At 43.0% G+C, this 144,179-nt stretch overlaps 4 protein-coding genes across 4 annotated transcripts; all 4 read left to right on the forward strand.

Annotated features, from left to right (window-relative positions):
• Positions 1-4,612: 4,612 nt before the first annotated feature.
• Positions 4,613-23,000, forward strand: LOC116979150 (granzyme A-like). The gene is made up of 5 exons (XM_033030671.1): positions 4,613-4,731; positions 8,450-8,606; positions 11,499-11,652; positions 20,537-20,803; positions 22,765-23,000. The coding sequence occupies exons 1-5, from the start codon at positions 4,671-4,673 to the stop codon at positions 22,924-22,926; spliced, it is 801 nt and encodes a 266-aa protein (XP_032886562.1). The 5' UTR covers positions 4,613-4,670; the 3' UTR covers positions 22,927-23,000.
• Positions 23,001-29,750: 6,750 nt separating this feature from the next.
• On the forward strand, positions 29,751-63,699 carry LOC116982387 (granzyme K-like). The gene is made up of 7 exons (XM_033035623.1): positions 29,751-29,890; positions 33,802-33,946; positions 34,654-34,804; positions 40,085-40,360; positions 47,435-47,492; positions 57,261-57,371; positions 63,599-63,699. Exons 1-7 carry the CDS (start codon positions 29,833-29,835, stop codon positions 63,697-63,699), a joined length of 900 nt encoding a protein of 299 aa, XP_032891514.1. The 5' UTR covers positions 29,751-29,832.
• A 25,031-nt stretch (positions 63,700-88,730) lies between these two features.
• Positions 88,731-93,565, forward strand: LOC116982465 (granzyme K-like). Its single transcript, XM_033035741.1, has 5 exons — positions 88,731-88,797; positions 90,878-91,037; positions 91,757-91,910; positions 92,541-92,816; positions 93,536-93,565. The coding sequence occupies exons 1-5, from the start codon at positions 88,731-88,733 to the stop codon at positions 93,563-93,565; spliced, it is 687 nt and encodes a 228-aa protein (XP_032891632.1).
• Positions 93,566-97,301: 3,736 nt separating this feature from the next.
• Positions 97,302-107,762, forward strand: LOC116982545 (granzyme K-like). The gene is made up of 6 exons (XM_033035847.1): positions 97,302-97,368; positions 99,279-99,438; positions 100,158-100,288; positions 100,548-100,561; positions 100,943-101,218; positions 107,173-107,762. Exons 1-6 carry the CDS (start codon positions 97,302-97,304, stop codon positions 107,353-107,355), a joined length of 831 nt encoding a protein of 276 aa, XP_032891738.1. The 3' UTR covers positions 107,356-107,762.
• Positions 107,763-144,179: the final 36,417 nt, after the last annotated feature.

Genomic DNA, 144,179 nt, shown 5'->3' on the forward strand with positions numbered 1-144,179 from the left:
GAATGTTTGAAGTTCTTTTAAATGGAGAGACACAGTAATCTCGTTGTATGTGACACATGCAATGACAATAAAGCATTCTGATTCTGATTCTGAACTACACTAGGATGCAACAAAATTCCTTGTTCACATGAAGCTCACAGGGTAAACAGTAAACATACAATAATGATAACTACAACAACAAACACAGCAATGAGTGAAAAATAACAGAATGGTGCAAGGCTGTAGTGTAAAAATCAAAGAGGTGCAAAAGACTACTAAAGTGCAATAACAAAATAACCAGAGTGTATGACAACACCTGTGTGGTGCGAAAATGTTGATTGGTTGATAGCAGTGGGTAAGAAGCCATTCCTAAATCTTGACACTTGAGCTTTCAAGCTCCTGTAACTGTTCCCAGAAGGTAAAAGAGAGAAAAGGGAATGGCTGGAGTGGATAGTACCATTGATGACACTTTCAGCCTTCCTGATGTAATGCACCATGGTGATGCACTAGTTGGAAGGAAGCCTGTGATGAACTACACTGTGTTCACCACTCTCTGCAATTCAGGTGGTGAAGAGCAGACCAGTCTGAGATACATCACATCAGATCACTTTCTATAATGCATCTGTGAAAATTCAACAGAATCCTTGCGGAAATGCCATGTTTTCTCAGATGCCTAAGAAAGTAAGATTGATATGCTTTCTTGGTCTTATTATCTTATCGGCGGTCATTCGAAACGAGTATGACTGTCCTCTCCTCACCAATGGGTCGTCTACTTGTGGGTCTGCAAATGTCTGTAAAGGCCGATCCGCGTTCCACACACCTGGTGCAACATGGGCACTGGAGACTGGAGGTGGTTGGTAGCATTCGAGCCCCCTTCTCTCTCTCCTTATGGTGCTGTTGCTTTCCTCCAGGAGCACCTGTTCAGTGCAATGTGCTCCCAGTTGATCGATGTGATGTGGAATTTCTTCAGTCTGTGCTCCTTCGATCGGGCGTTAATGAACTCATTGTCCTTCAGCAATTCTTATAGACAATAGACAATAGGTGCAGGAGTTGGCCATCCGGCCCTTCGAGCCAGCACCGCCATTCAATGTGATCATGGCTGATCATCCCCAATCAGTACCCTGTTCCTGCCTTCTCCCCATATCCCCTGACTCTGCTATCTTTAAGAGGCCTATCTAGCTCTCTCTTGAAAGTATCCAGAGAACTGGTCTCCACCGCCCTCTGAGGCTGAGAATTCCACAGACTCACAACTGTCTGTGAGAAAAATTGTTTCCTCGTCTCTGTTCTAAGTGGCATACCCTTTATTCTTAAACTGTGGCCCTGGTTCTAGACTCCCGCAATATCCCCCAACGTCTGTCTTTTGAGCACAGTGGGTTTAAACCGTGGTTGCTTTTACCATAGACGGCCTTAGTAGCGCTGAAGAAGCCTCTGCTGTCACCCGAGTCTGCCGGTCCCTGGATTTTCAGTGCCTTTCCTGTCCACCAAGAGTTCTTAAGCTCCCTCACCCAGCTCTGGACGTCCACCTTGGCTCTGGAGTGAACAGCTCTTTTGGCCTTGCAGGTTACATCATTTTGCCAGGCACGAATGGCTTTCCTTTTCTCGGAGATGAGCTGTTCTATTTCTGTGTCATTCTCGTCAAACCAGTCCTGGTGTTTTCTGGACTTGCACCCAAGGATGTTTTTACAGGTATCATGGATGATGGATTTGAGCCGGCTCCAGTGCCCTGCAATGTCATCAGGATATTCCTGTTGGAGGCTTTCCCCAAGAGAAGCCTTTCTTGATCACTGCATCAGTGTAAAGGGATCTGGTTCGGTTGCTAGTGATATGGATGCCTTGGAACTTGAACTCGGTGACCATCTCTGCAGCAGCTCTGATGAGGAGAGGGTTGTGTTCAACCCTGTTAGAATGGAAAAGAGAACAAGCAAATTGTAGTTCCACATTTTCCCTGTTTGCCCTCATGGAATGGATGTTTCTGCACTGAGTCGGTGTGTGAGTGAGGCCTATTCAGAATACTGGATTGCAAGTTGCGATGCCAATTCAGTAACCTGTACACAGTGACGGTGGGCTCCCTAACAAGGACAGTTGGACTGAGATCAATGGAAAATCAATTTGATCACACTGTTAGAAAAGCTGTCGAACTTTGGTTGTATGAATTTTTTGATGCGACTTGTTGACTCGTGAAAATAAATGAGAACAAAAAACAAAACTACTTGTGTAAATCAACTGCATAAAATATTGAATAAAACAAATGAACCTGTTTGCTGTGGGATCCATTTGTACAAGGAGCAAAATGACTGAAATGTCACAGTTCAATGGAAATTGTAATCCCTTGACTAATTATTTAAATAAATACTTCAGATGGGTCTCCCTAAAACTGTTTGTGGTGGTTTCAGCACATGAAAGAAAAGCAAGGTTATTTACTTAGTATTTAACAGTTACATGCTCTGGAGATTTGATGCAATGAATTGGTGACATTTACTGCAATTAATCACCATAGTTTCAGTCAATGACCAGCATCATCACGTTCCAAGAACAGACCTGTTAGCTACATATGCTTCAGCAACATTAACCATGATGTATTTTCACAAATCCACAACTTTAAATTAAAAATTATTATTGGTATTGATTTATTATAGTCACATGTAGTGAGATGCAGTGAAAAACGTTGCTGTAAAATTCTTAAACCTAGAATGAAATAAACTTGATTTGTCATTGTTTTGCTTGCTTGAATTTATGGTGCTGCGTGGATCTGAAAGTAGGGCTGCCTTTCATTCTTTTATTGATTGTGGTCAGAGCAACATCCCATTATCAACTTCAAGCACTGTGGCAAAGTAACTACTAATAATAATAATAATAATGGATGGGATTTATATAGCGCCTTTCTAGAATACTCAAGGCGCTTTACATCGTCTTGGTGACCAATGCTTACATACCTGGGCCATGTCGCAAATAAAAATGATATACTGTTAAGTTGCCTTCAGCTTATAAACATCATTTTCTTTATTCAACAAATAGCTTGAGTAAATCTAGGCTCATCTCTGCCTGTCAAAGTAACATTAGCAAATTTGCAGATGACACAAAGCTGGGTGGCAGTGTGAACTGTGAGGGGAATGCTATGAGAATGCTGGGTGACTTGGACAGGTGGGGGAGTGGGCACATGCATGGCAGATGAAGTTTAGTGTGGATAAATGTGAGGTTATCCACTTTGGTAGCAAAAACAGGAAGGCAGATTACTATCTAAATGGTGTCAAGTTGGGAAAAGGGGAAGTATAACGGGATCTGGGGGTCCTTGTACATCAGTCTATGAAAGTAAGCATGCAAGTACAGCAGGCAGTGAAGAAAGCGAATGGCATATTGGCCTTTATAACAAGAGGAATCGAATATAGGAGCAAAGACGTCCTTCTGCAGTTGTACAGAGCCCTAGTGAGACCACACCTGGAGTATTGTGTGCAGTTTTGGTCCCCTAATTTGAGGAAGGACATTCTTGCTTTTGAGGGAGTGCAGCGTAGGTTTACAAGGTTAATTCCCGGGATGGCGAGGCTGTGCTGAGAGAATGGAGCAGCTGGGCTTGTACACTCTGGAGTTTAGAAGGATGAGAGGTTATCTCATTGAAACATATAAGATTGTTAAGGTCTTGGACACGCTAAAGGCAGGAAACATGTTCCCGATGTTGGGGGAGTCCAGAACCAGGGGCCACAGTTTAAGAATAAGGAGTAAGCCATTTAGAATGGAGACGAGGAAACACTTTTTCTCACAGAGAGTGGTGAGTCTGTGGAATTCTCTGCCTCAGAGGGCGGTGGAGGCAGGTTCTCTGGATGCTTTCAAGAGAGAGCTAGATAGGGCTCTTAAAAATAGCAGAGTCAGGGGATATGAGGAGAAGGCAGGAACAGGGTACTGATTAGGGATGATCAGCCATGATCACATTGAATGGCGGTGCTGGCTCGAATGGCCAAATGGCCTACTCCTGCACATATTGTCTATTGTCTATTGTCTGTCTCTACAGGTTTGCAATCAGAAATGTGCCAATATCTCAGTCTCACAAAGGAGATAAATCAAAGAATTTTGTCTGTCCACAGATATAAGGATATACAAATGCTAGTCAATGCAAGCTAAATTCTAGAAATCAGAATACTCATTGCATCAGCAGTGGAGTCAGTCAGTGACTGTCATCTGCAATGCTCTGGTCAGCTACATTCTGAATACTGTTTTTGGTTCTGACCAGTGGGAGAAATGTTAATGTGAATTGTGAGGAAGGTTTATAATATCCTCGCACAATGGATAATAAATTCTAGCCTTTCTCGTGACACCAGCAGCCTGGAAATAATTTCCCCTAAATTTAACTTTCTTAAATTTTATTTTTGACATAACTTAGGCAGCATTTATTGCTAGGTCCTATATAATTTTAGAATAATTCAGTAGAATTATGAAGCAATATATAAAGTATCAGATTTTAAAAATTTAACAGGACTTTGGTGAAATCTTAATTCTTGCTCACTGATGCACCACTATTTGTTGCACTTCACTGGTTAGCCTTGAACCTGTTATGTGGTTTCTCCTAAACAAAACGGTTGCTTCAGAGAGATTATAAAGCTTGTGCTTCATAGAGAGGACATCAACCTGAACCAACCACATCCTTTTGAGTTGACACTAAATTACTGAAAACCTTTGCCGTGATCACAAAAGAAGCAACAATGAAGTTGCTGAAGTACGGTCTGGTTCTTCCATTGATCAGTATTTCCTTCATTCCAGCCTGTAAGTACGAAATAAGTAAAATGTAAACATATTACATTTGTCCTGGGATTTATTGGAATACTGTTCAAATGACAATGTGTATTTCTTAACATGTTTTGTAATTATTAACTAAACATAGTCAATGCTTGATTCATTAACATTCTCCCACAGTTATGACAATTAATATTTAATTTCTTTCATTTTCTTCTATTTTTACTTCCTGTTTAGGATATACCAAATAACAAATTTAAGAGAATGTCATAAAGTATATTTCACTTGTCACTGTTCTTGTTAAGCTATATGCTAAAATTAAACATGGTATGAAGTTTTGTTACCCGTAGTTTGAGTGAGAAACCTACCAGGTTTCATTGTCCTGTGGTAGATTTAACATTAGACAAAGGTGTGAATGAAGCAATATCATGATCATCAAATGCTGTGGTCCAATTTAGTGTGCTGCATGTTGCCTCCTCTACACTGGGTAGGGATGGGAGATTGCAACCTTCACGTGTTCCGCCCTGTTTCGACTAATGCAATCAACCTGGCGTGCACGATCAAATAAGATCAAATAGAACAAGTTGTCCTACAACTTTAGGCTGTGCACACCATATGCAAGAAGAAGTACACTGGGGAAATAAAACATAGATTGAATGATAGCATTGGAGAAGACCTCTGCTCAGTCCTCAAGAGTGACCATGAGCTTCCAGTTACCTGCGTCTTCAATTCTTCTCAGTTAGACCTCTCATGTTATTCCAATCCAGAGGAGAGCAATCCAAGCTCAATGAACAGCATTTCATGATTAGACGAGGCATCTTGCAGCTGTCAGAATATAACATTAAATTTAAGATTACCAGCCTTTCCGTTTGTATTAATTTGCAAACGGTTATTAGCCCGTACCATTATTTGCGTTTTTCATTTTTCCTAGATACTATATGAACTCTTATGTATTTCCAGTATTCTCCTCAATTTTAGATTTCTGGTTACTGTTGCATTCTGTATCTCACAGTTCCAGTAAATGTCCTCGTTCATCTTTTAATTTCCAGCTACACACAGGTGAACAAATCATTGATCCTCTTTCTCGGCCGGCATCACCGTTTACATCATTCAACTTCCATTGGTCTTCATCTTATCACAGGCATTTCCTTTATATCTCTGCAATTCCCCTTTCTCTGCAACTTATAAGATGCTTCATTTCCAACTTTTCCTTGGTTTGATGAAAATTCATCAACTTGAAAGTTAATCGGTATTTCCAGCACAGTTGCTGCCTGATCTGCATTTTCTGCTACTTAGAAATTCTGTTAGGTTTCCTTGGGTGCCAGAAGAGAGTGCCTTGTGATTATTTTCTGTAGGATTCCCTGCCCAAATCCATCACTTTTCCACACTACACTGTCCCTACACTACACTACACTGGCTGGTTTTGAGTCTACATTTGCTGGAAATTAAAGAGTATGCAGGCAGCAGTCTGGGGGAATGGAATTATTTTTTAAGAGATACAGCATTGAAACAGACCCTTCGACCTACCAAGTCCGTGCCCACCAATGATCACCCCGTACATTAGCACTATCCTACATAGTAGGGACTATTTTACAATTTACAGAAACCAATTAACCTACAAACCTGTATGTCTTTGGAGTGTGGGAGGAAACCAGAGCTCCCAAAGAAAACCCACACTGTCACGGGAAGAACACATCCAATCTCCATACAGACAGCACCCGTACTCAGGATCAAACCGAGGCCTCTAGCGCTGTAAGGCAGAAAATGTACCGCTGCGCTAGACAATGTTCTGCACATTGTAAAGGGAATGAGGAGAGGTAAGAGTCAGAAACTGGTGGCTTACATCGAGACCTACAACCTGAACCCAACCGAGATGAGGAAACCTTTTTTCACACAGAGAGTGGTGAATCTCTGGAATTCTCTGCCGCAGAAGGTAGTTGAGGCCAGTTCATTGGCTATATTTAAGAGGGAGTTAGATGTGGCCCTTGTGGCTAAAGGGATCAGGGGGTATGGAGAGAAGGCAGGAACAGGATACTGAGTTGGATGATCAGCCATGATCATATTGAATGGCGGTGCAGGCTCGAAGGGCCGAATGGCCTACTCCTACACCTATTTTCTATGTTTCTATGTTTCTATTTCCCTGGCCATTCTTCATAGTGAATATCATGAGCTTGATTCTCACCTTCAAATGTAACTCACTCACTGACTGTCAGAAAAAAATACTTTTAATGCATTCATAGGATCTTCCATTAGTGTTTATTGCTCATTTGCCTTAAGGATCGATGAGCAACCTTCTTGAATGACTGACTGTATAATTCATTATCACCTAGCCCACAGTCAACAATGGGCCAGTGGGCTCCATCTTTCCTTGATCATCATTGCTTTTTGCATATCTTTCATTCATTTGTTCTATTTACATTCTATCTCTCATTCCCTTTCCCCTGACTCTCAGCCTGAAGAAAGTCTCAACCCGAAACGTCTCCTATTTCTTTTCTCCAGAGATGCTGAGATACTCCAGCTTTTTGCGTCTATTTTCGGTGTAAACCAGCATCTGCAGCTCCTTCCTACACTTCTTGAATTAATGAATACTTTGTTGTCACATGTGGCAAGTCAAAGAGAAATTATCTGTTTTGCACACCCAAGGTATGCAAAGAGTCGCCACATAAAGGGTGCCGCCAAAGTTACAAAGTTTCCCATGCCAGGTCCTCCTTTGTTCTCCCCATCCCTCCCCCCTCCTCATCCTTCATTCATGGAGGTTCCCCCATGCCGGGTCCTCCTTTGTCAATCTCTCCCAACCCCCCCCTCACCTCATGGGAATGGCTGATCGCCATGTTGTGAATGTCTCACAATGCTGTTGCTTCCAAATCAGGTGTTGTGTGGCATGGGGGGAACTTGCAAGTGGTGATGTCCCCATATTTCTGCTGCTTTTGTCCTGGTGGTAAAGGCTACACCACCGAAGCAGCCTGATGACATGCTGTTAAATAATCTTTGGCAAGTACTGTCATGCTTCTTGCAGAAGGCACACAATGCATCCATGTTGCAGAGAGAAATAAGGATGTCACAGGTGAAAACGGCATTCATTGAGGTGATGAGCCTTGCACTAAACCATATCCTCAAACCCCTGAAACAATCAGATGAAGAGTACTCCCACTGTGCCATTGGGAATCCACACCTTCTATTGGCAAACAGGATAAGGGTAACTGGTGACACCATATAGTTCCCATTCACCCATCCAGCCGACTTGGAAATACCTCATCAATCCTTTATTAACTCACTCTTTCTTTCACTCCAAATCAGAATGTTTCATTTATGTCTGTCCACACTTAGCAATAGTTTTTCTTTTATTGTTTGTGTAGTTCGGTCTTTTGGTCATGTTCCACAGCTTTGATATTGGCAAACAGAAAAAGACATAAACTGAACTGCTGTTCCTAGTACTACATTAACTCATTTGGTCTTATTCTTTCCCTTTTGTTCCACTCATCATTCCTCAATCTTTCTGCTATTGATAACAAACTCATTTTCTCTATCCTGGTTCTGGTGAAGGTTCGTGGACTGAACAGCAACTGTTTCCCTTTCTACCAGACCTGCTGAGTGGTTCCTGCATTTTTAATTTCATTTTATATTTGTCTTGTCAAGAACAATTAAAGATGGCTAATAAACGTGGACTTGTCTATGTTATTCAAACCCTGTTACTGATTTTTAAAGAAAACATTTGAAATAAATGTTGAACATCTTCTGTACATTACAGATCAGGGAGCGGAGATTATTGGAGGTCATGATGTTACACCACATTCAAAACCCTATATGGCATCTATCCAAATATTTAGCATGGGAAAGTATCATCATAATTGCGGAGGGGCTTTGATCAGTCGTAACTGGGTGCTCACTGCAGCTCACTGTGAAATGTAAGCTCAACTGTGTATGAATGAAAAAATACTTTCATGGTTAATGTTTAAATCCTTAATTTCAAAGTCCACGTGAAATACTGTAATTGCTTTTAAACAGTGAGTGCTCATCGCTATTAGGTGGGTATTTTGCTATTGATTGGCATTTATGTTATCAAAATAATTAATTTGCTAATAATTATTAAATTTAATTGCATACTTCCCATTGAGCTAATTTTCAATTGGAACAGAATGGTCACTATTTAGATGGTGAGAGTGGGAGTAAGGAAGCCTGGATAACAAAATAAATTGATGCTAGGGTCAGGAAAAGGAATGAGGCATGGGCCAGGTGGGATCAAGTGTATCCCTGGAGGTGTTTAGGAGACTAAAAAGGAAATTAGGCGGGCACAAAGAGGACAAGAGATATCTCTGGCACTTAAGGTTAAGGTTACATGGATAGGACAGGTTTGGAGGGATATGGACTAGTGGGACTAGTGTAGCTGGGACATGTTGATCGGTGTGGGCAAGTTGGGCCGAATGGTCTATTTCCACACTGTATCACTATGGATGCTCTAAGTGGTATGAATTTATATAAATCTCACAAGTCTTATCAGATATATCCAAGGACACTGTGAGAAGCTACAGAAAAAAATATATGAATCATCATTAGATATGGGTGAAATGCTCCATGACTGAGGGTGGTTAACGTTTTGCTTATATTTAAGAAGGGATGCAAGGAAAATCTTGGAAACTATAAACCAGTGAGCCTAACATTTATGGGAGGTAAGGTATTGGCGAGGATTCTGAGGGATAAGATATATATGCATTTGGATAGACAGTGACTGATTAGGAATAATTAGCATGATTTTGGATGTGGAAGATCGTGTCTCACAAAATCGGTTGAGTTTTTTGAAGATATAAACAAGAAGGTTAATGAGGGCAAGGTCATAGACAATGTCTATATACTGTAGACTTCATTAAGACCTTTGATAAGGTTCCGCATGGTAGGTTGCTCTGGATGATTAGATCGCATGGGATCCAGGGGTATTCTGCCTGGATACAGAATCAGCTTCATGCAAGGAAGCAGAGGGAGGTGGTGGAAGGTTGTTTTTAGGATTGGAGGCCTGTGACTAGTGGTGTACCACAGGGATCAGTGCTGGGCCCATAGCTGTTTGTGGTTTATATCAATAATTTAGATGAGAATGTGCCAGTCATGATTAGTAAGTTGAAGATAGACACAAAAAGCTGGATTATCTCAGCGGGACAGGCAGCATCTCCGGTGAGAAGGAATTCCTTCTCTCCAGAGATGCTGCCTGTCCCGCTGAGTTACTGCAGATTTGTGTGTCTACGGTTTAAACCAGCATATGCAGTTCCTTCTTACACGTGATTAGTAAGTTGGCAGATGACACTAAAGTAGGTGGAATTGTAGACCATGAAGATAGTACACAGTTCCTGAATGTTGCGTCACAGGTAGATAACTAGTTAAAAAAGGATTTTGGCAATTTGGTCTTCATCAGTCAGGGTATTGGGTATAGAAGTTGGGATGTTCTGTTACAGTTCTACTAGACATTGGTGAGTCTGCTTTTGTAATATTGTGTTCAGCTTTGGTCACCCTGCTAGAGGAACTATGTCATTAAGGTGGAAAGAGTATGCTGCCAGGATTCAAGAGCCTGAACAATATGGAGACATTGGGCAAGCTAGAACTTTATTCCTTGGAGTGTAGAAGGTTGAGGGGTGATTTTCTAGAAGTGTATAAAATAATGAGGGGTCTAGATATGGTGAATTACCAGAGTATTTTACTCAGAGCAGAGGAATCAAAACCAGAGGACCAAAAGACCCTTGGACAGATACATGTATAGGAAAGTTTGAGGGGGAAAAAACAAATACAGGCAGCTGAGAGGAGCTTAAACACAGCATCTTTGTCAGCATGGCAGGTTGAACCAAAGGGCCTGTTTCCTTGCTATATGATTATATTTCACAAATTTTTAAATTGTGAAAATGACAATATATGAATTACTTGATAAAAGTACCAAGTCTAGACTCAACAGCTCGGAACCCACATGTTTCTAATAATTGCCCGGTGGAACAAAGCTCTGCTGATAATATACAAACAAGGCACTGCAGATGCCGGTTTATGATAAGAGACAGAAAGTGCTGGAGTGACTCAGCACGTCAGACAGCATCTCGGAAGAACATGAAGAAGAGTCCCGACCGCAAACATCACCTATGCATGTTCTTCAGGGATGCTGCCAGTCCCGCTGAGTTACTCCAGCACTTTGGGTCTTTTTTTCCTCTACCAATAATAGTTGGCCTCCCCTCATTTCTCCAACAAACGGGCCCAACTGTGGGTTCATCTATAAAGAATGTTTGGAGTTGGATTATTCTCCTAGCTTTACTTATTATTTTAATTATTTTAATAGTTTACAAACATCAGAGTAATCAGCACTGGTTGTGCAAGTATTCCAGAATAATACATGTGAAATGGAATAATATCTTACAGTAATTAAAAATATTTAAAAGCAACAGCAGTCTGAAGAAGGGTTTCGGCCCGAAACGTTACCTATTTCCTTCGCTCCATAGATGCTGCTGCACCCGCTGAGTTTCTCCAGCATTTTTGTGTACCTTCGATTTTCCAGCATCTGCAGTTCCTTCTTGAAAGTTTTAGAGAAGTGTTGGTTGGCAGCCAGGTGATAAATAGCCGTAAAGAGATGGTATCTTGACCCTCCACATAGCATTGAATGTCCTTTTGAGTATTTTACAATTTGCACAGTTGGTAATCGCCAAAAATTACTTTGCTAAGCCTGATATTCCCATTCTGTTTTAGATGTGATTGTTCTCATTTCAATGAATTTCTTCAAACCATATTTTTTACAATGAAAGCAAAATATAATTTTCTATCTTTTTGATTATTAGATCACGTATTAATGCAAAGCAACCACTTCGAGTGGTTCTTGGAGCACATTCTCTTTTACAGGATGAGAATCAACAAAGTCTATATGTTCTCAACCAGGTTCCTTATCCACAATACAAAAGGCAAACTGCTCAAAATGACATCATGCTGCTGAAAGTAAGGATCTTTTGTCGTTATCAATTGTGATGTTTAATTTTGTTTAATTTCAGTGATAATTATGTTTCGATTTGCAGAAAAAATAGCAGCTGCGTCATCAATCCCATGAATGAAAAATTATTAGAATGACTGCCTCCAATAATTGTAATTTAACAATTAATCATAAATAATTGTAATTTAGGAAAATTGCATTCAACCCTTTATTAATATCCCTCATTATTAACAAATGGCTAAAACATTAGAAAACTTCCTAAATGGAAACTTTGCATCAGCATTTCTTGATCTTCCAAAGGAGCAGTGAGAAATCCATATTCAAAGTTATTTTCCTTTCCCTCACATTCATTTCACCCTTACAAGGGAGAAGAGGAATCAAAGCTGCCAAGGAAAGGTACTCTGAGAAGTTGAGGAGCAAGTTCTCAGCTAGTGACTCTTCTTCAGTTTGGAAGGGCTTGCAAGAAATCACCAGCTACAAGAGGAAAGCCCCCCCCCCCCCCGCTCTTTGGACAATCGTCAGCTGACCAACGACCTGAATGAGTTCTACTGAGTTCTACATCGATGACTGCTTTGGGGCCACCTCCTGCACCCACACACAACTGACTGACTTCATCCACTTCACCACCAACTTCCATCCGGCACTCAAATACACCTGGACTATTTCGGACACTTCCCTACCATTCCTTGACCTCACTATCTCCATCGCAGGTGATAGACTTCTGACCGACATCCACTACAAACCCACTGACTCCTATGGCTATCTGGACTACACTTCTTCCCACCCTGCCTCCTGTAAGGACTCCATCCCCTACTCCCAATTCCTCCGCATACGCCGCATCTGCTCCCAGGATGAGGCGTTCCACACCCGGGCACCTGAAATGTCCTCATTCTTCAGGGAACGGGGGTTCCCCTCCTCCACCATAGATGAGGCTCGCACCAGGGTCTCTTCCATACCCCGCAACACTGCTCTCTCTCCCCATCCCCGCACTCACAACAAGGGCCGAGTCCCCCTAGTCCTCACCTTTCACCCCACCAGCCGTCACATACAACAAATAATCCTCCGTCATTTTCGCCACCTCCAACGTGACCCCACCACTTGCCACATCTTCCCATCTCCCCCCATGTCTGCCTTCCGCAAAGACCGCTCCCTCCACAACTCCCTTGTGAATTCTTCCCTTCCCTCCCGTACCACCCCCTCCCCGGGCACTTTCCGTTGCAACCGCAAGAAATGCAACACCTGTCCCTTTACCTCCCCCCTCGACTCCATTCAAGGACCCAAGCAGTCGTTCCAGGTGCAACAGAGGTTCACCTGTATCTCCTCCAACCTCATCTACTGCATCCGCTGCTCTAGATGTCAGCTGATCTACATCGGTGAGACTAAGCGGAGGTTGGGCGATCGTTTCGCCGAACACCTCCGCTCGGTCCGCAAGAACCTACCTGACCTCCCGGTGGCTCAGCACTTCAACTCCCCTTCCCATTCCCAATCCGACCTCTCTGTCCTGGGCCTCCTCCATTGCCAGAGTGAGCAACACCGGAAATTGGAAGAACAATACCTCATATTCCGCTTGGGGAGCTTGCATTCGACGGGCATGAACATTGAATTCTCCCAATTTTGTTAGCCTTTGTTGTCTGCTCCCCTTCCTTAGCCCTTGAGCTGTCTCCTCCCATCCCCCAGCCCTTGGGCTCCTCCACCTCCTTTTTCCTTCCTTCTCCCCGCCACCCCCTATCAGTCTGAAGAAGGGTTTCGGCCCGAAACGTTACCTATTCCTTCACTCCATAGATGCTGCTGCGCCCGCTGAGTTTCTCCAGCATTTTTGTGTACCTTTGAGTTCTACTGCAGGTTTGACAAGCAGAAATGTAAACCTGGTACCCCCTCCCCCCCTCCCCAACCAACACAGCCAGACCGCAGTCTGCAAAGATTAAACCCTTCTACACCACTCCTCCCCAATCACCACTTCACACCTACTTAAAGAGAGACTCCAGTTAGACCCTTTCCCACCCACACCTCTTCACACCCAATTACCCACACCCTCCGTGCTGCACTACATCACTTCTCCATCATCAACGATAAAAATAGAGGAGGTAGAGCGGCTTTTCAGAACACAGACAATGTTTCCCCCTCTACTCTCAAGCTCTGTGCCGAACAACTGGCACCGGTCTACACAGACATTTTAAACCAGTCCATGCAAAACTGTACTGTCCCTGCCTGCTTCAAAGTCTCCACTATTGTCCCTGTACCCAAAAAGGCAAGGATTACTAGTCTTAATGACTACATGACTGTCGCACTGACCTCTGTAGTCATAAAGACCTTTGAAAGGCTTGTGCTGGACCCGCTGCAGTTTGCATATCGGGCCAATAGATTTGTGGATGATGCAGTCAACCTTGGCCTGCTCTTCATCCTCCAGCACCTAGACCACCAGGGGACCTCACCAGACTTGCTGAGAAGCTGCTGGAACTGGGGTTGAACACTCCCCTGTGTGCCTGGGTCCTGGACTTTCTCACCGCCAGGCCCCAGTTGGTCAAGATGGGGAGACATACCTCCAACACCCTCACCCTGAACACAGGATCCTCCCAGGGTTGTGTCCTCAGCCCCCTACTGTACTCCCTGTACACACATGACTGTGTGGCCAGGTTCCGCTCCACTCCTTCATCAAGTTTGCTGATGACACTGTGGTGGTGGGCCTGATCTCCAATAACGATGAGATGGCCTACCAGGGTGAGGTGGCTGATCTGGCACTCTGGTGTCAGGACAACAGCTTCCTCTTGAATGTCACAAAAACTAAGGAGCTGATTGTGGACTTCAGAAGAGCTCAACATCCGAGGACATACACGCCACTGGGACAACTGGGGATAGGGTGAGCAGTTTTAAATACCTGGGAGTCCACATCACAGAGGATCTATCATGGACAACACACACTGCCGCACTGGTGAGTAAGGCAAGGCAGCGCCTTTACCACCTCAGGCAGCTGAGGAAATTCAAAGTCTCTCTGAGGATCTTCAGTGCTTCTACTCTGGCTGTAGAAGCATCTTGACCGGCAACATCTCAATCTGGTTTGGGAACAGCTCTTCCCAGGACAGGAAGGTTCTGCACAGAGTAGTGGGTTCGGCCGAACGCACTATGAGAACAACACTCACCTCCCTGCAGGACTTATACACCAGGAGGTGCAGATCCAGAGCCAGCAACGTAATGAGGACCCCTACCATCCCAGCAACGGACTGTTCCAGCTGCTACAGTCAGGCAAGCGCCTCCACTATCACGCTGTGAAAACAGAGAGGATGAGACTGAGTTTCTTCCCACAGGCCATCAGGACTGTAAACTCCTATCTCACCAGGGACTAATTTACTAATTTACTATTGTGATGTGTCTTTTATTTATTTTTTTCTAAAATGTAAATACTGGTTCTGTTCTATTCTGTTCTGTTGTTTTTTCACAATCCGCAGGCATTGGCACTTTCATTTCACTGCACATCTTGTATGTGTATGTGAAAAATAAACTTGATTTGACTTGACTATGCGAGGATTTTTTTAGTTGATTTTAGCTCTGCATTCAACGCAATTGTGCCAGAGCTACTACACACCAAACTTTCCGAGTTGACTGTGCCTGAACCCCTATGTCGGTGGATCACCAGCTTCCTGACAGACAGGAAGCAGCATGTGTAGATGGGTAGGCACATCTAGGACATGCAGACTCTCAGCATAGGAGCACCACATGGCTGCGTACTCTCCCCTCTCCTCTACTCTCTCTACACCAATAACTGCACCTCCACAGTCTCCTCTGTCAAGTTTCTCAAGTTTGCAGACAACACAACTCTGATTGGACTGATCCAGGCTGGGGAGGAATCTGCCTACAGACAGGAAGTGATACAGCTTGTATCCTCGTACCATCGCAACAACCTAGAGCTCAATGCTCTTAAGACAGCGGAATTGATTGTAGACTTTAGGAGAGCTCCCCCTCCCCTCACCCCACTCATTCAACAACACCACAGTCACATCTGTGGAGTCTTTAAGTTCCTGGGAACCATCATCTCCAAGGACCTTAAATGGGGGGCCACCATTGACTCCACAGTCAAAAAGGCACAACAGAGGATGTACTTCCTACGGCAGCTGAGGAAGCACAATCTTCCACAGGCAATGATGGTCCAATTCTATACGACCATCGTAGAGTCTGTTCTCACCTTCTCCATCATGGTCTGGTTTGGCTCAGCCACCAAGCACGACATCTGGAGGCTGCAGCGAATCATCCGATCAGCTGAAAAGCTTATTGGCTGCAACTTTCCCTCCATTGACGAACTGTACACTGCAAGGGCCAGGAAGCGAGCGGGTAGGGTCATCTCTGACCCCTCTCACCCTGGCCACAAACACTCTGAATCACTTCTCTCTGGAAGGCGACTCCGGACTGTCAAAGCTGCCACAGCCAGGCATGAAAACAGTTTTTTTCCACGAGTAGTAGCTCTACTCAATAATCAAAAATCTGTAATCTCCTTTTGCTCTGGTATTTTATTTTATTCAGGTCTAATCAATAATGTTTTATTGTTAATGTTTAATGTTTTCCAAGATGGCTGCGCTGGCTTAACAGCTGCGGCCCACCTGCAGTCCGTTTGTTTTTTTTCTTTCGTTTTGTTCATTGTCATGTTTTAGTTAATTTTGTTTTATTAAGTTGTGTATGTGTGTGGGTGGGGTGGGAGAAACATGTTTTGGTCTCTTCCTTCGGGGGATGCGACTTTTTCATCGGTCGTATTCCCCGTCTCCGTCTGCGCCGAGGCCTAATGGCGGAGCTGGCGGCATCGGAGCTGTAGCAGCAACAGCAGCGGCGGAGACCTGACTCGGCCCCGAAGCTGTAGCGGCGGCAGCAGCAGCAGCGGAGACCTGACTCGGCCCCGAAGCTGTAGCAGCAGCAGCGGAGACCCGGCTCGGCCCTGGAGCTGTGGCGGCGGCAGCAGCAGCAGCGGAGACCCGGCTCGGCCCTGGAGCTGTGGCGGCGGCAGCAGCAGCAGCGGAGACCCGGCTCGGCCCTGGAGCTGTAGCAGCAACAGCAGCAGCAGCGGAGACCTGACTCGGCCCCGAAGCTGTAGCGGCGGCAGCAGCAGCAGCGGAGACCCGGCTCGGCACAGAAGCTGTGGCGGCGGCAGCAGCAGCAGCGGCGGAGACCCGACTCGGCCCTGGAGTTGTGGCGGAGGCAGCAACCACCCGCGGAGTTTGAACCGTCGCCTCGGCGCAGATGGAGAACAAAGGGGGAAGAGACAGAGACTTTAAGATTTTGCCTTCCACCACAGTGAGGAGGTGTTTGGTGAACTCACTGTGGTGGATGTTAAATTTGCGTTGATTGTGTGTTTTTGCCATTTTTTAAATTATATGTATGACTGCAGGGAAACAAAATTTCGCTCAGACTGAAAGGTCTGAATGACAATAAAACGAATCTAATCTAATCTAATCTAATCTAATCTAATCTTAATGTTTTATGTGTCATCCTAACTGTCAGTGTATGTCATATTATCACTTGCGGGCGGAGCACCAAGGCAAATTCTTGTACAGGTGCACAACCTTTTATCCGAAAGCCTTGGGACCAGACACTTGTCGGATTTCGGAATTTTTCGGATTTCCGAATGGAAGATTTTTAGCGTAGATTAGGTAGGTAGCGCGGGCGGCTTGAAAAGTCTGGAGCGGCTGCCTCCTCCGCGGAGAATCATTGCATAAATGTTAGTCAGTTAGTTTGGAGGGATTTTATGTGGTGGGGGGGGTGGAAGGGGGAAACTTTAATTCTTAGTCCCCTACCTGGTCGGAGAGGCGGGGAGCGGGCAATGCCTTACCGGGTCGCCGTGCAGTAAGCTCCGGAGCGCTGTGGCCGCCGACTCCCAACATCGCGGAGCTGGGGGCTGCGGGCGTCCGGCCGCGGGTGGCGCCGGTTGTAGCTTCGACCCCGGCAACTCTACCCCTGGCTGCTCGGCGCTCCAAATCCAGCGCCACCCGCGACCGGACGCCCGCAGCCCCAGTGCCGCGATGTTGGGAGTCGGCGGCGTCGCAGCGCTGGGATACCAGCGGGGAGCGGGCAATGCCTTACCGGGTCGCCGTGCGGTAAGCTCCGGAGCGCTGTGGCCGCCGACACACAACATCGCGGAGCTGGGGCTGCGGGCGTCCGGCCGCGGGCCGCGCTGGATTTGGAGCGCCGCGCAGCCAGGGGTAGATTTGCCGGGGTCGGAGCTACAACCGGTGCCGCCCGCGGCCGGACGCCAGCAGCCCCAGCTGGGAGTCGGCGGCCATAGCGCTCCGGAGCTTACTGCACGGCGACCCGGTAAGGCATTGACCGCTCCCCGCCTCTCCGACCAGGTAGGGGACTAAGAATTAAAGTTTTCCCCTTCACACCCCCCTTCACATAAAAGCCCTCCAAACTAACTGACTAACATTTAAGCAATGATTTACAGATGTTTAAGTGTCTCCCCGGTCTCCGGGTAGGAGGCAGCCGCTACAGTAGTACAGACCTGGGTTGACCGTGGGTCGTTTCGGGTCAAGTTAGGCGCCAAACGCGAGATTTGGTGTGCAGACGACATCCTGGAAAAAATGGCCGGTTTTCGGAGTTTTTCGGTTTCCGGAACTCCGGATAAAAGGTTGTGCACCTGTATGTGAATACTTGGCCAATAAACCTATTCATTCATTTATTCATTCATTCACAATTACACTTCTCTTCCAAGTTGCAAAACCCATGTTCGGTGCAACTTTGATCATCTCAATTATTAACCATATATAATATCCAACCATATATAATATCCAATATAATGTCCACATTGCACCCAGCAAGCAATTTGAGTACAGCCTAAGCAGCAATCCAGCTGAGATAAGAGGGTTCATTTTAAGTTAGTCTATCCAGTGGTAAACTGAGCAATTTAGGATTGCTCATCTGTTTCACACACTGCCTTATTTAACTCCCCAATTATGACTTTAGAGAATAAAATCAAACAAACCAGGGAGACAATCCAAACTGAGTTTTCCACAAGATGACTTAAATTATGATGAAGTGCGTGGCGGGATTTGCTAAATATCTTGATGATAGCAAACAACATTTGTAGGAGGAAGCAAGCAAGGGGAAACCAAAAGCATACATAGCAAGATTATAACTGCGTTTTTAATTAAATTTTTTAAATAATAAAAATTACCACCTTTTCACTTTTAAAACCATGTAATGACCAGACAATGGCAATGTGTCTTGCAACCAAGGACTGTTTCAACTAAAGTCTTGCAAATCAGTTAAGCTAATTTTTTATGCATTTACCAGAACAGTTGGTTTACCTTTATATCAATGCCTTTATACAATACAATATAACCATATAACCATATAACAATACCTCAGTGAGGCTCAAACGAAATTCCGTTTCCACAGCCATACAAACAAAGACAATTCCTAGACATACACACAATTTAATTCACACAAACATCCATCACAGTGACCCCACTGTGATGGAAGGCAAAGTATTTTCTCTCCCCTGTTCTCCATTTCTCTCCCGATGTCCAAACCCAGGCGGGCGATGATAAGTCCCACGGCCATTTTAGGCCGTGCCGGGCGATTTACGGCCCCGCTCCCGGTCTAAAAGTCACAATGTTGGAGTCCCTGGCGGGCGCTGGAATGTCCCACGGCCATGAAGCCGTGCCGGACGATGTACGTCCCCGCTCCGGGTTGTTCCAACCCCGCGACACGGGCTGGAGAAGTCGCGTTGCGGGAGCTCCGAGAAGCGGTCTCTCCCCCCGGACCCGCGAGCTCCCGATGTCCCAGTCCACCGGACCTGCGGCTGCGTTGCTGGAGCCTCCGAGCCCCAGGAGTCGAGTCGCAGCAGCGAGTTACCACCGCTCCCCACGCTCCGAGGCCGGCCAGCCCCACGATGGTGAGTAGTCCGCAGCTCCGCAGTCTCCCGAGCCCCCGGGTTGTTCAGGTTGGAGGCCGCTCCACGGTGCTAGGCCCCAACGACAACGGAGACCCGACAGGGAAAAGGTCGGGTCTCCCGTACAGGGAAGAGATTTTTTTTTTTTTTTTTTTTAATTTATTTATTAGAAGTAGACATATTATAAAATGTAGTTACATATTATAGTAAAAAAACTTTTCATATACATCAGTCATACATTATTAAAATTTTCCATTATCAATTACTTCTGCTTCTAGTGTTTTTATTTTTTATAGAAAGAGGGAAAAAGAGAGGGTAGAAAGTTACAAATAAAAAAGGAAGAAAAAAAAAAAACACAACAAAAAAACAAGGGAGGTGGAATGGGTTACCTGTAATACGTCAATGGAGATAGGTTCGTAGGTTATAAAGTATAGCTTTTCATCTGTTCCTGAGTTCAAGTTTCAGTTGGGTCCTCGTGCTGTGCCAATCTATCCCTTCAGATGACAGGGAAGAGATTTTAAACGGTTTCCCAACCCACCCCCCACATATACACATTTAAAACCAGTATTAAAAAAACACCAAAACTACATTTAACTAGACAAAAAATAAAAAAAAGACAGACAGGCTGTAGGGGCCGCTGCAACGGGTGAGTCGCGCCGCAAATGGCACCCCACATGGGTTCACTGGCTTTTGCTTCCTTGTTTGCTGTCTGTGTATATTCTCAAATGTGATTGGCTGCTCTTCCCCCTTCCTAACATCGCTTTGCTGATGACTAGATTCCTGATGTTATTTTTGACAGCACCCAATGTGAATGAGGCAAATTTCATCCTACAGATATCATTACATTTTTTCTGGCACTATTTTTTTAATGTTACTGCCAGGTGCTATTATTTCAGAAAATGCCAGCCCTTGTTTTCTAAGTAAATGAGCTTATTAAAATCCGGAGCCACAGACAGTAATCAGAGACATGTATGTTTATGACAAACTGAATGAATGATATATATCGTAAAATGTCTTTACAGCTTAAGGGAACAGCGACTCTGAACAAGTTTGTGAATATCCTGAAACTACCGAACTCAAATAAGGATGTGAAAAGTGGAACGATTTGTAATGTTGCAGGTTGGGGGTTTACCAATATTATAACGCAGCAGACCCCAAAGGTGCTGCAAGAAGTAAATGTAACTGTGGTAGACAGGAACCTGTGTTCTAAATATTACACCTACCATCCTGCAATAACAACAAACGTGCTCTGCGCTGGTGACAAGAAAGAAGATAAAGATTCCTGCACTGTAAGTAAACGCCCTGAGGTAAACATCAGAAAAATTCCAAAATGGAAACTGTGCATCAACATTTCATGATCTTCCAAAGAAGCAAACAATATTCAAAGTTATTTGATTTTATTGATTGGAAGTTTGATTCTAAAATTCTAGATTTACAGGTAACAGAAGAGAAACTGAGAATTTCTTCAAAAAACCTTGTGTTCAATGGCTCAATTATATTTTATTGTCACATGTACCTGGATGCAGTGAAATTATTTATTTTGCATAGAATTCGGTAAAATCATACTATACACAATCCACAATCGTAAATAAGTACAAGAGTGCAACGATTGTAGTGTAACAAAAGTAGACCTCCCTGAGGCGGTACACAAAGAGTCACCATGTTTCTGGCCCCATCTTGTGCTCTTCAAGTTTCAAATTCATACAAGTATAGAGTCTTATCTTGACCTTAAATCCCTGTTATCCAGGAGGTGGCACTCGTTCAGTGTTGCAGGGGTCCAGCCATGCCTGGCACTGTTGTCAATGTCTTCCACTGCTCTCTTTCCTACCTACCTCTCTCTCTACCTCTCCATGCTTTTTATTTCTGACCTTACACCATGACCATCAATTTCAATGGGCAGTGGCCTCGTGTTGAAATTGTTACTGTGAAGAAATTCTTGGATGAGGAAGAATTGTGCAGCCAAAAAAACAAGGTGGAGTTGACAGGAGTTCCGTCACTTGTGGGAGGGATTGTTGGGTTCGACTGATCTGCCAAAACATGGAGCTGGTGCCTCTTGTTGTCAACAATACTCGCTGTGCTGACTGCAGCCCTAAGTCCCACACCCGAGTGCTGAGCGGCTGGTAGTGCTTGCCCAGCACCAGCTCTCACAGGCAGCCCCTACACATTGCCTCAGTGTCTCCATCCACACCGTCAAGAGTCAATGAAAAGGACCTCTTCATGTCTGTGGGAACACCAGTGGAGGGTGGGGATTCATGCTAGTTTCCCAGCCTGGGCCGGATTTACGTATAAGCTTCACAAGCTTAAGTTTAGGGCCTCGAGATCTAGGGCCTCGGCAAGGCCGGATTTACCTATATGTATCATAGGCTGATTGGGAGGGGCCTTACATAGGGGATTGGGAGGGGCCTCACAAGTGGAATAGCCTAGGGCCTCTCTTCATCCAAATCCGGCCCTGTTCCCAGCCCAGCAGAACCATCAGTAATTCTGTTAGTATAATGCCACAGTGACCACTTGTAGCGCTCATTCCATGAGCACTCTGGTCACTGTATGCATCATGTGTAGGAACAACAGCTGTATCTGCCCACTTGGATTTATGACTGAGAGTGGTGATCAATTTTCTCATTGGGGACAGATGAGTTGCTTAAATATTGTTAGTCTTCTCTGAATGGCTGATTACTAGGACCAGGATGAATGGACATACTAGAATCAAGGCTTGGATTCTTCTCCAAAGTAGTATGTTAGCGAATCAGAGTCAGAACATGGTGGTCGAGCAGGAGAGCAGCAGGAATCACAGAAGGTGAACAGTGAGAGGGGGCTCACACAACTCCAGCCAGAAAGGGAAGGAAAACCTCTTCAAAAGTAGAAACTCCTCCACAGAGAGGAGGAGAACTTCTTCAAAGAAAGGTCCCTACCCAAAACACCATCTACCAATATTCTCCATGGATGTTGCCTGACGTGCTGTTACTCCAGCACTTTGTGTCTTTTTTTGGATTCTTCTCTTTTGACCGATTCTCCTCTCTTGACTGTACAAGCGAAAATCCTATGATAAGCATTACAACTTGATTAACATCGTAGTATATGACTACTGGAATGGTGAGTGATAAACTGGATGGGCCCAAGTAATTCTTCATTTTGCAATTTACCTCCTCCTATTTTGCTTTGCTTAAGTTGGGCAATTTTTTTCCATAGTGCTAGTCACACTACTGGCCAAAATAATCCCGTTACTTAGAATCTTCTTTTACTTTTGTTTCAGGGGGATTCAGGTGGTCCACTATTATGCAAAGGAAATTTCAACGGAATTGTTTCTTTCGGATGCAGATGTGGAATACCCAAAAAACCAGGCGTTTATACACGACTCTCAACAAAATATCTTTCCTGGATTAAGAAGACCATTTTAAATTCAGATTTTCAGTGATGGTCCAAATTGTTATACTGCTTGCTGTGTAGTCTTAGAACCTAGTCATGTGTTTCAGCAGAAATTGTATTAAATAATGGATATGCTGATGTTGTAGAAGTTAAAGGGCCTGTCCCACTTGAGCGTCATTTGCGCATCATTTACGCGACAGGCCGGCAATGACTGACGCGCGACAGTCGTGCGCCAAGGAGGGGCAATCTCCGGGGCAAGGATGGTCCCAGTAAAAAAATGTCAAAACTCAGCGTGCTTTATACCCGGGTGATCACATGGTGTGGTGCTCAAATGACAGGCAAATGGCGCACTGACGACATACGGGTGGCGCACGGCGACACATGGTTACGGACGTTGATGCACGGTGACACATAATAAATTAGCATAGGCAATGTTCGTGCATCACCGTGCATAACCATGTGTCACCACGCGCTACACGTACGCCATCAGTACGTCAGGGCACGCAAGAGTTACGTCACGCAGGTGGCGTTTGACGATTTTGAATATTCCCAAATCCTGGGGTGATAGGGAAGCACTGCGCATTACCACGCGTCACAGCATACGCCACCACGCCTCACTATGCGCTCGTCCAGACCAACCAACCAATTTTTAGGATGTCGCGTAAATGACGTGCAAATGACGTCCAAGTGGGACAGGCCCTTAAGTCACTAGGGTAGTAAAACAGATACACCTATACCGACATCCCCTCGAACCAAATTCACTAACCTACATTTATAGAAGGTTAAATAAAAACAAATAACAATTACTCTGAGCTATAATGATTGCTTAGTATTGGATTGTCATAAAAACCAGTGCAGAAGAGCTTGCAAGGAGCAGTATCAGCCCTACTTAGATAATGATGAGGTTCCAGATTGCTGAGGTTGTCATTCAGGGCTACAAACAGAAAAACACAGCACAAATGGTATGTAATAGGCAGAGCAGAACAATGTCACAACCAGTGGATAAGATCGAAGCTCTGCTGTCCTATCACATCTGTACATTATTGGTGGTGGATAATTAATTAACTAATTGGAGACTCCAGGAACATCCCTAGCTCAGTGATGGCGCCCAACATGTAGGTTCTGAAGACACACTGAAACCTGGAAACACATGTTCAGGTAGAGGTGCCAAATAGTTGAACCAAATTGGCTTTCTGAGGTTCTCAATGTCACTGAAACCAGCCTCCAGGCTATTCAAATCATTCCACATGCAACCAATAAACATATTCCACCCTCTCCCTTGAGCCTCACATCCGCCATGTCATTAAAACCTCCTTCTTTCATCTCCGCAACATCGCCAAACTCAGACCCTCTCTCACACCGCCCGCTGCTGAAAGACTCATCCATGCCTTCATCTCCTCCCGACTGGACTATTGCAACTCACTTCTCCTTGGCATCAGCTCCACCTACATCAACCGACTCCAACTGGTCCAGAACGCAGCCGCCCGACTCATCACCCACACCAAATCCTGGCATCACATCACTCCAGTCCTCAAAGAACTTCACTGGCTTCCCATCTTCCACCGGATCACCTACAAAATCCTGATCCTCACCTACAAAGCCCTCCACCATCTGGCCCCCCCATATCTCACTGACCTCCTCTCCCCCTACTAACCCTCACGGTCCCTCAGATCCACATCAGCCGGTCTCCTCTCCATCCACAAGTCCAACCTCCGCAGTTTTGGGGACAGAGCCTTCTCCAGGGCAGCTCCCAGGCTCTGGAACTCCCTCCCCCAACTGATCCGCAATTCCGTGTCCCTCACCATCTTCCAGTCCCGCCTCAAGACCCATCTCTTCACCTCTGCCTATCCTTAGCCCCACGTCCCCCTCCCTTTTCATCTGTGCATTAATTGCCTCATATTGTGTTTTGTATTGAATTCTGTCTTTACTTTGTGTACTAGTCATGTCTCTACTATTTATTTCATTCCCCTTACATGTTTTTCCTCTACATGCTAAATTTTTGTAAGGTGTCCTTGAGACTCTTGAAAGGCGCCCATAAATACAATTTATTATTATTATTATTATTATTATTAGAACCAAGTCATCCGCTTAAAACAGGGATTTTACCTCTGCGTCCAGAAGACAGAGGCCCGGCGCTGTGCTCTGGTCCAACTTTACTGCCAAATCATTGATATATACATTAAACAGTAATGTATTATTATTATTATTATTATTATTATTATCTCAGCTAAAGTACAGACGACTCAAGAACCCACTGAACATCTAGCCTAGCTACGCCTTGCAACACCTACATCCACCCAACAGTTTGGACAATTGCATAGGTATGTGCTTTACACAAGAAGTAGGACACGCCCAATGTAGCTAATTATCACCCACTTTCAATGAGCAGAAAGTGACGGAAGCTGCCATCAACAGTGCATTCAAATGGCACATACTTGCCATTTATCTACTGTAAACCCACTTTGTATTTTGCCAGGAACACTCAGTTCCAGACATCTCAGCTTTAATCCAAACTTGGATCAAAGAGCTCAATTGCAGAAGAGGTGAGAGCAAATGCCCCTGACATCAAGGGAGCATTCGTCCTTGTCTGACATCAAAACACCCGAGTAAAAATGAACAGGATCAATGGGAAAACTCTCCAGGGGTTGGAGTCATGCTTCCCATGAATTATGGTTGTGTTTGTATGAGGTCAATCATCCGAGTCCCACAATACTCAGGGTAGAGTCCTAAGCACAACTTTCTACAGCTACTTCATGAAGGACCTCACTAAGGTCAGATGCAAATGAGAATGTGCAAATAGTGAGATGAGAATGTTTGCTGATGACTACACAATGATCTATTCCATTTGCAATGAAAATGGCAGCAATGATAACAACCACACTTGTGCAGCATGACCTAGACAATGTACCTGAAAAATTCACACAGATTTAATTTCCACTTTGCTCATCATACGTACGATTGAAAGCTAATTAAAAAAATCCCCACTCCTGGCAATTGGAAAGCTTGAAGTAGAAGAAAATTAGAAGTCAAAACAGGAGAACAGGTTTGCGTGGACCACCCCACAAATGTCCAAAAAACGGGAATCTTTACCACTATATATATATAATGCTGTATGACATAATTCAAAGTGTGTGGCTTGCGTGTGTTGAATACAGAACTGGCCCTGGTTTAGTATCTGTCAGTAATACGTCCTAAAATGAGATATAGATGCTCTGCTGTGTATAAACTGTTTTCTTTTTTGGTGTACTCAACTATATTCTAAAAGCATTCTTTTACAAAAAATAAAAAGTTTATGCAAATTAAAATGATTTATTTTCTATCACATAATCAATCTATTGAAGTATGGCAACACAAATTCTTACCCATCCTAGCACCTGATGGTAACATCAGCTGAGTACATGTTCAGCAACTGGCAAAGAATAATAATGTTTATTATCATTAATATTTGATTATTATTTCATCAATTGAAATAATCAATTGAATTATTATTTTGGTTTGTACTCAAGATTTGAATGACATTTATTGTTTACTCTATAAAGCTAATTCAGTGTTTCCTGTACCTTTCTGGTGACCTGATCGGGTCTTCACGTGATCGCTCCATGGCAACCAATTGAAACTGCATTACTCAGTCAGTCCAGACTGAAACCGAACAATCATTTCAAAGCAAACCACTGAAGTTTTCCATCCTGTTCAGCTTTGAACTTTCAAGCTATATTAAGATACTTACCACATGCAAACTAAAATTCAGATTCCACAAACAATTGACTTGACTTTCTTCATCTGGCAGTTGCTTTATATTTTTCTACATGTGGTTCAAATGCAAACCAATTTTCCTAAAGTCAAACTTAAAACTGTGGACATTGGTAGCCTTAAATCAATATAAAAGTTGCTTTACAATGTGCAATGATTTTTCTCATTGTATAACTAAAGGATTGCTTATTATGCATGTTGCAACTCCATTAACGAATCCTTGACTTAAAATTGAAGGTTTTCATTGTTGGGAAGAAAAACAGTCCTCATTGCATGATTATGCGATGACAAGTCAATGACCTGAAATGTTAACTTGGTTTCGCTATTTATATTTGCTGCATGATCCTTCTTTGGAGCAAACAAAGCTAAATGCTTTACTTCAGATAAAACATGAAGCTTAGGATATTGTAGAAAGGAACTGCAGATGCAGGTTTAAACTGAAGATGGACACAAAATGCTGGCGTAGCTCAGTGAGACAGGCAGCATCTCATGAGAAAAAGAATGGATGACGTTTCGGATGGGAGTCCCTTCTTCAGACTTGAAACGTCACCCATTCCTTCTCTCCAGAAATGCTGCCTGTCCCGCTGAGTTACTCCAGCATTTTGTGTCTATCCAAGCTTAAGATGTTTGTGGACTTTGGAACATATTATAATGCTAAAATTACTTTCCTATTCAGTAAAGTTCCATGGAAAGCTGGAATTCCACTCAAAAGCAGAGATACATAATTATATCTTCTTCTGGGGAGAGTCTAGATCAGTCTGCCCGATTTCTCTTCAGAACAACCCCCACTCCCCTTGATAATTTGGTGACCTTCTGCTTCACTCTCTCTATTGCAATTATTTCCTTTATTTGGTAAGGGGACCAAGCCTGTACACAATATTCCGTGTGCAGTCTAGCCAGGGCTCTTTTCTCTTTGGTGGAATAGCTTTGCTCTAGTTCGTGCTCATGCAATGAAGGAAAACATACAGTTTGCCTTCCAAACTGCTTATACCTGCATAATAGCTTTTGGTGATCTATCTGTAAGGACATACGGTTTGTTCTTCAGAACAATATCATTCAGACTCCGACCACTATTAAAAATCATCCGTTTTCTTTTTTTTCTATAAACAGTCATCCAACCCCACAATGACACATTTATTCCGACTCTCTGTTTCTAGTAATCATGGGTAACATATTAGCCCCAAGCCCATGTGCTCTAATTTTATTTGGTCATTTCTTATGGGCCTAACAATCTCAAATATAATTTTCCTTTCAAAAATCTATGTTGGGTCTGCCCAAGTCTATTATTATTTTCTAACTGTCATTATCACTTCTTTAATAGTAGATATAGGTATTTTCCCTACAAGCTAATTACCTAGTTTTCTTTCTTAATTCTTTGTTAAATAGTGAGCTTCGGTCTTCTACCTTCCATTCTGTGGGAACTATATCTTGGATCAATGGAATAAAAGGTGGCTACCTGTGCATTTTGTGTCCACCTTCGGTTTAAACCAATCTCATGAGATAATTCGTCTGGTTCGCAGGATTTTTTTGGCTTTCAGCCATGTAATTGCCTCAAGTACGCTAATACTAGTTTCTCTCAGCTCCTCGTTCTCAATTTATTGTTTTCCACTCTTTCTGGTAGATTTTTCATGTCTGTCTCTAAAATTAAGCAGAAAATATTAGATCAGGTTCTTGACCATTTCTTTATTTACCAATATAATTTCTCATCACTCTATAGAGGTGACATATTAACTTTTGCTAACACAAATCATGTCTTCTCCATACCCCTTAGGGGATTTTACACTCTATTTTTATGTTTTTTGCTAGAGTACCCTTACATTCTATGTTTTCTTTTCCTTATCTGTATCTTAGTCCCTTTGGAGAATTCTGAAATTTTACTGAGGCTCAAGCTTGTTTCCTTTTTGGCAATATTCTGTTTTTTGTCTTTGTATAATGATATCATTAGCTTCTCTTGTTAGCCAAAACTGCAGAGTGTCTCTTAGTAGATTCTGTGCCTGAAAGGGCTAAATGTTTGTTGCAAATTCTGGTTCGAGTTTGGATTTAAGACTGGTTTCAGTAAAATCATTTTCAATCTTTATACAAAAGCCTGCCATCTTAAAATCACTTCTCTCTCAAGGCCTCTAGACTGTGAGGTTATTAATTAACCCTTTCACATTATACAATACTCAATCTAAAATAGTTTGTTCCCACATTGTGTTCTAAATCAGTATGATGTGGACCAATCGCTTAAGCACTTCATGAACCAATTTTCCACAATATTATTCTACCTCTTTTCTTAGATGTTCAGCTACACCACTTTTTCCATCTATTTGCATGCTCATGGCATTGAAATTCCTGACTCCTTTTGGTGTCACTCGCAAATCAAGGTTTTAAGGTTTCATGGTTTCAAGGTTTATTGCCACATGTACCAATTAAGGTAAAGTGAAATTTGAGTTACCATACAGCCATACTAAGTGAAAAGCAACAAGACACACAGCACATAAAATAAAAGTTAACATAAACATCCACCACAGTGGCTCCCAACATTCCTCACTGTGATGGAAGGCAATAAAGTCCAATCTGCTTCCTCTTTATTCTCCTGCGGTCGGGGCTGTCGGGGTGATCAAAGCTCCCGCAGCCGATGATCCGAAGCCCATGCGTCGCGGTGATCGAAACTCCCGCGTAGGGACGGTTGAAACTCTCCGCGGCTTGGAGTTCCCGAATTGGTCTCCAACCAGGGACCGCGGGCTCCACGATGTTAAAGTCCACAGGCCCGCAGTTGAAGTTCTCCACAGTGGATCGCCGGCAAAGGGATCACAAGCTTCACAATGGTAAGTCCACGCCGCACCCGCAGTTGAAGCGCCAGGTCGGTCTCCAGGAAAGGCCACGCCACTCCACGATGTTAGGCTGCGGTGGGGACAGAGATACAATATGGAAAAAATCGCATCTCCGTCGAGTTAGCGATTGAAAAAGTTTCCCCCACATAAAACAAACCAAGGAACACTAAAACATTCTCTTTAACATGTACTTAAAATAACAAAACAGAAGAAAGGACAGACAGATTGTTGGCGAGGCTCCTGAAAAAGCTGTGGATTTCCTGAGAACTTATACCTTTGTGCCTCACGTATTACTGAATGCTTGAATAAACTGACTAACCACATCCTCAGCTTTCATTATATATAGTTGCCAGATTCATCTAGCCATTGTTCACAAATTAATTGCAACAATGAATTGTCAGGCTCTGCTCAGCTCTCTGACCATCATTTTCTACCTAACAGCAACTCGTAAGTACGCATATGTAATTTACATTGATAGGTTTTTTTAATATGTCTGTGTATTTCTATGATAACTATACTGCCACATCTACATTCAAGGATTTATGTATGAAGTAGGACAAAACTAGATTGAAACTTGCCACACTGATACCTCTGAGATTACAGTAAACCCTCGTTATATTGGACCAAATGGGGGGAATGGTGTCCGTTATTGCCGATTGTCTGCTATACAATCAGACCAAGTAAGAGAAAACCCAGGGACGTATATTCTGGAAGCATCTCGTCAGTGGTTGGGAAGTTATTGGAGAGGATATTTCATGATAGGATTGACTCCTATTTGGAGGAGAATGGGTTAATTGGGGACAATCAGCATGGTTTTGTACACGGCAGGTTAATGAGTATTGTGAGAAAGTGATCTCTGAAGATAGGGCAGGGCATGTTGGCTACTTGGATTTTAGTAAGATATTTGGTTAAATGTCCCATGTTAGACTGATTCAGAAGATTGAGATGCATGGTATTAGCAGTGACTTGATCAAATGCATTTGGCAAAAGTCATATGAAAGTGGCAACACAAGTAGTTTCAAGATTCAAGATTCAAGATTCAAGAGTTTATTGTCATGTGTCCTAGACAGGACAATGAATTTCTTGCTTTGCTTCAGCACAACAGAATGTAGGAGGCATAAATAATACAGAACAGAACTGATCAGTGTGACCATATACCAATGAATATATATATATATATATATATATATATATATACACACATAAATAAACAGATAAAGTGCAATGGGCTATTAATGATCAGAGTTTTGTTTAAGTTGAGTTTAATAGCCTGATGGCTGTGGGGAAGTAGCTATTCCTGAACCTGGATGTTGCAGATTTCAGGCTCCTGTACCTTCTACCTGAAAGCAGCGGGGAGATGAGTAAGTGGCCAAGATGGTGTGGGTCCTTGATGATGTTGGCAGCCTTTTTGATAGTAGGGAGGTCAGAGCCGATGATGGACTGGGCAGTGCTTACAGATTTTTGCAGTCTTTTCCGCTCCCGGCGCCCAAGTTGCCGAACCACTTCTACAGCATGCTCTCTACTGTGCACCTGTAGAAGTTCGAGAGAGTCCTCCTTGACATACCGATTCTTGGTATGAGTAGATAGAGTGGTAAAGAAGACATAGGCTATGCTTCATAAGTCGGGGAATTAAGTATAGGGATTAGGATGCCATGATGCAGTTTTATCGGACTTTGGTTAGTCTACATTGTGAATATTGCATGCAGTTCTAGTCGCCCCATTACAGGAAGGATGTGGAAGCTTTGGAAAGGTGCAGAGGAGGTTGACCAGAAAGATGCCTGGCATTGGGAGTATTAGCTACAGGGAGATATAGGATAGACTTGGATGGCTTTCTCTGGAACGCCAGAGGCTGCAGGGATATCTGATAGAAGTATATAAACTTATGAGAGGCATAGATAGGTCAGACAGTCAGAACCTTTTTACCAGGATGGAAATATCAAATACTCAGGGGCAGAGTACAAAGGTGAGGGGCAAAGTTTAAAGGAGATATGTGGCAACATTTTTACACAGAGGGTGGTGAGGCCTGGAACATGATGCCAGGGTCAGTGGTTGCAGTGGTTATGATCATGGTAATTAAAAGGCCGTAGGATAGGCACACGGATATGCAGGAAATAGAGGGATATGGATTATGTGCAAGTACATAAGAGATGGTCTTGGCATCATGTTCAGCATAGACATTGTGGGTCATACGACCAGTTCTTGTCTGAGGTGTGAATATGTGGCTGAACGATTGTCGTGGGAAAGGAAATGTTTTTCATGCAACACTAATTGCAATAATCGGGTGATTTCATCAGTGTTAACCCAAAAAATAAAAGGAGAGTGGGAGCTAATATTGAAAATGTGGGACAAAATTATTAATAATATTCAGAAATCATACACATTAAAAAATTAAAAATTAAGTCAGTGCAACAACATTTAAGCAAAAGTACAGCATAATGTGTTTCATTCAGTATAGTTTAGTTTAGAGGTACAGCGCAGAAACAGACACACTGGGACAATTTTTACATTTATCAAGCCAATTAAGCTACAAACCTGTATGACTTTGGAGTGTGGGAGGAAACTGAAGATCTCGGAGAAAATCCACGCAGGTCACGGGGAGAATATACAAACTCCGTACAGACAGCACCCGTAGTCAGGATCGAACCCGGGTCTCCGGCGCTGCATTCGCTGTAATGGGCCTGTCCCACTTAGGTGATTTTTCAGGCGACTGAAAATCTGGCGACTGGAACGGTGACTGTCAGAGTGGAACACACACACTCATCGCTTCCTTCACCAGTCCGTTATGCAGGGGGGGGACAGGGCAGGCGGGGGGAGCGCTGTCTGAGTGAGATTCACACGGCTGCGCAACTCGGCGGACATTAACATTACCGGTCGGTTATCCTTGGTTCTGAAAGCTACTGTTTAAGGATTTTTTTTCCTAATGAGCCAAGAAATTCACCGGTCAACACCGACTACAACTACGAGATCCTTCGACCTCCTGGCAACCCACTAGGCCCTCCTGACGACCCACCTACGGCACGAGAATTCTCACTACTCTCCATGGCGGCTTCATTCTGGTTGCAGCTAATTTTTCAACATGTTGAAAAATTTGCGCCGACCATAATGAGGCTGCGACTAGTTTCCAGAATGCGGGAACTCCTCACGATCATGAAGGCGACTCCCCGGCAACCACCCGCGAACATGTGGTGACCATGTGGGGACCGCAGAGTCTCCTGCAGTTGCCTAAAAAGACGCCTAAGTGGGACAGACCCATAAGGCAACAACTCTACCGCTGCACCACCATGCCGCTCAATTTAGTTAACTATTCCTTATAGAAAAGTGAAATGACTTGCAAGCGTTATGTTATTTTAGAGAGTTGAAATGATATCAATAATAGGAAAGCATATAATGAGAGTAGAGTGACTTGTGGAGATTTTGTGAGTGAAATTGAGGAATAGGAAAGTTAATGGCATACAGATGTTTCCTAATTGGGCTGCAGTGAAAGTTGGAAACTCAATGATATGCAAGAAGGAAAGTGGCAAAGCCCATTGGTTACAATCCAAATAATCCAGGGTCAAGCACCATAATATAGATGTAATTACTGCAACACCTTTGCCTTTCCCCAAATGGACAGTGTTTGTACTGCATAGAATCCACTCACTGAAAGTCAATAGACCCTTTAGGTGGGAGAAGGCCTACATTTTAAGGAGGCAGACTAAGAGGGCTGTTAAAGACACTTAAAGGAATTATCAGCCTCCAGCCAGGACCTGACTTCCCCTGCAATTGTTTGCCCTTCCCCAAACACCCCATTGGTCAATATGACGATCATTGTCAGCCTCGAGTTAGAACAATCTATTAGAGTGTTTCTCCGATTAGCAGTTGTATTACTGAGTACATTATAATCCATGAGCCCGCATGCAAGAGGAGCCATGTTTTGGCGCCATTTTCCAAGTCCAGTTGTTATGAGCAATGCCAGATTCAGACAAGCCCTAGGTTGCTGCGGGCCTCCTTCTTTGGTCGAACAGCAGCCAAAGTCCTCACCTCACCCATCCACCTTTGTTCCCCAGGGGCACCTCCGGCAGCCGATCGTGCAGTAGGCCCGACCCCGTTGCCCTCTAATCTCCACCACCCTCTTTCCCCTCTTGTTGCGTCCGTCTTTGTGGCCAGTACCATCCTCCTGATCTCCAGTCTTCTGGGGACAAGCAGCGAGTCCTCCAAGCATGGGCCTGCTTGGCAGCTAACCTCCACTGGGTCTCACGGTCAGCAGCAGTCCACCAAGTCTTGCATTACGCTGCGGTCCGATGGTTCGGCAGCTTCCCCTCCTATCCTGTCTGCCAGAGTCTTTCCTCAATGGCAATAATCTCTGTTTGCTTTAACAGATGATTGCTCGGAAATCATTGGGGGCCAAATAACGAGAAATCATGCCAGATCATACATGGCATCAATCCAGATGAATAAACGTCATTTGTGCGGAGGAGTGTTAATAAAGCCATCCTGGATCCTGACTGCAGCGCACTGCAATCTGTAAGTTGTAATTACTGTCTCAAACAGTATGAACATTTCAATACTTTACATTTTGTTATCTTTTCTCTATGATGCCACATTTATATTGTCCGCAGACTTTGAAGATGTGCATGTGTTTTCTAACCTCTGTCTAACAATCCATTATCACCATTTCCCAATGGCCTAAATGTTCCCATTATCTCCAGCACCTACATCGTTAATCGATATCAGTTGTACAGTTATAACAATTGATACCTCTCCTAATGCACCAGCCAAGTGTAGGAGGAGTTGGCGAGCCAAGGGAAACAGTTATTTGATTCCTGAGCTGAGTCCAGATTCTGAAGAATTTCTGCTTAATACTTCCATTACATTTTAAAATCACGGATACATGTGTTCCATGCTACCTGGTCCTTTGTCCTCTTCCAGAAAATGACTGTTTGTATCCTAGACTTCAGGCAATCCCAAACCCACATCCAACTCAACCTTCAACAGGGACTCGTTTCTAATTGTGTTTTGCACTCATGCCTCGTGCTTCCGCTTTGGCACACTCTGGTTACACAGTCTTGCAGAATTCACGTGTATTTTATGCTTTTGTGTGTTGTCTGCATCTGTCTGCCTGTGATACTGCTGCAAACAAGGTTTGCTTTAAACCAGCACCTTACCCCGCGTGTGCATATGACAATACACTCGACCTATCATAAGATCACTCTCTTTAATGTCACATTTAGCTACTTTAAATTGGAACCAGTCTACGCAGTTCTTGGAATTAATTCATTGGAAAGTAATGAAAACTCGAAGCAAGTACTGAAGGTGAAGCATAAAATCCCACATGAGTGCTTTAACACTGAAACCAAAGAATATGACATCATGCTGCTTCAAGTAAGTAACTAATATCTCCAATAACACTGATGTTATAATTATGCCAAAAGAACAAATTATGTAAATTCAAGTGCCAAACTACCTCAGTAAAACTCCAATAATCTGCTTTCTCGTCATTTGGCAATCCGAATGGTTCACCAGGTAATGTCTACCGTTTCTCCCTCCCACACACCAAGGTCCCGGTTCCCATGCTCCCTCCCCACTTCCAATGGTCCCATAGGCTTTTCCTATCATTGTGAAGTAGAATTCACCAAGCATTGGAATATACACTCACAAATTGGGAACATGAGCTGAGTTTAGACCCGCCAAGAGTCAGGTTAGTTTTACCCGACTGATATTCTGCTGTTGCAATAGTAATCCTGCTCAGAACGAGAGGAACCACGGGTTTGGACATTTGGTGTATATGCTTGGCTGAGGAACCAATGTTGTGAATGGTGGGAATTATGACTGAATGCCGCCAAGTCAGAATCCAGCCTGAATGTAACGATACCCCGGCACCGTGGCTCGCTGGTTGGCCTGGGATAACCGGCTGCCATACACGCGGCAACAGTGCCGATGAAGTGCCAATTGCTACTGGCCTGGAGTGCGGACATCCATTTAGCACACCATATGTTCATGGTTTGGGGTGGTACAGTGGCGCAGCGGTAGAGTTGCTGCCGTACAGTGCCAGAGTCCCGGGTTCGATCCTGGCAATGTGTGCTGTCTATGTGACGTTTCCACGTTCTCCCTGTGACTGCGTGGGTTTTCTCGGGGTGCTCTGAATTCCTCCCAAATCCGAAAGACACGAGGATTTTAGGTTAATTGGTTTCTGTACAATTGTTCTAAGTGCGTAGGAGAGAACTAGTGAACAGGTGATTGATGGTCGGCATGGCCTTGGTGGGCCGAAGGGCCTATCTCCACGCTGTTTCCCTAAACTAAACCAAACCTATTCCAGTGCTCCTTTCTGATTGTCTGGGGTATACAGTAGGTTCCACATACTTTTCCACCTTGCCTGGGTCACAGGTCCCTGAGATATGTGGTAACATTCTATGTAGCATCTAAAAGAAAGGAATTTAGATGTGTGTGTGTAAAATATAATAATATATAATTATATATATATACGGGAGGGGTGGGGATAGTGAGAAATCTGCTTGATTGACAACGCCAAAGTCCCAAGTACAATCATTTTCAACCCATTATTTCATTGGCCCTGCATTCAATCTCCATCACAAATGTATCATTCCTTCTTTAATGTTCTTAATTATTTGAGGCCAAAGTTACAATTCCATCCCTTTATTTAATGGCCACTGACTCCTTGCATCAGATGCTCCCATTCAAATTAATTCCCAGTGCCTATTTACACATTTAAATCAATGCACAAGACCGGTTTAATCCTTCCCATCAATTCAATTCTCCAGGTAATACCCACCCCCCCCCCCCCCCCTTTCCCATTGCCCCCACCCTGGTGCTCTCCCATTCCTCCCACCTCCCCTCATCAGCCTGCTCCTTTCCCCTCCTTAGAACATAGAACAATGCAACACAGGAACAGGCCCTTTGGCCCATCATGTCTGTGCTGACCATAATGCCAAGGTAAAATAATCATTCTGATGCTAATCTCCCATCACTGTGTCCCACGTTTCTCTCTCCCTCCCCTCTCCTCTGTTCTCTTCCACCTATGTTCCTCCCACGTGCTTTACATTTCATTCCTCCTCTTCTTTCCTTATCTGACAAGCTTTAGTCTCCTTTTCATCTCCACCCTTTGTCACTTACTGCACCTAAATCTGCCAATAACTCCCCCGCCTCCCTACACCTCTATATCCACCCGTCACTAGACCCACCCGCGTCTCTCTTCCAGCTTCCTCCCCACCCCTAACTCTTCCCAACTATCAGTCTGTAGAAGGGTCCCTGCCCAGAATGTCCCTCCACAGATGCTGTAGGGATGAACTGCAGATGCTGGTTTACACAGAAGAGACACGCAGTGCTGGAGTATCTCAGCGGGTCAGGCAGCATCGCTGGAGAAAACGAATAGTTGACGTTTTGGGTTAAGGCTCTTCTTCAGAGTGAGACTCAGGAGAGAGGGAAACTAGAGGTATGAAAAGGTTCTGGACAAATCAGAGCCAGCACCGATGACCAAGGAAATGTGGAGCCCACAACGGTCCATTGTTGGCTGTGGCAGAGATGATAACTAAGGGATATATGGATGCGAACAGTGGACCTGGCAGGACGACTAGGATGGGGGAGGAGCGGAGAGGGAGGGACAGGGGGTACTTGAAGTTAGAGAAATCAACACTCATGCAGCTAGGTTTTAAACTGCCCAAGCAAAATATGATGTGCTGTTCCTTCAATTGGCGTGTGGCCTCACTATGACAGTGGATTTGAGTATAGGAGCAGGGAGGTTCTACTGCAGTTGGACAGGGTCTTGGTGAGACCACACCTGGAGTATTGCGTACAGTTTTGGTCTCCTAATCTGAGGAAAGACATTCTTGCCGTAGAGGGAGTACAGAGAAGATTCACCAGACTGATTCCTGGGATGTCAGGACTTTCATATGAAGAAAGACTGGATAGACTCGGCTTGTACTCGCTATAATTTAGAAGATTGAGGGGGGATCTTATAGAAACTTACAAAATTCTTAAGGGGTTGGATAGGCTAGATGCAGGAAGATTGTTCCCGATATTGGGGAAGTCCAGAACAAGGGGTCACAGTTTAAGGATAAGGGGGAAATCTTTTAGGACCGAGATGAGGAAAACATTTTTCACACAGAGAGTGGTGAATCTCTGGAATTCTCTGCCACAGAAGGTAGTTGAGGCCAGTTCATTGGCTATATTTAAGAGGGAGTTAGATGTGGCCCTAGTGGCTAAAGGGATCAGGGGGTATGGAGAGAAGGCAGGTACAGGATACTGAGTTGGATGATAAGCCATGATCATATTGAATGGCGGTGCAGGCTCGAAGGGCCGAATGGCCTACTCCTGCACCTATTTTCTATGTTTCTATGTTTCTATGAATGTACAAGCTTCTTACAGACAGCACCCGTAGTCGGGATCGAACCCGGGTCTCCGACCTTTTTCAAATTGTAATTTAATAAAACACTCTTGACTCTTGAGAAAAAGTGATGGAGTTTAGAAATAGGAAGGTTTTGTTACAATTGTACAGGGTGCTGCTGTACTGAACATAGTTTTGGTCCCCTTGCCCGTGAACATCACAGCCGATGAATGAGAATATAAGGAGATTGGATTCGCTCCTTAGCTGCAGTGTTTCTGCGGGTTTCCTCTTCTGTTCACCACTCTGATGTTTCCAGGGGTTAATTCTTATTAATCTGTGTCTGAAGAAGGTTCCCGACCCGAAACGCATCCATCCCTTTTCTCCAGAGATGCTGCCTGACCCACTCAGTTACTCCAGCACTTTATGTCTGTCTTTAATTCTTATTCCCCATCCGTGATAGGCCTCCAGCCCTTTGGGAAGTGGATGTTCACAGTGAGAAACCGTGGATTCCCGGGAGTGGCGCAGACTGACCGGTGCTGCAACACCGAGGGTGGTACTCGGGGAATTAAAGAGGCAGAAGATTTAAAGGAAAATCCATAAATATATTTTGTCCCAGTCACGCCAACCTCCATGGGCCAAACACCTTTCTCCGCCCTCTGCCTATATTCCGCCCGCATTCTCCCCTCGCCCTGCCTGGCTACTGCTGTCCTTGCCTCATCCCGATGGAGCGCACTGAAATATTTAATATTTGGTTATTTTCGACGCACTGAGAATTTAAATAAACCAAAGGGATGTACTTATGAATGGATCACTTGTATGATATGTATTAAAACAGCCAGTTCCAACTAAATAATCCCTCTGTAGCACCAGAACAGATCAAATTGAAAACACATAAACCAATTCCAATGATGTTAAATTATTACAGTCATCTTTCATGCAATCTAACTTACGATGCATGCATCTCTTTTTCCTCCAACGTCCCCAGCACAGAGCATATTACTGGATATTACAGGCTTGCGGTTATAGTACTTCCGGCTATGGCACTTGTTTCTATCTATGATCGTTACATTTACTTCCCTCAGACAGTCTGATGCGCGGTTTGAATTTGCTTCTTCTGCTCCCCATCCTGCAACCGTGCAAACCGTCCCCACTTGCACATCCTGGTCATTCCGGGGCAATGGTAGAAAATCCACAAAGTTGTTACGTTTTGCCTTGGACTCCAGCTGTAATAAACAAAAGCATCGGCTCCGTCTTATGCCTTTCACCACAGCATACATTTCATATTTATTTATCTTCTCAAACTTGCCATGGAGAAAATGCCGTGAAACGCGGTAAACTCATATGGTCATAAGTGATAGGAGCAGAATTAGGCCATACGGCCCATCAAGTCTACTCCACCATTCTATCGTGACTGATCTATTTCTCCCTCCTAACCCCATACTCCTGCCTACTCCCCACAACCCCTTATACCCCGATAATGAAGAACCGATCTATCTCCGCCTTTAAAATATCCACTAACGTTTTGTGGCAAAGAATTGCACAGATTTACCACCCTCTGACTAAAGAAATCCCTCCTCATCATCCTAAAGGAACGTCCTTTAATTCTGAGGCTATGGCCTCTAATCCTAGACTCAGGAGCGATGACACAGTTTCATGTGTTTCTCCTTCTATTGACCAGGAAGGCACCCAAATATTTAGAAACAGATAGAAAGCTGATCAAATGTATAATGTGTATAGTTTTTGTATCTACTTTTGTTTTTGTGGTTAATCTGTAATCACCAAAGATGCCATTAGACATCGTGAACATTTCCAGCATTTACTCTTTTTGAGTCAAAATTTTGGTACCTTTTGCATTTTATTGTTTACCTTCTTGAATAATTTGACCATTTTATTTCAATGAATAATATGCGGAGCATAATTTTTTGCTTCTGATTCAGATTTAGTTATACGTAAAGAAAATTAAAATGAGGTTCTGGTAGATTGATTTATCCAGCCTGTTGTAACCTTTCACCTTTATTTCCCTGTGACATGAAAGCTTTGCGTGATCTGTTCAGTTTAGGTTTAATTTATTGTCACATGTACTGAGGTACAGTGAAAAGCATTTGGTGCGTGCTACCAGTCAGCAGAATTAGCTCATTAGAATAATTTACTGTGGAAAAATATTTACCCGTATTCTATATTTTAATGGCACTAAGTAATCGATGTAAGGCTCGAGCAAAACAAGAACTGTATGTTTACTGTAGTTTCTGCATCAGGTTTACATTGTCAGAGCAAAAGACAAAGTGCTGGAGTGTTATAACTAATTGTTATTTATACCACAGCTGGGGAGCAACGTCAAGTTCAACAAAGATGTGAAAGTGCTCAAACTACCGAAAACAAAGGTCACTGATGTGAAACCTGGGACTTCCTGCTCAGTGGCAGGATGGGGGAAAACAAGTACATGCTCAAAAAATAATTCTGACACACTTCAAGAGGTGAAGCTAAAAGTAATAGATCGTAAAACATGCAACAGCAAGGACTATTACAATAACGATCCTGAAGTAACCCAGGACATGATCTGTGTTGGCGACAGTGAAGGCAGAGGAGATTCTTGTGTGGTGAGTGTGCTATGTAGCATTGTTATCAGTAAAATGACAATAAAGCTCTCAGTGTGTGTGTGTGTGTGTAAAATAGTAAGATTAAACGAGAACTTACCAGTTTGAAGTTTGATCTGTATTTTATGAGGAGGAACGTTGAGGGAATACGTGAAGAACCCCGCTTACGACGCATGCGTGTCATCCTTCAAAGCAGCGGTGTGAGGTCACAGAAACACTATAATGACCTAATATAGTAAGATTATCAAAGAGATACCAGTTTAAGATATGACTAATCGAGGGTGGGAGCGGAGGGCACGTATTCCCTCAACGTTCCTCCTCATAAAATACAGATCAAACTTCAAACTGGTAAGTTCTCGTTTAATCTTACTATTTTACTTCGGAGTCACGTGAGTGACTACGTGAAGACTTCAAAACTCTGTGACCTCATGCCGTGGAACGAGTCCATGCTTCACAACTGCCTTGGTTGTGGGGAGAATGATGTTAACATCATTAAACATAATACGATATTGAAACCCAACTATAAAATATTAATTCCAATTATTGCCCCTATTTATGCGGTGAATTATATGTAGAACTTAAAATTGTTTCTGCAATTCTTCCAGGTTCAATAACTGGTTTGTTATAAAGTCGTTGGATAGTTTCCTCCATTGACCATTCTACTGTCTTGAGGGTTTTGTCCATTGGTACGTCCAGCTTCATAGCTGCCAATGTAGCTGCAGCCCTGATGGAGTAAGATTTAATTTTTCCTTAGAGTCCACTCCAGCCTTTGTCAGGACTAGCTTAGCCATTTAGAGATGATCTGGACTGTCACTGTTTTGAGTGGCTATTAGTAGCTGATAAACGTGACATTTCTTCCCTCTGATGATCTAGCATACTTCATGTATGATAGTAAATGAGTTATAATACAGCAACGACCATCTGTCGTATAGGCTCTGTACTTTGTTTTTAGGCCTGCCGACCCGTCTGTTTGGTTTGACCCTTTGATTGATGTGACAGGTTTAATTCTCTGATGAAATCATCATGTTGTCCAGCCTTAGTTTCTGTAGTGACTGGACTCTTTGCGCCATGACCAAGGCCATCAGCATGACTGTTTACATAGTCAGTTTCTGTAATGACAGAGCTGTAGCTGGAGACCAGTTTCTTAACTTGGTCAGTACAAAACTCACATCCCATATATGAATGTACCTAGTTCTTGGGGATTAATTTTAACATGCCCTTAATGAGTTTTGTTACCAGTGTGTGTGTCCCCACAGAATGTCGCTCTGTACCTTCGACAGGTATGTAGACAGAGCACTCCTGGCGCAATTGTGGTACTATGACTAAGCCTCTCATCGTAATGGAGGCTTGCCAGGAATTCCAGAACAGATGGCTGTTTATAGATCTGTGGGTGATAATAGTTATGAACGTACTTCCTATTTCTAGAGAATACCAAGTACTGTTGAATGAGTGGACTGTCTGCGACCCGCTGAAAAGATTCCGCCTATGGTCCGTCAGTCCTAGGTGTACAAGAGGTGCTTTCAATTGTACAATAAATAGGTTAATATAGATAGTAACATGGGTAACTCTCCATGTTGCTAGAACGAACCAGTAAATTAGGTCTATGATGGATGGTGATGAATGGTTCTGCCTTCTACCACCGTTGTTTATAATATGTTGTTTATTCTTATATGGCTGCAGGCAATATCATTTCGTTCAGACCTAAATGTCTGAATAAAATAAGAATTCAATTCAATTTACAAATAGAGTTGGCCAGATAGTCACGTGGTGTCGGTAAGTTTCTACCCATAGTTGACATACTACTCCCGGTGTCCATAAAACTGGTCACTGTTAATGTTAGGTTATGACCATGCCTAACAAATGTACCCACATCTAGCGCCATAGTGGCGTCAGTCGGTTACTTCATTAGCCTGTCAGAATGACCCATAAATTGTTTGAATGACGCGTGACTGCGTTCAGTAATTAGATAATGTCTGATATTATATGGCTGGCACACAGTCCCTATGCCAATTCTACTAGCAGTCTGATGGATAGTTAGTTCCCTGCCAGTCTCCATTAAGGCTGTCCATATTACCAGCAAAGTCAGTGCCATGTGAACTGTGTTAGCAGTGAACCGCAGATGACCTGTAGTTTAACACATCTGTGGGTACCTCTAATTGGTAATCTAGCCAGCATATCTTGATACGATGCTTGCCAAATAGTACCCTAGGATCAATACAGAAGATGACACAAAGTTCCCATCTGAAAGAATATAAGTACGAAGTTCCATTAACCTAAGATGAAGTGGCAACCACCTCTGATTATGATAAGGATATTTAGTACACGAATTTCTGTGATTCTTATTGGATGTCTCCATAACATCTATAATGTGTGTACGTAGTTTAATAATGCTTCAATTTGTTGCTTCCTTGTCTGAATGACGTTCAGTTCAGTACATGCTGAACTAAGGAGCAAGTAATGAATACCTCCACATTCTATATCAGTGGTTTGGGAGGTTCCAGGTTTCCATATAAGGCCAGTGCATCCTGGTGAACTAGTGTCATGTTTATTTCTAATAGTGCGGCCGTTAATATCCCGCTGATAGGACTTTAGAACTTTCTTTCGGTTCAATACCTTGTCCTGTTATGTTTTTGGTTACTGCTAAGACTAAAGGATCCAGCAGTCCAATACAATTCCTGATAGATATCATTCCCATCTCAGGATTACACAGTAATGTCTGTTCCAGTAATGTCTGTTTCAGGGAAACAAAAGCACACCTGTGAGTAAGGCTAACTGGTCAGATTTGAAGCCAGCATCCTGACCAACGTGTCTCCAAATACTTCAGTTAACACTGGCCACATTCAGAGCCCCACAATTTCCCGGGGGTAAATATCTTGCCAACACCTCAGCAAAGGTATTGGCTTGCAGGTGATGTGTAGACATGTACTTTTATCCAACCGCTCCTGCCGACCTTCGTGCTCTCGGGCACTAGTCGCACGCGGTTTTTGCCACAGCCAGTCCCCATGCCTACGGGCACTGGTCGCTCCAGGCCGCCCCATATAATTGTGCCGTTGCTCGCAGTCCCGGTACTCCCCGGCACCTGTCGCTGACGGCTGAACATGCTGCAGCCACTCGTACCGGTTTCCCAGCTCCGCAAAAGTGGCCGCTGCTGGCTGCGCTATATCCTGCAGCTGCTCATCCTTACTTCGGTATCGTTAAGTATTATCCGGAGGCTGTTTCTCCACATCACTTTCGCAGTGATGTACTTTGCGCTTTGCCTTCCCGCCCGGTCTAGGATTTGATTTTCCCGGCGCGGGGTTTAAATCCGGCACAGCTGATGTCTCCATACAAGTTGCCTGTGCCGGCGGCTGCTGCTGCAGGTCCGCGGCACCTTCGCCACTGACGTCCTGCAGCTTCTTTACAGCCTTTCTACGCGTTGCTCTGTCCATTTCCTACAGGGTGAAATGCAGAGTCCACTTTCTCCCCTCCTTCAGGGTTATGTAAACCTGTGCCTTGGTCAGGGTCTCACCAAATTTGGTCCTGCCCACTCTCCTCTGAGGAGTAAGAGATATCTTGCGGCCCCACACGGGGTACCGCTGTGGGACTTACCTTTTGCCCACTGTGGCTAGCCTCCATATTTCTGGGACTGCCACCATGGAGGAGCTCCTCCAGCCGTTTTGGAGTGATTTGCACTCGCTCCCTTTCGGGAGATGGTGGTGCTGATTCTTTCTTTCTTCCACCCGTTTTGGTGTGATTTGCACTCACTCCCTTTTCGGAGATGGTGGTGCTGATTCTTTCTTTCTTCCACCCGTTTTGGTGTGATTTGCACTCGCTCCCTTATTGGTAGATGGTGGTGTCGACATTTGTTGCTGTGCCTCTCGCTCCCTGCTGCTCTGTCCGCTCGTGGCTGCTCCTAAAACCCCTCCAACCGACCCCCAGTGCGCACGGGCATTGGTCGCTCGCAGCTATTCAGAGTCGGACTCCTCGAAGTCAACGACTCTGATTATGCCTACCTCTCCCGACCAGCCAGGGCCGGCATGGGAGCGAAGTTGGGAGCAAAAATCGGGAGGGAAAGTCGGGAGCAAAAGTCGGGCGCGAAAAACCGGGAGCAAAAGTCGGGGGGGGGGGAGGGGGGGTAAGACTGGCACAGCTATTCCCATTACGGGAGTTCAGCCTGTTGCTGCTGTCTGGTTCCCCCCCTGCCTCTGCGGTGCTCCAGCGGGTCCAACGTGTACTCAGTGCTCTCGGGCACTGACCGCTCGCCGCTATTTTTAGACCTGCGGAACCCCTGTTAACGCGCCAGTTCCGCACCTTCCAGCCCCTCGGACCCATGAATTATTAAATCCACTAAACCATTTGTGGGGCTGTTTCCGAGTTGTCGGGAAAACTGCTCCAGCGACCGTTGTCCTGGCACTAAAGTCGGCTCCGTTCCTGTTTAAAAGCAATTAACGGGCCCCGGCCGCTGCTGGCTGCCTGCAAATCTGCAGACTCTCCCCAGCCAGCTTCATCAGCCTTCTAGATAAAAAAAAAGGGTAAGTAAAGAAAACGAAGTTCCCTTACGTTCCTGTTGCAGGTTCAACCCCTGCCGATTTGGAGGAACGTCCTTCCTCCAGCGATGACGAGTTCGAATGCGTGTAGCGATATGACACGCATGCGTCGTAAGCGGGGTTCTTCACGTAGTCACTCACGTGACTCCGAAGTAAAATCTCCACTGGTTCTATAGATTGAAATGTTCCATCCTTCCTCTGGCCTTAATCAGATTCCATTATCTCATCGTCCTGGCAGATTCTTGCTTGAGGTATGAGAACTCTGTTAAAGAGACTGGTAACAGAAAGGATGAGGCTGGTCTTGAATCTGGTGCTGCATGCTTTCAATCTTTTATATCTTCTGCCTCATGGGAGATGCATCATCAAAAGCTTTCTACCTATATCCTAGTTGTGGATACATCTCAGTAAAGAGTTATTTGAGACATGAAAAATCAAAAAATGTTTCAAGAAAACAACCCAAAATTACTATCCTCTCAAGAAAGCTAAGAACAGGCAATAAAATCTGCCAAACACAGGCTTATGAGACTAGCCTAAATAAACATTTTAGTCGGTAAGCACAAATTGGGCCAAGGGGCCTGTTCCTGTGCTGTATAACTCTGACATTCTGACACTCACAGAGTGCTGAGTATTCTGAAATGTACTAAGGGCCTGTCCCACTTAGGCGATTTTTTAGGAGACTACAGGCGACTAGGCTGTCGCCACATGGTCGCCGGGGTGTCGCTTGTATCATCTCGTCAGTTGCCCAAAGAGTCATAGAATCTTTCTGATCGCCGCAGAATTTTGAAATGTTTCAAAACTTTTTGGCGACCATTGTCTTGACGCCAATGGGCGTAGCCTAAAGTGGACTGATGTAGGTGGTGGCGGCAGGATGATCTAGGATGTGGCCATGATGATCTAGGATGTTACCCGGATGATGTAGGTAGTTACGATGATGACATCGGTGGATTCCAATTGTATGTTAAAGTTATATTATAGATAATTTAAATTTTAATAGTATTATAATATCTTTGTATGCACAGTTGTATGTTAAAGTTATATAACAGATAATTTAAATTTTAATAGTATTATAATATTTTTGTATGCACTGTTGTATGTCGTAGCGGCGTACAATCACCGTTTTTTCGGCGCTCTGCAGCGACTATGACAGTCGCCTAAAAAAATCGCCTAAGTGGGACAGGCCCTTTTGGCATAAAGGGGAGATGGAACTAGTATGGATAGACACAAAGTGCTGGAGTACCTCAGCGGGTCAGGCAGCATCTCTGGAGATGGGGGGTGGGTGACATTTTGGGTCGAGATCCTTTTTCAGACTGTTGCCAGCCTGAAAACCACTGAAGAAGGGACCCAACCCAAAATGTCACCCATCCCTTTTCTCCAGAGATGCTGCCAGACACGCTGAGTGACTCCAGCCCTTTGTGTCTATCTTTGGTATAAACTAGCATCTGCAGTTCTTTGTTTCTACATTGGGATTAGTCTGGAGATGTTCCATTTGGTTGGCGTGGATGATTTGGGTCAATTTCCATGGTGCGAGATTCTTCAATTCAATAATCCTATGAAAAAATTGAAAGCCAAAAAAGTTAAGAGAAATGTGGGTGCCTGGATACCAAAATGGATCAGTGAAAGGAAACAAAAGGTTTGCATTGGATGATCAGGTTTTGGGCTCAGGGTACGGTTTGCAGTGATGTGTCATTCAGGACATTTTGGAGACATTCACATATTTCAAAAGTTATAAACCACCTGGATTAATTTATGAAGAGCAGCATTATACAGCTTCCAGATGACAAGTGATTTGACAGATCTTGATGATTTAGTTGTAGATTTCAGGATGACACATGGCGGAAAGAGGAGATTCAAGGCATTGGGAGTTGGGGGAATAATTGCTACACCTTTAAATGGTAGCACTTATTAAATGTCACCTTTAAAAGGTAGCACCTTGGGTAGTTTTCGCCCCAGCAGTATGAACATTGACTTCTCCAATTTCAGGTAGTCCTTGCTCTCTCCCTCTTTCCCCTCCCCTTCCCAGCTCTCCCACAAGCCTACTGTCTCCGCATCTTCCTTTCTTTTCCCCGCCACCCCTAACATTAGTCTAAGAAGGGACTTGACCCAAAATGTCGCCTATTCCTTCTCTCCATAGATGCTGCCTCACCTGCTGAGTTTCTCCGGCATTTTTGTCTACCTTCCATTTTTTCCAGCATCTGCAATTCCTTCTTAAACCTTTAAAGGATTATTGGTTAGCTATAAATGGGATTGTTTTGAAAGGAAGCTCCATGCCAGATGCTGTGCATGACTTGATCCCATCATCCACAATGCTCACACACCCCATCTAATCTGTCTTGGAAATGGAGTTGTGGGCACGGTAACATTCAGTAACTTTAAGCTGTCCGAAGACAAGCAGACAGGTTCTGTATATTTAGCAAACTCAGGCATATGACCCAAAGGACTTGATGTTTGCAACACTCCACATTTCTTTGAAGATCAGAGACATTTAAAAGCACCATCATTTTAGCTAATTCCATTTAATTATTGTCATCTTTGATGTTTTTTTCTCTTCCAGGGTGATTCAGGTGGCCCTTTGATATGCAACAAAAAGTACATTGGGATAGTGTCGTATGGTAAGGGATGTGCCAATCCCAAAAAACCTGGAATTTACACTTTATTAACAAAGAAATATCTTGATTGGATTAATAAAACGATAAAGACGCATGCTTACAATTTGACCGCTGAAGCACTGTATTGAGTAATCAGCATGCTGCTTCACTCTGCTTTGCCAACAAATTTCACCTGGCCCACAGCTAACAATGGCCCGTTTACTTTATCATCGTAACTTTTTTGCATATCTTTCATTAATTTGTTCTATATCTCTCTATATCACCGTCTATATCTCTCTTTCCGTTTCCCCTGACTTTCAGTCTGAAGAAGGGTCTCGACCCGAGACGTTACCTATTTCTTTTCTCCAGAGATGCTGACTGACCTTTGAATTACTCCAGCTTTTTGTGTCTCTCTTCAGTTTAAATCAGCATCTGCAGTATCTTCCTGCACCTGATGCTCAATTAATTGGCTTAGAGAACCAACATGCTTCCATCCATATCCTGAGTACATTGTATAATATTTTACCGTAAAATGCAATAAAAACTCGAATTGTGACATTTCTTGTCTTGTGAAGTTTCTTATTTTCTGAAGTAAAGGACACGTTGTAAAAGTGAACTGAATCATAAACACCTGTAAATGAATTCCTACAGTTCAGCAATATGGTTGGTACGTTTTTGAACCATTCACACCCCTAGAGACATTTAGAATCAACGTCAAAATATCAAGTAACTTTGAAAACTTGGAAATCATTGGATGGGAGTAGAATTTGGCCATTCGGCCCATCAAGTCTACACCGCCATTCAATCATGGCTGATCGATCTCTCCCTCTAAACCCCATTCTCCTGCCTTCTCCCCGTAACCCCTGACACCGATACTAATCAAGAATTCATCTCTGCTTTAAAAATAACCATTGACTTGGACTCTAAAGGCAAAGAATTCCACAGATTCACCATCCTCTGACTAAAGAAATTCCTTCTCATCTCCTTCCTAAAGGAACATCCTTTATCTCTGAAATCAGATGCTGCAGCTAGGGAGAGGGTCAAAGGGCACTCATGTGGGAGGCTGCATTTGAAATGAGCAGCTGTGAATGGAGTCAAATTTAAGAAAAGCATTTGAGGCCAGCAAAGTGGTGCAGCTGGTAGACCCACTGCCTCACAGCGCCAGAGACGTTAGTTCGATGCTGTCCTTGGTTGCTGTCTGTAAGGAGTTTGTACAGTCTTCCTGTGACCACATGGGTTTCATCCGGATGCTCCAGTTTCTGCCCACATGCCAAAGACATGAGTATTTGTCTGTAAATTGCACCCAGTTTGTAGGGAGTGGATACGAAAGTGGGATTTAATTGAACTAGTTAACAGGTCAGCGTGCACTCAGTGGGCCGAAGGTCTTCTTTGCATGTTGTGTCTTTAAAAATTATGCAATGTGCAGCTGTCACCCCATATGTGGGTTTAGCACAAGAGCAAGCAACCAAAGGTATTTCTAGGTTTAGGTTTATTATTGTCACATGCATTGAGGTACTGTGAAAAGCTTTGTTTTGCATGCTATCCAAAGAGATCATTTCTACCATACATATACATAATCAGTTTAAACTCAAATGCAATATATGGAGCAATGCTATGATAATTGATATTATATTACCAGCTATGATAATAACCTCCTCATAAAATTAAATGTATTGCTTAGACAAGGCTTACCTTATAAGTGCACACTAGCTTTCTCTCACTGATTTATACTTCTCAGCAAATGTGCCTCTCAGGGCATGTTCAATTAATTTTGCCACAGTTAAAAAATCTAATATCTGTTTCCTCTCTGGAAACCATCTTAAACGATAACATATTATTTATAAATTGTCAGTCCAAAAGGATAATTCCTGTATCAAGTAAATCTTGAAATACCACCCTCCAGAGGAATCAATTGCAGAAAATTAATCTCTTTTATCTCATTAATTTCTGCATTATTAATTGTAATTAATTAATTGTAATTGTAATTGTAATAAATGTATTAGTCAAGTATGTAAAAACATACAAGGAATTTGATTTGCCATACAGTCATACCAAAAAAGCAACAAGACATACAACTACTTAAAAGTTAACATAAACATCCACCACAGTGGCTCTTCCACATTCCTTACTGTGTTGGAAGGCAATAAAGTCTTATCTTCTTTCCTCCTTATTCTCCCACAGATGGAGCAGTTGAACCATCCGCAGTCGGAGCGATCGAAGCTTCCGCAGCCAGCGATCGAAGCTCCCGTGATCGGGGCGATCGAAGCTCCTGCGGTTGGAGTTCCCAGAGGCGGACCCTAACCAAGGGACCGCCAGCTCCATGATGTTTCTCCCTCGGTTGGAGCTCCCGAAGTCGATCCCTGACAAATGGACGGCGAGTTCCACAATGTTGTCCACAGTCTCCCTCGGTTGGAGCTCCCGAAGTTGATCCCCAACAAAGGGACTGCGAGCTCCACGATGTTGGCCGCAAGCTTCCGCGGTTGGAGTTCCTGAAGTCGATCCCCAGCAAGGGGCCGCCAGCTCCACGGTTAGGCCGCAGTGTGGACAGAGATACGATACGGAAAAAGTCGCATCTCTGTTGAGGAACGAGATTTAACCACACACCCCCCCCCCCCCAAGATACACTTAAACATACATTTAACAACAGACTAAAAATAACAAAAGAAGAAAAGGACGAGGCAGACTGTTGGTGAGGCTGCCATCGTATGGACTGGGAAAAAATAAAATCCTTTCCTTTTTTATTTTACTTTTCTTCACGTCTCCAGAACTTCATCTCATCACTACTGCAAAGACTATAGAGAATTATTATGTAGTAAATCTATCATTTCCTTATTTTCAATTTCAATATCATCTCTGTGTCTCTGTAGGCCTTTAGGGTTAACGCCCATATTGCTCGAAGGAATATTTTTCCCTAAATAATATGTGAAATTGGTAATGCAAGAATTAATTTCCCTGGTTCGCACGTCCAGAATGATTCCCATCAATTGGATAAACATAAAAACATAAAAAATAGGTGCAGGAGGAGACTATTTGGCCCTTCGAGCCTGCACTGCCATTCATTGTGATCATGGCTGATCATCCACAATCAGTAAACCGCGTCAGCCTCCTCCCTATATCCCTTGATTACGCTAGACCTCTATCTAAATCTCTTTTAAATGCATCCAATGAAGGCCTCTACTGCCTCCTGGGGCAGAGAATTCCACAAATTCATAACTCTCTGGGTGAAAAGGTTTTTTCTCATCTCAGTTTTAGATGGCCTCCACTTTATTCTTGGACAGTGGCCCCTGGTTCTGGACCCCCAATATTGGGAAATTTGTTCCTGCATCTAGCTTGTCCAGTCTTTTTAGAATTCTTTATGTTTCTATAAGAAACCCTCTCATCCTTTTAAATTCCAGTGAATACAAGCCCAGTCTTTCCAATCTTTCCTCATATGACAATCCCGCCATCCCGGCAATTAACCTCGTGAACCTACGCTGCACTGCCTCAAGAGCAAGGGTGTCCTTCCTCAAATTAGGAGACCAAAACTACACACAATACTCCAGATGTGGTCCCACCAGGGCCCTGTACAACTGCAGAAGGACCTCTTTGCTCCTATACTCAAATCTTCTCGTTATGAAGGCCAACATGCCATTAGCTTTCTTCACTGCCTGCTGTACCTGCATGTTTACTTTCAGTGACTGTTGTACATTGAGATAATAAACTGTCTCCTTGTTCTTGCCGCCAATGTGGATAACCTCGCATTTATCTACATTATACTACATCTGCCATGCATTTCCCACTCACTCAACCTATCCAAGTCACCCTGGAACCTCCTAGCATCCTCCTCGCAGTTCACACTGCCATCCAGCTTTGTATCATCTGCAAATTTGCTCGTGTTACTTTTAATTCCATCATCTAAATCATGAACATTACATCTAGCATATGTAACTCCATTATTGAAGAAGGAAGAGATCACTTTTGCACAATAAGATCAACGGCCTTTAGGGTTAATGCAGACTTTGTATTGTACAAGGGTTTCTTTCAACTTATCACCCTTGGTTTCATCCATTAAGAGTTTCCTGCATTGAATTTTTGCCTCATCTCTTTAAATTCAGCCTAACCTAAATTTATAGCATTAGTTTGTCAATTATATATTTTTTGCTAAATCTAACGTTGATTCAAGCTCGTACTAATTTTTGATGGTGAATTCATATCTAGCATGGCTTGTCCTTTCCAATGAAGAAAAGATTGTTCTGAAGAATCAACCACATAATTAAGGGTGGTACAGTGGCACAGAGGTGATGACTCACAGCTCCAGAGACCCAACTTCCATCCTGACTGTATGGAATTAGCACATTCTGTTCCGTAGGGGTCGGTGTTCGTCGTAGATCTGGTGCTTTTCATGTTATATGTTAATGGATGAAGGAATTGATGGTTGTGTGGCCAAGTTTACAGATGATTCGAATACAGTGGAAGGGCAGGTAGTATTGAGGAAGCAGGGAGGCTGCAGAAGAACTTGGACAGGTTGGGAAAGTGGGCAAAGAAATGGCAAATGGAATGCAGTGCAGCAAACTGTATGGTCATGGACTTTTGTAGAAGGAATAAAAGCGTAGACTACTTTCTAAATATGGAGAATATTCAGAAATTATAGGAGTAAAGGAGCTTGGCAGTGCTAGTGCAGGATTCCCAGTAGGTTAGAATATAAAAGCAGGAATGTAATGCTCAGGCTTTATCGGGTGCTGGTGAGGCCACATTTGAAATATGATGAGCAGTTTTGGCCCCATATCTGAGGATGTGCTGGCTTTGCAGAGGGTCCAGAGGAAGTTTACGAGATTAATCCCGGGAATGATTGGGTTAATAGATGAAAAGCATTTAGAGTCATAGTCATAGAGTGATACAGTCTGGAAACAGGCCCTTCGGCCCAACTTGCACACACTGACCAACATGTCCCAGCACACTAGTCCCACTTGCCTGCGCATACCCCTCCAAGTCTGTCTGATCCATGTACCTGTCTAACTGTTTCTTAAACAATGGGATAGTACCAGCCACAACTACCTCCTCTGGCAGCTTGTACCATACACCCACCACACTTAGTGTAAAAACGTTACCCCTCGGATTCCTATTAAATATTTTCCCCTTCACCTTGAACCTATGTCGTCTGCTCCTCGATTCCCCTACTCTGGGCAAGAGACTGAACATCTACCTGATCTATTCCTCTCATGATTTTGTACACCCCTATTAGATCACCCTCATCCTCCTGCGCTCCAAGGAATAGAGACCCAGCCTACTCAACCTCTCCCTATAACTCACACCTTCTAGTCCTGGCAACATCCTCATAAATCTTTTCTGAACCCTTTCAAGCTTAACAATATCTTTCATATAACATGGTGCTCAGAACTGAACGCAATATTCTAAATGCGGTCTCACCAACATCTTATACAACTGCAACATGACCTCCCAACTTCTATAATCAATACTCTGACTGATGAAGGCCAATGTGCCAAAAGCCTTTTTGACCACCTTATCTACCTGCAATTCAACCTTCAAGGAACCATGCACCTGCACTCCTAGATCCCTCTGCTCTACAACGCTCCCCAGAGGCCTACCATTTACTGTGTAGGTCCTGCCCTTGTTAGACGTTCCAAGATGTAACACCTCACACGCCTCTGTATAAAATTTCATCAACCATTCCTCAGCCCACCTGGCCAATCGAACAAGATCCTGCTGCAATCTTTCACAACCATCTTCACTATCTGCAAAACCATTTACTTTTGTATCATCAGCAAACGTGCTAATCTTGCCCTGTATGCTCTCATCCAAATCATTGAAACATAGAAACATAAAAACATAGAAACATAGAAAAGAGGTGCAAGAGGAGCCCATTCGACCCTTTGAGCCAGCACCGCCATTCACTGTGATCATGGCTGATCGTCCCCTATCAATAACCCGTGCCTGCCTTCTCCCCATATCCCTTGACTCCACTTGCCCCTAGAGCTCTATCTATCTCTCTCTTAAATCCATCTAGTGATTTGGCCTCCACTGCCCTCTGTGGCAGGGAATTCCATAAATTCACAACTCTCTGGGTGAAAAAGTTTTTTCTCACCACAGTCTTAAATGATCTCCCCTTTATTCTAAGACTGCGGCCCCTGGTTCTGGACTCGCCCAACATTGGGAACATTTTTCCTGCATCTAGCTTGTCCAATCCTTTTATAATTTTATATGTTTCTATAAGATACCCCCTCATCCTTCTAAACTCCAGTGAATACAAGCCTAGTCTTTTCAATCTTTCCTCATATGACAGTCCCGCCATCCCAGGGATCAATCTCGTGAACCTACGTTGCACTGCCTCAATCACAAGGATGTCCTTCCTCAAATTAGGAGACCAAAACTGTACACAATACTCCAGATGTGGTCTTACCAGAGCCCTATACAACTGCAGAAGAACCTCTTTACTCCTATACTGAAATCCTCTTGTTATGAAGGCCAACATTCCATTAGCTTTCTTTACTGCCTGCTGTACCTGTAAGCCAACTTTCAGTGACCGGTGTATAAGGACGCCCAGGTCTCGCTGCACCTCCCCCTTACCTAACCTAACATAACCTAATTGATGTAGATGACAAACAGTAACAGGCCCAGCACCAAAAGCTGAGACTAGTCACTGGCCTCCAGTCTGAAAAGCAACCTTCCACCATCACCCTCTGCTTCCTTCCATGGAGCCAATTTGCTATCCATTCAGCTATCTCTCCTTGGATCTCCTGCGATATAACCTTCAAGAGCAGCTTACCATGCGGAACCTTGTCGAATCCATGTACGCAACATCTACAGCTCTGCCCTCATCGACTGTTTTGGTTACATCTTCAAAAAAATCAATCAGATTTGTGAGATGACCTCCCACGTACAAAACCGTGCTGACTATCCCTATTCAGCCCTTGCCCATCCAAATACCTGTATAACCTATCCCTCAAAATAATCTCCAGTAACTTTCCAACTACAGATGTTAAGCCCACTATAGTTCCCTGCAGCTCTTCTTTAAAATAGGCACAACATTTGCCACTCTCCAGTCTTCCGGCCCCTCCCCTGTATTCAAGGATGACTCATGAATTTCAACCAGTGCTCCCGCAATCTCCTGTCTAGTTTCCCGCAATGTCCTTGGATATATCTGATCAGGCCCTTGAGGATTGTCCACCTTCATACACGACAGTGCCTTCAGTTTTCTTCGATGGTAACACTGACTGCTCTCAAGACACTTCCATTGACTGACCCAAGTTCCTCCGTCCTACTGTCTTTCTCCTCGGTAAATACAGAGGAGAAATGTTCATTGAGGACCTTGCCGATCTCCTGTGGCTCTACACAGAGGTGACCGCTTTGATTCCTGAGAGGTCCCACTCTCTCTTGTTACCCTTTTCCCCCTTATGTATTTAAAAAATCTCTTGGGTTTGTCCTTAATGCTACCCACCAGAGCTATCTCCTGGCCCCTTTTTCCCTTCTGATCTCCATTTTCAATTTATTCCTTGGTTCCTGAAACTCCTGAAACTTGATCTCAACTACCTGCCCCATGCATCCTTCGTGTTTTTGACCAACGCCTCAATTTCCCTCATCAACCAAGCTTCCTTACATTTGCCTGATTTGCCCTTCACTCTAACGGGGACGTACACATCCTGAGCTTTCTTCAGCACACTTTTAAAAACATCCCATTTGACCGATGTTCATTTCCCTCAAATAACTTGCTCCAGTTAACTTGAAACATAGAAACATAGAAACATAGAAATTAGGTGCAGGAGTAGGCCATTCGGCCCTTCAAGCCTGCACCGCCATTCAATATGATCATGGCTGATCATCCAACTCAGTATCCCGTACCTGCCTTCTCTCCATACCCCCTGATCCCCTTAGCCACAAGGGCCACATCTAACTCCCTCTTAAATATAGCCAATGAACTGGCCTCGACTACCCTCTGTGGCAGAGAGTTCCAGAGATTCACCACTCTCTGTGTGAAAAAAGTTCTTCTCATCTCGGTTTTAAAGGATTTCCCCCTTATCCTTAAGCTGTGACCCCTTGTCCTGGACTTCCCTAACATCGGGAACAATCTTCCTGCATCTAGCCTGTCCAACCCCTTAAGAATTTTGTAAGTTTCTATAAGATCCCCTCTCAATCTCCTAAATTCTAGAGAGTATAAACCAAGTCTATCCAGTCTTTCTTCATAAGACAGTCCTGACATCCCAGGAATCAGTCTGGTGAACCGTCTCTGCACTCCCTCTATAATCTCTTGAGCAAGACCTTCTCTCATACCCTCAAAGTTGGCCTTACCCCAGTTGAGCATTTTAACACATGGTCCCTCTCCGTCCCTATCCATAACTATCATACACCTAATCGAACTGTGGTCACTGGTCTCAAAAGGCTCCTCCACAAACACTTCATTAACTTGCCCTTCCCAATTTCCCAATGCTAGATCCGATGTTGCCCATTACATGTGGGGGCCTCTACATGCTGCTTAAGAAAACTCTCCATTGCACTCCATTTAAACCCTTCACTCTATGATTTTCCCAGTCAATATTGGGAAAGTTAAAATCCCCTACTACAACAAACCTATTTGACATGCAGCTATCTGCAATTTCCTGGCATATTTGTTCTTCTAATTCCCATTGACTATACAGGGTCTGTATAGCATTTACCCCCAACAAGGTGATCATCCCATTCTTGTTCCTCAGCTTCACCCATATAGCCTCTAGACGAACCGACCGTAATGTCACCTCTGACCACAGCCGTGACATCTTCCTTAACCAACAATGCAAACCCCCGCCCCCTTCTATTTCCATCACCCCTGTCTCTCCTGAAGCTCCTGTATCCCAGAACATTGAGCTGCCAGTCCTGCCCCTCCCTTAACCAGGTTTCAGTCATGGCTACAACGTCCTAGCCGCTCGTACCTATCCATGTCCTGAGCTCATCTGGCTCACATGTCAGGCCCTTGCCTTAAAATACAATTATGTGTAGTTTAAACCAACCCACTTTCCTCGCCCTCCGCATTTCACCTGCCTATTCTGTCCACTAACCTTTCCCCACACCACCCTCCATACCAATGTCTAGCCTCTCACTTGCCTCTGTCCTGTACTAGATACCACCCCCCTGCCAATCTAGTTTAAACCCTCCCGTGTAGCATTAGCAAACCTGCCCGCCAGGATATTGGTCCCCCTCCAGTTAAGGTGCAACCCGTCCCTTCTGTACATGTCACCCCTGCCCCAGAAGAGATCCCAGTGATCCAGAAATCTAAATCCCTGCCCCAAACACCAACTCCTCAGCCAAACATTCATTTCCCCAATCTTCCTGTTCTTACCTTCACTAGCACGAGGTACTGGAAGCTACCCTAAGACCATTATCCTGGAGGTCTTACTTTTCAGTCTTTTACCCAATTCCCTAAACTCGTGTTGCAGAACCTCCTTCCTCTTCCTACCTATATAGTTTGTGTCAACATGCACAGCAATCTCCGGTTGCTTCCCCTCCCTCTCGAGGAGGCCGTCAACGCACCATCCTGGAGTCTCGCCTGCTGCCGCAGAATCTCCTATCCACAACTCTGACGATGGAGTCTCCCATTACTATGGCTCTGCCTGACGTCACTCTTCCCCGTTGAGCCTCAGCACCAGGGTAGGAGTCACAGCCCTGGCCATGGTCGTGTCGTCTGCTCCGACAGCTCCCAAGAGGGAGTACCTGATTTCAGTAGGTCTAGCCACTGGTGTCTCCTGCACTCCATGCATACTTCTCTTTCTCAACGTCACCCACGTTCGCTCATCTTGTATCCTCGGTGTGACAACCTCACTGTAGGTTTTGTTCAGGAAACTCTCGATTTCCCGGATGGTCCTGAGGTCATCCAGCTGCTGCTTCAGTCCCCTAACACGGTCCTTCAGGAGCTGCACCTGGACACAATATCCGCGGGTATAGTTGTCAGAGGCACCAAGCAGTGCCCCTGACTTCCCACATCCAGCAAGGGAGGCACTGTAACAACTTGTCTGCCATTACTTCAGTGGACAAATCACTAATTACGAATGAGACACGAAGGAGACACTAATTACAAATTGAAGGCTCTAGGCCTTCACTCGCTTGAGATTTGAAGGATGAGTGGGATCTCATTGAAACCTACCAGGAGATGAAAGGCCTAAATAGAGTGGACATAGAAAGAATGTTTCCAGTAATGGGAAAGTCTAGAACTAGAGGGCACTGCCTCAGAATAAAAGGGCGTACCTTCAGTGTGGAGATGAGGAGGAATTTCCTTAGCCAGAGGGTTATAAACCTATGGAATTCATTCCCACAAATGGCCGTGGAGGCCATGACCTTGGGTATTTTTAAGGTGGAGATTGGTAGGTTACATAGAAACATAGAAAATAGGTGCAGGGGTAGGCCATTCGGCCCTTCGAGCCTGCACCGCCATTCAATATGATCATGGCTGATCATCCAACTCGGTATCCTGTACCTGCCTTCTCTCCATACCCCCTGATCCCTTTAGCCACAAGGGCCACATCTAACTCCCTCTTGAATATAGCCAATGAACTGGCCTCAACTACCTTCTGTGGCAGAGAATTCCAGAGATTCACCACTCTCTGTGTGAAAAATGTTTTTCTCATCTCGGTCCTAAAAGATTTCCCTCTTATCCTTAAACTGTGACCCCTTGTTCTGGACTTCCCCAACATCGGGAACAATCTTCCTGCATCTAACCTGTCCAACCCCTTAAGAATTTTGTAAGTTTCTATAAGATTCCCCCTCAATCTTCTAAAATCTAGCGAGTACAAGCCCTTGATTAGGAAGGGCATTAAAGATTACACAGTGAAGGAAAGAGAATGAGGTTGAGAGGGAAAATTAGATCAGTCATGAATGAATGGCAAAATAGACTCAATGGGCAAAATGGACTAATTCTACTCTCATGTCTAATGGTTCTCCCATAGGCTGCATGAGTTTCTTCCTATGGCCCAAAGACATGCTGGTTGGTAGGTTAGTTGGCCATTAAATTGTCTCGTTTGTACAGCTGATTTATAGGACAATAATACAGGATTGATATAGATGCGTGCTTGATGGTTGGACTGGTCTCATTGAGACAAAGAGCTTGTTTCGTGCTGAAAGCCTGTTCTGTAACTGGACACTATTAAGGCTCAGTTGTGGCCAGTTTGGTGGTATTGGTGAGTTTCAGCATTCATCTGATACATTCATCTGCACCTTGAATCACAAACCACTTGCTCCTCAGAAACGTATGACAATTTAACCCAAGTATATTTCTCACGGTGAGAAACACGGCAAACCGGTCTGTTGAGGTTTGCTGTTCCAAAATATGACTCATCTTTCTCGTTCATCTGCAAAAAAAACAACATCATACCTACAACTTTTTCTCTTTCTTTTAGACATTTCTTGCACACAAATGACTGTTAGATTTCTGAGAATTGCTACTTTATTTGAATAGGTGCTGCTTGGAGAACAAAGTGTATTGTTAAACTGAGTTGGCACATTGTTTTGACTGATTAAATAGTATTGGATTAGCCTGCGCATGAATTGCAGGGAGATCTGGGTGGAAGACTGAAGGAAGAGCTTGGAAGGTATGAATCAGGCGGCAAACAAAAAATGCCAAGTAATTTCACAAATAAGAGTCCAAGTCAAATGTTGTATAAAGTGTTAGTAGAAAACGTGTTTTAAGTCTGCACCTGATCTTCTGCCCAACTCAATGAATTCAGATCAAGAAATTGTATTTTTCTTTTTTAAATCCTTGTTCAATCAAGAGAGCCTGGCTCCTCAACTCAGCCAGGAGATGAAGCTGTGGAGGCTGAGCAGCGATACCTCATCCCTCCCCCAATGGCCACCTTCTTCCATAGGCTCAGAGTCTTACAGTGTGGAAACAGCCCCTTTGGCCTATCTTGCCCACACCAACCAACAGACCTTGTCCCACCTGCCTGCATTTGGCCCATATCCCTCAAAACCTATCCTATATATGTATCTGTCTAAATGTTTCTTAGATGTTATGATAGTACCTGCCTCAACTACCTCCTCTGGCAACCCTTTCTATATACCCACCACCCTTTGTGTAAAAAGGTTGCCCCTCAGGTTCCTGTTAAATCTCCATCCCCCCCCCACCCCATCCCCCCTCACATTAAAACCTATGGCCGTAGGTACTTGATTCCCTACTGTGGATAAAAGCCTCTGTGCATTTACCCCATCTATTGCCCTCATGACCACATACACCTCTATGAGATCACCCCTCCTCCTCCTGTGCTTCAAGGAATAAAGTCCTGGACTGCTCAATCTCTCCTTATAGCTCAGGCCCTTGAATCATGGCAAAATCCTCATAATCTGGTCGGCACCCTTTTCAACTAAACAGCATATTTCCTATAACACGGTGATCAAAACGGAATACAATACTCCAAATACAGCCTCCCCAGTCATGTACAACTGTACAACTGTAACATAATCTCCCAACATCTATACTCAATACTTTGACTGACAAAAGCTGATGTGCTGAAAGCCTTCTTGGCCACCCTTTCTACCTGTGATACCACTTTCAAGGAACTATGGACCTGCACTCCCACAACCCACTACTCTACAACACTCCACAGTGCCCTGTCATTCACTGTGATAGTCCTGCTCTGGTTTGACTTCCCAAAATGCATCAGCTCACACTTATCTGGATTAAACTCCATTAACCATTCCTCAGCCCTACAACCCAACCAATCAAGATCATGATGTAACCTTTGATAACCATCTTCGCTATCCATACCACCCAGTTTGGTGTCATCTACAAATTACTGACCATGTCTTGTACATATAAATAAACCGTTGAAATAAACAGCAAAGGGCACACCACTAGTCACAGGCCTCCAGTTGTGAAAACAAACTTCCACCCTCTGCTTCCTTCCATGAAGCCAATTCCCTATCCAGTTGGCTAGCTCTCCCTGGATCCCATGCAATCTAACCTTCCAGAGCAGACTATCAAGTTTGCAGAACCTTGTCAAATGCCTTGCTGAAGTCCATACAGACAACATATACGGCTTTGCCCTCATCAATCTTTTTAGTTACATTTTCAAAAAACTCAGAATCATGAGACACGATCTCCCATGTACAAAACTGTGCTAACTATCCTTAATCAGCCCTAACTGTCTAAATGCATATATATAATTCCTCCCGCTCCTTTTGCTCCCACTGCTCTTAAGACTATCCTTGGGCTCTAGGTCTCCTTGTTCCTCATCTTCCAGCACCAGCTGTGCCTTCAGTTGGTGAGTCTGCTCCGCTTGTAATGGATGATAGAGTCATAGAGTCATACAGCATGGAAACAGGCCTTTCAGCCGACGCACACACCGGCCAACATGTCCCAGCTACACTAGTCCCAACTGCCCGATGATGAAAGCTTCACAGCTGCTTGGTGTGCACTGCAGGACGATCTCGGGCTGATACAAGCAAGGAATCTTGAAGAGAGCATTTTCCACTGCTGCCCTGGTATATATGTGGCTCTCATTATGTTGCCATTCAACTAGCATTGCTAAAGGGCATGTACGTGTGAAGAGTCACAGAGTTAGAGGTTAGCCATATTCCGCAGAATCCATACCTCTGGGCCATGCCAACCATTGTGGTATGGATTTCCTCAGGGTGAACAAGTCATGTGTGTTTCTTGGAAAAATGGCTTTCATCATCAGGAAATTCTACTTGTGACCCACAATAACCTGTACATCCCATTAATAAGTAAGTAAGTTTAAGTAAGTAAGTAATTTATTGGCCAAGTATTCACATACAAGGAATTTGCCTTGGTGCACCACCCACGTAACAACATGACATACAGTGACAGTTACGAATCGCTCAGGAAACACTAAACATTAATAATAATAAAACATTAATGATAAAACACCATTTCTCCTTCTGTAGTCCTGCACCAAACACTGAAGTATGAAAAAGATCTTGGTTGAGCAAAATCTATTGTCACAGCCCATGTCACAAACCCATTCCTTGACATTTAGCTCTATCTCCTTCCCTGGTCCCTAACTCAGCATCCTATTCAACTCGAAGCACAATTGAAGGTCAGATATAATTCCAAGGGCCAAACTGTCTACTTTGATGTAACAATGGCTATGAAGGGGGCCTGGGCCTATTATAGAAACATAGAAACATAGAAGATGGGTGCAGGAGTAGGGCATTCGGCCCTTCGAGCCTGCACTGCCATTCAATATGATCATGGCTGATCATCCAACTCAGTATCCTGTACCTGCCTTCTCTCCATACCCCCTGATCCCTTTAGCCACAAGGGCCACATCTAACTCCCTCTTAAATATAGCCAATGAACTGGCCTCAACTACCTTCTGTGGCAGAGAATTCCACAGATTCAACTGTGAAAAATGTTTTCCTCATCTCGGTCCTAAAAGATTTCCCCCTTATCCTTAAACTGTGACCCCTTGTTCTGGACTTCTCCAACATCGGGAACAATCTTCCTGCATCTAGCCTGTCCAACCACTTAAGAATTTTGGAAGTTTCTATAAGATCCCCACTTAATCTTTTAAATTCTAGCGAATACAAGCCAATGTGTAGGTAATGCGAGTAAATGGTGTAGGTTGTGGCCAGACCAAAGGAAATGGCTTCAGCAGATGCAGGTAATTATGCAAGAGTGTCGTGGGGTGGGGGTGGGTGGGGGGGTGAGGGAGTGGGGTTGGGTGTGGGTGTGGGTGTGGTAGATCTGCATTCTGGCAAAGAATGTGTGAAAGCTGACCCAATTCTTTGGATCTTTTTTCTAAGGAGAGAATCAACTCGAGACAGAATAACAGGCCTTTACAGGATCCTGTCAAGGTTATGGTATTGGAATGGGGGGAGAAAAAATGGAGGGAGAGAAGTCATGGTTGGATTCTCCGTTTGTTCTCTAATTCCGATGGCATAGTTGAGAGTCAATCTAAGAAAGGTCATCCCACCAAACTAGATATAAAGAAGGAGCATGAGATGATGTTTTTGATCATATCAATTGCAAAGGGGTCACCTATGGCTAAAGTTTTGGTTATCTCCCTCAATATTCCTTATGCTGCACAAGGCCAAGTGTTGTTTACTAATGCTCTTGTGAAGTGCCTTACTGTATTAAAGGCACTACAGTGTATAAACATAATCTGCAGCTGTTTCTTTTAGGTATGAGCTTATATTTTGTAAGCCATGATGCAAAATTTAATTCCAATCAAATACGTAATATTGTGGTGGAAATAAACAATAGACAATAGGTGCAGGAGTAGGCCATTTGGCCCTTCGAGCCAGCACCGCCATTCCATGTGATCATGTCTGATCATCCCTAATCAGTACCCCGTTCTACCTCAGAAGATTGTCTTCCATAAATCCTTATGAGAAGGATGGCAGGTTTCATAAATACCATTTTAACTATATTTTTTAACAATAATATCTTTCCTGGTATCTTAAAACTGAGGCTTTATTTGCCAGCTGCTTAACCTACAACAGTTAATATTGTGAATCCCCAAGACAGATAGCTTGCATTATAAAGTCCGCGTTCCTTCCCTAGAGCTCTCCTTTTTTTGGTCACTGGTGGTCATGCAATTCCATAAACATACAGTTTCATCGGCTGCTGCTGATAACACAACATTGCCATCAGGACTCAATGCCAAGTGCAAAACTCTCCCTCTGTGACCTGCAAAGAAAGAACATTGCATTAAATGATTGTTATTTCAGCATGAGTGCGAGAAATCAACTGCGGCACGGCATAGACATCAGTCACAACATGACGTATATATAGTACTTGCCTCCATTCACTCGCATTCGATAAGGTTGACAACAGAAAATACTAAAGAATTCTGCTATCTTGTGGTTTATCAGAATGCAAGATTACATGTTTGACAGACATGAAAAACCCAAACAAACTGCAGATGCAAGAAATCTAAACCAAAAATTGAAATGCAGGAAATACTCAGCAGGTCAGACAATACATGTGGTGAAAGAAACAAAATAAACATTAAAATTGATGCTTTTCATCAGAATTAATAAAAGCTGAAAATCAAAAATATTGTTATTTTCATTGTAAGGGGTTAGTCATTCGGCATAGCCCATATCCCTCAAAACCACTCACTGCTTCCTTCCATGAAGCCAATTCTGTATCCGGACTTGGATATATCTATGCCAGGCTTAGAGCCATCTCCCTGGATCTAACTTTCCAGAGCAGACTACCATGCTGAACCTTCTCAAAGGCTTTGCTGAAGTGCATAAAGACAATGTCTACGGCCTTGCCCTCGCCAACCTGCTTGGTTACTTCTTCTAAAAACTTCAAAAAATTAGATTTGTAAACCATCTTTATTATCCCTAATCAGCCTTTGCCTCCCAAAATGCAGATGTATCAAATCCTTCAGTATCCTCTCCAGTAACCTACCTACCACCGACTTTTACTTGCAGCCCTTGTTAAATAGAGGCACAAAATAAGCCAACCTCCAGTCATCCGGCACTCACCCGTATCTAATTATGATTTATATATCATAGTCAGAGCTCCTGCAATTTTTTCTCTAGCTTCTCACAGTGTCCTCAGATATATCTGATCAAGCCCAGGAGATTTATCTATTCACATAGATAAGCGGAAGATCAGCACCTTCTTGATTGTAAAAAGAATAGTCCTCAAGTTATCTCCATTTCCTGTCCTAGGTTCCCTAGACTTCATGTCTTGCTCCACAGAGAAAAAACATAGGAGAAATACTAATTGACCTTGTTCATCTCCTCCTCACATAGATGACCACTTTGGTCTCCGAGGGACCTTATTCTCTCTCTAGTTAACTTATTTCCCTTAATGAACATAAAATATCTTTGGATTCTCCTTAATCTTAATTGTCTCTTGCCCCCTTTTTTGCTCTCCTGATTTCCTTAAGTTTTCTCCTTTAAACTCCTCCAGAGACACACGATCCCTGCTGCCTACACCTGGCCATAACTCCTCCGTTTACCTGACCAGAGCATCACATTTTCTTGTCATCCAAACTTCCTTTCTCCCATTTGCTTGGCTCTTCACTTCAACAGGAGCGTGCAGGCTCTGAACTTTCACCATCACATATTTAAAAGGATCCCACTTTCCAGGTGTCCCTTTGCCTACAAACAATCTATTCCAATCAACTTTTGCATGTACCCGTCTAGTACCAGCAAAGTTGACCCTGCCCTAATTCAAAATTCAAGATTGCAGAGAAGGAGAGGGGTGGAGAGAACTAAGGAAATGTCTCTGACGACACTATTGTTAGTGTGTTGGCTGAGAGGAGTTGGTGATGGCATATTAATTCCCATGTCACTCAGCTGCCACTAACTTTAATTCTTCATCCTACTCACATACCTAACTACAAATTTATCCTCTGATGTTGTTCCAATGAAGCCCAAAGTGAGCTTAAGGAACAGCCTTCCATAAGAAACACTGACATTCTAATGTAAGCTATCTGATGAAGGTTCCCAACCTGAAACGTCAGTTATCCACTTCTAAAGATGCTGCCTCACCCGCTGAGTTACTCCAGCATTTACTGTCAATTTTTGTAAATCACTATCCGTAGTTCCTCGAGTCTAGCCTTCCTTTCTTATTAAATTGCATAATGTGCTGCCAGTTATTGTTTCCACTAATCACCTCCCAGCCTCTGTTGCTGTCTGCAGCCCTCCCTCCACCACCTGGCTCCATCTGCACTTCAACCACCCCTCACCTGCATGAAAGGTCTTGGTTTAAAATGCCGACTATCCCTTTGCCGCCACAGGTGCTGCCTGACCAGCTGAGCTCCCCCAGCAGCTTATATTTTACTCAACAATGTGACAAATCTTGTCACATTTTACAGTCATCAGGACTCAAGACTAAATTTAATAATTTCAGATAGCCAGTCTTTAATATAGAACTTACATATAGGACATGCAAGATTATAAATCTGTAATGGTAACTTTATTTATCTCACTCTGCAGATGCTGCCTGGTACACTGAGTAATTCCAAATTTCTCTTTTATTTCAGGTTACTAACAACTCCAGTGTTTTGTACCTCACAATTCTAGCAGTCTTTTTTCCACATTTTCCATGATTTTCCATATTGATTATTATCTAATCTGATTGGATAGCATGCAAAACAAGGAGAAAGAGAGAGAGAGAGAGAGAGAGAGAGAGAGAGAGAGAGAGAGAGAGAGAGAGAGAGAGAGAGAGAGAGAGAGAGAGAGAGAGAGAGAGAGAGCCCCTCCTTATCAACGCTCCTGCCCTCCCCCCAACTTTACCCCTGGCGGCCCAGCCAATTTGACCCAGGCCAGACTCCCCACACGCTGTGACCCCCCAGCGGCACTGTCCTTTTACAGTCGCTTCCCACTTTACAGCCACTTCCCACTTTACAGCCGCTTCCCATCAGCTGCCAGCAATGAGCGATAGACTTGGCTATCTCTCAGTACAGCAACATCATTCTTGACAATTTAGCGACAATGGAAGGTCTGGGAGAATGGCAGTGAGATTGAATTGGACATATGGGAACTGATGGTGATTGTTGTGATTATATTGCTGAAAGAATGGATGCAAAATTAGAATCAAAATATGAAATTCTGACCACAAAACCTAATTGCAAAGTTAAATGTAATAATTCCACGGCCATATTATAAAATTCGGTATTATCTTACTTGTGATCTTGTATCTACGTCTTGAATGCAGCTCCCACTTTTTGTGTCCCATATACGTAAACGTCCATCTTCCATTCCTCCCCCAACGTCAAGAATTCGAGATTGCATGGGCACCAGTTCATGGCCTATTAACAAACATATTCAATTAGCAATAAATAATAGATTTATTTTCTTGATCATCTATATAGTTTTCTTCTGCATAAATAGTAAACGTAAACATGTATTTATATTAGTCAAATTGTGCCTGAATGTTATATTAGCCAAAATGTTCAACTCATCTGCCATTTCCTTTTCCACCATAATAAATCCACCTGTTTCTGTCTTCAAGGGACCCACATTTATCTTAACTAATTTTTTCCTCTTCCCATACCTAAAGAAGCTTTTACTATCCGCCTTAATATTCTTGGCTAAAGCACCTGGACCTGATGGTATACCCGGCCGTGTTCTAAAAACCTGTGCGGACCAACTGGCGGGAGTTTTTACGGACATTTTCAACCTCTCACTTCTGAGGTCTGAGGTCCCCACCTGCTTTAAAAGGGCATCAATTATACCGGTGCCCAAGAAGAGTAAGGTGACGTGCCTCAATGACTATCGACCAGTGGCACTAACGCCGGTGGTGATGAAGTGCTTTGAGAGGTTGATCATGGAGCAAATCAACTCCTACATCGACAAAAACCTGGACCCACTGCAGTTCGCGTACCGCCACAACAGATCAACGGTGGATGCGATCTCGCTGGCCCTCCACTCCGCACTGGACCACTTGGACAACAAAAACTCATATGTCAGGCTGTTATTCATTGATTACAGCTCGGCATTTAACACAATCATCCCCTCCAAACTTGTTACCAAACTCGCAGAACTGGGTCTCTGCGCATCCCTCTGCAACTGGATCCTCGACTTCCTCGTCCACAGACCACAGTCTGTTCGTATTGGTGGAAATGTGTCAGCCACAATAACAATCAGCACGGGAGCACCTCAAGGCTGCGTGCTCAGCCCCCTGCTGTACTCACTCTATACCCATGACTGCGTAGCGAACCACAGTGCGAACTCCATCATCAAGTTCGCTGACGACACCACTATTGTGGGGCGTATCACTGATGGGGATGAGTCAGAGTACAGAAGAGAGATCGAGCAACTGTCCATATGGTGCCAGCGCAATAACCTGGCCCTCAACACCAGCAAAACCAAGGAACTGATTGTGGACTTTGGAAGGAGTAGGGGGGGGACCCACAGCCCCATTTATATCAACGGGTCGATGGTTGAAAGGGTCAAGAACTTCAAATTCCTGGGCGTGCACATCTCTGAAGATCTTTACTGGTCCGAGAACACTAACGCAATTATCAAAAAAGCTCATCAGCGCCTCTACTTCCTGAGAAGATTACGGAGAGTCGGATTGTCAAGGAAGACTCTCTCCAACTTCTACAGGTGCACAGTAGAGAGCATGCTGACCGGTTGCATCGTGGCTTGGTTCGGCAATTTGAGCGCCCTGGAGAGGAAAAGACTACAAAAAGTAGTAAACACTGCCCAGTCCATCATCGGCTCTGACCTTCCTTCCATCGAGGGGATTTATCGCAGTCGCTGCCTCAAAAAGGCTGGCAGTATCATCAAAGACCCAAACCATCCTGGCCACACACTCATCTCCCTGCTACCTTCAGGTAGAAGGTACAGGAGCCAGAAGACTGCAACAACAAGGTTCAGGAATAGCTATTTCCCCCTCAGCCATCAGGCTATTAAACCTGGCTCGGACAAAACTCTGATTATTAGCAACCACTTTCTGTTATTTGCACTACCAGTTTATTTATTTATGTGTGTATATATTTATATCATGGTATATGGACACATTTATCTGTTTTGTAGTAAATGCCTACTATTTTCTGTGTGCTTAAGCAAAGCAAGAATTTCATTGTCCTATACAGGGACACATGACAATAAACTCACTTGAACTTGAACTTGATACTTTATCTTTTCTCCCGCATTGCCTTTTTAATTACCTTCTGTTGATCTTTAAAAGGTCCCCAATCCTCTGGCTTCCCACTCATCTTTGCAATGTTATACGTCTTCTCTCTTATTTTTATACACTCCTTGACTTCCCTTGTCAGCCACGGTCGCCTCTTACTCCCCTTAGAATCTTTCTTCCTCTGTGCAATGAAATGATCCCGCATCTTCTGAATTATTCCCAGAAACACCTGACATTGCTGTTCCACCGTCATCCCTGCTAGGGTCCCTTTCCAGTCAACATTGGCTAGCTCCTCCCTCATGCCAACATAGTCCACTTTGTTCAACTGCAATACTGACACTTCCGATTTTACCTTCTCCCTCTCAAATTGCAGATTAAAACTTATCATATTATGATCACTACCTCCTAATGGTTCCTCTACCTTGAGTTCCCTTATCAAATCCAGTTCATTACACAACACTAAATCCAGAATTGCCTTCTCCCTGGTAGGCTCCAGAACAAGCTGCTCCAAGAAACCATCTCGGAGGCACTCTACAAACCCCCTGCCTTGGGGTCCAGTACCAACCTGATTTTCCCAATCTACCTGCATGTTGAAATCACGCATAACCACCATAGCATTACCTTGGTTACATGTTATTTGTTACTCCTGATGGAACTTGCACCCTATCTCCAGGCTACTGTTTGGGGGCCTGTAGATAATTCCCATTAGGGAATTGCAATATAGTAATATAGCTCCACGACTCCAGGCTGGTGTCCCGTCAGTCCAGGCAGGACTGTAGGGTAACCCAGCGAGACAGACAGAGTTGAGTTGCATTTAGTGCTGGATTGAGCCTCTGATGCATCGTGTGTGTGTGCGTGTGTGTGTGTGTGTGTGTGTGTGTGTGTGTGTGTGTGTGTGTGTGTGTGTGTGTGTGTGTGTGTGTGTGTGTGTGTGCGTGTGTGCGTGTGTGCGTGTGTGTATGTGTGTGTGCGTGTGTGCGTGTGTGTGTGTGTGTGTGTGTGTGTGTGTGTGTGTGTGTGTGTGTGTGTGTGTGTGTGTGTGTGTGTGTGTGTGTGTGTGTGTGTGTGTGTGTCCGCCAAGAAATTGTGTCCACACATATTTTGAAAGCGTTTTCTGTGCATGTTCTATTTCATTCCATTTTCTCAGAGAGAGCAGGAAGCTCTTTCTTCCTGACTCTTGGTTTACTTTGATAATAGGAACAATGAATGCTAAGACAAGTCTTTACAAAATAATGGACAGATGGACAGTGAGACCAGGAAAAATGTGGTTCCACTCTCTTCCTGTCTGCCCTTGTGCAATGTTAGTACATCTCTCTGCTCTAAGAATGTGAGCAAGGGCAGTCCTAGCCCCAGTGCCAATTCAGTGTCTTGTAAACTCCTCCAGTGCATCAGGACTGAAGACTCCCTCACAAGGAGAGAGATGGATTGATGCCAGAAAAATATTTATCAGATAGACCACATCACGAGAGCATTGGTGATAGAACTCTACCTCTGCCTGATTTGTAGAAATGATTGAGAACAGATAACAAAAATACTTCTTGTACATCAGCTGCAATAACTAAATACATTATGTGGTGTGGGAGATGGCAAATGTTTTAACTCAAGATAGGCAATAGATCCTTGTCTAATAATTCATGCAAACATTGCACAAGGTCAGAAAGGTAAAGCATAGAACCACATTTGTCCTGGTCTCACTAGCTACCCATTTTCTCCAAAGGACCAGCTTGACTTGTTTTTCTGTTCACTGTTTCTATTATCAACAGATACAGGACCCAAAGCTTTGATACAATTAATTGGTTTTATTATTAAAATTAATCCGAATTATTTCCAAAAAGAGCTTCCTTTTAGGTAAATTTGCTGGGCTTAAGGCTGACTGACTTTGCATACCTGTAATTAGAGTATGTGCATTTCAATTTGAGAATTTCATTTTCTTAAACTCACATTGGCAGACCTTTCACTTTCACAAAGATTTGTAAATGTTTAACCAGAGTAGGCAAAACTGCAGGTCCTAATGCTGGCTTGCATCGCCAGTAAAGTCTGAGACTATCATGTTGACCTGACTCTTACATGTGCTTTGGTCAGAAACATTGTGAATGCTACTTTCAGTTCAGAATAAGGGGAAATCCAAGTCCCGGATGATTTATGAGCCTAAAGGTGCGTGTCAGGAGGTAATTGTGGAAAAGCATTGAATTTTAAAGGAGTGGCCAATTATGAATGGTCAAAAATATCATCCTTGACACAGATATACACAGACTGTATGCTGCACTACTGTAGAGAGAGAGAGAGAGAGAGAGAGAGAGAGAGAGAGAGAGAGCCCCTCCTTATCAACGCTCCTGCCCTCCCCCCAACTTTACCCCTGGCGGCCCAGCCAATTTGACCCAGGCCAGACTCCCCACACGCTGTGACCCCCCAGCGGCGCTGTCCTTTTACAGTCGCTTCCCACTTTACAGCCACTTCCCACTTTACAGCCGCTTCCCATCAGCTGCCAGCAATGAGCGATAAACTTGGCTATCTCTCAGTACAGCAACATCGTTCTTGACAATTTAGCGACAATGGAAGGTCTGGGAGAATGGCAGTGAGATTGAATTGGACATATGGGAACTGATGGTGATTGTTGTGATTATATTGCTGAAAGAATGGATGCAAAATTAGAATCAAAATATGAAATTCTGACCACAAAACCTAATTGCAAAGTTAAATGTAATAATTCCACGGCCATATTATAAAATTCGGTATTATCTTACTTGTGATCTTGTATCTACGTCTTGAATGCAGCTCCTACTTTTTGTGTCCCATATAAGCAAATGTCCATCTTTCATTCCTCCCCCAACGGCAAGAATTCGAGATTGCATGGGCACCAGTTCATGGCCTATTAACAAACATATTCAATTAGCATTAAATAATAGATTTATTTTCTTGATCATCTATATAGTTTTCTTCTGCATAAATAGTAAATGTAAACATGTATTTATATTAGTCAAATTGTGCCCGAATGTTATATTAGCCAAAATGTTCAACTCATCTGCCATTTCCTTTTCCACCATAATAAATCCACCTGTTTCTGTCTTCAAGGGACCCACATTTATCTTAACTAATTTTTTCCTCTTCGCATACCTAAAGAAGCTTTTACTATCCGCCTTAATATTCTTGGCTAGCTTCATACTTTATCTTTTCTCCCGCATTGCCTTTTTAGTTACCTTCTGTTGATCTTTAAAAGGTCCCCAATCCTCTGGCTTCCCACTCATCTTTGCAATGTTGTACGTCTTCTCTCTTATTTTTATACACTCGTTGACTTCCCTTGTGAGCCACGGTCGCCTCTTACTCCCCTTAGAATCTTTCTTCCTCTTTGCAATGAAATGATCCCGCATCTTCTGAATTATTCCCAGAAACACCTGACATTGCTGTTCCACCGTCATCCCTGCTAGGGTCCTTTTCCAGTCAACATTGGCTAGCTCCTCCCTCATGCCAACATAGTCCACTTTGTTCAACTGCAATACTGACACTTCCGATTTTACCTTCTCCCTCTCAAATTAACCATATAACATATAACCATATAACAATTACAGCACGGAAACAGGCCATCTCGGCCCTACAAGTCCGCGCCGAACAATTTTTTCCCCTTAGTCCCACCTGCCTGCACTCATACCATAACCCTCCATTCCCTTCTCATCCATATGCCTATCCAATTTATTCTTAAATGATACCAACGAACCTGCCGCCACCACTTCCACTGGAAGCTCATTCCACACCGCTACCACTCTCTGAGTAAAGAAGTTCCCCCTCATGTTACCCCTAAACTTCTGTCCCTTAATTCTGAAGTCATGTCCTCTTGTTTGAATCTTCCCTATTCTCAAAGGGAAAAGCTTGATCACATCAACTCTGTCTATCCCTCTCATCATTTTAAAGACCTCTATCAAGTCCCCCCTTAACCTTCTGCGCTCCAGAGAATAAAGACCTAACTTATTCAACCTATCTCTGTAACTTAGTTGTTGAAACCCAGGCAACATTCTAGTAAATCTCCTCTGTACTCTCTCTATTTTGTTGACATCCTTCCTATAATTGGGCGACCAAAATTGTACACCATACTCCAGATTTGGTCTCACCAATGCCTTGTACAATTTTAACATTACATCCCAGCTTCTATACTCAATGCTCTGATTTATAAAGGCTAGCATACCAAAAGCTTTCTTTACCACCCTATCTATATGAGATTCCACCTTCAAGGAACTATGCACGGTTATTCCCAGATCCCTCTGTTCAACTGTATTCTTCAATTCCCTACCATTTATCATGTACGTCCTATTTTGATTTGTCCTGCCAAGGTGTAACACCTCACATTTATCAGCATTAAACTCCATCTGCCATCTTTCAGCCCATTTTTCCAAATGGCCTAAATCACTCTGTAGACTTTGGAAATCCTCTTCATTATCCACAACACCCCCTATCTTGGTATCATCTGCATACTTACTAATCCAATTTACCACCCCTTCATCCAGATCATTGATGTACATGACAAACAACAAAGGACCCAACACAGATCCCTGAGGCACCCCACTAGTCACCTGCCTCCAACCCGACAAACAGCCATCCACCATTACCCTCTGGCTTCTCCCATTCAGCCACTGCTGAATCCATCTTGCTATTCCTGCATTTATACCCAACAGTTTAACCTTCTTAACCAACCTTCCATGAGGAACCTTGTCAAAGGCCTTACTAAAGTCCATATAGACAACATCCACTGCTTTACCCTCGTCAATTTCCCTAGTAACCTCTTCAAAAAATTCAAGAAGATTAGTCAAACATGACCTTCCAGGCACAAATCCATGTTGACTGTTCCTAATCAGACCCTGTTTATCCAGATGCTTATATATATTATCTCTAAGTATCTTTTCCATTAATTTGCCCACCACTGAAGTCAAACTAACAGGTCTATAATTGCTAGGTTTACTCTTAGAACCCTTTTTAAACAATGGAACAACATGCGCAGTACGCCAATCCTCGGGGACTATTCCCGTTTCTAATGACATTTGAAATATTTCTGTCAGAGACCCGGCTGTTTCTACACTAACTTACCTCAATGTCCTAGGGAATATCCTGTATTCTTATCCTGGAGACCTGGAGACTTATCCACTTTTATATTTTTCAAAAGTGTCAGTACTTCTTTTACTTTGAAACTCATAGTATCCATAACTACTCTACTCGTTTCCCTTACCTCACATAATTCAATATCCTTCTCCTTGGTGAATACCGAAGAAAAGAAATTGTTCAATATCTCCCCCATCTCTTTTGGCTCTGCAGATAGCTGCCCACTCTGTTTCTCCAATGGACCAATTTTATCCCTCTTTATCCTTTTGCTATTAATATAGCTGTAGAAACCCTTTGGATTTACTTTCACCTTACTTGCCAAAGCAACCTCATATCTTCTTTTAGCTTTTCTAATTTCTTTCTTAAGATTCTTTTTACATTCCTTATACTCCACAAGCACCTCATTTACTTCATGCTGCCTATAATTATTGTAGATCTCCCTCTTTTTCCGAACAAGATGTCCAATTTCCCTTGAAAACCAGGGCTCTTTCCAATTTTTACTGTTTCCTTTCAACCGAACAGGAACATAAAGATTCTGTACTCTTAAAATTTCCCCTTTAAATGTCCACCATTTCTCTTCTACATCTTTCCCATAAAACAAAATGTCCCAGTCCACTCCTTTTAAATCATCTCGCATCTCATCAAAGTTAGCCTTTCTCCAATCAAAAATCTCAACCCTAGGTCCAGTTCTGACCTTCTCCATAATTATATTGAAACTAATGGTATTGTGATCACTGGACCCGAAGTGCTCCCAAACGCATACCTCCGCCACCTGTCCCATCTCATTTCCTAACAGGAGGTCCAGCACTGCCCCTCCTCTAGTAGGTACCTCTATGTATTGCTGCAAAAAACTATCCTACACACATTTTACAAACTCCAAACCATCCAGCCCATTTACAGAATGTGTTTCCCAGTCTATGTGTGGAAAGTTGAAATCTCCCACAATCACTACCTTGTGCTTACTACTAATATCTGCTATCTCCTTACATATTTGCTCTTCCAATTCTCGTTCCCCATTTGGCGGTCTATAATACACCCCTATAAGTGTTGCTACACCTTTCCCACTTCTCAGTTCCACCCAAATAGCCTCCCTAGATGAGCCCTCCAATCTATCCTGCCAAAGCACTGCTGTAATATCTTCCCTGACTAGCAATGCAACACCACCACCTCTTGCCCCTCCAATTCTATCACACCTGAAGCAACGAAATCCTGGAATATTTAGTTTCCAATCACAGCCCTCCTGCAACCATGTTTCACTGATCGCCACAACATCATACTTCCAGGTGTCTATCCAGACTCTAAGCTCATCCACCTTTCTTACAATGCTCCTAGCATTAAAATATGCACATTTAAGAAACCCCCCATCTCTTCTTCTCTGTTTATTTCCTTTTTTTTCTTTCTCCTCTTGTGTCCGAGTGCTTCCCTTTTCTGCTTCCTGCCTCCCATTCTGTCTACTAGCTTTCTCTATTTGAGTCCCTCGCCCCAACCATTCTAGTTTAAAGTCTCCCCAGTGACCTTTGCAAATTTCCCCGCCAGGATGTTGGTCCCCCTCGGGTTCAAGTGCAACCCATCCTTTCTGTACAGGTCCCACCTTCCCCAAAAGAAGTCCCAATGATCCAGAAACTTGAATCCCTGCCCTCTGCACCAGTCTTTCAGCCACGCATTTATCCTCCACCTCGCTCCATTCCTACTCTCACTGTCGTGTGGTACAGGCAGTAATCCTGAGATTGTTACCTTTTTGGTCCTTTTCCTTAACTCTCCTCCCAACACCCTAAATCCTCCCTTCAAGACCTCTTCACTTTTTTACCTATGTCATTTGTACCAATATGTACCACGACCTCAGGCTCCTCTCCCTCTGATTTCAGGATCTCTTGGATGCGTTGAGACACGTCCGAGACCTTGGCGCCAGGGAGGCAGACCACCATCCTGGTCTCCTGACTGCGTCCACAGAAACGCCTATCTGACCCCCTAACAATAGAGTCCCCAATTACTATTGCCCTCTTCTTTTTTTCCCTACCTTTCGGAGCAACAGGGCCGGTCTCTGTGCTGGAGGCCCGTCCGCTGTTGCTACCCCCGGGTAGGCTGTCATCCTCATCCGTACTCAAACAGGAGTACTTATTTGCAAGGTGTACCGACATTGGAGTACTCCCTCGTTCCTGCCTCTGCCCCTTGCCCTTCCTTAGCGTGACCCACATGTCTCTCTCCTGTGGTTTTGGAGTGACCACCTCCCTATAACTCCCCTCTATGACCTCGTCACTCTCCCTGACCAGACAGAGGTCATCGAGCTGCAGCTCCAGGAACCTAATACGGTCCCTTAGGAGCCCCATCTCTCTGCACCTGGTGCAGATGTGGACGTCTGGAGGGCCATCCACCACCATGACCTCCCACATCTGACATCCAGAACAGTACACTGCTCTGACTGTCATTCTCTCGCCTTACCCTGGATCCGATACCAGTATAATACAATAGAAACTGCTGGGAGAAATCAGCAGGTATCTGACACAAACAGCAGCTGCTCCCTCTTGCCCTTTAAACTGCACCTGAGGTTGCACCCAATCAGCTGCTTCCTATAGTCTGCTTCCACCAATCAGCGGCTTCCACCAGAAACCCTCCCTATGGAGTGTGGAACGTTACGGGATTTGGTAAGCCCTGACCCTCCTCCACTGTCTCCAACGGTCCCGGGCCTCTGTGAAAACAAGCCCCGTGCCCGATTTAAGTACTCACCGCCCTGACCCTCCTCCACTGTCTCCAACGGTCCCGGGCCTCTGTGAAAACAAGCCCCGTGCCCGATTTAAGTACACACCGCCCTGACCCTCCTCCACTGTCTCCAACGGTCCCGGGCCTCTGTGAAAACAAGCCCCGTGCCCGATTTAAGTACTCACCGCCCTGACCCTCCTCCACTGTCTCCAACGGTCCCGGGCCTCTGTGAAAACAAGCCCCGTGCCCGATTTAAGTACTCACCGCCCTGACCCTCCTTCACTGTCTCCAACGGTCCCGGGCCTCTGTGAAAACAAGCCCCGTGCCCGATTTAAGTACTCACCGCCCTGACCCTCCTTCACTGTCTCCAACGGTCCCGGGCCTCTGTGAAAACAAGCCCCGTGCCCGATTTAAGTACTCACCGCCCTGACCCTCCTTCACTGTCTCCAACGGTCCCGGGCCTCTGTGAAAACAAGCCCCGTGCCCGATTTAAGTACTCACCGCCCTGACCCTCCTTCACTGTCTCCAACGGTCCCGGGCCTCTGTGAAAACAAGCCCCGTGCCCGATTTAAGTACTCACCGCCCTGACCCTCCTTCACTGTCTCCAACGGTCCCGGGCCTCTGTGAAAACAAGCCCCGTGCCCGATTTAAGTACTCACCGCCCTGACCCTCCTCCACTGTCTCCAACGGTCCCGGGCCTGCAGATTAAAACTTATCATATTATGATCACTACCTCCTAATGGTTCCTCTACCTTGAGTTCCCTTATCAAATCCAGTTCATTACACAACACTAAATCCAGAATTGCCTTCTCCCTGGTAGGCTCCAGTACAAGCTGCTCCAAGAAACCATCTCGGAGGCACTCTACAAACCCCCTTTCTTGGGGTCCAGTAACAACTTGATTTTCCCAATCTACCTGCATGTTGAAATCACGCATAACCACCATAGCATTACCTTTGTTACATGTTATTTGTTACTCCTGATGGAACTTGCACCCTATCTCCAGGCTACTGTTTGGGGGCCTGTAGATAATTCCCATTAGGGAATTGCAATATAGTAATATAGCTCCACGACTCCAGGCTGGTGTCCCGTCAGTCCAGGCAGGACTGTAGGGTAACCCAGCGAGACAGACAGAGTTGAGTTGCATTTAGTGCTGGATTGAGCCTCTGATGCGTCGTGTGTGTGTGTGTGTGTGTGTGTGTGTGTGTGTGTGTGTGTGTGTGTGTGTGTGTGTGTGTGTGTGTGTGTGTGTGTGTGTGTGTGTGTGTGTGTGTGTGTGTGTTTTCTGTGCATGTTCTATTTCATTCCATTTTCTCAGAGAGAGCAGGAAGCTCTTTCTTCCTGACTCTTGGTTTACTTTGATAATAGGAACAATGAATGCTAAGACAAGTCTTTACAAAATAATGGACAGATGGACAGTGAGATCAGGAAAAATGTGGTTCCACTCTCTTCCTGTCTGCCCTTGTGCAATGTTAGTACATCTCTCTGCTCTAAGAATGTGAGCAAGGGCAGTCCTAGCCCCAGTGCCAATTCAGTGTCTTGTAAACTCCTCCAGTGCATCAGGACTGAAGACTCCCTTACAAGGAGAGAGATGGATTGATGCCAGAAAAATATTTATCAGATAGACCACATCACGAGAGCATTGGTGATAGAACTCTATCTCTGACTGATTTGTAGAAATGATTGAGAACAGATAACCAAAATACTTCTTGTACATCAGCGGCAATAACTAAATACATTATGTGGTGTGGGAGATGGCAAATGTTTTAACTCAAGATAGGCAATAGATCCTTGTCTAATAATTCATGCAAACATTGCACAAGGTCAGAAAGGTAAAGCATAGAACCACATTTGTCCTGGTCTCACTAGCTACCCATTTTCTCCAAAGGACCAGCTTGACTTGTTTTTCTGTTCACTGTTTCTATTATCAACAGATACAGGACCCAAAGCTTTGATACAATTAATTGGTTTTATTGATTGATTGATTATACCTTTAATAATCCTTTACAGGAAATTACAGTGCCACAACAGCTTCAAGACAGACATAACACCACACATTTCCTCAAATGGCTTCCATACTTAACAAGTTAAAATACAAGTTAAAATACAAGTTAAAATACAATTAATTTTAAAAAAGTGCAGTTATTTATGCGCATTATATAACCTTATAGCAGCTGGTAAACAGGACTTCCTATGTCTCTCAGTTTTGCACATTGGTGCAATCAGTCTCTGACTGAAGATGCTGCTCTTGATCACCTTCAGGGCGTGGAGTGGGTGAGTGGGGTTGGTCATTATTGAACCCAGTTTGTTCAGAGTTCTGGCCTCTGCCACCTGCTGGACCGTTTGTTGCTCAGCCCCGACCACTGAGCCGGCCTTCCTGATTAGCTTGTCCAGTCTGTTTTTGTCCGCTATGCGGGCGCCATCTCCCCAACAGGCCACAGCAAAAAACAGAGCACTGGCCACCACTGAATGGTAGACACTGCACAGTAGGGGTTGGCAGATGTTAAATGACCTCAGCCTCCTTAAAAAATACAGTCGGCTTTGACCCTTCCTGTACACCGCCTCCATATGACACTTTCAGTTCAGCTCACTGTCGAGCTGCACCCCAAGGTACCTGTGGTTAGCGACCACCTCCACCTCAGTGCCCTTAATGGTGATTGGTGTTGCTTGAGTCCTCCTCCTCCCCCTCCTGAAGTCCACAACTATCTCCTTGGTTTTTTTGGTGTTAAGATGGAGGTTATTGTGTGCACTCCACTCCACAAAGTTACTTATTATGTCTCTATACTCCTCCTCATTGCCCCCTTTAATGAGGCCGACAACAGCTGTGTCATCCGAAAACTTCTACAAAAAGCAGCTGTTGGTGTTATATTGGAGACCCGCTGTGTAGATGGTAAACAGGAACGGAGCCAGCACAGTTCCTTGTGGAGCCCCTGTGCTGCTCAAGATGGTGCCCGAGACACTGTTCTGTAGGCGCACGTACTGTGGTCTGAGGGAAAGGTAATCCAAACACCACAGTACCAGTGATGGATCCACTTTCATCTTCTCCAACTTCTCCCCTAGCAGTCGGGGCTGAATTGTGTTGAAGGCGCTTGAGAAGTCAAAAAATGTAATCCTTACAGATGCATCAGTAGTGTCCAAATGTGTGTACACCCTCTGCAGCATGTAAATGAGGGCATCATCGACACTGATGTTAGGCTGATATGCAAACTGTAAAGGATCCATTTGATTTGACACACTAGTCCTGATGTAGGAAAGGACAAGTCTCTCAAATGTCTTCATTATATGTGAAGTGAGCGCTACTGGTCTGTAGTCATTGTGGAGAGTGGGATGGGTCTTCTTTGGGACAGGTACCAGGCAAGATGTTTTCCACAGCCTTGGAACCCTCTGTAGACGCAAGCTCAGGTTGAACAGGTGTGTTAGAATACCACACAGCTCTGAAGAGCAAGTCTTCAGTAGCCTTGGGCTGGTGTCATCAGGCCCCACTGCTTTCCCTGGCTTCAGTCTGTCCAGCATCACCTTGACCTGAGCAGTATGAAGAGTCATAGGTGGGGCTGCCGGTGGAGTGGGAGGTGGAAAGAGGGGACTCCGTACAGGTGACATCTCAGGAGTGATGGAGAGAGGGAGGGGAGGTGGAGAGGAAGCAGCAATGGTCAGCAGACCAGGTGGGGGAGGCTGGGGTGGTGTGGGGCAGTCAAATCTGTTGAAAAATCTGTTCAGATCATCAGCCAGACTCTGTTCACCATCAGGCAGTGTACCACCTTTCTGCTTCATGCCCGTGATCTTTCGCATTCCAGCCCATACCTGCTTCACACCATCTTGCTGCAGCTGTCGTTCTAATTTGAACCTATAGGCTTCTTTCCCCTCCTTAATCCTCACCTTCAGTTCCTTTTGAAGTTCTTTGATTTTATTCCTGTCGCCCTCCCTGAAAGCCTTTTTCTTCTCATTTAGTAAGGCCTTCAGGCTGCTGGTAATCCAAGGTTTGTTATTAGGGTAGCAACGAATTACCCTGGGTGGCATGATGTCATTATTAATCCGAATTATTTCCAAAAAGAGCTTCCTTTTAGGTAAATTTGCTGGGCTTAAGGCTGACTGACTTTGCATACCTGTAATTAGAGTATGTGCATTTCATTTCTGAGAATTTCATTTTCTTAAACTCACATTGGCAGACCTTTCACTTTCACAAAGATTTGTAAATGTTTAACCAGAGTAGGCAAAACTGCAGGTCCTAATGCTGGCTTGCATCGCCAGTAAAGTCTGAGACTTTCATGTTGACCTGACTCTTACATGTGCTTTGGTCAGAAACATTGTGAATGCTACTTTCAGTTCAGAATAAGGGGAAATCCAAGTCCCGGATGATTTATGAGCCTAAAGGTGCGTGTCAGGAGGTAATTGTGGAAAAGCATTGAATTTTAAAGGAGTGGGCAATTATGAATGGTCAAAAATATCATCCTTGACACAGATATACACAGACTGTATGCTGCACTACTGTAGAGAGAGAGAGAGAGAGAGAGAGAGAGAGAGAGCCCCTCCTTATCAACGCTCCTGCCCTCCCCCCAACTTTACCCCTGGCGGCCCAGGCCAGACTCCCCACACGCTGTGACCCCCCAGCGGCGCTGTCGTTTTACAGTCGCTTCCCACTTTACAGCCACTTCCCACTTTACAGCCGCTTCCCATCAGCTGCCAGCAATGAGCGATAGACTTGGCTATCTCTCAGTACAGCAACATCGTTCTTGACAATTTAGCGACAATGGAAGGTCTGGGAGAATGGCAGTGAGATTGAATTGGACATATGGGAACTGATGGTGATTGTTGTGATTATATTGCTGAAAGAATGGATGCAAAATTAGAATCAAAATATGAAATTCTGACCACAAAACCTAATTGCAAAGTAAAATGTAATAATTCCACGGCCATATTATAAAATTCGGTATTATCTTACTTGTGATCTTGTATCTACGTCTTGAATGCAGCTCCCACTTTTTGTGTCCCATATACGCAAACGTCCATCTTCCATTCCTCCCCCAACGGCAAGAATTCGAGATTGCATGGGCACCAGTTCATGGCCTATTAACAAACATATTCAATTAGCATTAAATAATAGATTTATTTTCTTGATCATCTATATAGTTTTCTTCTGCATAAATAGTAAACGTAAACATGTATTTATATTAGTCAAATTGTGCCCGAATGTTATATTAGCCAAAATGTTCAACTCATCGGCCATTTCCTTTTCCACCATAATAAATCCACCTGTTTTTGTCTTCAAGGGACCCACATTTATCTTAACTAATTTTTTCCTCTTCGCATACCTAAAGAAGCTTTTACTATCCGCCTTAATATTCTTGGCTAGCTTCATACTTTATCTTTTCTCCCGCATTGCCTTTTTAGTTACCTTCTGTTGATCTTTAAAAGGTCCCCAATCCTCTGGCTTCCCACTCATCTTTGCAATGTTATACGTCTTCTCTCTTATTTTTATACACTCCTTGACTTCCCTTGTCAGCCACGGTCGCCTCTTACTCCCGTTAGAATCTTTCTTCCTCTTTGCAATGAAATTATCCCGCATCTTCTGAATTATTCCCAGAAACACCTGACATTGCTGTTCCACCGTCATCCCTGCTAGGGTCCCTTTCCAGTCAACATTGGCTAGCTCCTCCCTCATGCCAACATAGTCCACTTTGTTCAACTGCAATACTGACACTTCCGATTTTACCTTCTCCCTCTCAAATTGCAGATTAAAACTTATCATATTATGATCACTACCTCCTAATGGTTCCTCTACCTTGAGTTCCCTTATCAAATCCAGTTCATTACACAACACTAAATCCAGAATTGCCTTCTCCCTGGTAGGCTCCAGTACAAGCTGCTCCAAGAAACCATCTCAGAGGCACGCTACAAACCCCCTGTCTTGGGGTCCAGTACCAACCTGATTTTCCCAATCTACCTGCATGTTGAAATCACGCATAACCACCATAGCATTACCTTTGTTACATGTTATTTGTTACTCCTGATGGAACTTGCACCCTATCTCCAGGCTACTGTTTGGAGGCCTGTAGATAATTCCCATTAGGGAATTGAAATATAGTAATATAGCTCCACGACTCCAGGCTGGTGTCCCGTCAGTCCAGGCAGGACTGTAGGGTAACCCAGCGAGACAGACAGAGTTGAGTTGCATTTAGTGCTGGATTGAGCCTCTGATGCGTTGTGTGTGTGTGTGTGTGTGTGTGTGTGTGTGTGTGTGTGTGTGTGTGTGTGTGTGTGTGTGTGTGTGTGTGTGTGTGTGTGTGTGTGTGTGTGTGTGTGTGTGTGAGTGTGTGTGTGTGTGTGTGTGTGTGTGTGTGTGTGTGCGCGCGCGTGTGTGTGTGTGTGTGTGTGTGTGTGTGTGTGTGTGTGTGTGTGTGTGTGTGTGTGTGTGTGTGTGTGTGTGTGTGTGTGTGTCCGCCAAGAAATTGTGTCCACACATATTTTGAAAGCGTTTTCTGTGCATGTTCTATTTCATTCCATTTTCTCAGAGAGAGCAGGAAGCTCTTTCTTCCTGACTCTTGGTTTACTTTGATAATAGGAACAATGAATGCTAAGACAAGTCTTTACAAAATAATGGACAGTGAGGCCAGGAAAAATGTGGTTCCATTCTCTTCCTGTCTGCCCTTGTGCAATGTTAGTACATCTCTCTGCTCTAAGAATGTGAGCAGGGGCAGTCCTAGCCCCAGTGCCAATTCAGTGTCTTGTAAACTCCACCAGTGCATCAGGACTGAAGACTCCCTCACAAGGAGAGAGATGGATTGATGCCAGAAAAATATTTATCAGATAGACCACATCACAAGAGCATTGGTGATAGAACTCTTCTCTGACTGATTTGTAGAAATGATTGAGAACAGATAACAAAAATACTTCTTGTACATCAGCTGCAATAACTAAATACATTATGTGGTGTGGGAGATGGCAAATGTTTTAACTCTAGATAGGCAATAGATCCTTGTCTAATAATTCATGCAAACATTGCACAATTCATCCCAGTTTGGCAAAAGAATAAATCAGGGAAGGTAGTGCATCCGTGGATAACAAGGGAAATCAGGGATAGTATCAAAGCGAAGGATGATGCGTACAAATTAGCCAGAAAAAGCAGCATACCGGAGGACTGGGAGAAATTCAGAGACCAGCAGAGGAGGACAAAGGGCTTAATTAGGAAAGGAAAAATAGATTATGAAAGAAAACTGGCAGGGAACATAAAAACTGACTGCAAAAGTTTTTATAGATATGTGAAAAGAAAGAGAATAGTTAAAACAAATGTAGGTCCCTTGCAGTCAGAAACAGGTGAGTTGATCATGGGGAACAAGGATATGGCGGACTAATTGAATAACTACTTTGGTTCCGTCTTCACTAAGGAAGACATAAATAATCTGCCGGAAATAGCAGGGGACCGCGGGTCAAAGGAGTTGGAGGAATTGAGTGAAATCCAGGTTAGCCGGGAAGTGGTGTTGGGTAAATTGAATGGATTAAAGGCCGATAAATCCCCAGGGCCAGATAGGCTGCATCCCAGAGTACTTAAGGAAGTAGCTCCAGAAATAGTGGATGCATTAGTAATAATCTTTCAAAACTCTTTAGATTCTGGAGTAGTTCCTGAGGATTGGCGGGTAGCAAACGTAACCCCACTTTTTAAGAAGGGAGGGAGAGAGAAAACGGGGAATTACAGACCAGTTAGTCTAACATCGGTAGTGGGGAAACTGCTAGAGTCAGTTATTAAAGATGGGATAGCAGCACATTTGGAAAGTGGTGAAATCATTGGACAAAGTCAGCATGGATTTACAAAAGGTAAATCATGTCTGACGAATCTTATAGAATTTTTCGAGGATGTAACTAGTAGCGTGGATAGGGGAGAACCAGTGGATGTGGTGTATCTGGACTTCCAGAAGGCTTTCGACAAGGTCCCACATAAGAGATTAGTTTACAAACTTAAAGCACACGGCATTGGGGGTTCAGTATTGATGTGGATAGAGAACTGGCTGGCAAACAGGAAGCAAAGTGTAGGAGTAAACGGGTCCTTTTCACAATGGCAGGCAGTGACTAGTGGGGTACCGCAAGGCTCAGTGCTGGGACCCCAGCTATTTACAATATATATTAATGATCTGGATGAGGGAATTGAAGGCAATATCTCCAAGTTTGCGGATGACACTAAGCTGGGGGGCAGTGTTAGCTGTGAGGAGGATGCTAGGAGACTGCAAGGTGACTTGGATAGGCTGGGTGAGTGGGCAAATGTTTGGCAGATGCAGTATAATGTGGATAAATGTGAGGTTATCCATTTTGGTGGCAAAAACAGGAAAGCAGACTATTATCTAAATGGTGGCCGACTAGGAAAAGGGGAGATGCAGCGAGACCTGGGTGTCATGGTACACCAGTCATTGAAAGTGGGCATGCAGGTGCAGCAGGCAGTGAAGAAAGCGAATGGTATGTTAGCTTTCATAGCAAAAGGATTTGAGTATAGGAGCAGGGAGGTTCTACTGCAGTTGTACAGGGTCTTGGTGAGACCACACCTGGAGTATTGCGTACAGTTTTGGTCTCCAAATCTGAGGAAGGACATTATTGCCATAGAGGGAGTGCAGAGAAGGTTCACCAGACTGATTCCTGGGATGTCAGGACTGTCTTATGAAGAAAGACTGGATAGACTTGGTTTATACTCTCCAGAATTTAGGAGATTGAGAGGGGATCTTATAGAAACTTACAAAATTCTTAAGGGGTTGGACAGGCTAGATGCAGGAAGATTGCTCCCGATGTTGGGGAAGTCCAGGACAAGGGGTCACAGCTTAAGGATAAGGGGAAATCTTTTAAAACCGAGATGAGAAGAACTTTTTTCACACAGAGAGTGGTGAATCTCTGGAACTCTCTGCCACAGAGGGTAGTCGAGGCCAGTTCATTGGCTATATTTAAGAGTGAGTTAGATGTGGCCCTTGTGGCTAAGGGGATCAGAGGGTATGGAGAGAAGGCAGGTACGGGATACTGAGTTGGATGATCAGCCATGATCATATTGAATGGCGGTGCAGGCTCGAAGGGCCGAATGGCCTACTCCTGCACCTAATTTCTATGTTTCCATGTTTCTAAGGTCAGAAAGGTAAAGCATAGAACCACATTTGTCCTGGTCTCACTAGCTACCCATTTCCCCCAAAGGACCAGCTTGACTTGTTTTTCTGTTCACTGTTTCTATTATCAACAGATACAGGACCCAAAGCTTTGTTACAATTAATTGGTTTTATTATTAAAATTAATCCAAATTATTTCCAGATAGAGCTTCCTTTTAGGTAAATTTGCTGGGCTTAAGGCTGACTTTGCATACCTGTAATTAGAGTATGTGCATTTCATTTCTGAGAATTTCATTTTCTTAAACTCACATTGGCAGACCTTTCACTTTCACAAAGATTTGTAAATGTTTAAGCAGAGTAGGCAAAACTGCAGGTCCTAATGCCGGCTTGCATCGCCAGTAAAGTCTGAGACTATCATGTTGACCTGACTCTTACATGTGCTTTGGTCAGAAACATTGTGAATGCTACTTTCAGTTCAGAATAAGGGGAAATCCAAGTCCCAGATGAATTATTAGCCTAAAGGTGCATGTCAGGAGGTAATTGTGGAAAAGCATTGAATTTTAAAGTAGGCAATTATGAATGGTCAAAAATATCATCCTTGACACAGATATACACAGACTGTATGCTGCACTACTGTAGATCATTTAATCCAATTACTCAAACTGATTAGTACAGGTGTCAGGGGTTATGGGGAGAAGGCAGGAGAATGGGGTTGAGAGGGAAATATAGATGAGCCATGATTGAATGCTGGAGTGGACTTAATGGGCCAAATTGGCTCATGCTGCTCCTATGGTGTTATGAAATAGCTCTGAACTTTCTAAGAACTCCAGACAAGAGTGATTTCTAGAATCATAGAAATAAAGAATTTGCACTTGTGTTTTTGCCTTCTGAAAATTTAAGATGTTCCATAGTGTGTTCCATCGCTTGCTCCGACCACCAACTATATTCTACAATTCCACTTTGAATAGGACCATTGGCATTTCAATGTCTATCTGAGGAACAAGACGGAGCCAGAGTTTAACTTCTCATCCAAAATGTAGCATTGCTAACAATGCAGCATTCCATTTGTATTGCAAACCAAGATACTAACATACAATAAAGGAATTGGGGTAGGCTGCTTGTCCCTTCAAGTGTGCTTTGCCATTTAATCGTCAAGAGTCAAGAATCAAGAATGTTTTATTGTCAAATGTCCCAGATAGAACATTGAAGTCACAGCTAATTGGGTGGCAATTCAACTCAGCATTCCCATCAACCTGCAGTAACTTTTCACCATCCCAAATCCGCTAATTAGTAATCTGACTATCTCGACCACAATAATAATCTAAGACTGTATGCACTACTCTTTGAGGAAGATGGACTTTAAGAGAACGAAAATAATCTCATCGTGGCCTCAAATGGACAACATTCTATTTTAAACAGACCCTATGTTTTAGATTACCCACTTCCATCCAATCAAGATATCTCCAGAACTTATTTGTTTGATCTAGCCTCCTCTCACTCTTGTGAATTCCAGCAAGTATTAAGTGTAGCTTGTCTGACATTTCCGCATAAGACAAACCACCCATTCCAAGTATTAGTGCAGTAAACTTTCTCTGAACTACTTCCAATGTATTGACATCCATCTTTCAATGATAAGGCCAATATCATATATAGTACTCTCGATGTGTTCTCACTAATGCCCTCAATAACTGAAGCATAACCTCTCTCGTTCTGTATTCAATTCCTTTCACAATGATAACATTGTCAGCTTTCTTAATTAAGTGCTTACTAGCATTTTGTGCATCATGCAGTAAAACACCCAAAATGTTTTGTACGTCACGCCCTGCAATCTCTCACAATTTAGATAATATGCATTCTATTTTAATTTTTGTGCAGAAATGGACAATTTTACACACTGCAACATTATGATCCATTTGCTAATTCTGTCTGTTCATTAAATCTATCCAATTCCCTTGGTTCCTTGTTCCCTTTGTGTCTTCTTAAGTGCTTACATTGTTATAAATCTAAATGTCATCAGCATAATTAGCAAGCATACCATATCAAGTCGAGTCAAGTTTTATTCGTCACTTGCACATAAAGTGCAGTGAAATGAATTTGCCAGCAGCGGTACAATAAAAAAAGAACACACAATATTATGGGGAACAAGGAAGTGTTACCATCCACATTGTGAGCTTTCATTGTCCACAACAATCTTTGAGCAGCATCTTGTGAAATGCTTTCAAAAATCTAAGTATAGCTCTGCTCTTTGCAAAGCAGTGGAGTGTCAGCATGGATCACCATGCAAGCCCCAACACAAGAGAGATGTGAAAGATTATATGAAATACATTGCATCAGAGCTAAGCCTGATCTTATCCACATGGGTATAATTTTCAGAAGTAGTAAGAAGTAGTAAGAAGCCGAAACTCTGAAGGGATTCCACTTTACCATTATTCATCGGCATCAGTCCAATCATGGTCCCTCTCCTAACTTATTCCACACCACAGCCGACATAAGGACCATTTGAATCATGGATTTTGTCATTTGCTTTCTGACAATCTTCACACATCTTCTTTTTAAAAATCACAATATTAAACAGACTAATGTTCCTAATTTAATGTTATGTTATGTTATGTACATTCAGGATAGTAACATCTTTTCATCTTTAGCAGTCTTCATTTAAAATCATACCATATTAAAGTGGCACAGTCAGTTGATGCTTTCTCAAATGTTACATTTATGGCATCATTCAGTTTACATTCACGATAAGATGTTCTGTTTCATTGTTCTGATTCATTGTTCTGTTTGGGACATTACAAGGATTGCAAGGATTACATGAAAATGTATTAGCCAAGTATGTAAGAAGAACATACAAAAAATTTGATTTGCCATTTTCAGTCATACCAAGAAAAAAGCAACAAGACACACAAGTACATAAAACATCAAATTTAACATAAACATTCACCACAGCGCACTGTGATGGAAGGCAATAAATTCCCTCATTTTCTCCCACGGTCAAAGCGATTGAACCATCTGCAGTCGGGGCAATCAAAGATCCCGCAGCCAACGATCGAAGCTCCCGCATCGGGGCCGTCAAAGCTCTGCGGTTGGAGCTCCTGAAGTCGGTCCCTAACCAACGGATCGCGAGCTCCACAATGTTAAGTCCGCATGCTCCCACAGTTGGAACTTTCGAGGTCGATCCCTGACAAAGGGACTGCCAGTTCCACGATGTTGTCCGCAGGCCCCCGTGGTTGGAGTTCCCAAAGTCAATCCCCAGTAAGGGGCCGCCACGATGTTAGGGCGCAGCGCAGCCGGAGATACGACACGGAAAAAGTTGCATTTTTGTAGAGGAAAGAGATTTTTTTTAAGTTTCCCCCACCCCCCACATAATACAACATCAAAAGATAAACTAATACATACATTTAACTAAAGACTAAAGACAACAAGAGAAGTAATAGACTATAAACAATAGACAATAGGTGCAGGAGTATGTCATTTGGCTCTTCGAGCCAGCACTGCCATCCAATGTGATCCTAGCTGATCATCCACAATCAGTACCCCGTTCCTGCCTTCTCACCATGTCCCCTGACTCCGCTATTGTAAGGGATGAGACAGGCTGTGGGTGTGGCTGCCATCATACAGTGCCACCTGCTGGTCAAATGAGAATAAAACACTCTTGACTCTTGAAATAGCTGTAGGTAGTCCTGTGAATCATCATGGTCTTCCAGAAAACCAAACAAAATGTAAAGAGATAGAAACCAATATTTGAAACGAGCCTCGGTGAAACACGTTATATTTGTTGTAGTTTTCTGGTTAGCTGTGACCCTGTCATGTGGCTTTCAATAGATGGAATAAACGTATGTTAGAAGGTTTCCACAAAGCTTGACCTTTGAAGAGATGAGATCAAAATGACCAAACCGCATCCGTTTGAGCACAGTCTTTTTCTTTTGCTTGCCATCTCCTTAACTCCAGCCTGTAAGTATTAAAATAAGCAACAGGTAAACTTCCTATATTTATATTAGGATTTATGTTATTGATACTTAATTGAATATATTATCCTCAGCACATTGTTTAATGAGTGACGCTACATTTTCAATGTCTGATGAATTAATATTTATCTTTCATATTTATCCAAATAGATATTTATTTCCCTGCATTTTTTCTTGTTAATGTTGTAACATTAAGAGATTTTTTTTCTGACAGAAATATGTCTTAGCACCAATTCTCCTTGTAAATGTACTTGCTGATATGCAACCATAACATTTTTATTCCACCCGAATTAATGAAAAAACTGACAAGTGTAATTTGCATGGGCATAATTTAAATTTTGGGTGAACATGTAACATTGAATTTGCTGCCCAATATTCAGCTATAATTCACACCGAGTGCGGTGAGTGCCTGGAACATGCTGCCAGGTGGTGGTGGAGGCAGATACGACAGTATAGTTTAAGTGACTTTTGGATTAGCACATAGACATGCAAGGAATGGAGGGATGTGGATTATGGGCAGGCAGATATAAATTTATCTTAGCATTGTGTTCGGTACAGATATTGTGAGCCGAAGAACCTGTTCCTGGGCTGTACTCCTCTATGTTCTATGAATGGACACTGTACATGAAAATAGAAACATAGAAACATAGAAAATAGGTGCAGGAGTAGGCCATTCGGCCCTTCGAGCCTGCACCGCCATTTGATATGATCATGGCTGATCATCCAACTCAGTATCCCATCCCTGCCTTCTCTCCATACCCCCTGATCCCTTTAGCCACAAGGGCCACATCTAACTCCCTCTAGGAAGATGTAAGGCTTAAGAACAAGCAACTTCCACACAAACCCATAGATAATTTTCCCGGCCATTCTGCATTCGTGTATCATGTGTTTGATTCTCATCCTGGATTATAACTAACTCATGGTGGCTGCCTGTTATATGTTAAAAAAAAATGTGGATCTTTGAAAGTATATTTTTATATTAACATTCACAGGATTTACAGGGGATCCCTGAGTATGTTTCTGCCTATGTTTCATTGCCCTTAAGAAGGGGACCATGAACATCCCTCTTGAACAGCTGCTGTTAATACAATGAACATGCCCACAGTACTCTGACTTCCAAGGCAGCATAATGTGTGACTTGGAGGGAAATAGCAAGTGATGATGTTCTCCAGAACCCATTTTGTCTGTGAACACTTTTCAATCTGTGCAATCTGGGTTGCATGCATTTGAAGGAAATGGAGATTTGCTTTTGTCCATCTTGTTCTGAACATGATGCCAAGACCATCACTTGTCTTTGGGTGGCATAATGGCGCAGTGGTAGAGCTAATAATACAGGGTGAATGCATATCCATATGCCTATCCAAAAGCCTCTTAAATGCCACTATCGTATCTGCCTCAACCATTACCCTGGTTGAATGCAATCCAGGCATTCACCACCATCTGGTCTATGGAACTGATGCACTACAATGTGCTACAATGCTGAGAGCTTTATTCCCAACTGTTTCTTCCCCTTTGCGCTATCCATTATACTTGAGTTTTAATTAATTGTTTCTAGGTATGGTAGATCTGCTTTGTCAACCTTTGTCTCCTAATCTAATAACTGCAGTATTTATGTTTCCATCGGGTTATGTTTCTGGTAATGTTACTGGATTTCAAATGAAGATGGTTGCACTCCTTCTTGTTGGAGATAACCATTTTCTAGCCTTCTTTGGTGACACGTTATTAGCTCTTGCCAGCTGAAGCCTGGATGTGATCCAGGTCTTGCTGAATATGAGTACAGAACTACACACTGCTTATCAGTAACGAACATCCCCGTAGTATCAAAAAATATTTTTTTTATCAAGTATCAATCTTATTTCAACAATATTAAAATAAATTACTTATTGTACATTTTACATAAAATAGTATCTTAGATTTAATGGTACGATTTACCTATGTAAGCAGCTGCACACAATAACTCTGTAATTCATTCACCACTTAAATGCTTGCCCTGCCATTGATGTTCACAGCACATAAATGAATAAAAATGACAAATGGAATAATTTTTCTAAACCTATATATTACAGATCATGGAGTGGAAATTATCGGAGGTCGAAAGGCTAAAGCCCGCTCAAACCCTTACATGGTATCCATCCAAATATTTACGGACAACAACATGTATGAACATTCGTGTGGATGCGCTTTGATCAGTAAAAACTGGGTTCTCACTGCAGCGCACTGTAAACCGTAAGCTATGCCATGTAAAAGTGAAATATTACTTTAATGATAGTATGATAATGCTATAAACTAATGGTTCATTCTCCCATCCCACATGAAATTATTCATTTTAAACAGCATGATCATGCCATTAATGTAATGGACGTCAACACGTATTGGTTCCTATTTCCGTGAAAAATACTTTTCTTTCAATTACACAAGTATAATCTAAGTACCTGCATTCCATTGTCCTGGTAGCCAAATAACAAAACAGACTTAAAAATGTGGAAATTGTCCATTTTGGCAGGAAAACTAAAAAACGTGCACAAAAAGCCTCTGCCAGGGCCCTGGTTGGCTCGTCCTCTACTTCCCATTGTAACCTGGGATAGATTCCAGCTGGTCCTGGGGCTGTATCAACTCTTATGCGTCCCATAACATCTAACTCCTTCTCGTGTATTCATTTTCACATTCTGTATATTACGGAAGATAATAGGATTCAATTACAATTAGTTAAGATCAATTCCATTTGAAAGTTGCTCATTATCACATTGGTGGTAACTTCCAACAGAAATAGTGTTCCAGACTCTCCCTTCAGAGGTGATCATCTCTTGGAAGTTGCTAGTTTATTAGCTGTTTAGCCTGATTTTACACGCTGCTGGATGTTTGAATTTTTTTTTGCTTGACGAATATCTGGTAATTGTCTTTTTTTTTAAATGAAGCATTATTAACTTTCTTTTTGATTCTTTTAGTACAATGCAAGCAAAGAGGAAATCTCAAGTGGTTCTTGGAGCACATTCTCTTTCACAGGATAAGAAGAGTAAACAAACAGTTCCTATCATTAAATGGATTGACTATGGAAAGTTCAACAAGAAAACTGGAATCGGTGACATAATTTTGCTGAAAGTATGAATTATCTTTCTTGCTCATCGTGTATAAAATCCTTAATTTGCTAAGACAGCAACTTTCATTTTACAGAAAAATAACCTCTTTGACGAAAAGTCAAAAGTTAATATGGATATATCTTCAATCTGTTGACTGGATGTCACCTTCGTTAGTCCTTTCCTTCTTAAAACATAAAAACGTTTTCAGCAAAGAACATTGGGAAAAGTACACGTGATATGTTCTTTCATGTCTTTAGCCCACAGTAACTTCGCAATGTGTAATAATTCCTAATGTGATCTGTTGTCTCTGTGCACAGCCAGAATATTCTTGATAATCAGCCACTGAATCCTTCAAGGAAGAAACCTTTTTCAATTAGTGAAGCCTAACATTGTGTATCAAAAGTTTGATCAGATAGAAGTTCCTGAAGATAAATTCTGAACAAATACTTTCTGATCTTCAAAAGGGGATCAAGCAGCAATTAACTTACCCTTTCTCCTATTTGTACCACACACTTATAACTTCAAAATACATTTTAACAATATGCAACATAATAATGGGTAGCCGAAAGATGTGTTTCCATTTAGCATCTCCCTGTGATGATATGTTTAAAATATTCTCGACTGTTATAACTAATTGTTATTTATACCACAGCTGGGGAGGAACGTCAAGTTCAACAAAGATGTGAAAGTGCTCAAACTACCGAAAACAAAGGTCACTGATGTGAAACCTGGGACTTCCTGCTCAGTGGCAGGATGGGGGAAAACAAGTACATGCTCAAAAAATCATTCTGACACACTTCAAGAGGTGAAGCTAAAAGTAATAGATCGTAAAACATGCAACAGCAAGGACTATTACAATCACGATCCTGAAGTAACCCAGGACATGATCTGTGTTGGCGACAGTGAAGGCAGAGAAGATTCTTGTCAGGTGAGTGTGCTATGTAGCATTGTTATCAGTAAAATGACAATAAAGCTCTCAGTGTGTCTGTGTGTGTGTGTAAAATCTCCACTGGTTCTATAGATTGAAATGTTCCTTCTGAAGAAGGGACCCAACCCAAAATGTCACCCATCCTTTTTCTCCAGAGATGCTGCCAGACACGCTGAGTGACTCCAGCCCTTTGTGTCTATCTTTGGTATAAACTAGCATCTGCAGTTCTTTGTTTCTACATTGGGATTTTACTTCGGAGCCACGTGAGTGACTACGTGAAGAACCCGCTCAGCACGCATGCATGTCATTACGCTACACGAGATGAGAAGAACTTTAAAACCGAGATGAGAAGAACTTTTTTCACACAGAGAGTGGTGAATCTCTGGAACTCTCTACCACAGAGGGTAGTCGAGGCCAGTTCATTGGCTATATTTAAGAGGGAGTTAGATGTGGCCCTTGTGGCTAAGGGGATCAGAGGGTATGGAGAGAAGGCAGGTACGGGATACTGAGTTGGATGATCAGCCATGATCATATTGAATGGCGGTGCAGGCTCGAAGGGCCGAATGGCCTACTCCTGCACCTAATTTCTATGTTTCTATGTTTCTAAGGTCAGAAAGGTAAAGCATAGAACCACATTTGTCCTGGTCTCACTAGCTACCCATTTTCCCCAAAGGACCAGCTTGACTTGTTTTTCTGTTCACTGTTTCTATTATCAACAGATACAGGACCCAAAGCTTTGTTACAATTAATTGGTTTTAATATTAAAATTAATCCAAATTATTTCCAGATAGAGCTTCCTTTTAGGTAAATTTGCTGGGCTTAAGGCTGACTGACTTTGCATACCTGTAATTAGAGTATGTGCATTTCATTTCTGAGAATTTCATTTTCTTAAACTCACATTGGCAGACCTTTCACTTTCACAAAGATTTGTAAATGTTTAACCAGAGTAGGCAAAACTGCAGGTCCTAATGCTGGCTTGCATCGCCAGTAAAGTCTGAGACTATCATGTTGACCTGACTCTTACATGTGCTTTGGTCAGAAACATTGTGAATGCTACTTTCAGTTCAGAATAAGGGGAAATCCAAGTCCCAGATGAATTATTAGCCTAAAGGTGCATGTCAGGAGGTAATTGTGGAAAAGCATTGAATTTAAAAGGAGTAGGCAATTATGAATGGTCAAAAATATCATCCTTGACACAGATATACACAGACTGTATGCTGCACTACTGTAGATCGTTTAATCCAATTACTCAAACTGATTAGTACAGGTGTCAGGGGTTATGGGGAGAAGGCAGGAGAATGGGGTTGAGAGGGAAATATAGATCAGCCATGATTGAATGCTGGAGTGGACTTAATGGGCCAAATTGGCTCATGCTGCTCCTATGGTGTTATGAAATAACTCTGAACTTTCTAAGAACTCCAGAAAAGAGTGATTTCTAGAATCATAGAAATAAAGAATTTGCACTTGTGTTTTTGCCTTCTGAAAATTTAAGATGTTCCATAGTGTGTTCCATCGCTTGCTCCGACCACCAACTATATTCTACAATTCCACTTTGAATAGGACCATTGGCATTTCAATGTCTATCTGAGGAACAAGACGGAGCCAGAGTTTAACTTCTCATCCAAAATGTAGCATTGCTAACAATGCAGCATTCCATTTGTATTGCAAACCAAGATACTAACATACAATAAAGGAATTGGGGTAGGCTGCTTGTCCCTTCAAGTGTGCTTTGCCATTTAATCGTCAAGAGTCAAGAATCAAGAATGTTTTATTGTCAAATGTCCCAGATAGAACATTGAAGTCACAGCTAATTGGGTGGCAATTCAACTCAGCATTCCCATCAACCTGCAGTAACTTTTCACCATCCCAAATCCGCTAATTAGTAATCTGACTATCTCGACCACAATAATAATCTAAGACTGTATGCACTACTCTTTGAGGAAGATGGACTTTAAGAGAACGAAAATAATCTCATCGTGGCCTCAAATGGACAACATTCTATTTTTAAACAGACCCTATGTTTTAGATTACCCACTTCCATCCAATCAAGATATCTCCAGAACTTATTTGTTTGATCTAGCCTCCTCTCACTCTTGTGAATTCCAGCAAGTATTAAGTGTAGCTTGTCTGACATTTCCGCATAAGACAAACCACCCATTCCAAGTATTAGTGCAGTAAACTTTCTCTGAACTACTTCCAATGTATTGACATCCATCTTTCAATGATAAGGCCAATATCATATATAGTACTCTCGATGTGTTCTCACTAATGCCCTCAATAACTGAAGCATAACCTCTCTCGTTCTGTATTCAATTCCTTTCACAATGATAACATTGTCAGCTTTCTTAATTAAGTGCTTACTAGCATTTTGTGCATCATGCAGTAAAACACCCAAAATGTTTTGTACCTCACGCCCTGCAATCTCTCACAATTTAGATAATATGCATTCTATTTTAATTTTTGTGCAGAAATGGACAATTTTACACACTGCAACATTATGATCCATTTGCTAATTCTGTCTGTTCATTAAATCTATCCAATTCCCTTGGTTCCTTGTTCCCTTTGTGTCTTCTTAAGTGCTTACATTGTTATAAATCTAAATGTCATCAGCATAATTAGCAAGCATACCATATCAAGTCAAGTCAAGTTTTATTCGTCACTTGCACATAAAGTGCAGTGAAATGAATTTGCCAGCAGCGGTACAATAAAAAAAGAACACACAATATTTTGGGGAACAAGGAAGTGTTACCATCCACATTGTGAGCTTTCATTGTCCACAACAATCTTTGAGCAGCATCTTGTGAAATGCTTTCAAAAATCTAAGTATAGCTCTGCTCTTTGCAAAGCAGTGGAGTGTCAGCATGGATCACCATGCAAGCCCCAACACAAGAGAGATGTGAAAGATTATATGAAATACATTGCATCAGAGCTAAGCCTGATCTTATCCACATGGGTATAATTTTCAGAAGTAGTAAGAAGCCGAAACTCTGAAGGGATTCCACTTTACCATTATTCATCGGCATCAGTCCAATCATGGTCCTCTTCTTTTTCTTACTTCTCTCCTAACTTATTCCACACCACAGCCGACATAAGGACCATTTGAATCATGGATTTTGTCATTTGCTTTCTGACAATCTTCACACATCTTCTTTTTAAAAATCACAATATTAAACAGACTAATGTTCCTAATTTAATGTTATGTTATGTTATGTACATTCAGGATAGTAACATCTTTTCATCTTTAGCAGTCTTCATTTAAAATCATACCATATTAAAGTGGCACAGTCAGTTGATGCTTTCTCAAATGTTACATTTATGGCATCATTCAGTTTACATTCACGATAAGATGTTCTGTTTCATTGTTCTGATTCATTGTTCTGTTTGGGACATTACAAGGATTGCAAGGATTACATGAAAATGTATTAGCCAAGTATGTAAGAAGAACATACAAAAAATTTGATTTGCCATTTTCAGTCATACCAAGAAAAAAGCAACAAGACACACAAGTACATAAAACATCAAATTTAACATAAACATTCACCACAGCGCACTGTGATGGAAGGCAATAAATTCCCTCATTTTCTCCCACGGTCAAAGCGATTGAACCATCTGCAGTCGGGGCGAATCAAAGATCCCGCAGCCAACGATCGAAGCTCCCGCATCGGGGCCGTCAAAGCTCTGCGGTTGGAGCTCCTGAAGTCGGTCCCTAACCAACGGATCGCGAGCTCCACAATGTTAAGTCCGCATGCTCCCACAGTTGGAACTTTCGAGGTCGATCCCTGACAAAGGGACTGCCAGTTCCACGATGTTGTCCGCAGGCTCCCATGGTTGGAGTTCCCAAAGTCAATCCCCAGTAAGGGGCCGCCACGATGTTAGGGCGCAGCGCAGCCGGAGATACGACACGGAAAAAGTCGCATTTCTGTAGAGGAAAGAGATTTTTTTTAAGTTTCCCCCACCCCCCACATAATACAACATCAAAAGATAAACTAATACATACATTTAACTAAAGACTAAAGACAACAAGAGAAGTAATAGACTATAAACAATAGACAATAGGTGCAGGAGTATGTCATTTGGCTCTTCGAGCCAGCACTGCCATTCAATGTGATCCTAGCTGATCATCCACAATCAGTACCCCGTTCCTGCCTTCTCACCATGTCCCCTGACTCCGCTATTGTAAGGGATGAGACAGGCTGTGGGTGTGGCTGCCATCATACAGTGCCACCTGCTGGTCAAATGAGAATAAAACACTCTTGACTCTTGAAATAGCTGTAGGTAGTCCTGTGAATCATCATGGTCTTCCAGAAAACCAAACAAAATGTAAAGAGATAGAAACCAATATTTGAAACGAGCCTCGGTGAAACACGTTATATTTGTTGTAGTTTTCTGGTTAGCTGTGACCCTGTCATGTGGCTTTCAATAGATGGAATAAACGTATGTTAGAAGGTTTCCACAAAGCTTGACCTTTGAAGAGATGAGATCAAAATGACCAAACCGCATCCGTTTGAGCACAGTCTTTTTCTTTTGCTTGCCATCTCCTTAACTCCAGCCTGTAAGTATTAAAATAAGCAACAGGTAAACTTCCTATATTTATATTAGGATTTATGTTATTGATACTTAATTGAATATATTATCCTCAGCACATTGTTTAATGAGTGACGCTACATTTTCAATGTCTGATTAATTAATATTTATCTTTCATATTTATCCAAATAGACATTTATTTCCCTGCATTTTTTCTTGTTAATGTTGTAACATTAAGAGATTTTTTTTCTGACAGAAATATGTCTTAGCACCAACTCTCCTTGTAAATGTACTTGCTGATATGCAACCATAACATTTTTATTCCACCCGAATTAATGAAAAAACTGACAAGTGTAATTTGCATGGGCATAATTTAAATTTTGGGTGAACATGTAACATTGAATTTGCTGCCCAATATTCAGCTATAATTCACACCGAGTGCGGTGAGTGCCTGGAACATGCTGCCAGGTGGTGGTGGAGGCAGATACGACAGTATAGTTTAAGTGACTTTTGGATTAGCACATAGACATGCAAGGAATGGAGGGATGTGGATTATGGGCAGGCAGATATAAATTTATCTTAGCATTGTGTTCGGTACAGATATTGTGAGCCGAAGAACCTGTTCCTGGGCTGTACTCCTCTATGTTCTATGAATGGACACTGTACATGAAAATAGGAAGATGTAAGGCTTAAGAACAAGCAACTTCCACACAAACCCATAGATAATTTTCCCGGCCATTCTGCATTCGTGTATCATGTGTTTGATTCTCATCCTGGAGTATAACTAACTCATGGTGGCTGCCTGTTATATGTTAAAAAAAAATGTGGATCTTTGAAAGTATATTTTTATATTAACATTCACAGGATTTACAGGGGATCCCTGAGTATGTTTCTGCCTATGTTTCATTGCCCTTAAGAAGGGGACCATGAACATCCCTCTTGAACAGCTGCTGTTAATACAATGAACATGCCCACAGTACTCTGACTTCCAAGGCAGCATAATGTGTGACTTGGAGGGAAATAGCAAGTGATGATGTTCTCCAGAACCCATTTTGTCTGTGAACACTTTTCAGTCTGTGCAATCTGGGTTGCATGCATTTGAAGGAAATGGAGATTTGCTTTTGTCCATCTTGTTCTGAACATGATGCCAAGACCATCACTTGTCTTTGGGTGGCATAATGGCGCAGTGGTAGAGCTAATAATACAGGGTGAATGCATATCCATATGCCTATCCAAAAGCCTCTTAAATGCCACTATCGTATCTGCCTCAACCATTACCCTGGTTGAATGCAATCCAGGCATTCACCACCATCTGGTCTATGGAACTGATGCACTACAATGTGCTACAATGCTGAGAGCTTTATTCCCAACTGTTTCTTCCCCTTTGCGCTATCCATTATACTTGAGTTTTAATTAATTGTTTCTAGGTATGGTAGATCTGCTTTGTCAACCTTTGTCTCCTAATCTAATAACTGCAGTATTTATGTTTCCATCAGGTTATGTTTCTGGTAATGTTACTGGATTTCAAATGAAGATGGTTGCACTCCTTCTTGTTGGAGATAACCATTTTCTAGCCTTCTTTGGTGACACGTTATTAGCTCTTGCCAGCTGAAGCCTGGATGTGATCCAGGTCTTGCTGAATATGAGTACAGAACTACACACTGCTTATCAGTAACGAACATCCCCGTAGTATCAAAAAATATTTTTTTTATCAAGTATCAATCTTATTTCAACAATATTAAAATAAATTACTTATTGTACATTTTACATAAAATAATATCTTAGATTTAATGGTACGATTTACCTATGTAAGCAGCTGCACACAATAACTCTGTAATTCATTCACCACTTAAATGCTTGCCCTGCCATTGATGTTCACAGCACATAAATGAATAAAAATGACAAATGGAATAATTTTTCTAAACCTATATATTACAGATCATGGAGTGGAAATTATCGGAGGTCGAAAGGCTAAAGCCCGCTCAAACCCTTACATGGTATCCATCCAAATATTTACGGACAACAACATGTATGAACATTCGTGTGGAGGCGCTTTGATCAGTAAAAACTGGGTTCTCACTGCAGCGCACTGTAAACCGTAAGCTATGCCATGTAAAAGTGAAATATTACTTTAATGATAGTATGATAATGCTATAAACTAATGGTTCATTCTCCCATCCCACATGAAATTATTCATTTTAAACAGCATGATCATGCCATTAATGTAATGGACGTCAACACGTATTGGTTCCTATTTCCGTGAAAAATACTTTTCTTTCAATTACACAAGTATAATCTAAGTACCTGCATTCCATTGTCCTGGTAGCCAAATAACAAAACAGACTTAAAAATGTGGAAATTGTCCATTTTGGCAGGAAAAGTAAAAAACGTGCACAAAAAGCCTCTGCCAGGGCCCTGGTTGGCTCGTCCTCTACTTCCCATTGTAACCTGGGATAGATTCCAGCTGGTCCTGGGGCTGTATCAACTCTTATGCGTCCCATAACATCTAACTCCTTCTCGTGTATTCATTTTCACATTCTGTATATTACGGAAGATAATAGGATTCAATTACAATTAGTTAAGATCAATTCCATTTGAAAGTTGCTCATTATCACATTGGTGGTAACTTCCAACAGAAATAGTGTTCCAGACTCTCCCTTCAGAGGTGATCATCTCTTGGAAGTTGCTAGTTTATTAGCTGTTTAGCCTGATTTTACACGCTGCTGGATGTTTGAATTTTTTTTTGCTTGACGAATATCTGGTAATTGTCTTTTTTTTTAAATGAAGCATTATTAACTTTCTTTTTGATTCTTTTAGTACAATGCAAGCAAAGAGGAAATCTCAAGTGGTTCTTGGAGCACATTCTCTTTCACAGGATAAGAAGAGTAAACAAACAGTTCCTATCATTAAATGGATTGACTATGGAAAGTTCAACAAGAAAATTGGAAGTCGGTGACATAATTTTGCTGAAAGTATGAATTATCTTTCTTGCTCATCGTGTATAAAATCCTTAATTTACTAAGACAGCAACTTTCATTTTACAGAAAAATAACCTCTTTGACGAAAAGTCAAAAGTTAATATGGATATATCTTCAATCTGTTGACTGGATGTCACCTTCGTTAGTCCTTTCCTTCTTAAAACATAAAAACGTTTTCAGCAAAGAACATTGGGAAAAGTACACGTGATATTTTCTTTCATGTCTTTAGCCCACAGTAACTTGGCAATGTGTAATAATTCCTAATGTGATCTGTTGTCTCTGTGTACATCCAGAATCTTCTTGATAATCAGCCACTGAATCCTTCAAGGAAGAAACCTTTTTCAATTAGTGAAGCCTAACATTGTGTATCAAAAGTTTGATCAGATAGAAGTTCCTGAAGATAAATTCTGAACAAATACTTTCTGATCTTCAAAAGGGGATCAAGCAGCAATTAACTTACCCTTTCTCCTATTTGTACTACACACTTATAACTTCAAAATACATTTTAACAATATGCAACATAATAGTGGGTAGCCGAAAGATGTGTTTCCATTTAGCATCTCCCTGTGATGATATGTTTAAAATATTCTCGACTGTTATAACTAATTGTTATTTATACCACAGCTGGGGAGGAACGTCAAGTTCAACAAAGATGTGAAAGTGCTCAAACTACCGAAAACAAAGGTCACTGATGTGAAACCTGGAACTTCCTGCTCAGTGGCAGGATGGGGGAAAACAAGTACATGCTCAAAAAATCATTCTGATACACTTCAAGAGGTGAAGCTAAAAGTAATAGATCGTAAAACATGCAACAGCAAGGACTATTACAATCACGATCCTGAAGTAACCCAGGACATGATCTGTGTTGGCGACAGTGAAGGCAGAGAAGATTCTTGTCAGGTGAGTGTGCTATGTAGCATTGTTATCAGTAAAATGACAATAAAGCTCTCAGTGTGTCTGTGTGTGTGTGTAAAATCTCCACTGGTTCTATAGATTGAAATGTTCCATCTGAAGAAGGGACCCAACCCAAAATGTCACCCATCCTTTTTCTCCAGAGATGCTGCCAGACACGCTGAGTGACTCCAGCCCTTTGTGTCTATCTTTGGTATAAACTAGCATCTGCAGTTCTTTGTTTCTACATTGGGATTTTACTTCGGAGTCACGTGAGTGACTACGTGAAGAACCCGCTCAGCACGCATGCATGTCATTGCGCTACACGCATTGCGAAACGTCAGACGCGGTGGAAGGACGGGTCAGGGAGGACCGCGAAGCAGCTTCCCCCGCGGCGGCAATTTCAAAAAGCCGCTATTGCAGGTAAGATTTCTTACTCTGCCGTCTTTTTGCCCACTACAGGGAAGGCAAAAAGTAAACGTGGGCTGCGACAAAGCTGGTCAGGGAGGACCGCGAAGCAGCGGACAGCCAGCAAAGCAGCCGCCGGCACAACATCACCCGCAGTGGGATCAGCTGTGCCCTGTGTAGCCGCCGCGCCGGCCAAATCAACACAGCCGGGCGGCAGGCAAAACATAAAACAAACAGAGTCGTGGACTCGGAGGAGTCCGACTCTGATACACCACGGGAGGCCAGCGACCGAGAGCGCTGGACCCGCATGGAATGGTGTTTGGAGCATCTGCTCCTGCGTGACCGGCTCCGGGAATTGGAGTCAGGCCACTGTGGGCATATATCAAACCCACAGCAGCACCTTTTCAAGGGCTGCACAATGTCCCCACCTTATCAGAGGGGAGCACCTCGAGTCAGTTCTGGGCTGACTTGGAAGAGGGGACCGCGGAAGAAAACACCAGTGCATGCATGGGGTGCAGGATGAAGAGAATTTGCTGGATATTGTGGTAAGCTTCATGCAGCCAGACCAAACAGGGGCAAACCTGGAGCCTAAGCTTGCAACAAGCATTGACTACATGTCACTGAACCAGCTACAGGAACAGGCTGTGCTGGATACAACAGAGACATTTAACACCAGGAAACTGCATTTCCCTGAATGTGCCAATTGTAAACAGCTGCATCTGGAAGCACATCGGTGACGGGCAGAAGATGGATGTGAAGTTTAAAAAAGTCCTGAAGTTACTAAACTTCAGGAATAACCGCCTTTGCCCGTACGGTGGCACCACGGCCATGTCCCAAGGCCAAGAGGATGCGCAGGCACTGCTATGCAACACTCAGCACGAATTAAATAGCATTAGAGAACGTGCCATACAGCCAACGCTAAATCCAAAAATCCTCGGGGCTGTGTAAGCCTGGAGCCACCAAACCGCCTATTCTCCTGTTCAGGAGGCAACTTGTGTAAGCAGGTAAAGGAGCTGGACGAAGAAGCCAGAACTTTGGGGTTAATCAAAGGATTAACCTACCCTGCCAAAAACCCACCATAACCTACGACAACACCCCTACGCACCCACTGGCAGAACTGGTGAAATTCGAGGGCTCGGCACTCTAAACATGAGTCTTTTAGGCCATGGCCCAGGCCGACCCTCCTGGAAGATGCGGGGAACCCCAATAACACCAGCAACCAACCCGAAGAACCAACCACCAGCACAGCAATGGAAGAACTTCAGGAAGAAGTAGTCCTGCCACTGGTAACAATGGAGGTAGGGGGTCTGGTTCCCCAAATAATATGGGAAGCATGGAGGTTGGGGGGAAGACTGTACTAGGTTTTAAATGCATGGAGCATGCTAACATCCGATACTTACGTCTTAAGCAGTATCCAGGGATATGCCATAGAGTTTGTACACCAAAAACAGCCCTCCAGTTCAACACAAACGAAACCGAGAATGTGTGCTCTCTGATAGGTAAAAAACAGAAGCACAAGTTGAACTGGAGCGACTTTACATAAAGGTGTAATTCAGACAACACAACACGAACCATTAGAATTCGTGTCCAATATATGTACTAAAACCAAAAAAGATGATGGTTGTCACATCATCATAGATCTGACAAATTGAATATATTTGTACAATATATTCACTTCAAAATGGAAACCTTTGTTACTGCTAAACAACTAATTTCCAAAGGGTACTTCATGGCTAGCATCGATTTAAAAGATGCATACTATTCAGTACCCATACGAGGTGACCACAGACGTTACTTAAAATGTAACTGGATGGAACAACTCTGGCAATATAAAGTGCTGCCAAATGGGCAAACATCAGCCAAGGCTGTACACAAAAATTTAAAAACCAGGCCTAGCATTTCTACGCAAACGCAAACATATGGTTATGGCATATTTGGATGACATACTCATGTGGGCATAACTTTGGAATTGGCCATACTAACTGTAACAGCCACAAAAACAGTTGTTGGGGGCAAATCCATCCATCAGATTGGTAGCCAAAATATTTGGTAAAATGGTGGCTGCTTTCCCAGCCACACAATTTGGATTACATTACCAAAAATTACAGAGAGCTAAAAATCAAGCTCTAAAAATCAATGCAGGTCACTTTAACAGACCTATGAGACTACCAATTCAAGCCAAAATGGAGCTAAAATGGTGGATCGATAACATCTGGCTTTGTTCCAAACCTATCATTGTCAGTAACCCTTCGATGGTACTACAAATGGATGCCAGTGCACTGGGGTGGGGAGCCACCATTACCATCACCAGCTGTGGAGATAGATGGACAGTGCAGGAGGCATCCTTCCTACTGACACTGGGTATAAATTACTTGGAAATGTTGGGTACAGTTCATGGACTTACACACCACCAGCATGTTAGATTACAAATAGACAATACCACTGTGGTAGCATACATCAATCACATGGGCGGCAACAAATCGATATCATGTGACAATCCCGCTAATAACAATTTGGCAATGGTGCATCCAGAGAAATATTTGGATATCAGCCACTTACCCACCGCGGAGACTAAGTTTAGTGGCAGACACCAGGTCACGCAAATTTAATGAAAACACCGAATGGATGTTAAACAAAACAGTGTTTGCTGAAATCACAGCAAATACGGGAAACCGGATATCGATTTTGTCGCATTTAGAAGATATCTAACTATGTTTTATGGGAACCAGACCCTGGGGCAACGGCAACAGATGCATTTTCGTTGCATTGGGGGAAATGGTTCATTTACGCATTCCCTCCCTCCTGCCTCATCAGTCGGGTATGAAGCAAAATACAACAAGGCTCTGCGTCTGGTATTTGGGAGTACCCGATTGGCCTACTCAACCATGGTTCTCAGCGGTGCAAAACATGGTATTCGAACCATGTATTACAATCCCACACAGACCAGATCTACTACTACATCCCGTGACGGGATAGCCATCCAAGCCATAAAGCTGGAACCTGCTAATTTGTAGAGGTATTTTAAAAACACCGCTTCTACAACTGGGACTCATGGACCGAACAGCAAACATCATCTCGGAGGCCCAAAGAGAGTCAACCAAGAAGCAATATCTGGTCTACATCAGAAAGTGGGAAACGTACTACCATAAGAACAAAACCACCAACAGAAATATCAACATCACATCTGTTCTGGAATATCTGGCAGGCCTCCACTATGATGAGGGGCTCAGCTACAGTGCCATCAACAGCGCCAGAAGTGCCCTGTCGACATACCTATGGCAAGGGACAGAGCGTTACACGGTAGGGACTCACCCTCTGGTAACCAAGCTCACGAGGGGAATATTTAACACAAACCCCCAAAAAAACAGGTACTCCCATGTATGGGATGTAAGCATTGTCCTGAAAGTACTCAGGAACTGGTCACCAGCATCTACCCTGTCCCCATACAGACTAACGTTTTAAAAAACAGTCATGGTAATGGCACTGATAACGGCACAGAGGGTTCAGTCACTGCACAGACTGGACAACATGACCTCCTCACCTGACGATATTATGTTCCATATTTACGAACTAGTAAAACAGAACAGACAGGGATCAGCAGGCCTCAATATCCAATGTAGGTCATACCCTGCAGATGACCGCCTCTGTATAGTTAAACATCTATCACTATACATGGTAAAACTAAAAACCTGAGAGGCATGAGAATGGACTGCTGATCAGCCATAAGAAACCTCACAAAAAAGTGACGGTCCAAACGACCTCGAGATGGCTGAAAAAGGTACTGACGCGGGCTGGGGTGGATACTAATGTGTTCAAATCTCATTCCACCAGGGCCGCAGCTACATCAGCGGCAGTACGACTGGATCTGCCCATGGACCAAGTCCTCGAAGCAGCAGGATGGTCAGGGGAAAGAACTTCCAGTTATTTTATAACAAACCAGTTAGAGAGACTGGAACATTTGCAGAAAGAAATTTAAATTCTGTAAATTAATTAAAACCCATAAATAGGGTTATATTTGTGTTAATACATTTTATGATTTCATTAACAAATCATGTGCAATTGTGTTAACACTATTCCTCCCACAGTCAAGGCAGACGTGTGCATGGACGTTTCTACGGCATGAGATCACAGAGCTTTGAAGTCTTCACGTAGTCACTCACGTGACTCCGAAGTAAAATAGTAAGATTAAACGAGAACTTACCAGTTTGAACTTTGATCTGTATTTTATGAGGAGTTACGATGAGGGATTACGTGCCCTCCGCTCCCACCCAGGTCATATATACTTAACTGGTACCTCTTCTCTAATCTTACTATGTTTAGTCATTACAGTTATCTGTGATCTCACACCGCTGCTTTGAAGAATGACACGCATGCGTGCTGAGCGGGTTCTTCACGTAATCCCTCATCGTAACTCCTCATAAAATACAGATCAAACTTCAAACTGGTAAGTTCTCGTTTAATCTTACTATTAGTCTGGAGATGTTCCATTTGGTTGGCGTGGATGATTTGGGTCAATTTCCATGCTGCGAGATTCTTCAATTCAATAATCCTATGAAAAAATTGAAAGCCAAAAAAGTTAAGGGAAATGTGGGTGCCTGGATACCAAAATGGATCAGTGAAAGGAAACAAAAGGTTTGCATTGGATGATCAGGTTTTGGGCTCAGGGTACGGTTTGCAGTGATGTGTCATTCAGGGCATTTTGGAGACATTCACATATTTCAAAAGTTATAAACCACCTGGATTCATTTATGAAGAGCAGCATTATACAGCTTCCAGGTGACAAGTGATTTGACAGATCTTGATGAGTTAGTTGTAGATTTCAGGATGACACATGGTGGAAAGAGGAGATTCAAGGCATTGGGAGTTGGGGGAATAAGTGCTACACCTTTAAATGGTAGCACTTATTAAATGTCACCTTTAAAAGGTAGCACCTTAGGTAGTTTTCACCCCAGCAGTATGAACATTGACTTCTCCAATTTCAGGTAGTCCTTGCTCTCTCCCTCTTTCCCCTCCCCTTCCCAGCTCTCCCACAAGCCTACTGTCTCCGCATCGTCCTTTCTTTTCCCCGCCACCCCTAACATTAGTCTAAGAAGTGACTTGACCCAAAATGTCGCCTATTCCTTCTCTCCATAGATGCTGCCTCACCTGCTGAGTTTCTCCGGCATTTTTGTCTACCTTCCATTTTTTTCCAGCATCTGCAGTTCATTCTTAAACTTTTAAAGGATTATTGGTTAGCTATAAATGGGATAATTTTGAAATGAAGCTCCATGCCAGATGCTGTGCATGACTTGATCCCATCATCCACAATGCTCACACACCCCCATCTAATCTGTCTTGGAAATGGAGTTGTGGGCACGGTAACATTCAGTAACTTTAAGCTGTCCGAAGACAAGCAGACAGGTTCTGTATATTTAGCAAACTCAGGTATATGACCCAAAGGACTTGATGTTTGCAACACTCCACATTTCTTTGAAGATCAGAGACATTTAAAAGCTCCGTCATTTTAACTAATTCCATTAAATTATTGTCATCTTTGATGTTTTTTTCTCTTCCAGGGTGATTCAGGTGGCCCTTTGATATGCAACAAAAAGTACATTGGGATAGTGTCGTATGGTAAGGGATGTGCCAATCCCAAAAAACCTGGAATTTACACTTTATTAACAAAGGAATATCTTGATTGGATTAATAAAATGATAAAGACGCAGGCTTACAATGTGACTGCTGAAGCACTGTATTGAGTAATCAGCATGCTGCTTCACTCTGCTTTGCCAACAAATTTCACCTGGCCCACAGCTAACAATGGCCCGTTTACTTTATCATCGTAACTTTTTTGCATATCTTTCATTAATTTGTTCTATATCTCTCTATATCACCGTCTATATCTCTCTTTCCGTTTCCCCTGACTTTCAGTCTGAAGAAGGGTCTCGACCCGAGACGTTACCTATTTCTTTTCTCCAGAGATGCTGACTGACCTTTGAATTACTCCAGCTTTTTGTGTCTCTCTTCAGTTTAAATCAGCATCTGCAGTATCTTCCTGCACATGATGCTCAAGTAATTGGCTTAGAGAACCAGCATGCTTTCATCCATATCCTGAGTACATTGTATAATATTTTACCGCAAAATGCAATAAAAACTCGAATTGTGACATTTCTTGTCTTGTGAAGTTTCTTATTTTCTGAAGTAAAGGACACGTTGTAAAAGTGAACTGAATCATAAATACCTGTAAATGAATTCCTACAGTTCAGCAATATGGTTGGTACGTTTTTGAACCATTCACACCCCTAGAGACATTTAGAATCAACGTCAAAATATCAAGTAACTTTGAAAACTTGGAAATCATTGGATGGGAGTAGAATTTGGCCATTCGGCCCATCAAGTCTACACCGCCATTCAATCATGGCTGATCGATCTCTCCCTCTAAACCCCATTCTCCTGCCTTCTCCCCGTAACCCCTGACACCGATACTAATCAAGAATCCATCTCTGCTTTAAAAATAACCATTGACTTGGACTCTAAAGGCAAAGAATTCCACAGATTCACCATCCTCTGACTAAAGAAATTCCTTCTCATCTCCTTCCTAAAGGAACATCCTTTATCTCTGAAATCAGATGCTGCAGCTAGGGAGAGGGTCAAAGGGCACTCATGTGGGAGGCTGCATTTGAACAGAGCAGCTGTGAATGGAGTCAAATTTAAGAAAAGCATTTGAGGCCAGCAAAGTGGTGCAGCTGGTAGACCCACTGCCTCACAGCGCCAGAGACGTTAGTTCGATGCTGTCCTTGGTTGCTGTCTGTAAGGAGTTTGTACAGTCTTCCTGTGACCACATGGGTTTCATCCGGATGCTCCAGTTTCTGCCCACATGCCAAAGACATGAGTATTTGTCTGTAAATTGCACCCAGTTTGTAGGGAGTGGATACGAAAGTGGGTTAAATTGAACTAGTTAACAGGTCAGCGTGCACTCAGTGGGCCGAAGGTCTTCTTTGCATGTTGTGTCTTTAAAAATTATGCAATGTGCAGCTGTTCTAGGTTTAGGTTTATTATTGTCACATGCATTGAGGTACTGTGGAAAGCTTTGTTTTGCATGCTATCCAAAGAGATCATTTCTACCATACATATACATAATCAGTTTAAACTCAAATGCAATATATGGAGCAATGCTATGATAATTGATATTATATTACCAGCTATGATAATAACCTCCTCACAAAATTAAACGAATTGCTTAGACAAGGCTTACCTTATAAGTGCACACTAGCTTTCTCTCACTGATTTATATTTCTCAGCAAATGTGCCTCTCAGGGCATGTTCAATTAATTTTGCCACAGTTAAAAAATCTAATATCTGTTTCCCCTCTGGAAACCATCTTAAACGATAACATATTATTTACAAATTGTCAGTCCAAGAGGATAATTCCTGTATCAAGTAAATCTTGAAATACCACCCTCCAGAGGAATCAATTGCAGAAAATTAATCTCTTTTAACTCATTAATTTCTGCATTATTAATTGTAATTAATTAATTGTAATTGTAATTGTAATAAATGTATTAGTCAAGTATGTAAAAACATACAAGGAATTTGATTTACCATACAGTCATACCAAAAAAGCAACAAGACATACAACTACTTAAAAGTTAACATAAACATCCACCACAGTGGCTCTTCCACATTCCTCACTGTGTTGGAAGGCAATAAAGTCTTATCTTCTTTCCTCCTTATTCTCCCACAGATGGGGCAGTTGAACCATCCACAGTCGGAGCGATCGAAGCTTCCGCAGCCGGAGATCGAAGCTGCCGTGATCGGGGCGATCGAAGCTCCTGCGGTTGGAGTTCCCGGAGGCGGACCCTAACCAAGGGACTGCCAGCTCCATGATGTTTCGTCCGCAGTCTCCCTCGGTTGGAGCTCCCGAAGTCGATCCCTGACAAAGGGACGGCGAGTTCCACAATGTTGTCCACAGTCTCCCTCAGTTGGAGCTCCCGAAGTTGATCCCCAAGAAAGGGACTGCGAGCTCCACGATGTTGGCCGCAAGCTTCCGCGGTTGGAGTTCCCGAAGTCGATCCCCAGCAAGAGGCCGCCAGCTCCACGGTTAGGCCGCAGTGTGGACAGAGATACGATACGGAAAAAGTCGCATCTCTGTTGAGGAAAAAGATTTAACCACACCCCCCCCCCCACAAAGCTACACTTAAACATACATTTAACAACAGACTAAAAATAACAAAAGAAGAAAAGGACGAGCAGACTGTTGGTGAGGCTGCCATCGTATGGACTGGGATAAAATAAAATCCTTTCCTTTTTTATTTTACTTTTCTTCACGTCTCCAGAACATCATCTCATCACTACTGCAAAGACTATATAGAATTATTATGTAGTAAATCTATCATTTCCTTATTTTCAATTTCAATATCATCTCTGTGTCTCTGTAGGCCTTTAGGGTTAACGCCCATATTACTCGAAGGAATATTTTTCCCTAAATAATATGTGAAATTGGTAATGCAAGAATTAATTTCCCTGGTTCGCACGTCCAGAATGATTCCCATTAATTGGATAAACATAAAAACATAAAAAATAGGTGCAGGAGGAGACTATTTGGCCCTTCGAGCCTGCACTGCCATTCATTGTGATCATGGCTGATCATCCACAATCAGTAACCCGCGTCAGCCTCCTCCCCATATCCCTTGATTACGCTAGACCTCTATCTAAATCTCTTTTAAATGCATCCAATGAAGGCCTCTACTGCCTTCTGGGGCAGAGAATTCCACAAATTTACAACTCTCTGGGTGAAAAGGTTTTTTCTCATCTCAGTTTTAGATGGCCTTCACTTTATTCTTGGACAGTGGCCCCTGGTTCTGGACCCCCAATATTGGGAAATTTGTTCCTGCATCTAGCTTGTCCAGTCTTTTTAGAATTCTTTATGTTTCTATAAGAAACCCTCTCATCCTTTTAAATTCCAGTGAATACAAGCCCAGTCTTTCCAATCTTTCCTCATATGACAATCCCGCCATCCCGGCGATTAACCTCGTGAACCTACGCTGCACTGCCTCAAGAGCAAGGGTGTCCTTCCTCAAATTAGGAGACCAAAACTACACACAATACTCCAGATGTGGTCCCACCAGGGCCCTGTACAACTGCAGAAGGACCTCTTTGCTCCTATACTCAAATCTTCTCGTTATGAAGGCCAACATGCCATTAGCTTTCATCACTGCCTGCTGTACCTGCATGTTTACTTTCAGTGACTGGTGTACAAGGACACCCAGATCTCATTGCACTTCCCTTTTTCCTAATCTGACACCATTGAGATAATGAACTGTCTCCTTGTTCTTGCCACCAATGTGGATAACCTCGCATTTATCTACATTATACTACATCTGCCATGCATCTGCCCACTCACTCAACCTATCCAAGTCACCCTGGAACCTCCTAGCATCCTCCTCGCAGTTCACACTGCCATCCAGCTTTGTATCATCTGCAAATTTGCTCGTGTTACTTTTAATTCCATCATCTAAATCATGAACATTACATCTAGCATATGTAACTCCATTATTGAAGAAGGAAGAGATCACTTTTGCACAATAAGATCAACGGCCTTTAGGGTTAATGCAGACTTTGTATTGTACAAGGGTTTCTTTCAACTTATCACCCTTGGTTTCATCCATTAAGAGTTTCCTGCATTGAATTTTTGCCTCATCTCTTTAAATTCAGCCTAACCTAAATTTATAGCATTAGTTTGTCAATTATATATTTTTTGCTAAATCTAACGTTGATTCAAGCTCGTACTAATTTTTGATGGTGAATTCATATCTAGCATGGCTTGTCCTTTCCAATGAAGAAAAAATTGTTCTGAAGAATCAACCACATAATTAGGGGTGGTACAGTGGCACAGAGGTGATGACTCACAGCTCCAGAGACCCAACTTCCATCCTGACTGTATGGAATTAGCACATTCTGTTCTGCAGGGGTCGGCGTTCGTCGTAGATCTGGTGCTTTTCATGTTATATGTTAATGGATGAAGGAATTGATGGTTGTGTGGCCAAGTTTACAGATGATTCGAATACAGTGGAAGGGCAGGTAGTATTGAGGAAGCAGGGAGGCTGCAGAAGAACTTGGACAGGTTGGGAAAGTGGGCAAAGAAATGGCAAATGGAATGCAGTGCAGCAAACTGTATGGTCATGGACTTTTGTAGAAGGAATAAAAGCGTAGACTACTTTCTAAATATGGAGAATATTCAGAAATTATAGGAGTAAAGGAGCTTTGCAGTGCTAGTGCAGGATTCCCAATAGGTTAGAATATAAAAGCAGGAATGTAATGCTCAGGCTTTATCGGGTGCTGGTGAGGCCACATTTGAAATATGATGAGCAGTTTTGGCCCCATATCTGAGGATGTGCTGGCTTTGCAGAGGGTCCAGAGGAAGTTTACGAGATTAATCCCGGGAATGATTGGGTTAACAGATGAAAAGCATTTAGAGTCATAGTCATAGAGTGATACAGTCTGGAAACAGGCCCTTCGGCCCAACTTGCACACACTGGCCAACATGTCCCAGCACACTAATCCCACTTGCCTGCGCATACCCCTCCAAGTCTGTCCGATCCATGTACCTGACTAACTGTTTCTTAAACAATGGGATAGTACCAGCCACAACTACCTCCTCTGGCAGCTTGTACCATACACCCACCTCACTTAGTGTAAAAACGTTACCCCTCGGATTCCTATTAAATATTTTCCCCTTCACCTTGAACCTATGTCGTCTGCTCCTCGATTCCCCTACTCTGGGCAAGAGACTGAACATCTACCTGATCTATTCCTCTCATGATTTTGTACACCCCTATTAGATCACCCTCATCCTCCTGCGCTTCAAGGAATAGAGACCCAGCCTACTCAACCTCTCCCTATAACTCACACCTTCTAGTCCTGGCAACATCCTCATAAATCTTTTCTGAACCCTTTCAAGCTTAACAATATATTTCATATAACATGGTGCTCAGAACTGAACGCAATATTCTAAATGCGGTCTCACCAACATCTTATACAACTGCAACATGACCTCCCAACTTCTATAATCAATACCCTGACTGATGAAGGCCAATGTGCCAAAAGCCTTTTTGACCACCTTATCTACCTGCAATTCAACCTTCAAGGAACCATGCACCTGCACTCCTAGATCCCTCTGCTCTACAACGCTCCCCAGAGGCCTACCATTTACTGTGTTTAATCCTGCCCTTGTTAGACGTTCCAAGATGTAACACCTCACACGCCTCTGTATAAAATTTCATCAACCATTCCTCAGCCCACCTGGCCAATCGAACAAGATCCTGCTGCAATCTTTCACAACCATCTTCACTATCTGCAAAACCATTTACTTTTGTATCATCAGCAAACGTGCTAATCTTGCCCTGTATGCTCTCATCCAAATCATTGAAACATAGAAACATAAAAACATAGAAACATAGAAAAGAGGTGCAAGAGGAGCCCATTCGACCCTTTGAGCCAGCACCGCCATTCACTGTGATCATGGCTGATCGTCCCCTATCAATAACCCGTGCCTGCTTTCTCCCCATATCCCTTGACTCCACTTGCCCCTAGAGCTCTATCTATCTCTCTCTTAAATCCATCTAGTGATTTGGCCTCCACTGCCCTCTGTGGCAGGGAATTCCATAAATTCACAACTCTCTGGGTGAAAAAGTTTTATCTCACCACAGTCTTAAATGATCTCCCCTTTATTCTAAGACTGCGGCCCCTGGTTCTGGACTCGCCCAACATTGGGAACATTTTTCCTGCATCTAGCTTGTCCAATCCTTTTATAATTTTATATGTTTCTATAAGATACCCCCTCATCCTTCTAAACTCCAGTGAATACAAGCCTAGTCTTTTCAATCTTTCCTCATATGACAGTCCCGCCATCCCAGGGATCAATCTCGTGAACCTACGTTGCACTGCCTCAATCACAAGGATGTCCTTCCTCAAATTAGGAGACTAAAACTGTACACAATACTCCAGATGTGGTCTTACCAGAGCCCTATACAACTGCAGAAGAACATCTTTACTCCTATACTGAAATCCTCTTGTTATGAAGGCCAACATTCCATTAGCTTTCTTTACTGCCTGCTGTACCTGTAAGCCAACTTTCAGTGACCGGTGTACAAGGACGCCCAGGTCTCGCTGCTCCTCCCCCTTACCTAACCTAACATAACCTAATTGATGTAGATGACAAACAGTAACAGGCCCAGCACCAAAAGCTGAGACATACCACTAGTCACTGGCCTCCAGTCTGAAAAGCAACCTTCCACCATCACCCTCTGCTTCCTTCCATGGAGCCAATTTGCTATCCATTCAGCTATCTCTCCTTGGATCTCCTGCGATATAACCTTCAAGTGCAGCTTACCATGCGGAACCTTGTCGAATCCATGTACGCAACATCTACAGCTCTGCCCTCATCGACTGTTTTGGTTACATCTTCAAAAAAATCAATCAGATTTGTGAGATGACCTCCCACGTACAAAACCGTGCTGACTATCCCTATTCAGCCCTTGCCCATCCAAATACCTGTATAACCTATCCCACAAAATAATCTCCAGTAACTTTCCAACTACAGATGTTAAGCCCACTATAGTTCCCTGCAGCTCTTCTTTAAAATAGGCACAACATTTGCCACTCTCCAGTCTTCCGGCACCTCCCCTGTATTCAAGGATGACTCATGAATTTCAACCAGTGCTCCCGCAATCTCCTGTCTAGTTTCCCGCAATGTGCTTGGATATATCTGATCAGGCCCTTGAGGATTGTCCACCTTCATACACGACAGTGCCTTCAGTTTTCTTCGATGGTAACACTGACTGCTCTCAAGGCACTTCCATTGACTGACCCAAGTTCCTCCGTCCTACTGTCTTTCTCCTCGGTAAATACAGAGGAGAAATGTTCATTGAGGACCTTGCCGATCTCCTGTGGCTCTACACAGAGGTGACCGCTTTGATTCCTGAGAGGTCCCACTCTCTCTTGTTACCCTTTTCCCCCTTATGTATTTAAAAAATCTCTTGGGTTTGTCCTTAATGCTACCCACCAGAGCTATCTCCTGGCCCCTTTTTCCTTTCTGATCTCCATTTTCAATTTATTCCTTGGTTCCTGAAACTCCTGAAACTTGATCTCAACTACCTGCCCCATGCATCCTTCGTGTTTTTGACCAACGCCTCAATTTCCCTCATCAACCAAGCTTCCTTACATTTGCCTGATTTGCCCTTCACTCTAACGGGGACGTACACATCCTGAGCTTTCTTGAGTACACTTTTAAAAACATCCCATTTGACCGATGTTCATTTCCCCCAAATAACTTGCTCCAGTCAACTTGAGCGAGACCTTCTCTCATACCCTCAAAGTTGGCCTTACCCCAGTTGAGCATTTTAACACATGGTCCCTCTCCGTCCCTATCCATAACTATCATACACCTAATCGAACTGTGGTCACTGGTCTCAAAAGGCTCCTCCACAAACACTTCATTAACTTGCCCTTCCCAATTTCCCAATGCTAGATCTGATGTTGCCCATTACGTGTGGGGGCCTCTACATGCTGCTTAAGAAAACTCTCCATTGCACTCCATTTAAACCCTTCACTCTATGATTTTCCCAGTCAATATTGGGAAAGTTAAAATCCCCTACTACAACAAACCTATTTGACATGCAGCTATCTGCAATTTCCTGGCATATTTGTTCTTCTAATTCCCATTGACTATACAGGGTCTGTATAGCATTTACCCACAACAAGGTGATCATCCCATTCTTGTTCCTCAGCTTCACCCATATAGCCTCTAGACGAACCGACCGTAATGTCACCTCTGACCACAGCCATGACATCTTCCTTAACCAACAATGCAAACCCCCGCCCCCCTCTATTTCCATCACCCCTGTCTCTCCTGAAGCTCCTGTATCCCAGAACATTGAGCTGCCAGTCCTGCCCCTCCCTTAACCAGGTTTCAGTCATGGCTACAACGTCCCAGTCGCTCGTACCTATCCATGTCCTGAGCTCATCTGGCTCACACGTCAGGCCCTTGCCTTAAAATACAATTATGTGTAGTTTAAACCAACCCACTTTCCTCGCCCTCCGCATTTCACCTGCCTATTCTGTCCACTAACCTTTCCCCACACCACCCTCCATACCAACGTCTAGCCTCTCACTTGCCTCTGTCCTGTACTAGATACCACCCCCCTGCCAATCTAGTTTAAACCCTCCCGTGTAGCATTAGCAAACCTGCCCGCCAGGATATTGGTCCCCCTCCAGTTAAGGTGCAACCCGTCCCTTTTGTACATGTCATCCCTGCCCCAGAAGAGATCCCAGTGATCGAGAAATCTAAATCCCTGCCCCAAACACCAACTCCTCAGCCAAACATTCATTTTCCCTATCTTCCTGTTCTTATCTTCACTAGCACGAGGTACTGGAAGCTACCCTAAGACCATTACCCTGGAGGTCTTACTTTTCAGTCTTTTACCCAATTCCCTAAACTCGTGTTGCAGAACCTCCTTCCTCTTCCTACCTATATTGTTTGTGTCAACATGCACAGCAATCTCCGGTTGCTTCCCCTCCCTCTCGAGGAGGCCGTCAATGCACCATCCTGGAGTCTCGCCTGCTGCCGCAGAATCTCCTATCCACAACTCTGACGATGGAGTCTCTCACTACTATGGCTCTGCCTGACGTCACTCTTCCCCGTTGAGCCTCAGCACCAGGGTAGGAGTCACAGCCTCGGCCATGGTCGTGTCGTCTGCTCCGACAGCTCCCAAGAGGGAGTGCCTGATTTCAGTAGGTCTAGCCACTGGTGTCTCCTGCACTCCATGCATACGTCTCTTTCTCAACATCACCCACCTTCGCTCTTCTTGTATCCTCGGTGTGACAACCTCACTGTAGGTTTTGTTCAGGAAACTCTCGATTTCCCAGATGGTCCTGAGGTCATCCAGCTGCTGGTTCAATCCCCTAACACGGTCCTTCAGGAGCTGCACCTGGACACAATATCCGCGGGTATAGTTGTCAGAGGCACCAAGCAGTGTCCCTGACTTCCCACATCCAGCAAGGGAGGCACTGTAACAACTTGTCTGCCATTACTTCAGTGGACAAATCACTAATTACGAATGAGACACGAAGGAGACACTAATTACAAATTGAAGGCTCTAGGCCTTCACTCGCTTGAGATTTGAAGGATGAGTGGGATCTCATTGAAACCTACCAGGAGATGAAAGGCCTAAATAGAGTGGACATAGAAAGAATGTTTCCAGTAATGGGAAAGTCTAGAACTAGAGGGCACTGCCTCAGAATAAAAGGGCGTACCTTAAGTGTGGAGATGAGGAGGAATTTCCTTAGCCAGAGGGTTATAAACCTATGGAATTCATTCCCACAAATGGCCGTGGAGGCCATGACCTTGGGTATTTTTAAGGTGGAGATTGGTAGGTTACATAGAAACATAGAAAATAGGTGCAGGGGTAGGCCATTCGGCCCTTCGAGCCTGCACCGCTATTCAATATGATCATGGCTGATCATCCAACTCGGTATCCTGTACCTGCCTTCTCTCCATACCCCCTGATCCCTTTAGCCACAAGGGCCACATCTAACTCCCTCTTGAATATAGCCAATGAACTGGCCTCAATTACCTTCTGTGGCAGAGAATTCCAGAGATTCACCACTCTCTGTGTGAAAAATGTTTTTCTCATCTCGGTCCTAAAAGATTTCCCTCTTATCCTTAAACTGTGACCCCTTGTTCTGGACTTCCCCAACATCGGGAACAATCTTCCTGCATCTAACCTGTCCAACCCCTTAAGAATTTTGTAAGTTTCTATAAGATTCCCCCTCAATCTTCTAAAATCTAGCGAGTACAAGCCCTTGATTAGGAAGGGCATTAAAGATTACACAGTGAAGGAAAGAGAATGAGGTTGAGAGGGAAAATTAGATCAGTCATGAATGAATGGCAAAATAGACTCAATGGGCAAAATGGACTAATTCTACTCTCATGTCTAATGGTTCTCCCATAGGCTGCATGAGTTTCTTCCTATGGCCCAAAGACATGCTGGTTGGTAGGTTAGTTGGCCATTAAATTGTCTCGTTTGTACAGCTGATTTATAGGACAATAATACAGGATTGATATAGATGCGTGCTTGATGGTTGGACTGGTCTCATTGAGAAAAAGAGCTTGTTTCGTGCTGAAAGCCTGTTCTGTAACTGGACACTATTAAGGCTCAGTTGTGGCCAGTTTGGTGGTATTGGTGAGTTTCAGCATTCATCTGATACATTCATCTGCACCTTGAATCACAAACCACTTGCTCCTCAGAAACGTATGACAATTTAACCCAAGTATATTTCTCACGGTGAGAAACACGGCAAACCGGTCTGTTGAGGTTTGCTGTTCCAAAATATGACTCATCTTTCTCGTTCATCTGCAAAAAAAACAACATCATACCTACAACTTTTTCTCTTTCTTTTAGACATTTCTTGCACACAAATGACTGTTAGATTTCTGAGAATTGCTACTTTATTTGAATAGGTGCTGCTTGGAGAACAAAGTGTATTGTTAAACTGAGTTGGCACATTGTTTTGACTGATTAAATAGTATTGGATTAGCCTGCGCATGAATTGCAGGGAGATCTGGGTGGAAGACTGAAGGAAGAGCTTGGAAGGTATGAATCAGGCGGCAAACAAAAAATGCCAAGTAATTTCACAAATAAGAGTCCAAGTCAAATGTTGTATAAAGTGTTAGTAGAAAACGTGTTTTAAGTCTGCACCTGATGTTCTGCCCAACTCAATGAATTCAGATCAAGAAATTGTATTTTTCTTTTTAAATCCTTGTTCAATCAAGAGAGCCTGGCTCCTCAACTCAGCCAGGAGATGAAGCTGTGGAGGCTGAGCAGCGATACCTCATCCCTCCCCCAATGGCCACCTTCTTCCATAGGCTCAGAGTCTTACAGTGTGGAAACAGCCCCTTTGGCCTATCTTGCCCACACCAACCAACAGACCTTGTCCCACCTGCCTGCATTTGGCCCATATCCCTCAAAACCTATCCTATATATGTATCTGTCTAAATGTTTCTTAGATGTTATGATAGTACCTGCCTCAACTACCTCCTCTGGCAACCCGTTCTATATACCCACCACCCTTTGTGTAAAAAGGTTGCCCCTCAGGTTCCTGTTAAATCTCCATCCCCCCCCACCCCATCCCCCCTCACATTAAAACCTATGGCCGTAGGTACTTGATTCCCTACTGTGGATAAAAGCCTCTGTGCATTTACCCCATCTATTGCCCTCATGACCACATACACCTCTATGAGATCACCCCTCCTCCTCCTGTGCTTCAAGGAATAAAGTCCTGGACTGCTCAATCTCTCCTTATAGCTCAGGCCCTTGAATCATGGCAAAATCCTCATAATCTGGTCGGCACCCTTTTCAACTAAACAGCATATTTCCTATAACACGGTGATCAAAACGGAATACAATACTCCAAATACAGCCTCCCCAGTCATGTACAACTGTACAACTGTAACATAATCTCCCAACATCTATACTCAATACTTTGACTGACAAAAGCTGATGTGCTGAAAGCCTTCTTGGCCACCCATTCTACCTGTGATACCACTTTCAAGGAACTATAGACCTGCACTCCCACAACCCTCTACTCTACAACACACCCCAGAGCCCTGTCATTCACTGTGATTGTCCTGCTCTGGTTTGACTTCCCAAAATGCATCAGCTCACACTTATCTGTATTAAACTCCATTAACCATTCCTCAGCCCTACAACCCAACCAATCAAGATCATGCTGTAACCTTTGATAACCATCTTCGCTATCCATACCACCCAGTTTGGTGTCATCTACAAATTACTGACCATGTCTTGTACATATAAATAAACCGTTGAAATAAACAGCAAAGGGCACACCACTAGTCACAGGCCTCCAGTTGTGAAAACAAACTTCCACCCTCTGCTTCCTACCATGAAGCCAATTCCCTATCCAGTTGGCTAGCTCTCCCTGGATCCCATGCAATCTAACCTTCCAGAGCAGACTATCAAGTTTGCAGAACCTTGTCAAATGCCTTGCTGAAGTCCATACAGACAACATATACGGCTTTGCCCTCATCAATCTTTTTAGTTACATTTTCAAAAAACTCAGAATCATGAGACACGATCTCCCATGTACAAAACTGTGCTAACTATCCTTAATCAGCCCTAACTGTCTAAATGCATATATATAATTCCTCCCGCTCCTTTTGCTCCCACTGCTCTTAAGACTATCCTTGGGCTCTAGGTCTCCTTGTTCCTCATCTTCCAGCACCAGCTGTGCCTTCAGTTGGTGAGTCTGCTCCGCTTGTAATGGATGATAGAGTCATAGAGTCATACAGCATGGAAACAGGCCTTTCAGCCGACTTGCACACACCGGCCAACATGTCCCAGCTACACTAGTCCCAACTGCCCGATGGGACTAGTGGGACTACAGCTGCTTGGTGTGCACTGCAGGACGATCTCGGGCTGATACAAGCAAGGAATCTTGAAGAGAGCATTTTCCACTGCTGCCCTGGTATATATGTGGCTCTCATTATGTTGCCATTCAACTAGCATAGCTAAAGGGCATGTACGTGTGAAGAGTCACAGAGTTAGAGGTTAGCCATATTCCGCAGAATCCATACCTCTGGGCCATGCCAACCATTGTGGTATGGATTTCCTCAGGGTGAACAAGTCATGTGTGTTTCTTGGAAAAATGGCTTTCATCATCAGGAAATTCTACTTGTGACCCACAATAACCTGTACATCCCATTAATAAGTAAGTAAGTTTAAGTAAGTAAGTAATTTATTGGCCAAGTATTCACATACAAGGAATTTGCCTTGGTGCACCACCCACGTAACAACATGACATACAGTGACAGTTAAGAATGGCTCAGGAAACACTAAACATTAATAATAATAAAACATTAATGATAAAACACCATTTCTCCTCCTGTAGTCCTGCACCAAACACTGAAGTATGAAAAAGATCTTGGTTGAGCAAAATCTATTGTCACAGCCCATGTCACAAACCCATTCCTTGACATTTAGCTCTATCTCCTTCCCTGGTCCCTAACTCAGCATCCTATTCAACTCGGAAGCACAATTGAAGGTCAGATATAATTCCAAGGGCCAAACTGTCTACTTTGATGTAACAATGGCTATGAAGGGGGCCTGGGCCTATAATAGAAACATAGAAACATAGAAGATGGGTGCAGGAGTAGGGCATTCGGCCCTACGAGCCTGCACCGCCATTCAATATGATCATGGCTGATCATCCAACTCAGTATCCTGTACCTGCCTTCTATCCATACCCCCTGATCCCTTTAGCCACAAGGGCCACATCTAACTCCCTCTTAAATATAGCCAATGAACTGGCCTCAACTACCTTCTGTGGCAGAGAATTCCACAGATTCAACTGTGAAAAATGTTTTCCTCATCTCGGTCCCAAAAGATTTCCCCCTTATCCTTAAACTGTGACCCCTTGTTCTGGACTTCTCCAACATCGGGAACAATCTTCCTGCATCTAGCCTGTCCAACCACTTAAGAATTTTGGAAGTTTCTATAAGATCCCCACTTAATCTTCTAAATTCTAGTGAATACAAGCCAATGTGTAGGTAATGCGAGTAAATGGTGTAGGTTGTGGCCAGACCAAAGGAAATGGCTTCAGCAGTTGCAGGTAATTATGCAAGAGTGTCGTGGGGTGGGGGTGGGTGGGGGGGGGTGAGGGAGTGGGGTTGGGTGTGGGTGTGGGTGTGGTAGATCTGCATTCTGGCAAAGAATGTGTGAAAGCTGACCCAATTCTTTGGATCATTTTTCTACGGAGAGAATCAACTCGAGACAGAATAACAGGCCTTTACAGGATCCTGTCAAGGTTATGGTATTGGAATGGGGGAAGAGAAAATGGAGGGAGAGAAGTCATGGTTGGATTCTCCGTTTGTTCTCTAATTCCGATGGCATAGTTGAGAGTCAATCTAAGAAAGGTCATCCCACCAAACTAGATATAAAGAAGGAGCATGAGATGATGTTTTTGATCATATCAATTGCAAAGGGGTCACCTATGGCTAAAGTTTTGGTTATCTCCCTCAATATTCCTTATGTTGCACAAGGCCAAGTGTTGTTTACTAATGCTCTTGTGAAGTGCCTTACTGTATTAAAGGCACTACAGTGTATAAACATAATCTGCAGCTGTTTCTTTTAGGTATGAGCTTATATTTTGTAAGCCATGATGCAAAATTTAATTCCAATCAAATACGTAATATTGTGGTGGAAATAAACAATAGACAATAGGTGCAGGAGTAGGCCATTTGGCCCTTCAAGCCAGCACCGCCATTCCATGTGATCATGGCTGATCATCCCTAATCAGTACCCCGTTCTACCTCAGAAGATTGTCTTCCATAAATCCTTAAAAGGATGGCAGGTTTCATAAATACCATTTTAACTATATTTTTTAACAATAATATCTTTCCTGGTATCTTAAAACTGAGGCTTTATTTGCCAGCTGCTTAACCTACAACAGTTAATATTGTGAATCCCCAAGACAGATAGCTTGCATTATAAAGTCCGCGTTCCTTCCCTAGAGCTCTCCTTTGTTTGGTCACTGGTGGTCATGCAATTCCATAAACATACAGTTTCATCGGCTGCTGCTGATAACACAACATTGCCATCAGGACTCAATGCCAAGTGCAAAACTCTCCCTCTGTGACCTGCAAAGAAAGAACATTGCATTAAATGATTGTTATTTCAGCATGAGTGCGAGAAATCAACTGCGGCACGGCATAAACATCAGTCACAGCATGACGTATATATAGTACTTGCCTCCATTCACTCGCATTCGATAAGGTTGACAACAGAAAATACTAAAGAATTCTGCTATCTTGTGGTTTATCAGAATGCAAGATTACATGTTTGACAAACATGAAAAACCCAAACAAACTGCAGATGCAAGAAATCTAAACCAAAAATTGAAATGCTGGAAATACTCAGCAGGTCAGACAATACATGTGGTGAAAGAAACAAAATAAACATTAAAATTGATGCTTTTCATCAGAATTAATAAAAGCTGAAAATCAAAAATATTGTTATTTTCATTGTAAGGGGTTAGTCATTCGGCATAGCCCATATCCCTCAAAACCACTCACTGCTTCCTTCCATGAAGCCAATTCTGTATCCGGACTTGGATATATCTATGCCAGGCTTAGAGCCATCTCCCTGGATCTAACTTTCCAGAGCAGGCTACCATGCTGAACCTTCTCAAAGGCTTTGCTGAAGTGCATAAAGACAATGTCTACGGCCTTGCCCTCGCCAACCTGCTTGGTTACTTCTTCTAAAAACTTCAAAAAATTAGATTTGTAAACCATCTTTATTATCCCTAATCAGCCTTTGCCTCCCAAAATGCAGATGTATCAAATCCTTCAGTATCCTCTCCAGTAACCTACCTACCACCGACTTTTACTTGCAGCCCTTCTTAAATAGAGGCACAAAATAAGCCAACCTCCAGTCATCCGGCACTCACCCGTATCTAATTATGATTTATATATCATAGTCAAAGCTCCTGCAATTTTTTCTCTAGCTTCTCACAGTGTCCTCAGATATATTTGATCAAGCCCAGGAGATTTATCTATTCACATAGATAAGAGGATGATCTGCACCTCCTTGATTGTAAAAAGAATAGTCCTCAAGTTATCTCCATTTCCTGTCCTAGGTTCCCTAGACTTCATGTCTTGCTCCACAGAGAAAAAACATAGGAGAAATACTAATTGACCTTGTTCATCTCCTCCTCACATAGGTGACCACTTTGGTCTCTGAGGGACCTTATTCTCTCTCTAGTTAACTTATTTCCCTTAATTAACATAAAATATCTTTGGATTCTCCTTAATCTTAACTGTCTCTTGCCCCCTTTTTTGCTCTCCTGATTTCCTTAAGTTTTCTCCTTTAAACTCCTCCAGAGACACACGATCCCTGCTGCCTACACCTGGCCATAACTCCTCCGTTTACCTGACCAGAGCATCACATTTTCTTGTCACCCAAACTTCCTTTCTCCCATTTGCTTGGCTCTTCACTTCAACAGTAGCGTGCAGGCTCTGAACTTTCACCATCACATATTTAAAAGGATCCCACTTTCCAGGTGTCCCTTTGCCTACAAACAATCTATTCCAATCAACTTTTGCATGTATCCGTCTAGTACCAGCAAAGTTGACCCTGCCCTAATTCAAAATTCAAGATTGCAGAGAAGGAGAGGGGTGGAGAGAACTAAGGAAATGCTCTGACGACACTATTGTTAGTGTGTTGGCTGAGAGGAGTTGGTGATGGCATATTAATTCCCATGTCACTCAACTGCCATTAACTTTAATTCTTCATCCTACTCACATACCTAACTACAAATTTATCCTCTGATGTTGTTCCAATGAAGCCCAAAGTGAGCTTAAGGAACAGCCTTCCATAAGAAACCCTGACATTCTAATGCAAGCTATCTGATGAAGGTTCCCAACCTGAAACGTCAGTTATCCACTTCTAAAGATGCTGCCTGAATCCGCTGAGTTACTCCAGCACTTTCTGTCAATTTTTGTAAATCACCATCCGTAGTTCCTCGAGTCTAGCCTTCCTTTCTTATTAAATTGCATAATGTGCTGCCAGTTATTGTTTCCACTAATCATCTCCCAGCCTCTGTTGCTGTCTGCAGCCCTCCCTCCACCACCTGGCTCCATCTGCTCTTCAACCACTCCTCACCTGCATGAAAGGTCTTGGTTTAAAATGCCGACTATCTCTTTGCCGCCACAGGTGCTGCCTGACCAGCTGAGCTCCCCCAGCAGCTTATATTTTACTCAACAATGTGACAAATCTTGTCACATTTTACAGTCATCAGGACTCAACACTAAATGTAATAATTTCAGATATCCAGTCTTTAATATAGAACTTACATATAGGACATGCAAGATTATAAATCTGTAATGGTAACTTTATTTATCTCACTCTGCAGATGCTGCCTGGTACACTGAGTAATTCCAACTTTCTCTTTTATTTCAGGTTACTAACAACTCCAGTGTTTTGTACCTCACAATTCTAGCAGTCTTTTTTCCATATTTTCCATGATTTTCCATATTGGTTATTATCTAATCTGATTGGATAGCATGCAAAACAAGGAGAAAGAGAGAGAGAGAGAGAGAAAGAGAGAGAGAGAGAGAGAGAGAGAGAGAGAGAGAGAGAGAGAGAGAGAGAGAGAGAGAGGGATGATTGGTGGGATCGTGTCTATGCTCGATAGTGTTCGAGCGTTGCTCTCTTTCTCTCTTTCTCTATTCTGCTCTCTGTTCATCCTATCTCTCTCTCTCTCTCTCTCTCTCTCTCTATGTCTCTCTCTCTCTCTCTCTGTTACTCTCACGCTCTCTCTCTCTCTCTCTCTCGCTCTCTCTCTCTCTTTCTCTCCTCTCTCTCTCTCTCTCTCTCTCTCTCTCTCTCTTCCATCTTCTCTCCTCTCTCTCTCGCTCTCTCTCTCTCATCTCTGCTCTTCTCGCTCTCTCCTCTCCTGCATAGATCACCTTCTCTTCTCGTATCTCTCCTCTCCACTCACTCGTCTAGAGAGAGAGACCCTCCTTATCAACGCTCCTGCCCTCCCCCCAACTTTACCCCTGGCGGCCCAGCCAATTTGACCCAGGCCAGACTCCCCACACGCTGTGACCCCCCAGCTACAGCCACTTCCCACTTTACAACCGCTTCCCATCAGCTGCCAGCAATGAGCGATAGACTTGGCTATCTTTCAGTACAGCAACATCGTTCTTGACAATTTAGCGACAATGGAAGGTCTGGGAGAATGGCAGTGAGATTGAATTGGACATATGGGAACTGATGGTGATGGTTGTGATTATATTGCTGAAAGAATGGATGCAAAATTAGAATCAAAATATGAAATTCTGACCACAAAACCTAATTGCAAAGTTAAATGTAATAATTCCACGGCCATATTATAACATTCGGTATTATCTTACTTGTGATCTTGTATCTACATCTTGAATGCAGCTCCCACTTTTTGTGTCCCATATACGCAAACGTCCATCTTCCATTCCTCCCCCAACGGCAAGAATTCGAGATTGCATGGGCACCAGTTCATGGCCTATTAATAAACATATTCAATTAGCATTAAATAATAGATTTATTTTCTTGATCATCTATATAGTTTTCTTCTGCATAAATAGTAAACGTAAACATGTATTTATATTAGTCAAATTGTGCCCGAATGTTATATTAGCCAAAATGTTCAACTCATCTGCCATTTCCTTTTCCACCATAATAAATCCACCTGTTTCTGTCTTCAAGGGACCCACATTTATCTTAACTAATTTTTTCCTCTTCCCATACCTAAAGAAGCTTTTACTATCCGCCTTAATATTCTTGGCTAAAGCACCTGGAACTGATGGTATACCCGGCCGTGTTCTAAAAACCTGTGCGGACCAACTGGTGGGAGTTTTTACGGACATTTTCAACCTCTCACTTCTGAGGTCTGAGGTCCCCACCTGCTTTAAAAGGGCATCAATTATACCGGTGCCCAAGAAGAGTAAGGTGACATGCCTCAATGACTATCGACAAGTGGCACTAACGCCGGTGGTGATGAAGTGCTTTTGAGAGGTTGATAGAAACATAGAAACATAGAAACATAGAAATTAGGTGCAGGAGTAGGCCATTCGGCCCTTCGAGCCTGCACCGCCATTCAATATGATCATGGCTGATCATCCAACTCAGTATCCCGTACCTGCCTTCTCTCCATACCCTCTGATCCCCTTAGCCACAAGGGCCACATCTAACTCCCTCTTAAATATAGCCAATGAACTGGCCTCGACTACCCTCTGTGGCAGGGAGTTCCAGAGATTCACCACTCTCTGTGTGAAAAAAGTTCTTCTCGTCTCGGTTTTAAAGGATTTCCCCCTTATCCTTAAGCTGTGACCCCTTGTCCTGGACTTCCCCAACATCGGGAGCAATCTTCCTGCATCTAGCCTGTCCAACCCCTTAAGAATTTTGTAAGTTTCTATAAGATCCCCTCTCAATCTCCTAAATTCTAGCGAGTATAAACCAAGTCTATCCAGTCTTTCTTCATAAGACAGTCCTGACATCCCAGGAATCAGTCTGGTGAACCTTCTCTGCACTCCCTCTATGGCAATAATGTCCTTCCTCAGATTTGGAGACCAAAACTGTACGCAATACTCCAGGTGTGGTCTCACCAAGACCCTGTACAACTGCAGTAGAACCTCCCTGCTCCTATACTCAAATCCTTTTGCTATGAAAGCTAACATACCATTCGCTTTCTTCACTGCCTGCTGCACCTGCATGCCCACTTTCAATGACTGGTGTACCATGACACCCAGGTCTCGCTGCATCTCCACTTTTCCTAGTCGGCCACCATTTAGATAATAGTCTGCTTTCCTGTTTTTGCCACCAAAATGGATAACCTCACATTTATCCACATTATACTGCATCTGCCAAACATTTGCCCACTCACCCAGCCTATCCAAGTCACCTTGCAGTCTCCTAGCATCCTCCTCACAGCTAACACTGCCCCCCAGCTTAGTGTCATCCGCAAACTTGGAGATATTGCCTTCAATTCCCTCATCCAGATCATTAATATATATTGTAAATAGCTGGGGTCCCAGCACTGAGCCTTGCGGTACCCCACTAGTCACTGCCTGCCATTGTGAAAAGGACCCGTTTACTCCTACTCTTTGCTTCCTGTTTGCCAGCCAGTTCTCTATCCACATCAACACTGAACCCCCAATGCCGTGTGCTTTAAGTTTGTAAACTAATCTCTTATGTGGGACCTTGTCGAAAGCCTTCTGGAAGTCCAGATACACCACATCCACTGGTTCTCCCCTATCCACGCTACTAGTTACATCCTCGAAAAATTCTATAAGATTCGTCAGACATGATTTACCTTTTGTAAATCCATGCTGACTTTGTCCAATGATTTCACCACTTTCCAAATGTGCTGCTATCCCATCTTTAATAACTGACTCTAGCAGTTTCCCCACTACCGATGTTAGACTAACTGGTCTGTAATTCCCCGTTTTCTCTCTCCCTCCCTTCTTAAAAAGTGGGGTTACGTTTGCTACCCGCCAATCCTCAGGAACTACTCCAGAATCTAAAGAGTTTTGAAAGATTATTTCTAATGCATCCACTATTTCTGGAGCTACTTCCTTAAGTACTCTGGGATGCAGCTTATCTGGCCCTGGGGATTTATCGGCCTTTAATCCATTTAATTTACCCAACACCACTTCCCGGCTAACCTGGATTTCACTCAATTCCTCCAACTCCTTTGACCCGCGGTCCCCTGCTATTTCCGGCAGATTATTTATGTCTTCGTTAGTGAAGACGGAACCAAAGTAGTTATTCAATTGGTCCGCCATATCCTTGTTCCCCATGATCAACTCACCCGTTTCTGACTGCAAGGGACCTACATTTGTTTTAACTAATCTCTTTCTTTTCACATATCTATAAAAACTTTTGCAGTCAGTTTTTATGTTCCCTGCCAATTTTCTTTCATAATCTATTTTTCCTTTCCTAATTAAGCCCTTTGTCCTCCTCAGCTGGTCTCTGAATTTCTCCCAGTCCTCCGGTATGCTGCTTTTTCTGGCTAATTTGTACGCATCATCCTTCGCTTTGATACTATCCCTGATTTCCTTTGTTATCCACGGATGCACTACCTTCCCTGATTTATTCTTTTGCCAAACTGGGATGAACAATTTTTGTAGTTCATCCATGCAGTCTTTAAATGTCTTCCATTGTATATCCACCGTCAACCCTTTTAGAATTAATTGCCAGTCAATCTTGGCCAATTCACGTCTCATACCCTCAAAGTTACCTTTCTTTAAGTTCAGAACCATTGTTTCTGAATTAACAATGTCACTCTCCATCCTAATGAAGAACTCAACCATATTATGGTCACTCTTGCCCAAGGGGGCACGTACAACAAGACTGCTAACTAACCCTTCCTCATTACTCAATACCCAGTCTAAAATAGCCTGCTCTCTCGTTGGTTCCTCTACATGTTGATTTAGATAACTATCCCGCATACATTCCAAAAAATCCTCTTCCTCAGCACCCCTGCCAATTTGATTCACCCAATCTATATGTAGATTGAAGTCACCCATTATAACGGTTTTGCCTTTGTCGCACGCATTTCTAATTTCCTGTTTGATACCATCTCCAACTTCACTACTACTGTTAGGTGGCCTGTACACAACACCCACCAGCGTTTTCTGCCCCTTAGTGTTTCGCAGCTCTACCCATACCGATTCCACATCCTGCAAACTAATGTCCTTCCTTTCCATTGCGTTAATCTCCTCTCTAATCAGCAACGCTACCCCACCTCCTTTTCCTTTCTCTCTATCCCTCCTGAATATTGAATATCCCTGGATGTTCAGCTCCCAGCCTTGGTCACCCTGGAGCCATGTCTCCGTGATCCCAACTATATCATAGTCATTAATAGCTATCTGCACATTCAACTCATCCACCTTATTACGAATGCTCCTTGCATTGAGACACAAAGCCTTCAGGCTTGTTTTTACAACACTCTTACCCCTTATACAATTTTGTTGAAAAGTGGCCCTTTTTGATTTTTGCCCTGGTTTTGTCTGCCTGCCACTTTTACTTTTCACCTTGCTACCTATTGCTTCTACCCTCATTTTACACCCCTCTGTCTCTACGCTCACACATTTAAGAAACCCTTTCCCTTTAACTCCATCCTCCACTAGCCCATTCGACACCCCACCCCCCTTATTCAGTTTAAAACCACCCGATCATGGAGCAAATCAACTCCTACATCGACAAAAACCTGGACCCACTGCAGTTCGCGTACCGCCACAACAGATCAACGGTGGATGCGATCTCGCTGGCCCTCCACTCCGCACTTGACCACTTGGACAACAAAAACTCATATGTCAGGCTGTTATTCATTGATTACAGCTCGGCATTTAACACAATCATCCCCTCCAAACTTGTTACCAAACTCGCAGAACTGGGTCTCTGCGCATCCCTCTGCAACTGGATCCTCATCTTCCTCGTCCACAGACCACAGTCTGTTCGTATTGGTGGAAATGTGTCAGCCTCAATAACAATCAGCACGGGAGCACCTCAAGGCTGCGTGCTCAGCCCCTGCTGTACTCACTCTATACCCATGACTGCGTAGCGAACCACTGTGCGAACTCCATCATCAAGTTCGCTGACGACACCACTATTGTGGGGCGTATCACTGATGGGGATGAGTCAGAGTACAGAAGAGAGATCGAGCAACTGTCCATATGGTGCCAGCGCAATAACCTGGCCCTCAACACCAGCAAAACCAAGGAACTGATTGTGGACTTTGGAAGGAGTAGGAGGGGGACCCACAGCCCCATTTATATCAACGGGTCGATGGTTGAAAGGGTCAAGAACTTCAAATTCCTGGGCGTGCACATCTCTGAAGATCTTTCCTGGTCCGAGAACACTAACGCAATTATCAAAAAAGCTCATCAGCGCCTCTACTTCCTGAGAAGATTACGGAGAGTCGGTTTGTCAAGGAAGACTCTCTCCAACTTCTACAGGTGCACAGTAGAGAGCATGCTGACCGGTTGCATCGTGGCTTGGTTCGGCAATTTGAGCGCCCTGGAGAGGAAAAGACTACAAAAAGTAGTAAACACTGCCCAGTCCATCATCGGCTCTGACCTTCCTTCCATCGAGGGGATTTATCGCAGTCGCTGCCTCAAAAAGGCTGGCAGTATCATCAAAGACCCACACCATCCTGGCCACACACTCATCTCCCTACTACCTTCAGGTAGAAGGTACAGGAGCCTGAAGACTGCAACAACCAGGTTCAGGAATAGCTATTTCCCCTCAGCCATCAGGCTATTAAACCTGGCTTGGACAAAACTCTGATTATTAGCAACCACTTTCTGTTATTTGCACTACCAGTTTATTTATTCATGTGTGTATATATTTATATCATGGTATATGGACACATTTATGTGTTTTGTAGTAAATGCCTACTATTTTCTGTGTGCTTAAGCAAAGCAAGAATTTCATTGTCCTATACAGGGACACATGACAATAAACTCACTTGAACTTGAACTTGATACTTTATCTTTTCTCCCGCATTGCCTTTTTAGTTACCTTCTGTTGATCTTTAAAAGGTCCCCAATCCTCTGGCTTCCCACTCATCTTTGCAATGTTATACGTCTTCTCTCTTATTTTTATACACTCCTTGACTTCCCTTGTCAGCCACGGTCGCCTCTTACTCCCCTTAGAATCTTTCTTCCTCTTTGCAATGAAATGATCCCGCATCTTCTGAATTATTCCCAGAAACACCTGACATTGCTGTTCCACCATCATCCCTGCTAGGGTCCCTTTCCAGTCAACATTGGCTAGCTCCTCCCTCATGCCTCCATAGTCCACTTTGTTCAACTGCAATACTGACACTTCCGATTTTACCTTCTCCCTCTCAAATTGCAGATTAAAACTTATCATATTATGATCACTACCTCCTAATGGTTCCTCTACCTTGAGTTCCCTTATCAAATCCAGTTCATTACACAACACTAAATCCAGAATTGCCTTCTCCCTGCTAGGCTCCAGTACAAGCTGCTCCAAGAAACCATCTCGGAGGCACTCTACAAACCCCCTTTCTTGGGGTCCAGTACCAACCTGATTTTCCCAATCTACCTGCATGTTGAAATCATGCATAACCACCATAGCATTACCTTTGTTACATGTTATTTGTTACTCCTGATGGAACTTGCACCCTATCTCCAAGCTACTGTTTGGGGGCCTGTAGATAATTCCCATTAGGGAATTGCAATATAGTAATATAGCTCCACGACTCCAGGCTGGTGTCCCATCAGTCCAGGCAGGACTGTAGGGTAACCCAGCGAGACAGACAGAGTTGAGTTGCATTTTGTGCTGGATTGAGCCTCTGATGCGTCGTGTGTGTGTGTGTGTGTGTGTGTGTGTGTGTGTGTGTGTGTGTGTGTGTGTGTGTGTGTGTGTGTGTGTGTGTGTGTGTCCGCCAAGAAATTGTGTCCACACATATTTTGAAAGCGTTTTCTGTGCATGTTCTATTTCATTCAATTTTCTCAGAGAGAGCAGGAAGCTCTTTCTTCCTGACTCTTGGTTTACTTTGATAATAGGAACAATGAATGCTAAGACAAGTCTTTACAAAATAATGGACAGATGGACAGTGAGACCAGGAAAAATGTGGTTCCACTCGCTTCCTGTCTGCCCTTGTGCAATGTTAGTACATCTCTCTGCTCTAAGAATGTGAGCAGGGGCAGTCCTAGCCCCAGTGCCAATTCAGTGTCTTGTAACTCCTCCAGTGCATCAGGACTGAAGACTCCCTCACAAGGAGAGAGATGGATTGATGCCAGAAAAATATTTATCAGATAGACCACATCACGAGAGCATTGGTGATAGAACTCTATCTCTGACTGATTTGTAGAAATGATTGAGAACAGATAACAAAAATACTTCCTGTACATCAGCTGCAATAACTAAATACATTATGTGGTGTGGGAGATGGCAAATGTTTTAACTCAAGATAGGCAATAGATCCTTGTCTAATAATTCATGCAAACATTGCACAAGGTCAGAAAGGTAAAGCATAGAACCACATTTGTCCTGGTCTCACTATCTACCCATTTTCTCCAAAGGACCAGCTTGACTTGTTTTTCTGTTCACTGTTTCTATTATCAACAGATACAGGACCCAAAGCTTTGATACAATTAATTGGTTTTATTATTAAAATTAATCCGAATTATTTCCAAAAAGAGCTTCCTTTTAGGTAAATTTGCTGGGCTTAAGGCTGACTGACTTTGCATACCTGTAATTAGAGTATGTGCATTTCAATTTGAGAATTTCATTTTCTTAAACTCACATTGGCAGACCTTTCACTTTCACAAAGATTTGTAAATGTTTAACCAGAGTAGGCAAAACTGCAGGTCCTAATGCTGGCTTGTATCGCCAGTAAAGTCTGAGACTATCATGTTGACCTGACTCTTACATGTGCTTTGGTCAGAAACATTGTGAATGCTACTTTCAGTTCAGAATAAGGGGAAATCCAAGTCCCGGATGATTTATGAGCCTAAAGGTGCGTGTCAGGAGGTAATTGTGGAAAAGCATTGAATTTTAAAGGAGGGGGCAATTATGAATGGTCAAAAATATCATCCTTGACACAGATATACACAGACTGTATGCTGCACTACTGTAGAGAGAGAGAGAGAGAGAGAGAGAGAGAGAGAGAGAGAGAGAGAGAGAGAGAGAGAGAGAGAGAGAGAGAGAGAGAGAGACCCTCCTTATCAACGCTCCTGCCCTCCCCCCAACTTTACCCCTGGCGGCCCAGCCAATTTGACCCAGGCCAGACTCCCCACACGCTGTGACCCCCCAGCGGCGCTATCCTTTTACAGTCGCTTCCCACTCTACAGCCACTTCCCACTTTACAGCCGCTTCCCATCAGCTGCCAGCAATGAGCGATAGACTTGGCTATCTCTCAGTACAGCAACATAGTTCTTGACAATTTAGCGACAATGGAAGGTCTGGGAGAATGGCAGTGAGATTGAATTGGACATATGGGAACTGATGGTGATTGTTGTGATTATATTGCTGAAAGAATGGATGCAAAATTAGAATCAAAATATGAAATTCTGACCACAAAACCTAATTGCAAAGTTAAATGTAATAATTCCACGGCCATATTATAACATTCGGTATTATCTTACTTGTGATCTTGTATCTACGTCTTGAATGCAGCTCCCACTTTTTGTGTCCCATATACGCAAACGTCCATCTTCCATTCCTCCCCCAACGGCAAGAATTCGAGATTGCATGGGCACCAGTTCATGACCTATTAACAAACATATTCAATTAGCATTAAATAATAGATTTATTTTCTTGATTATCTATATAGTTTTCTTCTGCATAAATAGTAAACGTAAACATGTATTTATATTAGTCAAATTGTGCCCGAATGTTATATTAGCCAAAATGTTCAACTCATCTGCCATTTCCTTTTCCACCATAATAAATCCACCTGTTTCTGTCTTCAAGGGACCCACATTTATCTTAACTAATTTTTTCCTCTTCGCATACCTAAAGAAGCTTTTACTATCCGCCTTAATATTCTTGGCTAGCTTCATACTTTATCTTTTCTCCAGCATTGCCTTTTTAGTTACCTTCTGTTGATCTTTAAAAGGTCCCCAATCCTCTGGCTTCCCACTCATCTTTGCAATGTTATACGACTTCTCTCTTATTTTTATACACTCCTTGACTTCCCTTGTCAGCCACGGTCGCCTCTTACTCCCCTTAGAATCTTTCTTCCTCTTTGCAATGAAATGATCCCGCATCTTCTGAATTATTCCCAGAAACACCTGACATTGCTGTTCCACCGTCATCCCTGCTAGGGTCCCTTTCCAGTCAACATTGGCTAGCTCCTCCCTCATGCCAACATAGTCCACTTTGTTCAACTGCAATACTGACACTTCCGGTTTTACCTTCTCCCTCTCAAATTGCAGATTAAAACTTATCATATTATGATCACTACCTCCTTATGGTTCCTCTACCTTGAGTTCCCTTATCAAATCCAGTTCATTACACAACACTAAATCCAGAATTGCCTTCTCCCTGGTAGGCTCCAGTACAAGCTGCTCCAAGAAACCATCTCGGAGGCACTCTACAAACCCCCTTTCTTGGGGTCCAGTACCAACCTGATTTTCCCAATCTACCTGCATGTTGAAATCACGCATAACCACCATAGCATTACCTTTGTTACATGTTATTTGTTACTCCTGATGGAACTTGCACCCTATCTCCAGGCTACTGTTTGGGGGCCTGTAGATACTTCCCATTAGGGAATTGCAATATAGTAATATAGCTCCACGACTCCAGGCTGGTGTCCCGTCAGTCCAGGCAGGACTGTAGGGTAACCCAGCGAGACAGACAGAGTTGAGTTGCATTTAGTGCTGGATTGAGCCTCTGATGCGTCGTGTGTGTGTGTGTGTGTGTGTGTGTGTGTGTGTGTGTGTGTGTGTGTGTGTGTGTGTGTGTGTGTGTGTGTGTGTGTGTGTGTGTGTGTGTGTGTGTGTCCGCCAAGAAATTGTGTCCACACATATTTAAAAGCGTTTTCTGTGCATGTTCTATTTCATTCCATTTTCTCAGAGAGAGCAGGAAGCTCTTTCTTCCTGACTCTTGGTTTACTTTGATAATAGGAACAATGAATGCTAAGACAAGTCTTTACAAAATAATGGACAGATGGACAGTGAGACCAGGAAAAATGTGGTTCCACTCTCTTCCTGTCTGCCCTTGTGCAATGTTAGTACATCTCTCTGCTCTAAGAATGTGAGCAAGGGCAGTCCTAGCCCCAGTGCCAATTCAGTGTCTTGTAAACTCCTCCAGTGCATCAGGACTGAAGACTCCCTCACAAGGAGAGAGATGGATTGATGCCAGAAAAATATTTATCAGATAGACCACATCACGAGAGCATTGGTGATAGAACTCTATCTCTGACTGATTTGTAGAAATGATTGAGAACAGATAACAAAAATTCTTCCTGTACATCAGCTGCAATAACTAAATACATTATGTGGTGTGGGAGATGGCAAATGTTTTAACTCAAGATAGGCAATAGATCCTTGTCTAATAATTCATGCAAACATTGCACAAGGTCAGAAAGGTAAAGCATAGAACCACATTTGTCCTGGTCTCACTAGCTACCCATTTTCTCCAAAGGACCAGCTTGACTTGTTTTTCTGTTCACTGTTTCTATTATCAACAGATACAGGACCCAAAGCTTTGATACAATTAATTGGTTTTATTGATTGATTGATTATACCTTTAATAATCCTTTACAGGAAATTACAGTGCCACGACAGCTTCAAGACAGACATAACACCACACATGTCCTCAAATGGCTTCCATACTTAACAAGTTAAAATACAAGTTAAAATACAAGTTAAAATACAATTAATTTTAAAAAGTGCAGTTATTTATGCGCATTATATAACCTTATAGCAGCTGGTAAACAGGACTTCCTATGTCTCTCAGTTTTGCACATTGGTGCAATCAGTCTCTGACTGAAGATGCTGCTCTTGATCACCTTCAGGGCGTGGAGTGGGTGAGTGGGGTTGGTCATTATTGAACCCAGTTTGTTCAGAGTTCTGGCCTCTGCCACCTGCTGGACCGTTCGTTGCTCAGCCCCGATCACTGAGCCGGCCTTCCTGATTAGCTTGTACGAGGAGCATTAATTTCTTCCCAATCATTTTTTAATAAAGAGAATAGGGCCAAACAAAAGAAACTGGAAATGGAAATAAAGCAATTAGACACAGAAAATGCAGCAGCACCATCCACGATAAAACACAATAAAATTGCAGTATTGAAATATAAATTAAACAAGATTTATTCAGACCAAGTTATAAAACTTTATCAACATACAAAACAATTAAATTTTGAATTTGGTGACAAACCACAAAAACTATTAGCGCGTCAACTTCGCAAATTGGACGGGGAAAAAACAATATACAAAATTAGAACAGATAAGGGAGAAACATTAACATTGCCTAAAGATATTAATGATAGATTTCTACAATACTATCAAAAATTGTATTCATCTAAAATAACAGAACAATCAACGGGAATGGAAACATTTTTACAGAATTGTAAGTTTACGGGTCTAGATCAGAAAGAGAGAGAATTGCTAGGGGCTGAAATTACGATAAAAGACATTGAAGAATCAATAAAGTCCTTAAAAAATGGAAAGTCGGCAGGACCCGATGGACTAAATTCGGAATTTTATAAAAAATTTTATGACTTGCTTTCCCCACGCCTACAGACAATGTACAAATATGCTTATACTCAACAGAAACTCCCAGAAACTCTAAATGAATCAACAATCATACTTATACCAAAAACGGACAAGGATCTTGAAGACCCAGGTTCATACAGAGCTATAGCCCTCTTAAATACTGATCAGAAAATATTAACTAAGATTCTATCTAATAGATTGAGCTTAGTGATCAGTAAATTAATACATCATGACCAAACAGGGTTTATCCCCAAACGGTATTCATTTTTTAATCTGAGAAGATTATTTAATATTATATACTCCAATAGAATCCCCAACGCAGAGCTAGCAATTATCTCGTTAGATGCTGAAAAAGCATTTGACCAGGTAGAATGGCCATATTTATTTTCGGTGATGGAAAAATTTCAACTAGGAGAGAAGTACTGTACATGGGTTAAATTGTTATATTCTAACCCAACAGCTAGAATATTAACAAACAAAATGTTATCAACTAAATTTAATCTCTCTAGAGGCTGTAGACAAGGATGTTCACTATCCCCACTATTATTTGCTCTTGCAATTGAACCCCTAGCAGAAAGCGTTAGAAACCATCCAGGAATATTTGGATACAATACTAGAGACACAAGGAATAAAATCTCCTTATATGCAGATGATATACTAATATATATTACAAAATTAGAAACTAGTATTCCAAACCTATTAAATCTAATAACTCAATTTGGTCAGTTTTCGGGATATAGAATCAATTGGAATAAAAGCGAAATCATGCCAATAACAAAATTTAATTTACATACAATACAACAATCCCCTTTTAAAATAGTTAAAGATAAATTTAAATACTTAGGAATCTGGGTAACTAAGACATATACCTCTTTATTTAAACTAAATTTCCCACCCTTACTGAATAAACTACATAAGAATATTCAATACTGGAAAACACTCCCCATTTCAATGCTTGGGAGAATTAATGCTATAAAAATGATTTTTTTACCGCAACTACTGTACCTACTTCAATTAATTCCGATATATATCCCAAAAACTTTTTTCAAAAAAGTCGACTCCATTGTTACAAGTTTTGTCTGGGATTATAAGAATCATAGAATAAGTAAAAAACACTTATGTAAATCAAAGATAAATGGAGGTCTGGCTTTGCCAAATTTCTTATTTTATTTTTGGGCAGTCCATATTAAAAACATGAATTTTTGGCTGGAAGAAATGGACCAACAACCAGATTGGCTAATGATGGAAAAGGAAGACTGTCTACCTTTTGAAATTGGACCGATCATATTTGCCCCCACAAAACAGCACAAAAAAACCTATAAAGAAAACCCCATAATACATAGTGGAATACGAATTTGGAAACAAATAAAAAAAGATTTAAAATTGAATAATATACCACTCTGCCTTCCCATTGTAAATAATCCTTTGTTCAAATCATCCTTTATGGACAAAGGTTTCACACAATGGAAAAATCATGGAATCAAAAATATAGGACATCTTTATGGGAAAGGTACTTTTCTTTCATTTCAAGAGTTACAACTGAATTATGGACTGCACTCAAATAATTTTTTCAGATATCTACAAATTAGAGATTATGTTAAATCTAATACACAAGTTTACAAGAATAGGGAATCAGAAATTCTTGATGAGTGTCTGAACAAGCATCCTAATACTGAAAAACTAATAGCTTATATTTATAACACCCTACTAAATAATGAGGTACCACCGACCGAACTACATAGATACAAATGGGAAATTGAAATAGGTCATCCTATCACGAAAGATATGTGGGATGAAAGTTTACAACAAATACATCAATGTTCATTAAATGCCAGACATATTTTAATACAATTCAAGGTCTTACATAGACTACACTTCTCTAAAATAAAACTAAATAGAATTTTCCCACAAATCTCTCCTATTTGTGATAAATGTCTACATTTAGAGGCTAATTTAACACATACTTTTGCAAACTGTATAAAACTTAAACATTTCTGGACAGATATTTTTGAAATAACTTCAAAAGTTATTAATACAAAACTGGACCCAGACACAAAATTAATAATACTTGGAATATCAGAACAAAGCTTAACACTCACAACAAACCAAAGAAACTTCCTCAATTACAGTATAATAACCGGAAAAAAATTAATATTAAAATTTTGGAAAGGCCCTACAACCCCCACAATCAAAATGTGGATTACGGAAATGTCGGAGACCCTATACTTAGAAAGAATTAGACTTGTCTTAATGGACAAACAAGATCTTTTCCATAAAATTTGGGCTCCATTCATTAACTATCTGAAGGGATAGACTGGCACAGCACGAGTACCCAGCTGAAACTTGAACTCAGGAACAGATGAAAAACTATACTCTATACTTTATAACCTACGAACCTATCTCCATTGATGTATCACAGGTAACCCATTCCACCTTCCTTGTTTTTCTGTTGTGTTTTTTTTTTTTTTTTTTTTTTTTTGCTTCCTCTTTTATTTGTAACTTTCTACCCTCTCTTTTTCTCGCTTTCTATAAAAAATAAAAATACTAGAAGCAGAAGTAATTGATAATGGAAAATTTTAATAATGTATGACTGATGTATATGAAAAGTTTTTTTTCTACTATAATATGTAATTACATTGTATAATATGTCTACTTCTAATAAATAAATAAAAAAAAAAAAAAAAAAAAATACAAGTTAAAATACAATTAATTAAAAAAAAGTGCAGTTATTTATGCGCATTATATAACCTTATAGCAGCTGGTAAACAGGACTTCCTATGTCTCTCAGTTTTGCACATTGGTGCAATCAGTCTCTGACTGAAGATGCTGCTCTTGATCACCTTCAGGGCGTGGAGTGGGTGAGTGGGGTTGGTCATTATTGAACCCAGTTTGTTCAGAGTTCTGGCCTCTGCCACCTGCTGGACCGTTCGTTGCTCAGCCCCGATCACTGAGCCGGCCTTCCTGATTAGCTTGTCCAGTCTGTTTTTGTCCGCTATGCGGGCGCCATCTCCCCAACAGGCCACAGCAAAAAACAGAGCACTGGCCACCACTGAATGGTAGACACTGCACAGTAGGGGTTGGCAGATGTTAAATGACCTCAGCCTCCTTAAAAAATACAGTCGGCTTTGTCCCTTCCTGTACACCGCCTCCATATGACACTTCCAGTCCAGCTCACTGTCAAGCTGCACCCCAAGGTACCTGTGGTTAGCGACCACCTCCACCTCAGTGCCCTTAATGGTGATTGGTGTTGCTTGAGTCCTCCTCCTCCCCCTCCTGAAGTCCACAACTATCTCCTTGGTTTTTTTGGTGTTAAGATGGAGGTTATTGTGTGCACTCCACTCCACAAAGTTGCTTATTATGTCTCTATACTCCTCCTCATTGCCCCCTTTAATGAGGCCGACAACAGCTGTGTCATCCGAAAACTTCTGCAAAAAGCAGCTGTTGGTGTTATATTGGAGATCCGCTGTGTAGATGGTAAACAGGAACGGAGCCAGCACAGTTCCTTGTGGAGCCCCTGTGCTGCTCAAGATGGTGCCCGAGACACTGTTCTGTAGGCGCACGTACTGTGGTCTGAGGGAAAGGTAATCCAAACACCACAGTACCAGTGATGGATCCACTTTCATCTTCTCCATCTTCTCCCCTAGCAGTCGGGGCTGAATTGTGTTGAAGGCGCTTGAGAAGTAAAAAAATGTAATCCTTACAGATGCATCAGTAGTGTCCAAATGTGTGTACACCCTCTGCAGCATGTAAATGAGGGCATCATCGACACTGATGTTAGGCTGATATGCAAACTGTAAAGGATCCATTTGATTTGACACACTAGTCCTGATGTAGGAAAGGACAAGTCTCTCAAATGTCTTCATTATATGTGAAGTGAGCGCTACTGGTCTGTAGTCATTGTGGAGAGTGGGATGGGTCTTCTTTGGGACAGGTACCAGGCAAGATGTTTTCCACAGCCTTGGAACCCTCTGTAGACGCAAGCTCAGGTTGAACAGGTGTGTTAGAATACCACACAGCTCTGAAGAGCAAGTCTTCAGTAGCCTTGGGCTGGTGTCATCAGGCCCCACTGCTTTCCCTGGCTTCAGTCTGTCCAGCATCACCTTGACCTGAGCAGTATGAAGAGTCATAGGTGGGGCTGCCGGTGGAGTGGGAGGTGGAAAGAGGGGACTCCGTACAGGTGACATCTCAGGAGTGATGGAGAGAGGGAGGGGAGGTGGAGAGGAAGCAGCAATGGTCAGCAGACCAGGTGGGGGAGGCTGGGGTGGTGTGGGGCAGTCAAATCTGTTGAAGAATCTATTCAGATCATCAGCCAGACTCTGTTCACCATCAGGCAGTGTACCACCTTTCTGCTTCATGCCCGTGATCTTTCGCATTCCAGCCCATACCTGCTTCACACCATCTTGCTGCAGCTGTCGTTCTAATTTGAACCTATAGGCTTCTTTCCCCTCCTTAATGGCTCCAGGGTGACCAAGGCTGGGAGCTGAACATCCAGGGATATTCAATATTCAGGAGGGATAGAGAGAAAGGAAAAGGAGGTGGGGTAGCGTTGCTGATTAGAGAGGAGATTAACGCAATGGAAAGGAAGGACATTAGTTTGCAGGATGTGGAATCGGTATGGGTAGAGCTGCGAAACACTAAGGGGCAGAAAACGCTGGTGGGTGTTGTGTACAGGCCACCTAACAGTAGTAGTGAAGTTGGAGATGGTATCAAACAGGAAATTAGAAATGCGTGCGACAAAGGCAAAACCGTTATAATGGGTGACTTCAATCTACATATAGATTGGGTGAATCAAATTGGCAGGGGTGCTGAGGAAGAGGATTTCTTGGAATGTATGCGGGATAGTTATCTAAATCAACATGTAGAGGAACCAACGAGAGAGCAGGCTATTTTAGACTGGGTATTGAGTAATGAGGAAGGGTTAGTTAGCAATCTTGTTGTACGTGCCCCCTTGGGCAACAGTGACCATAATATGGTTGAGTTCTTCATTAGGATGGAGAGTGACATTGTTAATTCAGAAACAATGGTTCTGAACTTAAAGAAAGGTAACTTTGAGGGTATGAGACGTGAATTGGCCAAGATTGACTGGCAATTAATTCTAAAAGGGTTGACGGTGGATATGCAATGGAAGACATTTAAAGACTGCATGGATGAACTACAAAAATTGTTCATCCCAGTTTGGCAAAAGAATAAATCAGGGAAGGTGGTGCATTCGTGGATAACAAGGGAAATCAGGGATAGTATCAAAGCGAAGGATGATGCGTACAAATTAGCCAGAAATTAGCCAGAAATTCAGAGACCAGCAGAGGAGGACAAAGGGCTTAATTAGGAAAGGAAAAATAGATTATGAAAGAAAACTGGCAGGGAACATAAAAACTGACTGCAAAAGTTTTTATAGATATGTGAAAAGAAAGAGATTAGTTAAAACAAATGTAGGTCCCTTGCAGTCAGAAACGGGTGAGTTGATCATGGGGAACAAGGATATGGCAGACCAATTGAATAACTACTTTGGTTCCGTCTTCACTAAGGAAGACATAAATAATCTGCCGGAAATAGCAGGGGACCGCGGGTCAAAGGAGTTGGAGGAATTGAGTGAAATCCAGGTTAGCCGGGAAGTGGTGTTGGGTAAATTGAATGGATTAAAGGCCGATAAATCCCCAGGGCCAGATAGGCTGCATCCCAGAGTACTTAAGGAAGTAGCTTTTTAAGAAGGGAGGGAGAGAGAAAACGGGGAATTACAGACCAGTTAGTCTAACATCGGTAGTGGGGAAACTGCTAAAGTCAGTTATTAAAGATGGGATAGCAGCACATTTGGAAAGTGGTGAAATCATTGGACAAAGTCAGCATGGATTTACAAAAGGTAAATAATGTCTGACGAATCTTATAGAATTTTTCGAGGATGTAACTAGTAGCGTGGATAGGGGAGAACCAGTGGATGTGGTGTATCTGGACTTCCAGAAGGCTTTCGACAAGGTCCCACATAAGAGATTAGTATACAAACTTAAAGCACACGGCATTGGGGGTTCAGTATTGATGTGGATAGAAAACTGGCTGGCAAACAGGAAGCTAAGAGTAGGAGTAAACGGGTCCTTTTCACAATGGCAGGCAGTGACTAGTGGGGTACCGCAAGGCTCAGTGCTGGGACCCCAGCTATTTACAATATATATTAATGATCTGGATGAGGGAATTGAAGGCAATATCTCCAAGTTTGCGGATGACACTAAGCTGGGGGGCAGTGTTAGCTGTGAGGAGGATGCTAGGAGGCTGCAAGGTGACTTGGATAGGCTGGGTGAGTGGGCAAATGTTTGGCAGATGCAGTATAATGTGGATAAATGTGAGGTTATCCACTTTGGTGGAAAAAACAGGAAAGCAGACTATTATCTAAATGGTGGCCGATTAGGAAAAGGGGAGATGCAGCGAGACCTGGGTGTCATGGTACACCAGTCATTGAAAGGGGGCATGCAGGCGCAGCAGGCAGTGAAGAAAGCGAATGGTATGTTAGCTTTCATAGCAAAAGGATTTGAGTATAGGAGCAGGGAGGTTCCACTGCAGTTGTACAGGGTCTTGGTGAGACCACACCTGGAGTATTGCGTACAGTTTTGGTCTCCAAATCGAGGGAGTGCAGAGAAGGTTCACCAGACTGATTCCTGGGATGTCAGGACTGTCTTATGTCCAGGACAAGGGGTCACAGCTTAAGGATAAGGGGGAAATCCTTTAAAACCGAGACGAGAAGAACTTTTTTCACACAGAGAGTGGTGAATCTCTGGAACTCCCTGCCACAGAGGGTAGTCGAGGCCAGTTCATTGGCTATATTTAAGAGGGAGTTAGATGTGGCCCTTGTGGCTAAGGGGATCAGAGGGTATGGAGAGAAGGCAGGTACGGGATACTGAGTTGGATGATCAGCCATGATCATATTGAATGGCGGTGCAGGCTCGAAGGGCCGAATGGCCTACTCCTGCACCTAATTTCTATGTTTCCATGTTTCTAAGGTCAGAAAGGTAAAGCATAGAACCACATTTGTCCTGGTCTCACTAGCTACCCATTTTCCCCAAAGGACCAGCTTGACTTGTTTTTCTGTTCACTGTTTCTATTATCAACAGATACAGGACCCAAAGCTTTGTTACAATTAATTGGTTTTATTATTAAAATTAATCCAAATTATTTCCAGATAGAGCTTCCTTTTAGGTAAATTTGCTGGGCTTAAGGCTGACTGACTTTGCATACCTGTAATTAGAGTATGTGCATTTCATTTCTGAGAATTTCATTTTCTTAAACTCACATTGGCAGACCTTTCACTTTCACAAAGATTTGTAAATGTTTAACCAGAGTAGGCAAAACTGCAGGTCCTAATGCTGGCTTGCATCGCCAGTAAAGTCTGAGACTATCATGTTGACCTGACTCTTACATGTGCTTTGGTCAGAAACATTGTGAATGCTACTTTCAGTTCAGAATAAGGGGAAATCCAAGTCCCAGATGAATTATTAGCCTAAAGGTGCATGTCAGGAGGTAATTGTGGAAAAGCATTGAATTTTAAAGGAGTAGATAATTATGAATGGTCAAAAATATCATCCTTGACACAGATATACACAGACTGTATGCTGCACTACTGTAGATCATTTAATCCAATTACTCAAACTGATTAGTACAGGTGTCAGGGGTTATGGGGAGAAGGCAGGAGAATGGGGTTGAGAGGGAAATATAGATCAGCCATGATTGAATGCTGGAGTGGACTTAATGGGCCAAATTGGCTCATGCTGCTCCTATGGTGTTATGAAAT

The sequence above is a fragment of the Amblyraja radiata genome, chromosome 1, assembly GCF_010909765.2.
Source record: "Amblyraja radiata isolate CabotCenter1 chromosome 1, sAmbRad1.1.pri, whole genome shotgun sequence".
In the NCBI taxonomy this organism is placed as follows: domain Eukaryota; kingdom Metazoa; phylum Chordata; class Chondrichthyes; order Rajiformes; family Rajidae; genus Amblyraja; species Amblyraja radiata.

Bases quoted from the DNA above. Each gene is read 5' to 3' on its own strand.
- LOC116979150 (XM_033030671.1), top strand. From the start codon at position 4,671: ATGAAGTTGCTGAAGTACGGTCTGGTTCTTCCATTGATCAGTATTTCC. The intron at 4,732-8,449 runs GTAAGTACGAAA...TGTACATTACAG, and splicing joins TATTTCCTTCATTCCAGCCT to ATCAGGGAGCGGAGATTATT. The intron at 8,607-11,498 runs GTAAGCTCAACT...TTTGATTATTAG, and splicing joins ACTGCAGCTCACTGTGAAAT to ATCACGTATTAATGCAAAGC.
- LOC116982545 (XM_033035847.1), top strand. From the start codon at position 97,302: ATGACCAAACCGCATCCGTTTGAGCACAGTCTTTTTCTTTTGCTTGCC. The intron at 99,439-100,157 runs GTAAGCTATGCC...TGATTCTTTTAG, and splicing joins ACTGCAGCGCACTGTAAACC to TACAATGCAAGCAAAGAGGA. The intron at 101,219-107,172 runs GTGAGTGTGCTA...TTTCTCTTCCAG, and splicing joins GCAGAGAAGATTCTTGTCAG to GGTGATTCAGGTGGCCCTTT.
- LOC116982387 (XM_033035623.1), top strand. From the start codon at position 29,833: ATGAATTGTCAGGCTCTGCTCAGCTCTCTGACCATCATTTTCTACCTA. The intron at 40,361-47,434 runs GTGAGTGTGCTA...TTTCTCTTCCAG, and splicing joins GCAGAGGAGATTCTTGTGTG to GGTGATTCAGGTGGCCCTTT. The intron at 47,493-57,260 runs GTAAGGGATGTG...ACCTCACTGTAG, and splicing joins CATTGGGATAGTGTCGTATG to GTTTTGTTCAGGAAACTCTC.
- LOC116982465 (XM_033035741.1), top strand. From the start codon at position 88,731: ATGACCAAACCGCATCCGTTTGAGCACAGTCTTTTTCTTTTGCTTGCC. The intron at 88,798-90,877 runs GTAAGTATTAAA...TATATATTACAG, and splicing joins CATCTCCTTAACTCCAGCCT to ATCATGGAGTGGAAATTATC. The intron at 92,817-93,535 runs GTGAGTGTGCTA...TATTATCAACAG, and splicing joins GCAGAGAAGATTCTTGTCAG to ATACAGGACCCAAAGCTTTG.